At 42.6% G+C, this 121,896-nt stretch overlaps 2 protein-coding genes across 4 annotated transcripts; one reads left to right on the forward strand and one right to left on the reverse strand.

Moving 5' to 3' along the window:
- Nucleotides 1-59,995: 59,995 nt before the first annotated feature.
- Nucleotides 59,996-97,439, reverse strand: LOC134864999 (B-cell lymphoma/leukemia 11A-like). Its single transcript, XM_063884378.1, has 3 exons — nt 96,992-97,439; nt 94,115-94,498; nt 59,996-65,367 (listed from the first exon to the last, which is right to left on the reverse strand). The coding sequence occupies exons 1-3, from the start codon at nt 97,044-97,046 to the stop codon at nt 63,389-63,391; spliced, it is 2,418 nt and encodes an 805-aa protein (XP_063740448.1). The 5' UTR covers nt 97,047-97,439; the 3' UTR covers nt 59,996-63,388.
- Nucleotides 97,440-106,196: 8,757 nt separating this feature from the next.
- On the forward strand, nt 106,197-121,321 carry cep170ab (centrosomal protein 170Ab). 3 transcript variants are annotated; one of them, XM_063884748.1, is made up of 16 exons: nt 106,197-106,249; nt 106,636-106,795; nt 107,722-107,859; nt 107,972-108,073; nt 108,185-108,424; nt 108,524-108,888; nt 109,312-109,440; nt 109,527-109,659; nt 110,406-111,878; nt 112,303-112,546; nt 112,810-112,918; nt 113,005-113,166; nt 113,601-113,689; nt 115,126-115,219; nt 116,847-116,898; nt 119,357-121,321. In XM_063884748.1, exons 1-16 carry the CDS (start codon nt 106,223-106,225, stop codon nt 119,548-119,550), a joined length of 3,711 nt encoding a protein of 1,236 aa, XP_063740818.1. In that variant the 5' UTR covers nt 106,197-106,222; the 3' UTR covers nt 119,551-121,321. The 3 variants fall into 3 exon arrangements, with proteins under 3 accessions (XP_063740818.1, XP_063740817.1, XP_063740820.1); XM_063884747.1 differs by having other exon boundaries at nt 107,972-108,424; XM_063884750.1 differs by lacking the exon at nt 115,126-115,219 and having other exon boundaries at nt 107,972-108,424.
- The last annotated feature ends 575 nt before the right edge of the window (nt 121,322-121,896 follow it).

The following is a 121,896-nucleotide window of genomic DNA, read 5'->3' on the forward strand; positions in this document are numbered from 1 at the left end:
TTTCATGCTGGATTAGTGGCACTCCTCTGAAATGCATGTGAGCCTCCCCTAATGACGCGCTCATCTTCACACTCCAGAGACACTCAGTGGATGTGTGTGTGAGCATGTTTGTGTGTGTGTGTTTCTCTATCAATTAGTACAAACAGGCTAGTGGCACAAAACAGATATGTTTGCCCTATCAGTGGGAGTAATTGCTTTGTTAGCTTCTGTTAGCAGACTTCATCAGACTCTGTACACATTATGACAGGCTGGTTTTCATTCCAAACCTCTGTTTTATTCATCAACACATTGAATATAAATGTGTGTTTCTAGCATACAGTGACTGTCTGCTCTGCTGCTTGCATAACTTTAAAATGCATTAACTTTGCAGACTCTTATCAGTCTAACTAGGAAACGCTAAATATCTAACACAATAAGATTACCAGTCATTTAACATTTGTTTTGTATTTTAGAATAAATTCACTAAAGGGCCCTATTTTGGAATTAGAAGTTCCTGTAGTGTTATATAGGTTATATATTTGTGTGCATGTAAATGGTCTGCAATGGCTAAAATCTCCCCTCTCCCCCCCTCTCTTCCAGAAACACCTCCATTTTACTCCTGTGTTTACGTAACATAGTGACATCACTAAGTAACACTTGTGCTCCTGTTGACTAGCGCTCCGACATATTGATCATGATAGGCCAAGGGGTGGGACAACTCCAAGTGGTTGATCATTTGATTAAACAGAACTGCAGTGACAGAAAAATAAAGCACTTTTTGAACATTAAAGCATGTCACAGTAGAAGCACAAAATACAAATATGAAATCTGAAAATGAGTATTAGATGTCCTTTTTAATTAACCGACTGAAATGACTATTGTTCACAACAATAAACCAAAACCCCAGTTGAATATCAGATGATTCATCATCACATCATATTTCTAGTAAAGTACATCAAACAACAAACGAATTTGTAATTTTAAAAATGAGTAAAATGAAAAATAAAAAATGGCAATTTTGTTGTCATTTTACTGAAACAGTATAAAAATGTCAACCCCTGCATGACATGTCTTGCTCTGTAAATAAGTGTACTGCCCTTTGTTTTTATTTTCTGTTTGCATTGACATATCACAAACAAACTTAAAAGGTTCATACTACCACTTGTAGTGTAGCCGCATCATTAAAATTAAACTTTGAACTCTGTTTTTATCAGCGCATTATATAACCTACAGTGCATCCCTAATACAAATGCTTGATTGATTTTTTAAAATCCAACCAATCAATCATACCATGAAACACACTTCACTTGCTCACGAACACATATTCAATTTTCTTCCTCCCTCCCGCCAGGTCTGATGGGGTCCCGGCAGCCTTGGGTCGATCTGTCCTTTGCCATGTGTCCTCTTTAGCACTGACCCATGCTGGAGGAGCAGGGACTGGGGGCCTCGGGGTGGAGGTGGTAGAGGAAGGAAGGAGGGGCTGTGAGCAGAGGGAAACAGTGTGGGGGTTGAATGTAAGCCATGAAAGGCTCTCCTTCCCTCCCCCCCCCCCCCCCCCCCCTCGTGATCCTGGCCTGAATGACATGGATGAATAACAGAGATGTGCAGCAGTACAGGCTGCCCTGCTGCTGACCCTGGCTGCTCTGGCCAGGCCAGGGACGGTACGAGTGTGTATGTATATGCATGTGTGTGTGTGTGTGTGTGTGTGTGTGTGTGTGTGTGTGTGTGTGTGTGTGTGTGTGTGTGTGTGTGTGTGTGTTTGTGTGTGTGTGACTGCATGTGATTAGAACGTTTCAAATGGTCATCCATGTGCATATACACTATCAAATATCAATGTGTGCAGGTCTTTGTGTGTGTTCACCATATATACATGTTTGTCTGTTCATGCAGTAACGTGTGTAAGTGTGTGCGTGCGCGTGGCCAGAAGGGGAAAATAAACAATGTGCACTCCTTGTCAAAGGCAAGGCCCCAGGGCTGTGGAATATCTTGGACACAGCTCACACAGGGAATGAAATCAGGCAAAGGAAGAGGGAGGGAATAAAATGGGGGTTGCAATCCATATGGCGCATGGCTCAAACATGTCACTGCTATGTTCACATGCATGCTTCTGTGTGTGTGTGTGTGTGTGTGTGTGTGTGTGTGTGTGTGTGTGTGTGTGTGTGTGTGTGTGTGTGTGTGTGTGTGTGTGTGTATGTGTGTGTGTGTGTGTGTGTGTGTGTGTGTGTGTGTGTGTGTGTGTGTGTGTGTGTGGGAGCAGATACCATTAAGTTGTTCCAATAAGCGTATTTATAATTATCTGCATTTTGTGCCTTTGGTAGATGCCAAACTGATAGATTTAAAGAGAATGCATTACTATTTTTTCCAATGCTAAAACACACATACACACACGCACCCCCCCCCCCACACACACACACAAAGTTTATATCCCACACTGTACTGTCTTGTGAAACTTTCTGACAGCCACCACAATGCTGAAAGACATGAACTCATTCTTGTGTGTGTGTGTGTATGTGTGTGTGTGTGTGTGTGTGTGTGTGTGTGTGTGTGTGTGTGTGTGTGTGTGTGTGTGTGTGTGTGTGTGTGTGTGTGTGTGTGTGTGTGTGTGTGTGTGTGTGTGTGTGTGTGTTATTCTTTGATCTGCAGATATTGTGCTGGGTCAGAATGTCTTCCATAGCACGTAAAGAAAAAAAACTGACAAAAGAAACAAAGAAAGAAAGGGAGAGTTGTCATAAATCACATATCCTCAGATAGAGAGCCAAAGCCTTTGGGAATATGTGATAAGCGTGAATGAAGGTGTCAAAGTTACACAGATGTGTGAATATGCACTGCAAATTACTCACATCATCAGATCATATTTAAAGATGGGGGAGAAAATGGATTTAAGTAAAAGTCGCAATATCACACCGTGGAAATCAAATCTATACACAGAGGTAAGGAGTGTTATGCTATTATATATCACATATACAGGTGAGTGGCTTCTTCTGTTGTAGCAGAATATAGGCACTATAATTTCAATAATTATATACAGTTCCGTGGTTTAGTATTTGAAACTGCGTCACATTTTATTTGCTCATTGTATGTTAAGGTTGCTGTAAAATCATATATTGTATATAACCACCCAAATATGTATTTTTGTAATATGTGTATACATAAATTCCAACACAGATAAATGTTATCAGGAGTTTATAGAATACAATAAAAAATTTAAATTAAATCATGTCACTCAAAGACATACCTATAAAAAGTAAAACCAGAGAAACTGATAATGCTGAAGTGGTCTCTTAATGTTTGCCTCAGCTGTATAAATATAATTTTTCCTTATATTTTTTCCTTTTTTTCCTACTTAGGATAAAGCTGATCATTTCCCTCTGAATTGTGATGTCTAAAGGTACGGTGAATGTATCTCAAACTTGTTCATTAACATAGTAGTCAGTAATTGTCCGTAGTAAGTCCGCTACACATGTGAGGATTAAACAGAATATACAATGTGTAGGCTCATTCAGCGCTTACAGCGACATGGTAAATCGAGAGGTGGTAGAAGTACTCAGATCTTGTATTTCAGTAAAAGTAGAAGTACGAGAGAGAATGAATACTCTGTTACAAGTGAAAGTCCTGCATTCAAAATGTTACTCAAGTAAAAGTACAAAATAATTGGCATCAAAATCTACTTAAAGTACCAAAAGTACAAGTACTCATTCTGCAGATTAGCCCGTTTCAGAATAATATCTCTGATATGTTTTATAATTATTGATCATTAAAGTGTTCTCAGAGCTGGTAAAGGTGCAGCTAGTTTTAATGGCTTTGTGTACTGCAGGGTAGCTGCTGAATTTACTCCAGGTGAACTAAAGTCTGATTTAAGTGTAATGTTTAACATCATTAATACAAATACAAAATATTTAAAGGTATTAAATACATGTCATGGAGTAAAAGTTCACCATTTACCTCTGAATTGTAGTGAATTAGAAGTACAAAGCAGCATAAAATGCAAATACTTAAGTGAAGTACATGTCTTTAAAAATTTTAACGAAGTACAATACTTGATTAAATCTCAATTACTTTACCCCCCAGCAAACTTGCCTAAGCTATTTGAATCACTGTACATGAACGATGAACATAAAGTAGCAGTATTGCTCTATGAATGAGCAATTTAAATGCTCTTTATTACACCTAAGAGGATGTGTACAACGCGAAAGGTGCTAATTGAACTTAACAACATTTCTACGGAAAAATGCATACAATTCCTTTTTTACATTCTTTAGTTTCACAAATATTTGACCTGCTTTATTGCATAATAAGTGCTATCCTTAATTATATGATTTGAAGTGTCTCTTACGGTGGCCCTGAAGTGCAAGTCAAAACGACATTTCACAAAACACTACAACATAAATGTTAAATCAAAGGTTTGGCACTACAGTTCGGTATCCCCCTTATTTTGAAGGCCGGTCCCTGAAAATATAGTCTTACATGAAACTGGTCCGTAGTGTAAAAAAAAAGTTTGGGGACCACTGCCTTAGATTCCTGAAAGTGTGATTGAAAGAGTTCGATAATTTGTGCATAGGAAAGACGTAGCGCTGTCAAACAACCACAGCAGTGTTTCTCCAGCTAGCTCTGTCCAATAACAAACAAGGAGTTTTCTCCCTAAAGGAATACCCTTTCCGTAATCTTTGAAATGTCGTTGTGTTTTATCAAATGTTGTAGTGTTTTGTGATTGTCGTTTCGACTTGCAGTTCAGGGCCACCGTAGTTTCTTCTTCTTCCTAACACAAAATATATTCAATGACATCGTGCTCTCTGTGGTACTACAACACTGATCCCTATTCCTCCTTACCGTACATGTACTCCCACTGTAAACCTTACTGTGTGGTCTGGTGATTAATGACACAATAAAGATGGACATTTCCGACACGTGGGGCATTAACGATGCTATGCAAATGCACGGCAATCAATCTTGGCACAGAAGTGGTTAAGTTTCAGAGGGAGGTGGAACAAAAAGCCAGCCATATTGGCGGTGCTGTGTGCCAAGTGGTAGTCATGGCCCCTGCCCAGCCCTCCTATTACGAGGCTGGCAATAAGTTGGCCTGCCCGCTGGGGAAAACAGAGAGCTGACACCAGGAACATATGCAGCAACACCTGATTGCCGCGCCACCGCCACGGACCCGGCTGCCAGAGAGCACAAACACCGTGCATGGTGACGCAACACACACACAAATACACACAAATAATATAGAGTGTATTACAATGACATGTCCTTACAATCTGGATACCTGTATACACAAAACATGGGGGAAAACAATTTTTAGTCGTCAACACTTGTGCTACACAAATATGTAGCACAAACACACACACACACACACACACACACACACACACACACACACACACACACACACACACACACACACACATACACACACACACTCTGATTTACAGAGCAAACCCACTGGGGATTAATTTCCTGATTCAGAAAGAGTGTGTATGCCAGGCTTGGCTGGTGTGCCAGTCGCCTGCGGTGCACCACACGCTGCCATGCTGTGCCAGCAAACAGCACTGATGCCCTCCATTTGCAGTGTCACATATATCAAACGCATGCTGCTATCACTTAGCCCTCACTATAGTGAACCCTGCTCCGCCCGCACGCCTGCCTCGCTGGGCAAATGTGTGCGTGTTTGTGTTTAGCATCTGCCTTCATCCGTGGCTATGTACTCCGATTGGATATTTGATTGACGACTGGTCCAGTATAATGCCATGATTGACTGTGTGAAAATCGGAGTGAATGGAAGTGTTTTCGGGATTATCCCTGGCCAGACGCTCACCCCGCTCTGCCTCGACACAAACTGACACTTCTTGGGATGTTATTTCCCGCCGTTTTATAGAAGTTTATACCGATTCACAGACCAGTGTGATCTTCTTAATAATCTCTCACACAGTCAAACACAGGAATGTTAACCCCTTTCATGCCTGAGTCTAAACAAAAAGTCACGCTAAAGTCATAGCTTTGCCAATTGCTGTATGTCTCTCCAAAAGTCCCACAGATTTCCATCATCTTTTCTTCTGCCTGTGTAAAACAGTCAGAGACACTGAAATGAGACGTTTGTTCTACATTAACTATCCAAACTTTACATACAATATTTTAAAAAACGATTCAATTATATGAGTCATTCAGATTGTATTTTTGTCGTACAGCTGTACAATGATGAATGCTGGGTAATATGTATGTTAATATTGTCAAATGTTATGTGATCATTTGATAAGATGATACATTGTGGTTGTGTGTGTGTGTGTGTGTGTGTGTGTGTGTGTGTGTGTGTGTGTGTGTGTGTGTGTGTGTGTGTGTGTGTATGTGTGTGTGTGTGTGTGTGTGTGTGTGTGTGTGTGTGTGTGTGTGTGTGTGTGCGCTTCATAACAATCACAATAGTGTGCACTGTGGCTCATCGTAACTACCTTAGGCTACTGCAAAAATCTGCAGTGCTACATAAATGGGTTGTTGACGTGACAAGGCAATTTCGCTGTCTCATGAGATAAAAATGAATTTAATTCATACTTTTAACATTTTAAATGCTGTAAAAGTTTAAAAATATCTCTGTTTTGTAAAAATGTACTGTCATAAATCCAGACAGTTTTTCATATTTTTTATTACTTTGAGCTAAATGTTAAAATTGTCCTATGGTGTGACTGTCCCAACCTAGGTTCAATAGATATTAACTTTTATAAATAAATAAACAAAACTCAGGAATTCTTCTAAACACCCCTGGCATAATTGTGTAAGTGTCTATTTTAGTAAGTACCAATGCTTTTTTCTATACATATATTTCTAAGAGTGTAGGGATTTATTAAACTTTGTCACTGAAAACAATGTCCTATGTTGCGACACCATACCCTTATTTTGAGACGGGCAATTTCATGGACAACTATCTCTTATTGATGGACCCCCTCTAAAGTTATTTGACTGAAGACTCCAAAGAAGCCCATGACAAGTGCACATGGTAAGTTTTTCTATCATACGTGTTCAAACATTTACATATGTTTTCACACCAGTGAAAGTGTTGAGTTGTGTTGTCCTTTGGTGTGACTACCTTAAATGATATTTTTTGATAAAAATCTGTGTCCTAAACAACATAATCATTGAGAATTATGCAAATGTGTTTATCCATATGCTAATCAGAATTAAGCTAGCAATGGCAGGTCTATCAACTGACACAGAAGACTAAATGTCCTTCGGTGTGACAGTAAATGTCCACTGGTGTGACGCTTTGGACAGTCACACCAAAGGACAAAGATGTCACACAAAAGGACAAAGTCTCTTAAAAGAAGCTTTTAAAACAACCAACTATAGATTATTTGAATGATTTCTTTCTATATTGACCATATTTGGCCATTTTAAATTCAGTAATGATTTAAATGAAGTCTATGCTGCTGATTTTAGAGACAGTGTCTAATGTGATGAAATGACATTAAAGTAAAGTTTAAATTAGATATTATTGATGCAATTTCACTCTTTTTTAGAACAGTAAGATTTGAGGGTGAGATGAGCGGGAAAGAAAGAACAAGGAAGTACAGAGAGCGAATAAACAGTGATCCACACAGCAGGGAGGCGATCCTTGCAGAGCGACGGAGAAAGTAAATCAACCTGAAATGTTCCCTTTCAATGCAGTATAACACATCATTTGCATACTTTTAGCATAGCTTGAGTATCAGTCAATCTGTTACATTGATCTTAATCTATTTTCTTTTTAAACAGGTATCAAGAAAAGAAGACTGAAGGCAAACTATGTGCCTTTAACATCAATACAATACCAAAAAGGAAGCAAGGACAATTGCGAAAAACATGGAAAGAATCAAAGAAAAGATGCAGAGCCAGGGAAAAAGCACTGAATGCTATTCTGGACATAACCCCAACGTCTCCAGAAAACATACTGGTGGAGCCAATGGATTTGATACCAGCAGAACCTCCAGAAGAGCCTGCTCCTTTACCTCTTCAGCCAGTAGTGCCCCCAAATGTAGAGGAACATATGAATTCAACACTACAGGCCACACCAACAAAATGGATAAGTCAGACCAAAAGAATGAAAGTAAAACTGACAAGACTGCAGAAGGAGAATGAATTACTGAAAAAACGCATCAAGAGTGAACAACTGAAATCAATGAAATTCGGGGAAAAACTGCATCGTCTAACTGAAAAGAAAGCACAAACACCATTCCGTGAGAGAGTGTATAAGCCTAAACAGAAAAAAAGTGCGACAGAGAAGAGACAAGAAGTTGTATCCTTCCTGTCAAGAGATGAAAACAGTAGACTACAACCTGGAAAGAAAGACACTGTTGGCCGTGTGACCAAGATGCAGCGAAGAATTCTCACAAAATCTCTTCAAGACCTCTACGGTGACTACTGCAAAGATTCTGGAAGGAAACATTCAATGTCATACAGGCAGTTTGTCCGATATAGGCCGTTTTATGTCACAGAAGCTAAAGCCACTGACCGTAACACTTGTGCTTGTTACCAACACGAGAACATGCGGCTCCTCATCAACCGTATGGCACATAGGGGCATCATTCCAACCCAAAGCCTGTCATTGCTCCTTAAAAGCATCACTTGTAGTGCTGAAAACAAGGAATGCATGTACAGAACATGCACTCAATGTTGTTTTAATGAGATTCAGCTTGCCAACCACAACCCTCTTGATGCTGCAAGATGGGAACATTGGACTAAAGAAGAGGTGACCATTAGCGAAAAAGTGTACAAGAACTGGGTGAAGAAGACCAAGAGTGGCTCTGTTCAACAACTGATCGAAGAGTTCCAGCATGAGCTTGAGTCAATTGCAAGCCACCAGTTCAACTGGTTACACCAGGCAGAAAATTTTAGAGAAAGGAAACAGAAAGTAGCTGAAAATGAAATCATCCTACACATAGACTTTTCGGAGAACTATGGGTGCAAACTAAATTCCGAAATCCAGGCCTTTCATTTTGGGGGGAATCGACAGCAGGTCACTATTCACACTGCAGTTGCATACACCACACATGGAACCCAGAGCTATGCAACTCTGTCAGCATCACTCAGGCATAACAATAAAACCTTTATAAATCAGTTTTCTGACTCAGTCTTGCGTTTACTTTCATCTCTGTCCTTTAGTGTGACTTGGATGTCCTATAGTGTGACATTTCTAAAAGAATCAAAACTGTGTTTTAACTTAAAAATGTCTTTGAAAAACATTGAATATTGCATTAGGGGAGAGACAAGTATCACTTCTGAAAATGTAGTATAATTTTGAAACATTTTGTACAATTGACAAGAATGTTATCCCTGCATTTCTAGGAAGAAGTCCAACGAGCTCAACTGTAAGTGGGTAAAAATATTCTTAATAGTAATTTCACATTAAATAAAAACTCTTTATGGAAATCAAGGGTGCAACAATGTAGAACAAACTGTTATTAGCCATTTGTATATTATTTCATATATTTTTTTTTCCATTTTTTAAACGTCACACCAAAGGACTTATTAACAGTGCAGTGCAGTATAAATGTAAAAAAAATGTAAATTAATAGACTAAGATTGTGACCACTTGTATTTTCTGAAAGATCAGTTGTCACACTACAAACATATTTATGTTTTATCTTCATAAATGGTGTTTTACAAAAAAAACTTTTTTTACGGCCTATTTGTCAACTACCCAAATACACGTTCACATTTAAAATTGCACACAGATTTTTATACGTCTCTGGCCAGTAAACTGCAGTCAGTGCTTCATTATGGAGCCATGTGTGGAAGACGGAGGAAAGCTTGAGAGAGGGGTGGAGGTGGAGGAGATTCTGTGGCGTTATTAGTCCTGCATTATCCACTCGCTCTCAAAAGGTTTTACTCTTGCTCATGTTCACGTTCTCAACTGGATGCGACCCTACAGGTGTCCCTGCTCTCTAAATGTGTTCCCCGGACCCTTCACAAGGCCCCCTCAAGCCGCCTGTCTGTGACCCCATGACCCCAGCAGACCCCGGGAACTATGGGTAATGGCAGGCTTGTCAATAAAGTTCAGGGTCACTAATAGACTCGCTTTGTTCTGAGATGTCAGCCAGCAAAAAAGGAAAAAAGACAAGGGGAGGAAAAAAAACTCCCTCTAACCCACCGTCCTTATCTGGGTCTATTCAGAAAAAAAGGGTGCTTTTGATTGTAAGCCCACAACCCACCATCTTTTTCCTTCCCCCCTCTCCAGCCTGCCAGCCTCTCCTCATCTTCTTCCATCTTCTTGCCCGGCTCCTTTCGTATTTAACTCCAAAGAGGTGCTTGTGCGCTGGGCTAAAAGGTCTTAATGTGTCTGCATTCATGGAGCCAGACCATAGAAGGCTGTTTTTAACCCTGTTTACGGCCTTGCATCCATTTGGCCAGGAGTCCTTCACTCAGCGTCCCTCCCCCTCTCCATATCTCTCTCCATTTTTTCAACCTCCTTCACTCTCTCTTGCTCTCTTTCTCCCTTCCACCCACATCCCAATCCTTTTGTGATAGGATATGAATGCACTTTGCTAGTTGATAATTACACACTCCTTCTCTGCCCTTCTCTCTCTTTCTGACAGTGGGATCCACAGGCAGTCCTTATTCAGCCAGTAATTTGCCTGTCCTCCTCATTCATTGAGAAGGTACAAATTATCCCTCACACGGGCACTGGCTATTCTCCCTCTCAGCCAGCGTGATGAGGACTGCACTAAAGAGAAAATAGCCAAGAATATGCACTTTGTATCTGCTCTAAGTGTAATTTAAAAGAAGGGATTTGTGTTTCATTCAGGAAGTACAGATTCCTAGTTAATGTGGTGGGCAAATGGAAAGAAGTAATAATGACCAAGCCCTAATTGTGCTGCGTTTTACTGTTAGATTATGATGATGTGATTTCAAATAATTAGTTTTTGAATGTTTTGACCGTATCAAATACAAAATGTTTAGCTTGCACAGTAATTACAGTCAACCATGCTGTCGACCATCTTGACATAACTCACTGAGATGATTCCTGGCATTACTGTGTCCAAGCTCGAGGCACATTTGGACATTTGCTCCTCATTGCCTTCTCATCAACACCCATAGCTGAGGTCTCACCGCCGACCCAACTGTGTTTAAGCCTCGTCCAAAATAGTCAGAGGGACAAACAGATAGTTAGCAAATGAAAGGATTCCACGACAAATTACTTACAGGACTTCTTCTTGTGAGCATATGTGTCTGCAGCCATTTATATCGCCCTTTATGAGTGTATAGTTTAAGCAAGATTTATGGCTGGATATGAATTGCTGTACACTATAACACCCTTGAAGGCTGGAGTGTTTTGAATCCTTAGACAGGGTTGGTTTATTTCGGCATATCTGTGTGAATTTAATTACAAGTGCTTGGCTCCGTTAAGAAGAATGACAGCACCACGGGCCATTATGGTCATTTATTTATGGGCTGTGTTGGCAGGGTAGAGGAACCTTATTGGCTGAGAGCGGGGTTCAAGCAGCCGGTGGCGATTACAGGGCAAACGTGACCACTGGACAGACAAAAAACTGGCCTGGGAAGTCAACAGGAAATGCTTTTTTAAAGACCATAATCATGTTTTGTCAAGTAATTACAGAAGGAGAGAAAAAAACAAGACAACACATGGTGATAATGGGACAAAGCATTGATCATAACTATACAGAGCAACGCCTGATGGTCATGGGGGGACAATGGCGTACAGAAGCACCCATTGTTCCTTGACTCAATGAACTATGTAGCTCATTAGGTGGAGCTGCCCAAGATTAAAGTGATGGATATGAGCGGAGGAGTCAAGGCCCGAGGTTAGAACTGGGGGCGAAAATCGACACTCTGCCACAGCAGAGATGATCCAGCTCCTGAGCCCATGACCCCACAGCGGGCTGCAGCCTTTGATTCCTCTCCTCCTTTTTTCTTCCCCACATCAAGAACACACATCGCTTCATCTCTTTGCATATTATCAGACTCCACCCTGTCCCTCTCATTTCTAATAAGGAAGTACCTTTCTTTCCTTCCTTTTTTCTTACGACTGTTGTCGTCCGTCTCGCCGTAAGGGGTCCGTAATTGATGGATTTCATTGAAGGGTGTAGGTGTTGTATGTATATCTGCCAAAAGCACTACGGCATTGATATTCTCCCCCAGGCAAAGGAGGGGAGAAAAGAGAGAGGTGACCCTGCTGGCTGAGTGGCAGTGGCCGTCATGCATAGCATCTCTAAAATGGAGGGGGGGCGGAGGGAGGGTGAATGTCACTTTCAAGTGTCTCCTCGGCACTCTCCCTTAATGAGAGATGGGTTCTGCTCCACAGACAGCCAAGGGGACCAAGAAAGGGCCCTCCCCACCTCCTCCTCATTCCTCCCCTCCACCCCTCAGATCTCCAATCCTCAAAGGAGCTGACAGCTCGAAAGATCCGCGAGCCAGCGTCTCCTCCACCTGCACAACCTCATTTCCCCATCATAACAACAACAACAAAGGTAGGACGACTGTTGTTTACTGGTTACTGTCCCTGTCTTCACAACACTCACATCCTCAGCACATCACTCTTAATCAAAATGACCCCCACTTATATTCTCCCTCATATCTCCACTCTCCTATCCCACTCTATCCTTAAGTGAGGGACGCACACTAATGCTATTTAGCTAGCAGCGGCTAGCGATTCATCCATTCCAGCTGAAGGGAAAGGTGAGAGGAGAGATCTCCCAGGACTCCTTGCAGCCCCCATCTGTCAGACGCACCCGGCCCACTGATTTACATTTACCGCAAGGATTTATGGGATGCCCGCCACAAAACGAGTCGAAGCAGCAAGAATCATGGGGCGAGAGACAGAGCTGGGAAATTATTCAAAGCAGTGATTATTTTGGGACGGCCATTACGCATGCACACCTGATCAGGGGGTGTCACCCGTGACTCCCCCCATCCACCATGATGGAGAGGGCCCTCATCCGTGCTGCGCTCTCATTTTACCTGGCTTGCATAAAGGAGAATTCTCTTAGGCACCAGGAGAGCCTACTAAGGCTAAATTAGGCCCCCGGACAGGCAGAGGAGAAGGGAGAGAAGAGCAGATGAGGCAGTTATGTATGCACAGGGGATTGAGATGAGGGATACTGGTCAAATTCATGATCAATCTTAAACCCAACGTATTGTGGCTATATATTCACAAATGAACAATCTATGCTTTCTGTGCAGTTATTCCTCTGTGGGGTTATTTTAACATACTAGGCCACATTCAAAATGCATTTACAATATTCAGATTTTAACTTCAAATCAGTAGAAAGCAAATGTGGAAAATGTGCGAATGTATGCACGTTTAAGAGATGACATTTGCTAGTCGACCTGCTCGATGTGTTCAAATGCCCAGAAAATGTCACAATGACGGCCCTCCTTTCAACATGGCTCTTGAAGCTCTGTTCATGTGCCACCATTGGTGACGATCATCACTTATAGTCATTACTTACAGCACTTTGCAGCCGCTAGCTGAAAAAGGTTAGCGTAGCCAAGTTTGAGCACATGCTGCCCTGCTGTGTCTTTGCAACTGAGGTCAGCTCAACTGCAACTCTCGGCCCTCCTCCCGACTCCTCCTCTCCGCTCCTCTGTTTCCTCGCCAAGTTCATTATCAGTGGCCCCCAGGAACGACCTGATTTCAATTCAGACGCACTTTGTTCAATTGCCCTACATGTGAGAACTTGCCGGAATGGGGCCAGTTGATTATGCTCTACCACCACCACTATGCTTACTTGATTTAATGCCCAAAACAGCAGATCATTTTATAAATCTAGGGCAAGTAATCATAAGACCCTTTTTTTTCCTTCTTTTTTCATTTGCTGCCTAATCTATCCATTTCCACCACATGTTATTTTAAACACTCTGAGGCAACATGCTGAAAATATTTCACGGTACACTTAGCGAGTGGTGTCAAAGAGCAGTTGAGAATTGGTGATTAGCCGTTAGCAATTAGCTGACCTTAAGATGAAAGGAGCACAGATAAGATCTCCGCTGTAGAGATGAGGGCAACGCATGTGACCTCTGGCGTATGTTCTGACCTCACAATGACAAAGAGATGCCTTCAAATCCGCACAGAGTGATAAGCAGCAGGGCTAAACTGTAAGTGCCAAGTTCGCAGAAGTGGTGTTTTAAGAGAGCGTTGTTATTGGGTCTGCCACAGGCATTTTCGTTTGCCTTTCATGTTCTCCCAGTGTAGGCAATGTGGTCTTGTGAAATTTTGTGAGCCTGATGTCTTTAATGACAGCTCAAGCTTGATTTATGTTTTTGCACATTTCTTTCCATCGTTTGCACTGTACATTTTGAAAATGTTACTTTGGTTTGCTGGGATTAAAGACATGTTTTATTTGATCCACTGCGCCCAACCTCATTTACACCATTCATAACAATTAGACAAAGAGGACTAAAGCAATGCACCAAGCCCATAAATAATGTGAAAATAGAGGTTTTCTTCCTCTAACAATTGTATTATATATTATAATATAATATAATGTATAATTAACATTGGCTTGAGTGTTTATGTGGGACGTCGGACCGATTTCCGGTGAGGGTTGGCCTCCGCCAGGGCTGCGCTTTGTCATCAATCCTGTTTGTGATATTCATGGACAGGATTTCAAGGCGTAGTCGTGGGGGAGGGGGTCTGCAGTTTGGTGGGCTAAGGATTGCACCACTGCGTTTTGCAGATGATGTGGTCCTAATGGCTTCATCGTTCTGTGACCTTCAGCACTCACTGGATCGGTTCGCGGCCGAGTGTGAAGCGGCTGGGAGGAGGATCAGCACCTCCAAATCTGAGGCCATGGTTCTCAGCAGGAAACCGATGGACTGTGCACTCCAGGTAGGGAATGAGGCCTTACCCCAAGTGAAGGAGTTCAAGTATCTCGGGGTCTTGTTCTCGATTGAGGGAACAATGGAACGTGACATGGGCCGGAGAATCGGAGCAACGGGAGCGGTACTGCAGTCGCTTTACCACACCGTTGTGACGAAAAGAGAGCTGAGCCAGAAGGCGAAGCTCTCTGTCTACCGGGCCATCTTCGTTCCTACCCTCACCTATGGTCATGAAGGATGGGTCATGACCGAAAGAACGAGATCGCGGATACAAGCGGCCAAAATGGAATTTCTCCGCAGGGTGGCTGGCATCTCCCTTAGGGATAAGGTGAGAAGTTCAGTCATCAGGGAGGGACTCGGAGTAGAACCGCTGCTCCTTTGCGTTGAAAGGAGCCAGTTGAGGTGGTTCGGGCACCTAGTGAGGATGCCACCTGGGCGCCTCCCTAGAGAGGTGTTCCAGGCACATCCAGCTGGGAAGAGACCTAGGGGTAGACCTAGGACCAGGTGGAGGGATTATATCTCTTCGCTGGCCTGGGAGCGCCTTAGAATCCCCCAGTCAGAGCTGGTTGATGTGGCCAGGGAAAGAGAAGTTTAGGGCTCTCTGCTGGAGCTGTTACCTCCGCGACCCTGACGGAAAAGCGGGAGAAGATGAATGGATGAATGGTATGCATTGTTTCATTAACTGCTAGGTATTTAGAAGAAGAACAAGACAGAAGACATACTTTTATTAATCCCTTACAGGGAAATTGCTTTCTCTACTCTGTTGTGTTGACACACATTAAACACACAGAGGAAATACATGCACAAACACAGAGGAAATACATGCACACACAACCACATGCAGAAGAGGGGTGGCAGAGCAGAGAGGCAGCCAGGTACCCGGCGCCAAGGGAGCAGCTACCAGCTCACTCCATATTTTTTTTAGTCCGATCAGGACGTGAACCGGCGACCCTTCGGTCCCAAGACCAAGTCCCTACTGACTGAGCCACTGCCGCCCCATTTACATGTTGTTATTATCTTTCTATTTAGTTGTATAGTTTAGTGGTGGGTTAAAAATGCCCACCTTATCACCAAGGATACACCAGTGTGTTTGTTGCACCCAGAATTCTGGGAGCTGAAATTTTCATTTTAAAGTCCACAACCTCTTTTCAAAATAATGACCCTGTCTACACCTGGCATCAACATGTTACACGGGCATTAGGATTTCGAGAGGACAGTCTGAAATTACATGTAAACAGCCACCAAGATGCACTTTGATCTGATCACTGAAACACCTGCAGAGTTAGCCCGAACCACCTATAATGTGTAGTGTAACTGCTCAATAATGCATCTTGATATGTCCCTGTTAAGGACTGTAAATACGTCATCCAAGCAGCAACCTTAATTTTGTTCCTAATTGAAGATCTTTGGTCTGAACCAAGAAGGCAAACTCTTACCTTTCACAATACAATCCCTAGACATATACACTGTTTCAATGTCTACCTGAGGGATCTTAAGTTCACTCTCTGCCATTCCCTGTGAAGGAAAGTTTTTCCTTGCAATGACTAAACTTTTTCCCTAACCTCAATCAAACTATTTTAATACCGTAACGCTTAAATCCAAGTTTTATGTTATGTTACCAAAATTAGTTTAGGGTGATTTTGCAAAACTTTTTTACAAGTTATACCTCTTTCCCATACCTCTTTTCCTTCGACATTTAAAGGAAGAAGGAAACCGTAGGGGCGCAGAGAGTCTGTGTGTCAAGAGGAACTTGGGTGTTTTATTGTGCCTCTCTGGCCAAGGCTGTGATCCCTTTACCTCCGAGACACATTTACAGGCATTACAGACCTGGATAAAGTTCAACGTGGAGCAGTGCAATAGCTCTGTTTTACTACGCACTCTTTTCCCTACTCATCTACTGCCTGACTGCTATATAAGGGTCTTTATTGAGATGAAAAGCAGACTGAGAGTCACTATTTGAATCGGATTCAAATAGACTCTTATTCGTTCTATGATAGTCTTTTTCCTGGCACTGAATGATCAGCTCTCTGAAAATGGCCTGCTATTTGTGCCAGCTGATCCGGAGGTGATGAGTCGTTTCAGCGGGTTCAAAGGAAAGTTGATTTACCCCCAAAACACACAATCCATATTTTTTGTCTGTTTGAAAGTAGAACACAGAGCGAGAATTGACTGTAGTCCATTTGTGCCGCAGTAAGTCTCAGAGAGAAAGAGGTGTGAGGAAAAGCCTACTGTAAGGCTTAAAGAGGCGAGAGGGAGAGAAAAGCAGCTTGGACAGGGGAAGCGCTGGACTAAGTTGGCAGATTAGTATCACCCAGGATTCCTCAGAGGGATGAAGTTACTATGGAAAGTCTGCTTTTCATTATATCTTTAAATGTTGATGCTGAATTATAATGAAAATCATCACATTGACAGATTAAAGCAACATGACGAATTAACCCCCCGCGCAGAAAGTTGAAGATAGCTAGGTTCAAATCGCTTAGGACACCTTACTGGCACCATAAACAATAACGAATTCTGGCTATTAATCATGATTAGCATATTCCCCTAGCGCCGAGACCCCTCGTACCATTGTCTTTGCCACACATTCATACAAACAAACCAGTGGACATGGGGATGGTGGATGTGTGGCATAACATATGTGGGAAATATTCCAACGCCTTTGTGGCCTTACAGAAGATCCTCTACCTAATCTGTGGGATAGCTTTCCTCTCCGATCTGAAAGGCTTTTAAGCGAAATAGGACAAAGGGACTCTTAATTTATAAACGGCGGTTGTCAAGCCAATTAACATATCAGGAGGGATCAGTCTGTGACAACTATCAGAGCACAACCTGGAGACAAAAACGCCATTGTGGCTGAAGGAAACTGACATGTCCGACTGCCCTTATGTCAGATATCTGGGTGTGGAATAGGTAAATATGTCAGGTGAAAGAAACGTTTATCTTTGAGAATATATACATTTCTATCGGCGCTCATCTTTGCAGCCAATGTGCCAGCCGCGCTGACGGTATTTGTGGCTGGTTCGCGGCAGTGTTGAGGCTAAGTGCTGGTGACAAAGAGAGATGCCTGGAGGACTCTTCAAACGTCTATCCTCACGCGACATGAAGCGGACAAGACCCGCAGCGGCTCCATGATGGGATGCCAGTCCAAGCATATGTTACGCAGAGACAAAGCAAGAGGGGCGAGAGGGGGACAGGGAAGCAAAGAGGTTAATGTAAGGCATGATAAGAAAGACAACCAGACAGACAGACAGACAGACAGACAGACAGACAGACAGACAGACAGACAGACAGACAGACAGACAGACAGACAGACAGACAGACAGACAGACAGACAGACAGACAGACAGACAGACAGACAGACAGACAGACAGACAGACAGACAGACAGAGAGGTGTGGTTTGAGACAAATAAGAGAGGTGAAGGGGGGGCGTGGATGTTGAAAGTGACAGAGGAGGCTGCGCATGAAAGGAAAAGAGGGGACAAGGGGGGCAAAGGAAAGGAGGGGTAAGGAGAGGGGAGGAACTTTGAAGTAAAACTGTTGGGACGTGTGTGACATTAGGACATCGGGGCCCTGGCAGGAGTTGTGTCATTGGTCCATATGACTTGTGTGTAGCCTGGGTGAAGTAACGCGTTGTAACAGTGGTGGAATGGTCACTGTATGTCACTGCCCTTTCCATCAGAAGGTCTGTAATGACATGTCACAACATTTAAAGGGACGGCGCGCTAAAACGATGATGACTAAATGTCCCAGGGCTGACAGGAAAGAAGTCATTGTTTGGGTCAAGAATTAATATTTCAGATACATTTATTAGGAATAGTGTCCAATGTAGGCTCTGTGTCCCTGAAATCATGTTTGTGATCGAGGCATAGGTTTTTAGTCGCTGTGGGTGGATGAGACTGAGCAGAGTCCTTCGGCCATATAAACAAAAGCCCTCAGAAGAGAAAATGCCAGGGTGTCCCAGACCCCCCTACCAAGAAATCCGACTTGACAAGAAACAGACACAGGTTCAAGCCTTGGCCTCCAGGCCTCGCTACATTCTTCACCATTCCACGAAACATAAAGTGGTGCAGAAATGTTGACATTTTTCCTGTGTTGCACCTCAAATTAGTCACACAAATAAAAAAAACAAGGTCATGTTGAATTCACATAGTAGGCTACGAAATAGCATGTATTTAAAACCCCTCTCGTACAAACGACTAAGTTGTGCAATAGCAACGTTTTCATTGAAAAAAATGCCGTTTTGTCCCCGTTTCTTTATCGGTGTATGTTTTCCCAAATTTGAAAATGCAGTCTATTATCAATTTACTTTGCATGAGCCTAGTATGGTTGGTTCTAATAAAGAGCTAAAAACAATTTAGTACCTGATAACACTTTATTGCATTTGAAGGGGCACTCCACAGATTTCACACGTCAAGTTCAGTCTCTCATCGTGAAGAGTAGTACTCAGCCAGAGAAAACAGATGTTTAATTTGTAATGTGGCTCTGGAAAGGGCTCTCTAAAGTCACACTGACATCGGGGTGGGCGTGGGGATTAGAAATGTACAACACAAAGCTTGTGTTATAAACTGGTGGTATGCACCTGGAATACATGGGAATTTACCAGGTAGGACAAATGGACAAAATATGCAACAAAGGGAATGTAGGAATCCAGGGATTAGGGAGTTGTTTAATCAATATAAACTCAAAGTCAGGACAATGTGGAAGGGCTGTACTCCATTTTAGCCAGGTGATTAAACTAAAAAAATTAATCAGCTTCCAATCACAGATAACAAATCTTTTTGTTGTAATTTGCAATTTGTTTATTTTTTGATGCCTTTATCACAGTGAAGACAGGAAATGTGAGAAAATGTGTATCGATGACTTGCACCGGGCCCCCCCCCCCCCACAAAAAAAAAAGAATATTAAATCTAATCTGCAAAATACGATTTCTGCTTTCAAAAGCCCTTTTGCTACAGTATAAACATTATTTTCTTGTCATTACCAATGCTTTGCAATTTCTATGTTTATTTACAGGTTATTATTGTCTGGATACAGAAATCAAAATGTTGGGGAGGATTAAAGTATTTTTGGGAAATGTAGGAATATACCCAATCATATAGACAGAACAGCTGGAGGGAAAGGAGAATACAAAGGTATGCATTCATAGAAAATACAAAGATGCAATGATGTAGTGATAAAAATTCATCTTAAATTTCACATTATACATTGCATTTGCTTTATTCCACAAGGATAGTCTAATTCATTCTTACTTGTAAATTTCGGTTTTCCAGCTAATCACATGCAAGCCTGCTGCCAGAGGCCAGCAAACATACTTTAGTCCAGAAGTGTCCAAACATTCTAGACTGAGGGTCACATACAGAAAAAGCATATGAAGGGCTGGGAAATTGCCTCATAAGCTAAGTTATAAGTTAGCAAAATCAATCAAAGGTAGGTCAAGATTGATACTTGAAAATGCTTTAAGAAAAAACAGCTCTCCATTAACAGTGTTTCATTTATTTAGTTGGCAGCTCATTACTTAGAACAGAAGCGTCAGAGTGCTTATGAAGTGTGTATTTCAAACTTTCTATGTAAATCAGTTATTGGGCTTTTTTCTGATCAATTTAGATTTGTTAGAAAACATTTTCAACTTTAATTGACTTAATTTGGTGGGCTTATTATTAATAATAATAATAATAATAAAGCACATTTATATAGCGCTTTTTATGGTACTCAAAGACACTTTACATATTGCCCTATCAGAACTATGCAAACAGATCATTTATTAATTTATACTAGGGTTAAAAACAAAACAGAGGTTAAAACAAGAAGAAGATAGTGGGAGTTAGGTGGTGAAGGCTAGTGCAAAAAGGTGTGTTTTTAGTGCAGATTTGAAAGAAGAGAGGGTTGGGGAGACTTTGAGGTGGGAGGGAAGCGAATTCCATAGGGAGGGGGCAGCAGCTGAGAAGGCCCGATCACCCCAGGTCCGGCGCTTTGTCCGGGGACTTGCAGTAGGTTGGCAGAGATGGACCTGAGGGATCTGGAGGGGGCATGGTGATGGAGGAGGTCAGCAAAGTAGGGGGGGCTAGGTTGTTGAGGGCCTTGTAGGTGGTGAGTAAGATTTTGAAGTTGATTCTGTGTTTTATTGGAAGCCAATGAAGTTCACGGAGGACAGGTGTGATGTGTTCTCTGGAGCGGGTAGCGGTGAGGACGCGTACAGCAGAGTTCTGGACATATTGGAGTTTATTGAGGACTTTGGTGGTGGTACCGTAGAGGCTGTTGCAATAGTCAAGCCTGGATGTAATGAATGTATGGATGAGTGTCTCTGCAGCGGTAGTTGACAGGTTGGGACGGAGGCGGGCGATATTTTGGAGGTGGAAAAAGGCAGTTTTGGTAGTATGGTTGACATGGGGAAGGAAGGAGAGAGTGGGGTCCAGGATAACTCTAAGGTTATGGACTTTGGTGGAGGGGGTGATGGTGGAGCAGTCAATGTTACCACATGAATACTACTGTCATGATCCTTGTTTCGTATCAGTGATGTCTTTGTGTTGTGTGTTTTATTTTGAAATGTTTCCCCTATGGTTTCATGTTAAGATTCACTTCCTTTCTGCGTTTCCCTCCTGTGCCTGATTGTGTCATTGTGTTCACCTGTTGCCCCTGTGTTTCTCCTCCCCCTTCCACCTGTCTCTCGTCTTGTGATTACCCATGTGTATTTAGTCCCTGTTTCCCTTTTGTCTGTTGATCGGTCGTCGTCATTTCTTCCATGTTACCTGCCTGTTCCTGTCTCCCTTCATGTCTGAAGCTAAGTGTTGTTCATGTCCTGTGTTCCCCTTGCTTCGTGTTTTCATCAACAGCTTTTGAATAAAGCTCGCTTTTTGTTTGGACCCTTACCTGCTTCCCCTTGAGTTACTGCACTTGGGTCCTGTTTCCCCAACCCTGACAACTACTATGTAATATAAATGAACATATTTGAGAAGTACAATAGAAGACAACGCAAGTTTCATTTGAGGGCCATATTCCATTATACTTTTTTAATTTGCTTAGGGCCGATTTAAAATGGCCTGCGGGCTGTAGTTTGTACACCCCTCCAGTCGTCGACTGTCACTTTAAGGAAAATGGAGCAAATCTAGTTTTTTGAAGAAACCTGTTAAGAACTAAGTGCTTTTGGTTGTTGCAATTGTGGAAAAAACACGCTACTTTCATGAATAGATTTCACTTAAAACCCTTCCTGCCAGTATCAAAGCCTGCGCGTCCTTCGCTGTTCATTGTTCACAAACCATCAGTCACTAATAATAGCCAGTGACCATCCCAATGTCAGATAAACAGGACTCCACTTGTGAATTGCGGATGGGCCTTGGGTCACACAGCTAAACTGGGTATTCATCCTTCAGGATTAAATATGAAGAAATGGACTGAGAGTTAGTGAGGCAAACAGATATATAAATAAAAAGAAACTTGAAACTTTAATCATTTAATAGTGCTCTCAGTGTGTGCCTTCATAAGGATTAACTCTTTGTTCGCAAAATAGTGGCTGATCAATAACCTGCAGGCCCAGACGTCTTTATTTGCAGACAGCTTGAAGGATACTCAAAAGTAGGAAAAATAACTGAGCCCCCTTTTCTCCTCTCGCTGCATGTTTCAAGGCACAGAGATATTCCTGTCTCCTCTTTCCTTAATCTGGCTTCCATTCAAGTTGGCCTTCTTTATGTGCAGCATTTGTTTTGTGTGTGTGTTTTTATGAACATATGCCTCATCGGGTGAGCGTGGATCATGACACCTAATGGATTAGAGGCGATAACAATTGCAATGTGTTTTACAAGACACACAGAAAGCAGAAAATATGTAAACGCAAGATACACTTGAAAAATTATACTTTCCTTAGTTGCAATTGGACTAAATTATGAAACCATGGGTGAAAGGAGCATTTGGAAATTGCAGATAAGGCATGAGAATAACAATAGTGGTGTGGAGCGCTAAACATGTGTTTGCCTACGTAATCCTAGGGCCTCACTCCCACATCCTGGCGTCTTAAGGCTAATCCAACTGTAAACAAACAACAATCTTTGCATCACATCTAATTATTAGACTGACAGAATAAGAGAAACCGCACCAGAGGAGGTGGAAAAAAATCATTTTCCTGTGTGCCCTCGTTCCTCCCTCCCGGGTGCTGGACTCCCACAGTCCATGGGCCTTTGTGTCTGTCTCCTCTTTATGAATAGAGGCTTAACCATGGCCTGAAGCAATGCATCTTCTGCTCCCTCATTGATAGCCAATGCATTATTCATTTATTTTCATCATATCATCAGATGTGCATAAGCTTCCCCCAGTTATTTTTGGGGGGCGGCGATTATTATTATTTTCCCCTTTCGTTACTCCTGGAGGAACACATTCAATCATTCATGGCCTCTCAACTTCATCAACACCCCAGCTGAGATGAAAGCTAGTCTGTATTATTGATTATCAGGCGGATTAGCTCCCAGTGAAAGTTAAGGTTAGCCCCCCGATGCCGCCGGTCAATGGAAGGGAGCCGGCCCTTTCTGTCAGCGAGTGTCCGCGCACGCTAGCCTCTTTATGTGGGAGGTTAGCCGTTTTGTGTTTATGCTAAGATATGAGAATTAATGTTCAAATGAAACAGCCAATCTCAAAAGTCTTCGGATATTTCTACCGTTTATCAGTGGATAAAGCAGATGGAGTACATTTACTCAAGGACTGTAGTATTTTGAGATACTTCTACTTACTCATTTTGTACTACTTTATACTTCTACCCCACTACAATTCAGAGGTAAATAGTGTACTTTTACTCCACTACATTTATTTAATATCTTTAGTTACTTTGACAATATGCATTAATGATACAACACATAATCCACACTTAGATAAGACTTTAGTTACACCTGGACTAACTTCACAAACTACCCAGCAGTAAACAAGATAATACTAATTTGTTCCACATTTAACAGCTGTGATCAACATAAATGCATCAATAATTATAATCAAAACATATCATTTATATCATTCTAAAAAGGTTCAATCTACTACTACTTTGGGAACTTTAAATATGTTTTGATTCTGATACTTTTGTACTTTTACTTGAGGAGGTTTTTGAATGCAAGACTTTTACTTTACTATTCCTAGACTGTGGTATTTTAATACTTAAGTACAAGATTTAAGTGCGTCTTCTACCCCTGCAGTTTATCTGAACTTCATGCACCAAGAGCAAGCCATTTAAAAGCTTTTTTTTTCCTTCATCTTCAGCAGACAAAACAGGAGCGGGCCAATAGGTAAGATGAGGAACAAAGAGTTTGAAACTCTATATCCTGTGTCCACAGCCCTGTGTGTAAGTCAGCGCCCTCAGCCAATTATCCAAAGCTCTCTCCCCTACCTTTCTTTACTTAGAATGAAAGACAAACAAAAAAAACCCAAAAGCAGCTGGCTCGCTTGGTGCTTGTGAAAGCGCTGCTTCTCTATCGACCCGCTCTTCATCCAGTGCCCACAAGTCTCCAGCCTTGACCATACATTATCTTCCAGGCTCAATGCTCCTCTTCCTCCTCTCCTTTTTCCTCTTCTTTCCTTTTCTCTACCTCTACAAGAATAAAGCGCTCCTAATGACCGTGGGCTCTCAAGGGCCTGCTGGTGCCCGGGTACTCGAAAGTGCGTTTGCAGTGGAAAGGCCGGGGGGGGCGGGGGCACCTCGTTCTTCTCTTCCTCCTCCTTTATCACAGGTGAGAATAGAAGGTCAAGAGGGGTTAATGTGCTACGGTTGCACAGAGGTTTGGGCTATCACCATGGCAGCGAGGATGTCGAACACCAAGGTGTGTTTCCTTCCTCGTAAAAGAGAGGTTTGTTTGTGAGTTGTTTTTCTGGCCTTTGGGTTCAACTTCATTTTCTAATTGTAAGTTGAAAAGGTTTCACTTTGAGAATTTCGAGAAAGTTTAGGGTGAAAAGACGATGTGTTGCATCTGTTGAGGCAGGATTAAGGAAACCTTGTGTAACCCAGCAGAGAGCATTAAATTACCTCCCAGAGATCCACAAATTATTCTTCAAACATGGCACATTTGTTTCTCCTGCGCATATGAATAAACGTCACAGGGTCAAGGGCTGCAGTCAGGAAGGGTTCAAGGGAAGATAACAACTGGCCAGTTGTTGTGAGGCCCAGCGGTGCAGTAGTTATGGACACACATACACACCCACACACACAGAGACACACACACACACACTGTACATTACTTTTACCTTGACAAAACATTCTTGCCTTTAATTGTGGGGAGCAGTGAAATTGTTTTGCATGGTGCAGACCAAAGAAAAGTAATCAGCAAAGCCCTGCAAGGCTCCATATTCAAATTCTACTTCAACAACAAATGAGCTTTATTCTTCTCGCCCTCAAACTTGAAACAAATTCAGGCAAATCTAAAATAATTAATTTCAAAGAGTGGGAATTAAAGAACATTTCCATCTACCATTGCGATGCAATTTGCATTTTGATTTCTGCGATTTCTGCACTTTCTTTTTTTATTATTTAGCTCCTGCTCGCTCCCCTCTCTCAAGGTCCTCTCTATAATATCTGAGCGGATCAAAAGCCTTTCATTAAGGTTTTCTGCTCTCCTTCCAGCATTGTTTGGCTCCTAGGATAACAACAAAGTGCTTTCCCCCTACTCCAGGGCCAGGTTAGCAGAGAAGAAAGGAACGGTTATTCCTGGGCTAAGTTCACATCAAACACAAGGGACTCCAAGTGAGAGAAGATGAAAGCGCCAGGCCTGACCCGGAAGATTAGACCAACACTGCTGCCAGCTCTGTAGCACCCAGGGGCCATTCTCACTCTGGGATCCTACCCCTCCTCTTCATACGGCACAATGGACTTTAGCACAGAACAAGCCTAGAAGAAGAAGAAGAAGAAGAAGAAGAGTGAAAAATGAAGGAGATGAAGAAGCCGAGAAGAAACAAAGATACAGACCGATCCACACAAAGGAGGAAAGGAAAGGAAAGGAAATGAAAAATGTAATATAATTTCCAGAGTGTAAAACTGGGACTTTCCCAACCTACTTTTCTAAATTCTGCTGCCGCCTCCACTGACAGATAGTGGTGAGGCGAAGGAATAATGCAGATTATCATAATTGCTTAAAGTGTGTGTGAATATTCATGATTTCTCCAGCCTTATTATAGCAACAAATCCACACCACAATGAATGTAAATGCATTGTGATTATTTTACATAGCGCAATGCCCCCAATCCTTCTCCCCCTCTACGTGTGTGTGTGTGTGTGTGTGTGTGTGTGTGTGTGTGTGTGTGTGTGTCTGTGTGTGTGTGTGTGTGTGTGTGTGTGGACTGCAGCTGCGGGTGTCAAGGTTGGGTGCTATCTGGAACTGGCCCTCATCAGCTGGCAGAGCTGTTGCCATGCGTCACATGCAGTGGAGAGGAAAAGTGCGATGAGAAAGAAAAAAGGGAAAAGATGGAGGGAAGTGAGGAGTGGGAAATGAGGAGGGAGCGACAAGAAGAATGCGATCAGGGAGCGAAGGAAGTGAGAGAGTGATTGGAGAGAATTAAACGCAGGAAAGGGAGGAGGGGTCATTCACGCAAAAAAAAATCGCATTGTGGTTTAAAAAGAGGAAGAGAAGAAGAATGTAGATCAAGAAAACATGAGTAGGGGGTGTTCAATAGCTGAAATTAGGGTTGCAAAGAAGTGAAATTAAGGGCAAATAGGGTCATAATATCAAGATTCTCCCCCTTCAACTACACACACACACACACACACACACACACACACACACACACACACACACACACACACACACACACACACACACACACACACACACACACACACACACACACACTCACCCCCTTCAACTCTTGTGCCCATGCTTCTGAGGTGCCAGATGGCACAGGACAAACCCTCCTTAGGGGAAACAGCGTGGTGACCCCTCCCGCTCTCACCCATACTTTCTCACACATTGAAGACACATGGAAACAAAGATGGGGGAGGGGGGGGGGGTTATCAGTGATGCCCATCAAAGCACACACACACACACACACACACACACACACACACACACACACACACACACACACACACACACACACACACACACACTAGCTACTCCCGAGATGCTGCGATATCAAGGCATGCCATGACATATTCCAGGGAAAGCTTTGAATACCCCCCTGAAAAATGTGGCTACCCTGTGGGTCTGCCTCATGGACAGTGCCCTAGATCAAACAATAACCGCCTTCACTTTGTCTGCCATCCATGCCCTCCTTACCTGAAGATGCTATCTCACCTCCGCCTGCATGGTTATGGCTGCAGTGACCCCCCCCCCCCCCCCCCATCCTCAGGACCGGTGAATCCTGTCCAAAAACCTTCATGAGGAGTGGCGCTGGTGGTTATGGGTGAACGGTCCAGAGACAGAGATAGAGCAGATAGGGAGTACAGGAATGAATGCTGGTATTGTTGCTATATGTTAAAGGGATAGTTCAAGGGGTAGGTCCACATAGACTTAACATTACTCTTTGTCTTTCATCTCTTATCCAAATCATTTGTCGGACCTGAGGTTTGTTAAAATAAAAATATGATAGTGTGGCTACCTAACAATGTCCCACATTACCAAAGCTCAATAACAAACTAAAAGAAGCAATCTTAATTTGAAGTTATTTTGTAAATATTCAATGTCCAGCTCATGCATAGTGGCTAACATTACTTTACAGCACTCAGCAAACAGCTCTTATCTATAGCATCTTATTTGGCCATGGTGTTAAATGGGCCCTTTTATGCTCCGATTCATACACGATTCATATTTGCATTTAGTGTCTCTACTGTTCATATGCTCAATGTTCAAAAAGCTCTTTATATTTCTCATACTGCCTGTGCGGCAGCACCTCTTTTCACCCTCTGTCTGAAACCAGAGCCCAGTCTGCCCTGATTAGTGCATGCAAATGGTTTAAGGCTAAAATTGCAAAGCAAGGGAACTTTGGGATTTTAGCCTTTGCAGACCATTTACATGCACAAAAGCCTATATGACACACTACATGAAAGGGAAAACGACAAAAAGCATAATAGGGCCCCTTTAAAGATTCCATACATGCCTTCTCACGTAGTGTAGTGTTATGGTTATCTGTTAGCATAGCATGCTATACATTGAGTAGTCTACTTAATGACAGGCAGAAAACCCCCTCATAGATTTAGCATTGGATAGTGAGTGAGTATAATGTGCGTGTATTTAAACGCATCATTACAGATTGAAGTTGTCACACTTTCAAAACGTTGCTCATATTTTGATATTTGTATTGGAATCTCTGCTGAGCCTCCTCAGTGATTTGGTCACCTTAACATCCAAAATACCTCAGTCTTTCCGCGGCTAAAAAAGAGTGACCTATTTGATTTCGTCTCACTCCTCTCTCCGCGCTCTGGCTTGGAAGGAAAGCCTGCTCTGGGAGGACGGGCCGAGCTGTCCCAACAGGCTCCACCACTTATCACCAGCCTTCTGAGATTCCACCAAGATTCCCCCCCTTATGAATAATCTCACCCAGAGGCACAATGGTGCATTGGAACGAGGAAAAAAAAAAAGCGACATATTATTTAGAAAGACACAGGGAGGGTGAGGGATAGTTTGAGGGGGGAGTAAGAAAGAAAAAGAGAGAAAGGAAAAGGGGGAGACAAGAGAGATGCGGGATGGAGAGAATAAAGGGAGAGGGCAGGAGGGGATGAAGGGCAGAGAGAAAGCGAGGCGAGAGGAAGTCTTTTGATGTGTTTCCCTCTCCAGAGCGGGCATAAGGGCGGACGGTGAATCCGAAGCTGGCCCCACTGCTTGAAGGGACTGACTGGTTTATTAAACGCTCCCACCGCCCCCATGCCTCCGAGCATGATGGGATTAATGCTGGCATAACCCTTTACTTAATTCATTACAGGAGGACGCTGGCTAATTTGATTTGATATTATTTTAATAAAGTTCTGTGATGATTTGGAAGATTGTTTCAGGCTATCAGAAATAATTTTCCAGTTATTACCGCCGTTCAGGCAAGTCCTTTGATAGCGGCAGTCAGTCTTGGTGTGTGCTGAATACATTAGCCGTAAGTGCAAGTACTTTAGCTACAAAGCTACTGAAGAAATACTAATAGTGAGACCACTCTGTATTGCTGAGTGTTGTGAAATGATGCTCAGATGTGCTGTGGGCAGGCGCCATGTAGGACAAACATGACAGAAAAAAAAGAAGAAGAAAGAGGAGAAAGAGACGGAGGAGATATATTCTGTATGCATTGAGCTTACACATGTCACCATTGTTAAATCTCCTAGGGATACATGGTTGCCTTTCAGAGGAGCACCACTGCTTTGTGTTATTCATGTAGCTATTGAAGAGTCTACTGCTAGCGTGGGTGTTTCAGAACAAAAAGATGGACTGTTTTGCTTTGTTTCCAATGCTGTGGATTTAGTTTGTCACTGTTATTCTTTGAAAATATCTTAGTTTTAGGTTATTTGGTATTTTTCTGATATATTCTGGAATGTGTGTAGCTTAGTTTGTGCAGTATGGAATAATTAGGTTCTGGGTCCGTCTTAGTAATATATTGGCCACTCTGTGTTAGAATAATCCTATTTTCCACCGAGCCTTTTGTCCAGCTCATGTCATGAGCCGTTCCCAGTTGCATATAATCCCGGCTCTGTCTCTTCACCTATTTACATATTCCTCAAGATAATTGGAGACACTGTAGATGTCTCACACTATTTCCTTAAGCCTGCGTCCAGACCCTGCAAGTCTTGGAAGAGAAGGGAAAGTAGTGATGGGCCACGGGTTTTCGGGGAGGGGGGGGGGGGGTCGAACTTTAATGGCAGTGACACTGTTTTTGTTTTTGTTTTTCCTTAAACCCCAAATGACACACATTTCCCTCTGAAAAGATAAGCCCTCTGTCAAAGGCCGCGGGAGATGTCTGGGACCCTGTGAAAGAAGTGGGAGAATTACCTACCAGGGGTCTGGCATGAAGAGAGGGGGGGAGGGGGGGTAGTGGAGAAAGACGTAGAGGAGGGGGGGGGGGGAGGGGCGGGGTTACCCTTATTCATTAGTCCTTCTGGGGTCCAAGGCGGGGTCACACAATGTGACGGTTGTTCTCCAGACCCCCAGACCCCAGCAGACACGTTTAATGGCCACTGCTTCCTCTCCAGACAGAGAGAGAAAGAGAGGGAGGGGGACGGTTTTTGGAGTGAAGGTGACAGAGGGGGATGAACTTTAAGAGACTAATGAAGAAGAAGGTAAAGAGAAAAAGTGGAAACTATAGAAAGGAACAAAACAAGACGTAGAAAAAAGAAATGAGGAAGAAGGGATTCAGGGTTTTCCAGCCCTCGGAGCGAAAAGACACGCATTTTTGGGTCATTGAGGTTCTCACTGGGAGCACGTTGGTACCTGCCCTGGGAGAAAAATGGCAAAGCATTCCTCCTCTGGAAGCCTCCTTCTCTGTTTTTTCACAAGCTCAAAGGCTCAAGGGTCACAATTTAGAACAATTATTGGGGTCGGAGTTCATGGTTATCGTGGGTAGGTGGAAAACACAAATGTGGAATTTCATGGTCAAAAACAACAGTTTGAAAAAGAAATACTCACGAAAGTGGATGGTTTCCACTTTACATAAATACTTCAACACCACTTGACATAGCAGTCAGTAAAATCCAATTAAAACTTTTAAGTAATTGATCGAGATCAACACCTGCAAAGGAAGAAGGGATCATGTGCAACGACCCCCTATGGAAATGGCATGCAAATCATATGTATATCACGCTTCATTTTTTGTTCCATATTTGCGCTTTAACCAAGGCATTTGATAATGTCAAAATGTCAAAGGTTTCGGTAATAGCTAGCTTTCTTTAAGTTCATTATATCCGCGGAGATATGCTGCTCCAGGTTCAGTAGCGAGGCCCGAGGCAGAAATCAATGTCCACAAAAAGGTTTTCTGATACCACAGCAAGTAATCAAGGTTACAGCAAAGGGCACGCATTAACACAATTTCAGTGAAATATGCAGAGTTCATGTGCATATGTTCCGAGATTAAATACAAAAAACTCAAATGTCAAGTGTAAATGCATGCAGATGCAAGCAAAAAAGGGCAGAGATGCAGATATTGATACTATGACTGCGAGGTTCAGCGAGCTATATGTATTTAATTAATGATCAGTCGGTGAAAGCAAATTTAAAAAATCGTTATCAATGATGCTTGATATTTGACCTCTCCCAAGAATCAATTTTTATATTAATCATCGTAAAAAGGTAGTGGTTTTGAAGAGATTGCATAGCATCAAATCAGAGACAGAACCAGACTTTAAACTATAGAAATATATATTTATACGTTTTTACTGTATGTCATTTAAATTAACACATGTTCTGAAAAAAGCCTAATGGGTAATAATCAAATGATTTTTATCTAATGGACTGCTTTTTTCTGCCATTTATAAAAGGGTTTAAGATGGATTTAAAAGATATAACATTAACTACCTAGGTATCCTTTTCTACATCCATCTCTAGAGGTTCCCTCTTAGTCCCTGGTGTGAAAGGTAGTAATTTGTCACTTTACGCCGGCTCCAATTAGATTAATTGCATTAGACAGGCTAGTTTAGTGAAACCCCCTCCTCTGGAGCTGAGAGACATGGGTTTTCTGTCTTCTTTTCTTCTCTCCATCCTTTATACGCTGTTTCTATCCCCAAAGGTTTTAGTCATGATCTTGAAAGATTTTGAGATCCACTGTTGAATTATACGTTGGTAATAGAGGGAGCAAGATAATATATTTTAAGAAATTATGTATATTTCTGCATAAAATATGTTGTCGCAAGTATCGTTAAACATCCTTGACACTAATTATTTTCTTGAAATAGCTACATTTTTTTCCTATTATTATTCATCAAACAGCAATAAAACGGTACAACCAGATACCTGCCCTACCTACATGTCTCAACTCTATTAAAGACAGGCAAAAAAGAACTTGTTCCCCCTCATAAAATCCTCCATGCCTGCACCTTCCTCTTAAAAGTCTAGTGGCCAAAACACATGTTGGTGCTGCCAAAGCCTTAGTTAGCGCTGTCGCCCCTGCTGACTAGAGCAAGAAGATTAGGGGTCATGTCAGCTCCAGATTATTGGAGGATTTTACATTTATAAACCTGTGCTGGCTCTAATTTTACTGCACCTTCAGGGACCTTAAAGTGCGGCTGGAATGAGAGAAACAGATGTGGGGCCCTGTTAATGGGGAAATAGCAGCGCTGGGATGGCCCGCAGTCACTTAAAAGAGCCAGGAGAAAGAGCTGTGGACACAAAAGACAAGGCCAGACAGGCCCGCTCATGTCCTCATATTCTGCCTCTTTGTCCTGTTCCGATTTCCCTACCATTTCCGCGCAGTTTCTCACTCAATCTCCTCTTTCCTCGCTTGCCATTTCCTCCCCCCTTTTCTTTCATTCTTCTCAGGTGGGGCTTTGCTAGACGGGGGCCGGGTTTCATGCCATGTAATGTTGTGTGGGTTTCCTGCCAAGCGCTCAGCGTCCAGGGATACCCTTCTGGCACTAGCCCTCTGGCTGGGGCCCAGGCCTCTGTAGCTCGTGCTCTGGTCAGCTGGCAGAGTAGCAGAAAGTTAAACACCTTGGACTGTGAAATCAAAGTCATTGCAGTGATTTGACTTCTACGATCTTTGCATAATATTATGTCACTGTGAAATAGGAAGAGATTATGAGATTGGAGATATTTGGTTCTGTTACTGTTTCTGAAGGAGAGACAGTTTTAGCCACAGGATAGTTAGAGCACTGCATGGGAAATAATACTAAACTGGAAAGAAAGTGAGAGCTGAGATAAGGCTCAGTACTCTTGCTAACTTGCTGGTGAATTCTAATCCCGTCTTTTCAACCTCTGTCCATCTAAATCTCCGTCTCTCCCTCCTTTGGGTTTTCAGCCTGAAGTGGGTCAGAGTTTAAAGGGATCTGCTTCCCATTTGAGGGCCCTCAGCCGTCACCATGCCTAATGACAGAGGGCACGAGATTCCTCTCTCTTTCTAAGTCTGAGAAATCTCACCATGGAAGGATCAGCTACCACAGACAGAGCAACTGCAGATTGCTGGGTAACAGAACTGCCTTTACATCCTAGGACTAATGAACACGATGTGTTCATGTGCTGGAAAAGATGCCCTGCAGATTTTTCTTGTAAAAAAGAAAGAATTCTTTATGCTTAGGAAATGCTGTGCATTCCCTACATCATTTCAACATATGCCAAGTTTATGTATTGAAATATACAATACATTGTCTACATCCATATCAACATTGGCGTGTAATCTCTTTTCTAACTGGCTTTTGAGGGCACACTGTTAGATTTTTAATTGCCATGATTCTGCCACTAAATGTAGATCATTGAAAAAGCAAGAAACTTAGAATTGTCAGCTTACACACACTACACACTTGCAGTACCGCAAAGAAGTAGGCAGAATTAAATGTTCTGAATGAGGAGATTTAATGTTAAGGTCAATCTGGGTGTCATCGGCATAGAGGTAAAAGAAAAAGCTCAGTTTTTTGGGAAAATGTCACCTTACAGAAGCATTTCAATTGAGAAAAAGAATGGGTCCAAGTATAAAACCCTGGGGAACCTCACAGGAGATAGGGCCAACAGAAAGTACATTTAGACTGATTCATTGGCTGACATAAGCGTTTTCAAAATCTGTGTATATGGTGGCTTATTGGAATAAGAAATTGCAGAAGCAAAATCAGAAGAGATGTTTGATTTTATAAACGTTATACAACATGTTTGTCAAACAGAAACAACTGAATAGTATCTCAGGCTAAAATATTATTGTCTATTAGAGTTCCCTTTCTAAAAGGTTAAGTGAGCCACTAAAAGCTTTTTTCAAATGTGGAGCAATCCTTTTTAATAATAATACTTATTCAGGTGAAACATTTTACAATGTTACAGCCTTCTCTATCTCTGAGAATTGATATTTTATTTTTCTTCTTATTTATTTTTTAAGCTATAATTTATAGTTAGCACAACCTCAAGAAACTCTATTTGGTTACATTGGGTAAATCGGGGCTGAACATGTGTAATACAGTGTGTCCCTGACTGTACAAAGTTGATAATTATAAGCTATCCCTTTAAATTACCTTACTCAAAATGCTTCTGGCAAGTTCTCTCATCTCAAAACTGCAAAACTGAATCATCCTTCTCCACATATATATACTACCATAGTGTGCCTAATAACACTCACTAACACACTTAGACACACACACACTGGGGCATACACCCAACCTTGTCATACAGTGGCTTGGTGTGAGAGGGGCAAAGCGGTGCCTCATCAGTGGCCAATCAGTGGTTCTCTTCCATATGGCATGGATCGGGAGGCATCACATGCTCGCCGGCTTCCCAGTGCTACTGCCAGACAGGCCTGTTAATTGGGCGACAAGATCAGAGGCAATATTACAAGCCAATTAAAGCGATCGGGACAGATTGCCAAGTGATGAGCTCCACTGCGTAATTGAGAGTGTGAAGTGCTTGTCGCCTCTCCCTGTCCCTCTCTCTATATCTTTCTCTCTCTGGGTCCATGTGAATAAGTGATGAGACTGCGGAGGACTGAAACTAGTTAGTGCATTAGTAATGTCACTCGAGACCTCTCCATCATTACTCTTACAGCAGGATGCAGTGGATTTGGGGTGAGAGGATTTGCTGCACCACCTCACTTTGGCCGTTACTGTTGTAGTTAGTGGGCCCATGGTGCTGATGTACCAACATCAAGGCAGACAGCAAACATTATACAGTGAAACTAAAGCCCTCTCTAGACCCATCCATTCAAGTTTGAGAGATTTGTACTTTCATGAATCTCTGTTTGTTTGATTTCCACCATTCCACTGAGATTGGATTTGTCATTAGTTTGTTTGTGGGTTGGTTTGTGTGTTTGTGGGTTGGTTTGTGTGTTGTGTGTGTGTGTGTGTGTGTGTGTGTGTGTGTGTGTGTGTGTGTGTGTGTGTGTGTGTGTGTGTGTGTGTGTGTGTGTGTGTGTGTGTGTGTGTGTGTGTGTGTGTGTGTGTGTGTGTGTGTGTGTGTGTGTGTGAGAGAGAGAAAGGGAAACATAGAAGGAGAGAGAAACAGAGAGAAGCAGGAAGTGAGAGAGGGAGTGATCCATACGACAGCTACTTTAATTTGTTCTGGGAATATTGTTGTACTGGTGCAGTCCACTGGGTAGCACCTGCATGCCAAGTTTGCTTAATCATGCAAAAAGAACAGAAAAATGCATTACAGATGTCAGACTGCTTCCCGATAGAGACAGAGATTTGACAAACACCTTGAACCCAGGGAGAAAAGTGGTGCAAAATTCATTTTTCCAGCGTTCGGGTAGATGTGCTTGTCACCATAATATGAGTTTTTCTACTTATGTTTAGCACATTATCCGAGCATACAGCAATTAATCATTTTCTCTATCATCTTTATAAGCAGTGAAGCCCTCTGTATCAAGACTATTAAAAGTTTACTATTGTTTAATGTTGTTTTTTGTGTTCTTATACACTTTCATTCATCATTAGAAATATGTGAATGTGGTCTATATTCACATTTCATGTATGCATTTCAGGGATGAATTGAGAAAAATCCAGTCTAAAAGGCATCACCTTTAAGACTGGATTTCTTAATTTACAGAGTTCATGCAATGTACAGTATCGGAAATTTGTTCACAAGCACTAATAATAAAATATATAAAATTCCATATTCTTTTCAAACATGTTTTATGTATTGACATTCTTCAGTTATTTTTGATGTATTAAGATTTTTGCTAAAAAATGTTTTATTCATTTGTGTTGTCACCAATAATAGATCAAAACAAATCTTGACAATATTGTAAATCAAATCTTGCCAGCACTAAAAAAAAAAACTGCATATTTTAGAAATACTGGTGTATTTTGTATTACTTTAAAGAAAAAGATGACAGCATGCAGTCACCGCCGACGATAAAACACCTTTTATTGTTCTGTTCTTGATGGAAAAGTGCTTCGGAGAAGCTGTCTGGATCGAGTCCAACACTATACATTTTATAGGAATGTTATCTAGAAAGCTTGCCCTGGCCACAAAAAAGAAAATGCCTGTGATTAGAAGAGGTAGGTGGGTTTATAAAACAAGACAGACAGTACACAGGGGATGGGGGTGGTGAGGTTGCAGGGTGCATAATAGGATGGCACACAATATGCCTTGGCTTGGCATTGCTCCCAATACAACACCTTGGCAATGGGCCTGGATGTCCACACTTTTAATCCCTATGACGTCTTTTCTGTTAAAGAATGGTTATTTTCGAATTCCAGATCCACATTAGACAGTATACATATATTAGACTGAATATTTGTTGCTTTCAGATTACAATGGATGCAAAATATCTTATTCAGAGAGAAATAAATATAAAATCAGCTCCTAGATGAAATTAAAACCTAAATCCTTTTTGCGTTCGAGCACCTAGTGAGGATGCCACCTGGGCGCCTCCCTAGGGAGGTGTTCCAGGCACGTCCAGCTGGGAAGAGACCGAGGGGTAGACCTAGGACCAGGTGGAGGGATTATATCTCTTCGCTGGCTTGGGAGCGCCTTGGAATCCCCCAGTCAGAGCTGGTTGATGTGGCCAGGGAAAGAGAAGTTTGGGGCTCTCTGCTGGAGCTGTTACCTCCGCTACCCTGACGGATAAGCGGGAGAAGATGGATGGATGGATCATTTCCCGGTTGACTCAGTTGTTGGTAATGTCCAATTCACAGGGACAGAAAATGTTGCCACTGAACCTTCAGTTTAGGATGAAGCTAACCCTAATCCTAACCCTAACCTCCAACCCTTACACTGCCATTATTCAGAAAATATGCTGCAGTACTGAACCAAAAATTATTACGATCCAATAACAACCTCTCGTGGAACAAAAATACATTCCATCAAACCCAAGACAAATTACCACCCAAACCTTGGCTTGGATGCAAACCATCAGAAATATCTTGAGTTTTTAACGATAATGCATTGAGCGTCTGGACGACCATCTGAGAATTTGAAAACAGCTGATGAAACACAGTAGCTACTATCAAAAGATATGTTTTCATAAACCAATGGCAACAGAGCTCGTTTACAGTAAACTCCTTGTGATAATTAGGAAACTGAAGACTTATCATTGGCGAATGATCCATGTCGTGCGTGGTTTGGAGGTAGCTGCTAGTTAATGTGGCTCAAAACTAAAGTCTGTGCCCTTTGCTATCTGTTTCTCTTTCCCCTCCGCCTCTCAATCACCGCTATCTGTTTTTCCACGAGCTTCTCCCACATCCCTCCATAACACCACCATAGCCCTTTAATAGCCAACGACTGTGATTATCCAGTCAAGTCGTAGTTTTTCTCTGATATTTTTCCATCAGATTTTTTATAACTAATGGGGTGTTGGTGCGTGTTCTGTGTATGATACACTTTAAAGGATTGTGGGGGCTCCTTCTGATGGCTATGAGCCATTTCAAATAGCAACTAATGCTAGACTCAACTGGCTTTGTTTGTTTTAAAAAGAAGGGAGAGTGACATTTAGTGGCTAACCAAGGGGCGAGGGAGGGAGCATGAAAGCGAAAGTTTCGTTTTCAAAAGGAAAATGCCAGCCTTAGGTTTCTGTTACAGGCAGGTTGTCGCACCACACACACCCTCGCAAACCACACTAGCGTGCACATGCACACACACAACTTGAGTTCCATTTGTAACGACCATTTTCAGTCTTGAACCATCAATCTAAAATGTCCTGCAAGGTGCATCCTCGTCACGTCTAAGCACACTTCTCTTTAAATGGGCCATAACTTTAAAGGGGAGTTGACACCAACTTCCCATTACAAAACAGTTACAACTTTCACAACCTTTTTTATGAGCTTTATTGACAACCCTTCCCTGCAAAGCGGAGCAGCAGCAGTTCAATAGTTGAATTGTCCCTTCTTTTCCTCCCCCTGTTCGTTCTGCTGATGTTGTTCTACTGCTACTCGGGGAATAAGAGACCTCACACTATGGGGACTTGTAAAACCACTGTCATGTTGAAGGGGAGACTCAGCAGTGTGTATGTTTGCGTGCATGAGTATGAGTGTGTGTGTGTGTGTGTGTGTGTGTGTGTGTGTGTGTGTGTGTGTGTGTGTGTGTGTGTGTGTGTGTGTGTGTGTGTGTGTGTGTGTGTGTGTGTGTGTGTGTGTGTGTGTGTGTGTGTGTGTGCGTCTTTGGATGTGGCGTATGAGCACACTGCGGAGACCAGTAAAATGCTGTCTGAATGAAGTCCCAGTGCAGCAGTGGTGAGTAGTGTTTGATGGCCATGTGATTTGTTTGTTCAGCCCCAATGGCCTTTTCTCCTGGCTGAGGGAGGGAGGGAGAGAAACCGGGAGGGGGTCGGGGGGCTGATCGCTTCACACCTTCTCCCCTCCTAGCCCCACCAATGAGCCATTTAATCCTCCTTCCTACAGCTAAATCAACACCTCTCACACACTTGTTCGGCCCACCGCTACCGACTGTCTGTAGCTCTATCTGACGGTCTGTCTTGGTGGGATTTCAATTGTCGACAGTGTGCCTGAAAAGTAGTTTAAGTATTTATAATACATATTTCACTTTGAGATAAAGTATGTGGTGCTTTATTCAGAATGTAAATCAGAAACAGAATTATAAGCAAGTAGGTTTACACATATGAGGAATTTGGTGCATACGTAAACAGAGTCAAGAAGTTACATACATTGTACGAAAAACGACGAAAAAAATGAAACAATTACATGAACACGATTTAAAAGAAAGCTATTATAACATGAGAACATAGAGAAATATTTACATGGAATAAAGATATACCAAATATATACGTACAGTATAATATGATGAAATACCTGGAATAGTAAAATAAAATATGTGCAGTATTGTTTTTGAAAAGTGGAAAGCTGTGTAGATATTAAAAGAGGTAGCTTTGTATAAGAATGCGCAAAATATTGTTACTAAAGCAACGATCTCTTAATCATTTTTTAAAATAACTAAATAGGGGCCATTTTCCTACATAATTTGGATGCAAGTGTTTTTTTTATTACAAGCACATGCAACAAGCCCTAAACTGTGCACTCTGCAAAATCTCTGGCACATGCCTTAGAATTGGAAAGATGCAACTGAAGAAATGGCTGTAAGAAGAAGACGAACTTCAGCAGTAGTGAAATGAAGGTACCATTGAATACACTTCGGCAAACTACATGTATTGGCATTTCATCAAATATCTAATGGCATCTAAGAGCATTATGTTAGCCATTCCGAAGCTAAACACATGCAATAATATCCTCCAAGGTTTCTTTTTAGTCTTAATATATAATAGATAATACAGTGGGCATACATTTAATTGGCCAGCAAATGTAATAAGGCAATGATTATATTATCTCTAAAATATATAAATATTTGATTGTATGTTATTCATGGGTTTGATGTCCCTTAACTCTTTAAACTTCTGTTTACTTTCATTAGATGATTGTGGACTTTAAAAAAAGATATTTTGTTATGTTTTAAAAATGGATCCCAACCTCTTGTAGAACTTTCTCAAACCTAAGACAACAGCAATAAATAAGAAGACATTAGTAACAGAATAAGAATAACTTTTAGATACAATAAAAAATAAGAAGACATTCGTAAATTGCTTCTCGAATAAGGCCCATTGAGTCATCAGCATCCACGTCAATGCTTTTCCCCGGTCCTAAAAAATGAGTTCTCTTCTTGCATCACTCATGGAACCATAATGGAGAAGATAGTGATGTTAGGAATGTAGGCAACAAGCAGGCAGGGTGTGTGAATGAGATATACTAATAATGGAGAGAGAAAGAGCGAAAGGAAACGAGGTTGGAGAGAGTACGTAGGAGGGCCTTTGATGCTTATGGTAGCTTGTGGGTGGCACATTTAGCCCGGTGTGGTAATTGTGTCTCCTGGGTGAGATCCTTGGACCTGATCCCGGCTTAGATCAGAGAGCGAGGCACATCACTACAAAGCAGAGGAAGAAAGACAAAGAATCAGAAACAGCGAGAGCAGAGGAATACTGTACCTACACCAATGTAGGTTGATGTAATTGTCAAACTGAATCAATGCATGCACGCCCTCATTAGCATTATTTCATGTTTGACCGTAAGAACAATAAGTGAGATTGATTCAATAAGATGAGTTGATTCATCGGATAAAATAGCACCCCACATGCTATAAAATGTTAACCATAGAAGCAACAAAGACATTGAATCATTACTGTATACTGCAGGGAAAGCCCAGATGTAGATATGCCTTTTTTATATTAAGTGGGATCAGTTTCAGGGTCCTATTATCCATGCTGGCTCCCAATCACACAGTCACAGCTTACCCGAACACTTGCACAGCAGGCCAGAGTTAATGTTATGAGGAAGAGCTGTGCCTTTCCTACAATGACAAGTCAAAATGTCCATTGTCATGTACTATGTAGCTGTAACATTCAAGTATATGTTGGTGTTTTATAACTTTTATAACTATAACTGTCCTTTTTTTTCAGTTTAGGCTACAATTTTATTAGCATTAGCATTTTACAAACCAAGGGAAACTGTCTAGCTCTAGGAGTGTGGCGTCATTGCCAAAAAAAATGAGTGAAGGACATTATTAGTCCAAGACAGAATCAACGTTCATGACGTGATGATATGACAAATGTGAAGATATCTTTCTCTTGATAAATAGAAGGAAATTAGTGTCAACAACTTTAAGCAAAATGGCGGAAAAACCAATCCAATTTAAGAATATTAATACAATCAATGTTGCTAAGTTACACTAAATGGTGTGATAACACAGGTTTTCCTATTCTCAACTTGAAGACATAAATGGGGCTAAGCAACGTTCAATAAATGCTGCATTATCATGAAGGGTTGTTTTGAAATGTCATAAGGTGTTCTGGCCACACTATTTACCTTTTCAATTTTTTAATGTTCCTCTTCAATTCACGCATCTCTACAACTTTTAAACTCTGCAATGTGAGTTCTGGAAGGCAGTCATGGCCAAACTTTATATGAAAATAGCCTTATCTGGCTGACTCCAAAGCCTAGACATGTGTTTCCTTTCAGCAAGATCATCAGTTTCTTGCGCTGTCAAACCTTGTTGTTGATCTTGCTCTGATTCAAGATCTCAAAAGTTACTTTTGTGTGCAGAAATTACACCAAAACCCACAAAATGAAGAACAAAAGAAACAGTATCAAAGAGCGTTTTGAAAGATGGGTATGTAGTAGACACCACACAACGCCGAGGCATTCTACTGTATACGCTGCAGAATCAACAGATCAATTACCTGTATGTACGCAAAATAAACAATAGTAACTTTTTTTTGGTGCACTTCCACATACTTAGTGCTCACGCTCCGCTCAGCTCAAGTGTGAAAAAGCTGTTCTGGGCTGTTTTGTTGCGAGCCAGTGTACAGAGGGTCCACTACTTTGCTCCCTGCTGAAAGACCAACATACTCTCGTGTGAAACACCTCCTTATCTCTCTCTCCCAGAATGACCAGGTGTGTTTCCCTGCAGGCCCTCCTACACACACACACACACACACACACTCACACACCACCCAGGGAGCTAGCAAGACTGTTCGCAGACACATGCTGATGCACACATAAAAATGTGTATGCAGAAGGACAAATGCGGACACACAAACTGTACACATGCCCCCCCCCACCCCACCCCCTCCCTTCATGTCTCTCTATCTGGTGACAGCAAGACCAGAGCAAGGGGGGAAACGTGAGCGTTGGCGGTCCAAGTGCCTCGGTGTCGACTGACAGATATAATTACAGGAGCGGTCTCTAAAACCTCCCTCACTTCTCCCCCTACTTTTTTTTTTCCCTTGCTACCCTTCTACCCCTCTACCCCCCCAGTCCCAGCCCTCCAACGCCACTCTTACCCCCTCGGCCCTAACCATTATTTATTTTAGCAGCTCCAGCCCGCTTCAGAGGGCTCAGCAGCACTCACAGGGCCCCTGCCAAAAAGTGGCTTTCTGACTGAAAGCTTTCCAAACAAGCTCCGCTGGTCCATTTGGCTGGGGTCCAACGCTGTGCGGTCTCCCTACTACCGCTCCCTCTCCCTCTCTCACTAAGAAAAGAGGGAGTCTGGTTTGCATTAGGATGAATGTGTGTGTGGAGCCACATGTGCGCTCATACTTCTACAAGTCTGAAGTGTGTGTGTGTGTGTGTGTGTGTGTGTGTGTGTGTGTGTGTGTGTGTGTGTGTGTGTGTGTGTGTGTGTGTGTGTGTGTGTGTGTGTGTGTGTGTGTGTGTGTGTGTGTGTGTGTGTGTGTGTGTGTGTGTGTGTGTGTGTATGTGTGTGTGTGTGTGTGTGTGTGTGTGTGTGTGTGTGTGTGTGTGTGTGTGTTTCTGGCCATTTGACCCAGACCCAGAGTGATGGTCCCTGGAACCTGAAGCCACACCGCGCTGTATAAACAATGAGCGGTGTATTTACACAGAGCTAAGAGAGCAGGAGACTGCGGCTCCTCCGGTGCATCACAGCAGAGCCACGTCTCTGATACTACGCAGACAACCTGTTTATGGCCCTGTGTGTGTGTGTGTGTGTGTGTGTGTGTGTGTGTGTGTGTGTGTGTGTGTGTGTGTGTGTGTGTGTGTGTGTGTGTTTGTGTGTGTATGTATGTGTGTGTGTATGTATGGGTGTCTGTGAGAGGACCTGCCAGGACCCTTCTCTGGCCGACCTCCCTCCCAGGTATCTTATCAACGTCCGTGCAGATAGCAGTAGGAGAAGCCGCTATAATGGCCCCTCAGATACAGTAAGTCTGTGTACAGGAGAGCGAGGTGGGCAGATAACACGTGATTACATTAAAATAGGTGGTCAGACACTGGAATATAATATGTTATATACATATGGGGGAGGGCCTTATGACTGGGGATAAGTATTGTTTTAATAAAAGTCTGCTTTATGTGATACAGTACTTTTAGAAACCTGAACATATTTCCTCTGCAAAAGACAAATTAAAAATAACTCTTCAATGTTTAATTTTCAAGCAGCAATTCAAGCACTTTACGTCAATAAGTCAAATTTGGAACTATCAAAGGAAAAACTGAAGAAGACAGCGTTGTTGGATATACGATAAGTATCATATTTGTACCATAAAGGTAGTCTGTGCTGTTATTTTATCCATTTCTTCTCACGACTTTTTCTGTTGAATTCATCCTACCTTAATTTGTTACGATGTGGAAGAAAATGGCTCGCTGTTTTTGCTGTCTCATTTGAAAAACAGTTTGTCCCTTGAAACCCATAGTTGGCATTTTTTATGCAGATTATGAACAGACTTTTGGTGCTATTTTGTAATTTCATTTTACAGTTTGACACATTTGTCAGACAAACTAATAGATACGATTTGGGTATATTTGTAGGGGTGTCAGAAAGTCATTTAAATAAAATGTCACATTTAGGCCACTATGATATAGTTGTATTGACTGATAATCGTTTTTCTAAATAAATATGGAATTTAAGCCTCTAGTATGATAGTTTCCCTCAGTTTCCATCTGGCAACACTGAAAGAAGATTACAAAAATGATCAGTTATTTTACGTAAATGCACATCCCTTGACAATTCTGGATTCTTGGTACGATGTGGGCTTGTTAACAAAACCACTGACACTCAACTTCTCTGAGAGACAAACTTTTAAGAAGAATTATAGACACTTGAAGAACAGAAAAAAGATAATAAGGATGTTTGAGTTCTGTTTGTGTGTCTTATGTCAGGGCATTTGTGTGAGATGTTGCAGCTGTCCATTCTTCCAGGAATCAGGAACCAGACCCAAACTCACCTGACCTCCAGCGATTAGCGGAGTGTGACCGAAAACATGTATACATGCATACACGCACACACACACACACACACACACACACACACACACACACACACACACACACACACACACACACACACACACACACACACACACACACACACACACACACACACACACACACACACACACACTCATGCACGAGCCCCAAAGGAACAGAGCAACAGGACACACACTCTTCAGCGGACCAGCAGAGAGGAAGGAAGTAAGGGCTGGTGGTCACACAGCACACCAACGGTAAACCTGCCTGTCACACTCTACGAGTTGCCATCTCCATTCACCAGCGTAACCTTCATAATGAATAGACGTTGTAATGAAATATGTGGAGTTATTCATTTTTAATTCCTTTCTTTAATCAGACACAAGCCGGTTCTATTCATCCACATGAAAGATATTCACATCAACAATGCACCGCGCTTTGGAAACTTTGACACTTGGCGTGAAAACTTGAAGCTACACAAGACTTTCCAAAAGACATTATTTGACAAAACTATCATTTTTTCTGTAATTGAAGTTCTGAAAGTGGGTGGAACAAACTTTTTAATACTAAAGCCATTTCAGAATTTTTGGTAAAAGGTGACAAGGTTACTTTATGTGCCTTATTCAAAGTCCTAAAAGCCACGCTCCATTGACTAGAAGTATGTCTGCTTTACACCTTCCATACAACAGTCTTAACGCCATAACTGCAGATAAAGATATTACAAATGAAGAAATATTCAAATTCAATACAAGAAGGCAACAAAAGTTTACGAAGAGAGTAGCAAGGCCATTTACATAAGAAAGAATTACGTTTTTATCTTCCCCGTTATTCAGGTTTATTTCAAAAATGTTATTCCTTCCTTGGCCCATGCTACACCCTTTTGTTTCATGGAAATCTTACCATAGTTTTTTCCATAATCTTGATGACAAATACAAATGTTAGAAGTTAATGTGAGATGATCAGGCGAATAATTCACTAAAAATATCATTAACAAGGATATTTTTGAGCATGGACAACCCTTGATTTGCCCAATCAAATCTTTATATCATGTGATTCAATGAAATTAAAGCTGACTGTTCTTTATTCAGACTACAAAGACAAATTACATTTACACCAACCTACACTGCACTGTACTCCTCCAAATCCAAATGCCCAATCTCACAATGTGGGCCCTATTCTGCTCATTTTCGGGTTTCATTTTTATAAAATGGGCCTTTTCTGTTCCCATGCTTTAATGTTCAAAAGTTCTTTATTTTTCTCATACTGCCTGTGCTGCAGCACTTCTTTTCACCCTCTGTCTGAAACCACAGCCAAGTCTGCTCTGATTGGTTAGCTGGCTGGCTCTGTTGTGATTGATCAACCACTTAGAGGTGTCCCTCCCATTAGCCTATAACTTATAATGTGTTGGAGCGCTAGACAATAGAAGCGTGACTGTTACGAAGTGATGTCATTATGTTACTGAAGCAAACAAAGGACTAGAGGTGTTTCAGGCGGGGGGTGGGGGGGGAGAAGCTCCCTCTGGAGGGAATTTTTGTATTGTAGCTTTTGCAGACCATTTACATGCACAAAAACCCAAAAGGCAAAATAGGGCCCCTTTAAGACATTGCCACCACTACGTGCTCTAACCTCAGTCTGCTGGAATAACTTTGTTAAACTATTCATTTGTTGCCTTCTGATTGAGCTTGACAGATAAATATGTTATAAAACGAGATATTAAATAAAAAAAGAACATCAAATACATAATTTCTGTCTATATGATCCACTGAAAGACAGCTTGTCCCATCCATCAGGTACAATATGTTGGAGCGCTAGCCAATAGAAGCGTAAGTGTTACATAGTGATATCATTATGTAGTGGAAGTAAACAAAGGAGTCCAATGGAGGTGTCTCAGGCAGGGTGTGTGGGAGACAAAGCAATTACACTGTAGATCCGTATGTAAAGCACAATATGTAAAAGTTAACGATCTGACTGCTAGTTACGTTCAGGTACCGTACCATTAATATGATCTTGTGATTTCAGTTGGAATAAAGTCAATTTCCTGTTTTATTGCTCATATTGTGAATTTAAGGGCTATACACCCTTGAATAAAATGCAATAATTCTGAGTTTTTTCTTTGTTTGCAACCATAAGTTTGTTTAGTGTTTACTTGTCTGACAGTTTATAGATTATTTATCTTCATATTTTCTCTAATGCCAGTTTATTTTTATTTGCATTTCTTCTTTGAGATGTCTTTACTTTAGAATTGTTTATTTCTTCTTTTGATTTCTAAATATTTGCTATGCCTTGTATTGTATTATGCTGCTGCAGCACGAACATTTCCCAGTTTTGGATTTGGGAAATAATTCTTATTTTGTCTTATCTTAACCCTAGCCCTAAGTAATATGGGAGTTATTTTGTATTTTGGGTGAGAGATGTGGAAGGGTGACTTATTAACCTATAAAAATAATTCAAAAGTAATTAAACTCAAGATATTTGTCAGGAACAAACATACCAAGTGTAGTTTTCTTATTTTTTTTTCCTTCTACTGTTCAAGCCATTTAGCTGTAGAATGTGTTTTATTTAAAATGACCTTCTCATTACTTAGTGACACAGAACAGCCGGATGAATTGCAGTCAACGTGATTGTTTGCTCTGCTGAATGACAGCAAACAATAACAGCCGTTTGTACAATTTGTTTTATGACACCAACAAAAATGTACAAAACTGGAACAGCTGGTTTTATGTGTGTGAATGTCCATGTTAACGACCGGCGTTTACGGGTGCACTGACTGAGCGCTGTCGCCGAACAGAGAAGTGATTGTTCAGCTAGTTAGTTTGCAGTTGCAGTTTATCAGAGGGGGTCAAGGCTGCCGGTTATTGTTTGAATTGTTTGAGTGCATACCAGTGCTTCCCTCTGCTGCACGTAGACTAGCGTAATGAGCAAAAGGTTGCCCTCGCTGATAACTGACAGCGAACCCGCGTGTCACCGCTTACATCAATCATTCCTCCAGGCTGATCAATTCACCCCTTTGTGTCCGTTCTTTCTTCCTCACTAACTCCGTTTTCTTTCTTCCTCTTCTGTCTCCAATCTTTTTATTACCCTGCAATTACAGCTTATCTGCAGTGGTAAACTTGGCCCCCTCCACTTCCTTATCTCTCTGACTAGGCAGAGCAAAGGGTCTCTTGAGTAAGAAGACAGGGAGGACAGAAGGAGGAGGGAGAAAAAAAGAAAACGAGAGAGATTTTTTTTGTTGAAAAAATGAGACCTCAAATGAATGGGCAAGTAGCTGAAAGGAAGCAGGTTTTAGTTATGACTTCCTACCCTCCCTCCCCATCTCAAACAGCCAGCACCATATATTTTCTTTTTATTTCCACCCTTTCACACTGCCAGGCTGAAAAAAATAAACAATATTACCTTGATCAATTCACATTGAGTGAATAAAGATAGTTCAAGGTTTAGGAACTTGTTTTTTTAAATGCATTAAAAAGATAGAAAAAGTTGTTCTTTATTAACTAATAACCTACATGAATGCACATTTGCATATTATTAACCCACGTCTTACCATCAGTGCTTCAAATTGATTGTTTGTGTTTCTCCTTGAACCATCCCCCATCATTCCCCTTCTTTCACTCCCAAAAACCCCCGCCTTAGTGTCCCTCTCTGTTGACCCGGCTGGTCAGTGAGTGTGTGTGTGTGTGTGTGTGTGTGTGTGTGTGTGTGTGTGTGTGTGTGTGTGTGTGTGTGTGTGTGTGTGTGTGTGTTTGTGGTGTGTCTGAAGGGCCACTGGGGTTAGGGAGTAGACCTTGGCCTTGCGGTCTGACCCCAGAGAAGAGACTGGTGTCTGGGTCTGAATACCCTGTCTGACCCTGCTGTCACAGCCTGTGTGTGTGTGTGTGTGTGTGTGTGTGTGTGTGTGTGTGTGTGTGTGTGTGTGTGTGTGTGTGTGTGTGTGTGTGTGTGTGTGTGTGTGTGTGTGTGTGTGTGTGTGTGTGTGTGTGAATGTTTGCTCATCCATCTGACAAGATGCTTTGTGTGTTCCGTATATGTTCCCATATGTCTTCTTGTGCATGTCTGCACGCACACACACTCTTATACCATGCGTGTTTAACTATTCATCCATTTATTTTTAACTATTTGCATGTGTGCATGTCTGTCTGTTTCTTCCTGCATGTTTCTGCATCATCAGGCTCTCCCACTGTGTGTTTTCGGGAGATGGGGGGGGGAGCAGGGCTCTGGCCAGACGAGACAGAAGTGACAGGTATTGATCATCGTTGTTCCAGTCAAGCAGAGACCCTCTCAAGCCTGTGTGCTTCGGGGAGAGTCCTGTCTGCGTCCAGGGGGGAGAGGGGGAGAGAGGGAGAGAGGGACAACCGCAATCAATGTCTGATCCTCGTCTCGGAGTGGCGGGGTCAGTCTGGATTCACCTCTCTTTTTTTGTTCCCGACTGACAACGGTAAAATAAGATATGTCAGTAAACGGAAAATCCAAATAAGAAAAACGTCAAAATGTCAATATTCATGTCTTTCTTTCATGTGTCTGTAGTTGAAAAATAGAGAAAAAGGGGAATAGAGGGAACAATGTTGACCATATCTACTCAGGAAAAAAGAATCATGCACAAAATGTGTTCTTTTTTTAGAAAGAAAAATCTTTGGGCTAATTGGCCATATTGAAAGCCTCCTCCCTTGTACCAAACAATGCAAAGGAGGGGAGACTGTGACATTGTTTTCGGTGTGGGAGAGTTGCATACCTCTGGCTTTTCAGCGACTCGTCCTCGGTGCTCCACGGTCCCCCCACCCTCCCACCTCCTTGCCCTCGCCCCTTCCACAGACAAATTGATTTGCAAGGGTCCAGAGCTGGCGAGCCCTGAGAGCACCACCTTTTTTGCATACAGAGCGCTGCGGGGATAGCACAATGACTTGGTCCAACAAAAGACGAGAGGAGCGAGGGATGAGGGGAGAGAGAGAGAGAGTAAGAGAGAGAGAGGGGGAGTTATCTGCTGGTGGGGGTTGGTCGCACCAGGCCAAACTCAGCGGGACTTGGAGAACTGGCGGGTTCAGAGGTCCACGATATCAACTAACACACACACACACACACACACACAAACACACACACACACACACACACACACACACACACACACACACACACACACACACACACACACACACACACACACACACACAAACACACACACACACACACACACACACACACACACACACACACACACACACACACACACACACACTCCAGTGCCCTCATGCCCTCAGCCCTCCCTCCTTGTCCCTTTATCCCTGTCTGGTTGGAAAGGTCAGTGCATGTCTGGGAAAGGGGGTCCCAGGATCCCCAAACCCCTCTATTGCTCACACACACACACACACACACACACACACACACGTTAAAATCCCATTCCTTCATTTTCGGGGTATTCGCCATAATTCACCGATACTGTACACACTTAGAGACACATGAAAGTGATTTCGGTCACAGTATAAAGGAGACCATGAGAAAAGTGAATGCTTGCTGGTCAGCATCAGCTGAAGTCCCCCCGCCCAGACAGTGTGCCACCCCCCCCCCCCCCCCCCTCCGACCTTAGGGAAAAAAGAGAGTGAACACATTCAAATGGAAAACATAGTCCTTTTGTGACCAGTGTTTTGTCTCCTCGCGATGTAAATAGCTACACTGGCCAGCAAACAAAAATATGCAATTGTAGCAACATCAGATAACAATGTCCAATGCCACTGATAGTGATGTCATATCTAGTATTTGTGCTTGTACTTTTGCAACATTACTTACAAATAAAATGTTTACATGCTGTTACAATTATTACTATTATAACACAATAGAGTCTGTTGGTCATGTTTTTTTAAGAAGACAAATAAAAAAAACTAATGCAGATGTTGAGGTCATTAATAAGTCAGCAATGAGATAAAACTCTGTCTGATCAAATTTGACCCAAGAACACTTAAGGTATGTGCAAAACAACATGCCTATTCAATACTATTACAGAGTTGTAGCGAAAACAAGATAAGTATTGCATGCACACACACACACACACGTCTCCATGTGTGTGTGTGTGTGTGTGTGAGTGTGTGTGTGTGTGTGTGTGTGTGTGTGTGTGTGTGTGTGTGTGTGTGTGTGTGTATGTTTGGGTGTGTAGTGAGATGATCTGCTGTCTGGCTCTCTTCCGTTTTCCCTGATACCCCTGAGACACTGCCACACATACACACACACACACACACACACACACACGCGCGCACACACACACACACACACACACACCCAGAGAATCATAGACACACACAGTCTACGATAGAAGGAAACCCTCCTTCACGAACCTCCCGACCTGGAGTCCCTATAAAGCCTACCAGGACAGGGAGGGAGAGAGGCGGGAGATGGGGGAGAGGTAAGAGTTGTGAAGAGGGGAGAGACCGCTAGCCCAGCTGGGGTGGGGGAGGAGACTGAAAACCTTTTTCTCCCACACCTCACCCTCTGCTGCTCTCTGACCTGCTGGGAGGAGAAGGACTTGCCATGTCTGGTCTACTACAGACCATTTGTTTGTTCTGTTGTAACTCAACTACGCAAGTCCCAAAGTTTATTGGAGCCCCAACGGGAACAATCTTTAGCTCAAATATAAAACATTTTTTTAGTGTCAAGCTACTTAAGGATCATTTGGCACATTGTTGGAACGTAACTAAGTTAAGTACTGGAACAAATTTGAGGTGCTTCTTTATACTATCCATCAGCTTCCGTTACTCTGTAGTCAGATAAACAAAAGTAAATCATTTGTGGTAACTTAAACTGGTGACCAGGTGATGTACAGGAACTATATGCTATGCTGCAAATACCATAGGTTTTGCATGTGACCCTCACCTGTTAATAGAAAAAAATACAGTTCTCGAAAAAGGTTCTTGAGTAAAACGAGAGCTGGATAGAAGTTGAAGGCTATATGTGTGTGTGTGTGTGTGTGTGTGTGTGTGTGTCTGTGTGTGTGTGTGTGTGTGTGTGTGTGTGTGTCTGTGTGTGTGTGTGTGTGTGTGTCTGTGTGTGTGTGTGTGTGTGTGTGTGTGTGTGTGTGTGTCTGTGTGTGTGTGTGTGTGTGTGTGTGTGTGTGTGTGTGTGTGTGTGTTTACATATTTACACATCAGTGATCTCAATGGATGGGACACAGCGTTCACCTGGCCCTTTGGTCCACTGGGTGGTTCGCATACACACACACTATAAGGGTTTTTCCTGGTCCTGCCCCTGATCTGGGTCAGGGGAGACCCCATTCAGGTCCATTCCATCCCCCAGAACCCCCTGCTGTTTCTGCGCTCCATCCCCATCCCAGCAGCCTCTCACTCCTCCATGCCAGGGATTGTTCCCAAAGATTAGACTTAATATGAATATCCATAAACAGAATGGGACCCCCAGACTGTGAAAGCTATCAAAGACATATTTGCATCTAATCCTCAAAGAACCCCCTCTACCTCCCACCCCTTACAGAGAGCTCGCCACCCCCTTTTGGCCCCCCAAAAAAATCCTTCTAAACCTCCCCCGTAAAACAAACCTCAGACCTGCCATCCCCCAGCCTCAGAAACCCTCCCCTCTTGCCCCCCGGACCATCCCATCCATTCCCCAACCGTTGGGCCAGACAAGACCAGACCAATTCTGTTGGGGATTATTTGGCTTAGTGATGAATAATGGATGACCATCTCCCCTCTGGCTCTCCACCACAGCAGCACCTCTCAATTGGCCTTGGCATCCAGCCATTCACTGGCCTGTCTGGATGGGTGATCGGCCGGCTGGCTGGTTACCCTACCCAAGAGATGAGAACCATGATTGCCATATTGAGAAAGCATGGACAGAATATTGGTTCTGAAAATTAGTGACCTAGTGGCAAATTGGTTGGCAATGTGAAGGCCACTACTATGAATTGTACAAACAACATTCTCTCTTTTTTTCAAAGTATGGTCTTATCTGTGGCTGTTAATGTCAAAAAAGGGGACCTTTTTCAACAATAACAATCTGTTGCTTGCTTTTACTTTCACTTACTTTAGGAACGTTCGCTAGTATATCCCTGTCCTTGAACTATTACTTGAAAAACGCTGCACGCTGAACATGAAATTACTGAATGCTTTCCACTAAATTAAATTATAAACCGATGGTTTTGGACACTAAGTAGACCACGGGGGCAGAGAAAGTGTTGAACAGAGCGTGGGAGAAAGGCCCGAACATTGTCCTTGCCCTGAAAAGCAAGGAAGCCACTCTTCTTTTATTCCTCCTCTCATCCTTGTTTTGCACTTTATCTCTTTTCAATTGCCCCGCTCTCCGTCTTATTTTCAATGGAGCACTTGGGGCCAAAGACATGTCAGTGCTTCGGGTACACACACACACACACACACACACATACACACACAAGGACACACCTGGGCATAAGAGCGCCAGCTGAAAGGAGACAAGTTCATCCAAAGGGCCTGGCTAACAGTAACACAGGAGGGGCCAAGTCCCATTGTGCCCCAGGTCCTGCTCAGAAGCTTCTTACCCCTCACTCTTCCTGAAGACGGGCTCCCAAGGTGCAATTGGACAAGATGGTTTTTGTATACTCATTATTTGTGACCCTTTTTTGTCTTTCATTTTCTTGTTTTACGGCTTTGTTTGTTTGTTTCTTTCATGCAAGGGTAGAGTAGCCTTGGGTCTTTTGACGACAGCTGTGCTGCCGAGCGCTGCATAGAAACAACACAAGTTCAGCACAATGACTGACAAGCGCTTTGTAGGACAGGAGGCCCACAATGAATGTGTCCCCACTAAAGACCACCGGTTGGCCCCATAAAGACCAGAATATTAGAGGCTGCTCGGTCCAAGAGAGTCGACCGCACTCCTTCGACCTCCTGGAGTAGTTTGTACAAGTGGAACCTCCGTCCTGGCGATTTGTGGCCAAAAGCCCTTAAAATCTGCACGTGAACAGTTAACTGGATGGACCTTTGCAAAATCGAAAAAAGAAAGAATAGATACAATATAGATTTGACACAAATGCTCAAAAAGTCTCATTTCCTCACTCTCTTAGATTCTGAGATGTGAAAACAAACAAGCCGAAACACAAGAACTGTAACTACTGCAGGCAGAAGGAAGTATGTGCAGGGTGTAATAAGGTCAGTCTGGCAGGTCAAGCATGTGACCGTGGCCCTGCAGCCCCCTCTTCCCTTCCCCCTCCTGTCCCGCTCTCTTTGGCCCCTGGGCCTCAGGAATGAACCAGGAGCGGCGCGGCAATTCTCAGAAACTTCCAGAAACTTCCAAAGCCCTCTCACCCCTCAGCCTCGGCTGGTCTTAGCCTCTGTCACCCCTGCAGCAGCTGGAGTGGCTCAGAGAGCGCTGCTGGCCCCAATAGGGAGGGTCAGCAGGGCCACATACATGTACACCTTTAACACTCACATGCACACTTGAGGATTGTATATTAGGTAAATATAGATAAGAAAGGATGCGATAGTAAACATATGTAAACTCCAAAAAATATGCAGGTGAACAGGATATAACCAGGGCTTTAACCACGATTATGGAAAGGCTGAACTGCATCAGATCACATGATAACAATACTGGACGATATTGTTCATTGAAATTCATTGAACTGTTAAAAACTTTACATTTTTACACTCAATGACAATGTCTTTAAGTCCTCACTTTCTACAACATTTGAGCAAAGCAACTGTGGCATAGGTAGAGTTAGAGAAAGATTGTGGTTGTGGTAAAATATACATTGGTTAAAATATGGTTCCTATTGGTCAGAAGAAAAAGGGGGCAACTGTGATCATCAGTCAATGCTCCATGAAGAGGAGAAATAGCATCTTGTGGCAACACTTTTTTTGTTCTAGGGAAATATAGTGGGGATCGTAGAGTCAGTGGACTTAAAATACATAAAACCAATTTAAAAGGTCTTCTTAACTGAGGAAAAGTTGGCTGACATATTTTCACTTTTGTCTACTAAATATCAAGCTACCCTAAAAAACTGGATCCTGTATTTCCCACAATACATCTCAAAAGCATCTAGCGTTTGAACATTCCTTTTAACAAACTAACTTTTTTACCTTACCCAACACCACATTTTCTGAATGTTAAATTGTTTCAAACATGTGAATTAAGTAATAATATTTCCTACAAAACTATCTCCTTATAAGAGGCTGTCTCAAACGATATCTACAGAGCCAGGAAATGTGTTTATTTGCTTTTTTCTGGATTGAGAAGGTCTATGCCACGCTCATGAATATGAAGCTAAGGCCTAGCGGTTGGTTAGCTTAGCTTAGCAAACACATCAGAAGAGGGGAGCAGCTAGCTTTGCCCCGTTTATAACTGACAAATCTAAAGTTAAACACGTTATATCTTGTTTGTCCAATCCATAAAAAAATATTGCAACTTGGGACTTTTTTTAGGACTGGAGCAGTGATGTAAGGATAGCTGAGCGGCTACTGGCTATAGCCAAACATGTAAAAGATATATACAGCTCGGGAAGAAATTAAGAGACCACTGCAGCATTATCAGTTTCTCCAATTTTACTATTTATAGGTTTGTCTTTGAGTTAAATTATTTTTTTCTTGTCTTTTTGTATTTTATAAACTACTGACAACATTTATCTGACACTGGAATGGCTGCCATACACAGATTGAGATTTAAGAACATTTTGGAGTAGTTTCATATTTTTTTCCGGGGCTGTATGATGGTGTTATTGAGTTTTTCCAGATATTAGATAAACTATTCAATTCGGTCAACATGCACAAATTACATGACAGTGTTCTGGTCATTTCAGTTGTGGACATAAAAAGAAAAGACAGGAGTAAAAAAACAATAACTTATTTAACATATTTTTCCTGCATACTATTAAATATCAGCCAAAATAAATTACTTTACAAGCCATAAATGAAGTATTTGCTGAGTTACTGTTGTGTCCACCCTTACCTGACACTGAAATATGGTGGCATAAAGAGGCCAGAGGATGAACTTTGCCTCTTTATTCACAGGACTGTAAACATGCGTCCCACTTGCACACACTCACAGACATAGACAGGCACGCAGGTGCACTGAAAAGCACACAATAGTCAGAGGGTACTGATAATATGACCCTGTTTAACTGGTCATATAAAGTCTGCCAGCAGCGTTGCACCTGGAGAACACACACACACGACACAAAGATAATAAGACCATAAGCATACACCAACCAAGCCATATGCAGGCACATGCATGTGAGAGCGTGCACCGACATGTATACATCTGTCGTGCAACACGTCTACATGTAATAAAGCAGGACACACACGCGTAAACACACCATTTTTTGGCTGCACAACACGGCTGAAACAGTTAAAACATGGAGCCACTCGCGGAGAGCTCCACGGCCAGTGGTTCAAGGTCAGATCAGTCGGCCTCTGGAATCTACTGCCCCACCTCCCTCACCCTCTGGGCCCTGACCCTCCCTTCTCCTCCAACCACCCATGCTCTGGAATGAGCCACCCCTGCAGTATGCCAAAGGAAACCCCTTCAGCGATAGACCAACCACACACTGATAGCGTACAGTGCAGCTTTCACTGAAATAGTGCTGACCGGCACAAGACTGACCCTATATGTTGGTGCATGCACTGTACACACACACACACACACACACAAACACACACACACACACACACACACACACACACACACACACACACACACACACACACACACACACACACACACACACACACACACACACACACACACACACACACAAACACTCAAACACAAAGCAGTGTACACACTTGGGGCACTGGGAAATCAATAACATGTTTTTAGGATTGTCCCAAAGGTCAGTAATAAAGGCAATATCTTAAGGCTCATATCTGATTCCGCACCATGAAACCAAAAGAGTCCCCTCAATTATGGTCAGCACGGTACTCAACACATTCCTTCCCCCTCAACCCTCGCCCCCTGTCCTTCTTTTTCACTCCAGGGTCAAAGTTTTCACCTTATCTGGAAGCCATCAGCAGTACCAGTCCCACCTCTGTGACTCATTTAGTTGAAACTGTTGCACGTCATTAAAATCCTTCTCTCTAGGTTTTGAGAAGTAGGAAAAAGAAGGGAAAAAATCACACACACACACACACACACACACACACACACACACACACACACACACACACATTTAAAGCAATACTTCACAAGCGAGGTAATCCGGGTCCCTGCCAAGATTTCCACTGCCAGTTACAGCACATATTGTCTCGCGGGCAGAATACTACTCAGATGTTGTGAAGGCGAAGGAGGTGGAGGAGGAGGAAGGGGGATTCTGCTGTGATCCAGTTTACTATTTTGGCTGGGGCTTTCTTCTCGCTGTGTGGTCATGGGGGAGATTGGCGCAGCCAGCAGGCACTGAGGACACTGGCTGGCCGCAGCCCGACACAGAAGCCACATGGCCAGAGAGAGAGAAGTTAAGAGAGGTGCAAGGAGAAAAAGCCAAGCAGGGCTGTAGGGTGAGGAATGTGGGTGAGGTTTATTCCCTTTTATGTCCTCACATTAACTCACTCTGCGTCCTTGTCCCTTATCCTCTCCCTTGTGGTGCTAGTGCACTTCCCCCTCGCTCTTGCACTTCAACTTCAGCCTGACCAAACTTCAACTTTATCCATCCCTCTGTCCCTCTTTTTTAACCCTTCCCCCCCTCTCTGCCTCGGTATTTCCTCAGACAGACACAGCTACCCTCCTGGACGTTTCCTTTCTGCCGGCCTGCCCCAACAAAGGTGCTCAGTCATGTGAAACCTAATCTCCAGCCCCCCAAAACCTGACCCTTGACCCCTTCAGTCTTCACACAGCCAGAGGGGGAGGGGAGCCGGGGCAGGAAAGGGAGGCTTTTGGGAAAAGGTCACATTCCCGAAGACACTTTTGTGTACGCACGTGTGTGTGTGTCTATTTGTGTGTGTATTTTAGCGTGCATGCACCCGATCCATTATGTGGTTTGTGTTCCAGCATCAGCATGTGTGTTTGATTCTGTGTCTGCGCACACAGGGGAAGTTTCCCTGTATGTGCACTTAAATGCCTTTTAACTTTTCATATGTGCATGCATGCATGTCTGTTGTACAGTAGGTGTGTGCATGTATAGGCACATTCTATGGGCGTATGTGCATGTTTGTAAGAAAGCACTTTCAGCCCCCAAGCAGTGCTGTCCATAGACAAAACACAGACTTTGTTTTCTAGCCGAGCCAGACCTGTGAGTCTTGTCTGGGCAGAGCTCCGCTCCTTCAAACCCTATATTCGCTGTCCTCAGATCTTTGTGTGTGTGTGTGTGTGTGTGTGTGTGTGTGTGTGTGTGTGTGTGTGTGTGTGTGTGTGTGTGTGTGTGTGTGTGTGTGTGTGTGTGTGTGTGTGTGTGTGTGTGTGTGTGTGTGTGTGTGTGTGTGTTGTGTGTGTGTGTGTGTGTGTGAAGCACAGTGTGTGTATATGTGTGAGGCACTGGGTGTCAGCTGTCCTGGGTGATTAGTGCTTTTATATTGTTCCAAGGAGCTCGGGCGAGGCCCCCTCTTCACTGCAGCACAGCACAGCTGCAGTCGGCCTCTCCATCTCTGCTCTTCAGTCTTCCTCTACTCTCTGACACCCGGGCTCGGACCCAAGGAAAAATGAACCCAAAACGGTTGCAATAACTAGACGAAGAGGAATGGAAAAAGAAATGGAGTGCATAAAAAAGATGAAATGAAGAATAGAAAGGAGAGGAGAGATAAAGAGGGATGAGATACTGACAGTTGATGTGGGTTGGAGAAAGACGGAGGGAGGCAGAGGGATATAGGAGAGAGGAGTGGACAGGGAGAAGTGGCACATTAGGGGGATTAGAGAGTCGATTCAACGCACTGACTCTCTCCTGGACAGGATTTCCCCAGCTATGCCTGGGAGGCCTCCCCCCTTGCTTTAAACACACAGGCAAGTCAGGACAGAGAGAAAGGTAAAGTTGGTGGAAGAAGAGCGAAAGACGCCGAGGGGGGGTTGGGGAATCGTTATCTTTTCAAGAGTGTTTGTGAACTAGTTTTGATTAGCATAATGAGCTAATAAATTCTTGCCCTTCAACAGAGAGCCAGTGTATCCCCCTAAGACTTGGAAATGAGAGTAACAGAAATACATTTTTTAATTTTCTCCAACATCTTGCTTTACAAATGAAAAACAAGTTTGATGGGTATTATTACAACCGGGACTGAAAGCATTATTCCCTGCATTGCAAACTTTTTGAACACTCCCCCTTTCGGCTAGAGAGCTGCGACTGTTGCCTTTACGAGTTAAGGACATATGTCTACACAAGGAGGAAGAGGAAGAGGGGGCTGGGGCTTGGGCTGGTAGGCAAGGGCCAAGAGTCTGCTATGGGAAAAGTATGTCTGCTATGCATGGGTTGTTTGGTGGCGGGATTTGTGGGCCAGAGCATTGTTGCTCACTTGACATTGAACTTGGGAGATCGTAGACAAAGGGGAGGGGGTACCCACCCTGAACATTATAAATGTGTGTATTCACAAGAACACACACAGGCTAACAATTCTCCACTCCCAACACCCACCTAACCACCCCCCACCCCCCCACTTCCTTGCGACTCTGCTTTATCTTAACTGTCAACACCTGGCCCAAGCAGGAACCTCTCTCTATCTGTGAACTTTAATCTGGCCCTGCTAGGCAAACAGCACCGGGCTCGGACAAGGAGAGCGATTAGTCTGTCACGTTGCCCTCCAGTGCTTCAGCGGGGAGAGGAAGAAACAGGGAAGGGAGAGGTAGGAAGATAAAAAAAGAGAGATTGGGACATAGGAGGATATATAAAGTTAGATACAGCATAATGAAAAAAACATGAAGGCGAAAAACAGAGGGGTGTGTTAAAGGGAAAATAGGAAATGGGAGGAGGGGGGGGGGGGGTTACAAAAGGAGATGGGAGGGTTGCTGGAGATATAAAGCAGACGCCTCGCTGACCTGACAAGGCCACAGACGGGAGATATGGATGTGAACTTCCAACCTCTATGATGGGTGATATAAGCTGAGCCATGCAAACACACCTGGGTACAAAACATTCAAACACAAATGCTTAAAAACATACTCACAGGGACAGTTTGGGGTTGTACAAAGTTATTATCTATAGTGTACAGTAGATAGGGGTGACCAGGTACCACATGGAAGCAATGTACTGCTGTGGAAGAGGTCAGCATTTTTAAAATTTATTTAAGCAAGCTAAAAAAAGGTTTAGATTAGGTGTATGATATTTTGGAATATTTCCATGGCACGTCCAGAACTGTAGCTGTTTACTGGCACCAAAGCCACCAGACACATTTGAATTTTACCTCACAGAACACGTGAGCTACATTTTGCTTAATCAGCAACTTAGTTTGTTTGTCCCGAATTAAGTATCCAAAGTTGTGTTAAAAAATACTGCTTTTTTACAATTCAGTTTGGCTAACCCTTAACCCTAACCCTAGCATTGGCATGAGCATAGTTTAATATAAGGGCCTCATATCACCGTTACAAAGTGGTAGCTGCCGGAAAGATAAAGCGCTGAACTTATTCTTAAACTCCGGAAAGAAATCTTAAATCTCAATCTCTACATGTATGGCAGCCATTCAGTATCTGTTGAATTCCAACACAGAGAAATGTTGTCAGCAGTTTATAGAATACAATAAAACTATTTAAAATCATTTAACTGAAAGACATAGCTATAAATAATAACACTAGAGAAACTGATAATGCTCCAGTGGTCTCTTAATTTTTTTTTACAGGGCTGTAGAATACATTTAAGCTAGCATTGTTTTTTTATGTGGCGAATATACACGGCCCGGTCAAAAAAAAGGTCACAAGCCTGTGGGGGCAGTGCTATGATCTGGGGTTGCTGCAGTTGGTCTGGTCTAGGTTCAGCAATGTGCCCAAAGAATGAGGTCAGCTGACTACCTGAATATACTGAAGGACCAGGTTATTCCATCAATGGAGTTTGTCTTCCCTGATGGCACGGGCATGTTCCAAGATGACAATGCCAGGATCCATCGGGCTCAAATTGTGAAAGAGTGGTTCAGGGAGCATGAGACATCATTTTCACACATGGATTGGCCCCCACAGAGTCCAGACCTGAACCCCATTGAGAATCTTTGGGATGTGCTGGACAAGACTTTGCGCAGTGGTCCGAATCTCCCGTCATCAACACAAGATCTTGGCGAAAAATAAATGCAAGACAGAAATAAATGTTGTGACATTGCAGAAGCTTGTGGAAACGATGCCACAGAGAAAGCTGCCGTAATCAAAGGTAAAGAAGGTCCAACGAATATTAGAGTGTGTGACCTTTTGTTTGGCCGGGCAGTGTGTGTTTTGCTGCTGCTCTTGCTACTGTGGGTGTCAAACTGACTATTTATAAGTTCTCTAAATAACCGACTTTAAAATAACGAACTTAATTAAATAGTTGGTGTGTTTGTACATTCGGTATAGTGTTTGTTCAGTAAGACAATGAGTATGCAGACAACAACAAAAGAATCAGAAGCACCAAATTCAGATATGTATGTAATACTTTTTATTTTTTTCAAGACAAAATGGCTGAGTGAAGAGAATAATGCAGACAATAGCCTTAAAATAGAGTGGCATCTCCGTAACTGAAAAAAATAACTAAATCTGCAAGTCGAGCAAGAACTCATGAATGTTGGTCAATGACCTTTGGTCATCAGACAGAAATTAAACCATCATAATTCCATCAGGAGGGAGAAAAAGGAACTGATTTGTTTTGCAGTGACTCTGTTCTGAACAGAGCAACGTGTGGTATAGTCATAATAAATAATGTCGACCAATGTCAAAGGTCAACTTCAAGTTCAGTTCAGAGCAAATAGCTTGTGAGTAAATACAGAACACAGGATGAAATCAGGCTGAAAACACAAATGTACCTCAATACCATCAGCAATGATAACATGTACCAAACTTTTTTTTCTTTCTATGATTTATTTAGAATATGCCTTGCATATGAGATGTACCATATTTAAATTATAAAGCACCATGGTTCTTTTGGCAATGAAAAACAATTTCAAAATGACAAAAAGAACTGTAGCAAAAAAACAAAAATGCTTTATAGATTGATGTTGGATTGATTGCATATGACAAAAGGTCTTTTTCAAAAAACGGCTGGAATGTTATCAGGTGGTACATGTTTAAAGGACAGTAAAAAGTTGGCTACCAAGAAAACCCAACAATAGCTTGAATTACTGCATATAAAATGGCAGGAGAGAAAAATATATAAAACAAACTAAAAAGATATGTACAACCACCTGTTTTTACCTCATTGTGGTCACTCCAGCGGGACTGCCTGAAAAGGCCATTACATGACCTCTCACCCTTGGGGAACTCCACAACATTTTATTTTTCAAAAACATACTTATTTTCAAGCAAACAAATTATTCACACTATATTATCCTGCCAAATTAAGAAAATATACGGTGGCAGCTTGTTGGGATTTTTTTCACTACAGAAAAAAAAGGGTACATTGAAACCTTTAAAGAGTACAGGCAAAACAGTTAAAAATACAGGCTCCAACATAAATACTATAAGTGCCTACGCTAAGTGAACATTAATTTCAAATACCATTCTAAATACAGGAAAAAAGTAGACCATAAATGTGTTTTGAACATAGGAACTTACATGAGTGTGCATTTTCCTATGTGTTTTAAGTTCTCTCTATATATTTATATATCATAAATCTCTCCCCAATGCAAATTTTTGTTCAACCTGAAGTGTATAGTAAAGGCAAAAAAGATGAGAGACATTACAATTCATTACATAGTGATCAAGTCTCGGATGTCACCGAGACAGAAAAGAGAAACAACAACCAAAAAAATAAAATTAAACAAAATTTAAATAAGGTTTCTCCCCTAAAGATATTGAAGTGTTATTTAAAAAAACTCAACAACACAATTTACTTATCTTTTAAAATCAAATTTGTAGAATTTTTATCTTTCTGTACTGAGCAGTATCATATTAATGGTATGAAGCAGGATATTTCTATGGCGGTTCCTGCATTGATACCCCTCGAGAGCCAAACTGATGTTCAGTTCTGGGGAGGAGACATGGCTGGCAACAGTTTCTAGTTCAACTCTTTTTTTGTCTTTTTTCTATTTTTAATGCAAAGCAATGACACCACACTAATCTGTTAGCATAAGAGCAAGTTTTCCCTTGAGCGTCCAACTGTAAACTGGGAAAATTGAACAGTGCACGTAGGTAGTCCCAGATCTGAAATCTGGTCCTCGTTTTATACTCAACCGACTGTACCCCCGATTAGAGAGACAGATACAGAATCCAAGGCAGAGTGACAAGTGCTATATCATGAACAATGAAAAGTGATGGAAATAAAACAAATACTACCACAATGACGTTTAGATAATTTTAACTGAAAAGAACACAAAACGTGGAAATTTGACTCTTAAAAATGTGTGTGGAAGGGATAGTTTGTTGTTTTGTCTTTTACTAAATTCTGATTTTTGACTTTAGATTGAACTTCCATTTAAGATCGTTTCCAAATAAAATTTTAAAAAACGTTTCAAAGATCTAACGCAGTAAAGAGGATAAGCGCTATAAGGACATACACATTTGAATTGTAGAGACAACTGGTCAAACCACTCACCCATCCCACTACCCTTACCCTATGACACCCACCCAAACCCGAACCCCAAATCTGTCTGGCTTCGTACAACTAAAACCCACTTTGTGGTCTCCACAGTGGCTGCTGGCTACACTGCTGCCTGGCTGACACCGAAGAAACATAAGTCTGTGCTACTTACAAAAGAAAACCCTGCAAACTTTTAATTTTCAAAGAAAATAAACACTCTGGAAAATTAAGAGCTTTACGTTGGTTAAAACAACTCGTCAGACTACCCTCTCAGTATGGTACACCTGTACCGGAAAACATAAAACACCTAAACCAAAACTCTACACACCTACTCCTTTTTAGCATGTAACATGCCAGTAAACAGAATCATAATCTGGAGAATAACAATATACATGAGTCAGGCAGATAAATGATTTACCAGAGGTACACAAAATGTTTTTTTGTTTTTTTTAACGTTTTTTGTTTCAGCTGGTTCCTTATGCTCTGCAAAGTCACAAGATGACAGGGTTGTGCAGGTGCTTGATGCAAGGACCTGCTTATTCCACATGTGCACAAAAATGTCCTGTAATCTTCTATAGCTGAAACTCCGAGCTTATAGCAAAAAGGAGGATTAACTAATGCAGGTAAAATATCCAAGGCACTCTTTGTTTCACACCATATTGTTAATTTCATTGCTGTTTTTCAAAGAAGTATTTAACGGCGCTCATGCCTAGCATTTGATAGGCAGCCCAAATTTCATATATATTTATATATATCTCTTATCTCAATCTTGCATGGAAAATCTTTCAGAAAGATCCGTTTTAAGTGTGACCCTGCTTGTCGTGATGTTTTGATAATATGACACTGTCCACTATGTAAGAACACAAAACTGTACATGATATGTAAAACAGTATGTACTGTACGCAGCATGGGTTCTCATAACTAACTTTTTTTTTACCTTGAATAAATCAAAAATATCAACCGCAAAACATGTACAACCAAACCCACCAGCCGAGGACAATTTTCTCTCTAAGTAGCCAAAACACACAGAGCATGCTGTCCAGTTACAAAAAATACAAAACGTGTAAATTATTGCACAATAGAAAGGCTCAAAAAGTTTTGCGTTTGATGCAATAGTATTGCCCCAAATGATGGATCATGCATTCAGCGTTTTCCAGTCGGGGTAAAAACAGGGCTGTACCGTGTACTGCTGTCTAACCCTGATGTCCTTTCCCCTCACTTATTGGCCAGTTAGCCAGGGTCGCTTTTTTAGCCAGGGGAGCTGAGAGAAAGCTGCCAGCATGCTGCCCTTTGCCTACTCAGTCTTAATGTCATTAGACAGAGGGCGGTCGCTGTGCCACTTCTTCATGTGTTTCTCCAGAGTGCTGTATACACTGAAAGGCATGTGGCAGATTTCACATTTGTACACATCCTTGCCCATCTGTCCATGGGTCTTCATGTGGCGGGTGAGCTTAGAGCTCTGGGCGCACGCATAGCTGCAAAGATCACACTTGTATGGCCGCTCTCCAGTGTGACTGCGTCGATGCACTGTCAAATTGCTGCAGTTCTTGAACACCTTGCCGCAGTACTCGCAGGTGTCACTGCGGCGGCTGTCCTTAGAGCTCGGCCTGCAATTCCCACTACCGCCGTGGGGAGTGCTGGCCCCGCTGCCAGTGCCGCTGCGTACCGAAACAGACCGCTCACCATCCAGCTCACCCGGCGGAGTGGAGAAGCGCAAGCTGCCGTTTTCTGACGAGTGCTCTGATGAAGAGGCGAATGGCGATTGTCTGGAGTCCCCGCCAGTGAAGTTGATGAATGGGTCCTTGAGTTGTCGTGAGGCAGCATAGCCAGCAAGCCACTGCGAGTAGACGTTCTCCGTGTTTGGGATAGTCGGCGTTGGTGGGTCAATGTCCTTTTCCACCTTGATACGCTTGGACAGGGGACTGAGGGAACCTGGACTGACCCTACCACTCAGCAATTTTCTGGACAGGCTCTCAGAGGATAGAGGGCCAAGACCATTGATGGTGGTGGTTCCAACATCTGCCTCCAGGGCCGAGTCCTCATCAGCGGGCTCCCGGGACAAGCTCCGGTGGTGTGGGTGCAGCGCGTCACTGTTCTGGTGGTGGCGGGCCCCTTCTAGCCGCAGACTGAAACGATAGTCATTCCTTCCGTCTTCTTTTTCGACTCCAGGCTTAATCTCCATTTCCTCCTCTTCCCCTTCCTCCTCTTCTTCTTCCTCCTCTTCCTCCTCTTCTTCCTCCTCCTCTTCTTCCTCCTCTTCCTCCTCCTCTTCCTCCTCTTCTTCACCATTTTCAGTCATGAGGCCATTGCTCTCACTCTTGAACTTGGCCACAACTGACTTGAGAGCATCGGTGGCGCTTCCGATCAGATCGCTGGTGCCAGGTTCTGGGGAGCTCGCGGTCGAGAGGCCGTCTTCTGATTTAGCATTGAGTGCCGAAGACTTGCTCTGACAGTGCGTCTTCATGTGTCGTTTCAGTTTGCTGGCCTGGGTGCAGGCGTGGTTACAGAGGTGACACTTGAATGGCTTTTCCCCCGTGTGGCTTCGTCGGTGGACTATAAGGTTGCTCTGGAACTTGAAGGTCTTCCCGCAGAACTCACAAGATTTGGCCTTGAGAGGTGTGCCTGGTTGGGCTGCATTGGATACGGGATTGGGGGTTGAGCGTGAGCCAGAAGGGGACTGAGAGGTTGAAAGGGGAGGCGTTGCTGAAAATGGAGGTTTTGAACCTGGCTGGAATGGCTGCCGAAGCCGTTGCATAGGGCTGGGCCTGTTAGGGGAAAGAGGCGGAGAAGCCCCGTTGGCGTTCCCAGCAAGCTCACGTAGACGTCTAGAGAAGTCCATCGGGGGGGTTTCTTGTGGCACTGAGTTGAGCCTCATCACCCTGTCAAAGGCGCTAGGGTGGTGGGTTGCCAGCGCCAGGTCATCAGGGCTGAGGTGGTGGCGTGGCGGAGGACTGAAGAGTGGAGGGGTTCTGGGGTAACGGCCCTCGCGAGGTGTGGACGCCATTTCCCGGCCAGAGCCAGAGCCCGGCATCCTCAGGAGGCTGTAGGGACTGCCTTCTGCCAAGTGGACGGCATGGTGGGGAGGCTGGGAGGAGGCGCAGTCACCCCCCATCCCAGGAGCTGCAGCCACACGGGGAGTGAGGGGGCTGCCAGGTTCGCTCTCAAGATAGATGCGGAAGCCGTGGGTGTTCTGGGCATGCTGGAGCAGGAACCAGGCACTGTTGAAGGGCTGCTTACAGCTGGTGCAGGTGTAGCTGCTGGGCTCATCTTTATCTGTTAGGAAAAGGAACACAGAGAGAAAACATTTAATTGAGCTGTTAAAATATAAAAATGATTATATTACAACATTCAAAAAGATTCATAATACACACTTTTTAAAAGGTGAGGTTTATATATCAAACTAAATGTTAAATATGATCATCAAAAAAGAGGGTGACGGAAAATGTAAATTCAAATAATTTTGTTTACCTAGAGAAATAAATCTCCCTTTATACATTTGTGATTATTAAGCATGTCTGAATCTTAACACACAACTTAATGCATGTTAAAAAGACAACAATATCTGAATCCCTCAGCTAACACATAAGTGATGGATTAAATATGCATTTTATTTGTACCAGCATTTACTTCAATTGAATGAATAAAACAATAATGAGGGATATCTCAGGCAGCAAATACACAATTTACACAGTTGAAAAGGCATAGGAATAATTTCAAACAATAATTGACTTTCAATAGCACTTGCACACTGACCGGAGATTTGCCTGACAATGCACGCCTAATCTCGTTAAACACACTCATCTCCCCACCAATGCCATGTTTACAGAATTAGCAAGGCTAAAGTGGGACATGTATCTGATGCCGCATATTAATGCTGAATACAAATAAGAGGTCACATGTTAATAAATTGTACCAACGTTTATCACAAAAAACACATTCACAGCGAGATGAAGCAAAGGGGGAAATTGTGTATGATTGTTTGTGTGTGGGTGCGGAGGCTCCTGTGAAAATGCATTTCATGCATTACTTTTCTATTTCTGATATTTCATGCTTTATGGATTTATTTAAATCCTCTCAGGTGAATAGAAAAGGAGAAGAAGGGGAAAGCAGAAGTGAGAGATATGCAAAATAAGAAGCATCCGCCACTTGCAAATGTGCTCCCTCTTTCATCTTTTGGCTTTCTTATCCTTTTTCTCTTTTTTCAATTCTTACTCGAGGGCATTTTTCTGAAGTCATTTGCAGACACTGAACCCCAAACCATGGCCGTACTGTGCTCTAGATAGAGAACAAGGCAGAGGAGAAAATATGCTACGTGTGTGTGTTGTATGATTGTGACTATGACAATCCCTAAGATGGTGGATGGACAGTCTTGCATGTTTTAAGCCTGCTGTGGCTGAGAGACAAAGGGGTGAAGGGGTGGAAAGAGAAGACAGCCGCAGAGAGAATAAAGGGTAGTTGTGGATGGAACAGATTGCTGTGTTTTGTGGTTCTCCTTTCTATCTCATGTGTCCACGGCCACCGTGGCCCCCTCCGAACAATCTCACTTAAAGACCAGAACACGGCATAAATGTGCACCCAATCAAACCACGCAAACCTTTTTCTCTTGACTGAAAAGAGTTGGAAGGGGGGTATACTGGTAAATTATGGATCATTACAATCTGCAAAAATTACAGTTAATTGCTGCCACCTGCAAGGGGCTTTGACCCACTATGGAATTTTTCCATCATAAAAAAGCCATTTGCCCGTACACGCTTTTGCTCCCTCTCTCATAAGCACAAATAAAATGTGCCCATTACATTGGCTTTGACTATATGTATGTTTCCTGATTATGTGTGTGTTTTTATGGCTTTAAATAGAAAGCCCCATATCACTCGTAAAACGGCTGCAATAACCTGGCCTCGCCTGTTCACTTTGCTTTGATTTGCTGCCTATACACACTTCCTCAACCCTGTATTAATGTGTGAGCAGAGAGAGCATATGCATGAGGGGGAAAATAAATGAATTTTTGTGTTATTGTGAAGGACAGGCAGGGTAGATGGTTTTGGGGGAGGGGGGATAGCTAGAATGTCGTCTTCTCCTCCGAGACACAGCCACGTCCGTCAGAGGAAATAAAGCACTGAGGGAACATGGAAGTGAAGGAAGGTAAAAAGGAAGGTAGCAAAGTAGGGAGGGAAGTGTGGCGTGAAGGGGACATTCCTAATGACAACCCGCCGCATTTCTGAAGGGCACCGAACATCACTTCAAAGCCAGTCGTCAATTCATTTTCTTATGTATCAAACACAGCATGTTTCGTGCTCTGTACTCACAAACCCATCTATGGACATTTGACAAACGGCGCTCATGCCACAAGCATCGACAATAATTGTTATTCCCATCCAAGCAGTGGACACAATGATGGGCATCAACCGACCGAACCAAAGCTTGCCCAGATTCACAACAATGGCAGAGAGGATATCTAAATAAGCCCACAGCTGTCCTTGATAGCTGTCCTCAAAGCAATCGAAGGACAGTTATTCAAAAGGAGAAAAGACATTCCGACAGGGCCTTTGACGGCCTTGAAGGGTTTTCTTTTTTTGCTCGTAAGAAGAACAGAGAACTGTGCGAGGGAGGAAGGATGATCTTATAAACGAGTCTGTCCTCTAATGGAATAAAAGGAGAGCTCCCTCTCACTCTCTCCGTCTGTTTCTCTCCTTCCATTAACTCTAAGTCTGTGGAGAGTTAGGGCTGGAGAGCAGGAGAGCTGGGGCTAATGCTGGATCTCCAGGTCCCTTTGAAATAGGATCAGCAGAGAGAAGAAACCACACTGACAACCCCTTAGCTGCCATTTCATGGCAGGGGCTGAAAAAGGGGACTTTGGGGGAGAGAAGGCAGAAAGCATACAGGAGAAATGAGAGAGGCCAGGAGGATCAAGAGCAGAAAAAGTGGAAGAACGATAATCGTGAAAAAGAGAAATATAAAGAACTTAAAGAGGTAGAGCACAGAGGAGAGACGTAGAACAGCCAAAGGAAAAGAAAGGGGGTTTAACAACTCCTACAAAGCCATTTCAGCACATTGCAACACAAAGCAGTCAGTGGCTATTATGGTGTCTACGGACAGTGTGCCCTGCCCTTAGGAGGAGAATATGATCCAGGGCTCACGCAAAAAGAACAAGGCTGCTTACGCAAGGGCAGGGGGGAAAGTTATTGTGCCCTAAACATCAGACATGGTCGCTCATAGCTGCTGACAAAATATTCACACCACCGTCCCAGACAGCAGTGTTGACCAGACAAAGCAATGCACACATGCAATCCAGGAGGCGCAGGCATCATGTACACTTTGCTTATGCAGATTGCTCTATTGTTAGTGACCCCCCCCCCCGCCAGAACCAGCCTCACACGCATTCTCTCAATCACCACACACACGCACACACCCCCTTCCCCCCTTGTACCCTCAGCCTAAACACAAACAAACTAAATAACAGACGCCTAGACAATCATGACCTTGACCCCGCGTTGGCAGGTTAACAATGCGTTAAGGGATGGTCATCAACTGTCTCCTCCTAATTTAATCTTTCAATCAAACTTTAGTTGGATGATTGGTTAGATATTTAGGCTGTTGGCGATTGGCAGACATCACCGGTTATTTTGTCATTGTTCAAGGTAGTTTAATGGTCTCCTTATGAAGAACAAGTAGGATGGTAAACAGTGTGTATTCATAGCCCATTCTTACATCTTACTTGGTGAAACAGGGTGTTATTTAGATAAAAACAACATTTGCGATGTTACTGAACAATGCATTATTGAGTTTTGGTTGTTAGACAGACAGTTGCCGGTTTGAAGATTTGAACATATTGACAACACTAAATCAATCCAACCAAGCATATATCTCAAACTTTTCAGAAATACATCCAAAAAGCTAGCAAACTATTCCTTGACCCCCCTTCTTCTTTTTTTTGTCCTTGACCATGCCCAGAGCCGTCCCGCCCAGTGTGACCACGCAGCTCTCACTGATATTGGTCATTTAGCTAATGGAGGAACGAGCTAACAGGATTAGCTCAAAGGCCCTTCCAAAAGGAGAAGGAGGAAAGGGGAAGGCGCAGAGACGGAGACATGGGGGACACAGCATGTCAACCGCCATTTCCCAAAGCTATCAGTCGCCTGGGCCTCTGGAGCACTTACACACACCTGAAAAGTGATTATGCTAATAGCGGGTCTTTGCCAATATTCATAAGTGTTTATAGGTGTTGGAGTGAGTGCCTTGGGAAGACAGAGGATTGTCAATACAGTACCTCTTAAGAGTGCCTGAGCCGTAACTGGCGTTAATGTGATTACTACTCTGTTTATGTCATTAGGGTATTCACAGTCAGGGATTGGACAGGGGTGAAGGGGGGAGCAGGAAAAGACAGGTTGAGGAAGAAGGTGGGGAATTAGTGGATGCTCCAAGAAGGCCCCAATTAGGGCTGCTCTTAATTCAGTCATGACTTTCACCTGACTTAAAGGTCTGAATGAAAATAATTGTTACGCTAAAATCATTTCAGGGTTAGAGCAGCTTTATTTCAATGCAACTGGTGGACGTTTTATCAATCTGTGCATATGTTTTTGTCCAATATATCTTTGTGGAAATACCTGATAAAGCAGCTGGCTGGCCTTGACCTTCCTCCTTACTCCTCTACCTCTCTATGTGTTTGTCTATGTTTCCCTCCCACAACACACACACACACACAAACACACACACACACACACACACACACACACACACACACACACACACACACACACACACACACACACACACACACACACACACACACACACACACACACACACACACACACACACACACACACACACACACACACACACACACACACACACACACACACACCACGGCTCACACATTTGCTTCTTTGTCCCCGGCCAGACTGGTTGTGGTTCACTCAGCCACTGGCCACAGACAAAAGGCTTGTTTGACCAACACTTGTTCCTGAGACAAAGCCGGATGCAGGAAATACGGTTTACTAAACAGAAAGCCAGCCAGGGAATAGAACAGGCCTAAATCCCCAGCCTTTTTACAAGTCTTATGTGGACTGGGAGCCTGGCTACAACATGGCTGGTGTTTGGAGTCACACGTTACACTATTGCTGAGAAGCTGACCACTAACTACTACCCACATGGATGGAGAAAAGGCAGTAAAAAATATATAAGAATGGAGAGCTTAGAGAGCAAAAGGCGGGGAAAGACAGAGGTAGCCGGGACAAGAAAAGTCTAGCTGGCATGAACAAGCGAGGAGAGGGGGTGTAGATCTCCAGATAAAGATGCATGGTGGTCTTTCAGGGCTTGTGCCCAGTATAAAGTAATCTGCTGGCTGTGGCTTTGTCTCCAATCAGACTTTCACACTTCTTACCTTTCCTTTCCCCTTCTCCTTCTCCTGAAAGTTGATAAGAGCAACAGTGGAACTGAGGCATCACTATGAGCCACTGAAGGAACTAGTGTGGACAGATGGCGTCCACACAGGGGCCGATGAATGCATGCACCATACACAAAAGACAAATGTGTGTGTACGTGAGCTGGGAAAGTGTTGCATGTGTGAACTCTTAATGGGTATGCAGGCGCATTGTTTGCACGTACGACCACATGACTGTGTCCATGTCCGGATGCACTCATGTGTGTGTGGACATTAGTATGTAACACACTTGCTACAATCATTTCAAAATTAGCATCGCTCTGTGCTGTCTGTTTCCCTCAGTAACCCTACTCCCTTTCATCTTTTCTCGGTTGAACTGCGTTTGAACTGACCATCCACCCACCCATCTATCCGTCCATTCCACGTCTTGCTTTCCCTCCATCTATCTATTCGTTCCGACTAAGCCCAGCTGGGTGGCTTCGTGCTTGGGTGCGGCTCGGTCCGGCAGACCTTATAATAGCCCGGGCCGGCCGCGTCTCTGATGCAGATCATTATTTGCTCTCTGCTTACCAGCGACGGTGGGAGGCCGCACGCTGACGTTTCTCATCCTAGCTCTAATGGTACAGTGAAAAGACCTCTGGGCTTCTAAGCTTAACCAGTCTAATTAAATGGACCATCACTTATGTAAGCATCCGCGGAGATTATTTATTGAGTTGGGATCCGCTTCGCAGGATCAAACCGCCGTCAACAAAAAGTCAGCGCTCAACGGAGTTGGTATTAAATAAAGGAGTGAAATCAAAGAAACTGCAAACTGCCAAGTGTCAGTTTAAACACACATATCCAGGTACATAAGAAGACTTAATCAAGCAGGTGTATTTTTGGACTCGGGCAATATCCCAGATGGGCGAGGAGTCTCTGAGCACTTCAGAGGGGAAATGTGAAAAGTGTTCTGTCAAAGCAAAGATATGTCTCATAAAATGCAGCATGAGGGGAGGAGGATGGAAAAAAAATATGCTAATGGGGAGATTAAAAGAATAAAACTAGGGCTGCAAATAACAATTATTTTCATTCGCAATATATTAACAACATTTTCGATTCATTGATTAAACTGTCAATAACAGGTCAGAAAATTGTGAAAAATATCCATTCCTGTTTCTCAATGCCGAAGGTGTTGTCTTTAAATATGTTGTTTTTCTAAAACCCAGAGATATTCGGTTGAAGATGATACAAAAGGGAGGAAAGCTGAAAAATCACCATATTTGAGACCCTAAAAACACAATTATTTGCTAGTTTTCATTGAAAAATAACTTGAAACAATGATCCAGACTGTTTCTGATTCATATTTAGTTGATTGTGTGATCGTTTCAGCTCTAAATAAAACAGAATAAGAGTACAGACATTTTCTCCTCCTTTTCTTTCTAAATGTAGACTGCAGCATTCAGATCCTTCGCTGTCTTTCCCTACAAGCATCATCCCTGTTTGAAGTGTACAGACAAGAAAGCCTCCGTAAGACATGAGGCCAGCAGCCTGAGCTTCACTATCTCTGCATAGCTCAGCTTATGACAGCCTGGCGTCCCTGCAGAAAGGATGGAGGGGGACCAGGGAGGTCGACTAGCTGCACATTTCTGCATAAATCTCCAGATAGATAGCATCAGGAGAGCAGAAACAGGGGAGGGAGGCAGGCAGGCAGCGGAGGATGATAAGGCCCCCGGGGCAGGGCATTCGACACTGTCAAAACTGTTTCGTCCCCGGCTATTGGACGAGTGGAGCGCGTTATGAGCCTGCATACCATTTGCCGGGGACGTGATTCGGCTTCACCGGAGCATACAGGGCCCTGTATCTGACCTCTCCTGCTTTCCCTCTCTTCATTCTTCACAGACATGCAGGGAGCTGGACAGAACAGCACTAACACCACAAGGAGAAGGACTATGAAGATTTGAAGTGCAGACATTACAGTCACATTACTATACAGCTCTGATGATCAACAGCTTTACTGGTGAATATTCCGAGCGACTCGAGGCACTAACAGCAATCATGAGAAGCCAACATGTCAGTCGCAGTTACATTGTCACAAACAACTACAACATACTGTATGTTGAAGCGACCGGCACTGACAATTCAGATACAAATCAAAGCTGTCAGACACTTAACATTACAATCATTATAACCCACGAAGAACTCAACAATGACCCCAGAACTTGATTTTTAGCAAAGAAACAATGTAAAGGAGATAATAGAGAAAAACTAGCAAGTCTAGATATTTTAATTTCGTTTTTAAATCACTACCAGGTATACATCATAAAAGAAAAGTTTCATTCCTGTTTTCCTATCTAGAGTCTTTCTATTTAGCCTTTACTAAAACCAGACATCTTTTAAAAGGATTACTGCCAAAACCAAAACTCACACTGTTCTGGGAAAATGTTGTATTTTTCAAAATAAAACCCTATTTCACCAAGGATTACTGTTTCATTTGGTAATTTAAGGCAATACAATGTTCTGTTGTTTGGTCCACCTGCCGTGTGTTTAGCCCCATATATAGTGGAGTTACAAAATCGGAAATTACTAGCCAGGTGGTAAAACTCTAGCATAATACATCTACATTGCTATTCATGCATATAATGAGTTCTAAGATAGGGATGGAACAATATGTAGAGGAAAATCTAAATTAAGGGGTTAATACACAGCCATGAATTAAATATAAAGAGGGTTCAACAAAAAGAGAGTGAAGAAAAGCTAAGGAGGGGGCAGTGAGGGTTAGAGGCTTTGGCTGATCTACAGGCACAGACCTGCAGCCAGAGTATCTCTAAATTCAAGGAAGTTTGCACACACACACACACACACACACACACACACACACACACACACACACACACACACACACACACACACACACACACACACACACACACACACACACACACACACACACACACACACACACACACACACACACTGGGTAAACACTTCAGCCCGTCTGGAGGATAGAGTCATTCCCTCCTGCCCTCCGTCCCTCATGCTGCCTTGTGACTCCTCCTTCCATTGATGCTATTTCCTTAACACGCTCTGATGACAGCACTGAGAGAGGTTAAAGTGGCTCTGTCTTCTCACAATCACACACACATACACACTTACCCCAACACACATGAGCACAGTTTCTCCCTCACCTTTCCTTTCACCTCTGAAATACTCTCAGGCAAATAGTTTCTCTAAATCTTTTTTTTCTGAAGCTGAAAGGCACACTACCTTAACACCTGTGCAACGATACACTTCTCATCTCATCCGCCCACTCATTTACTGCTGGGCAGATCTCAAAATCTATCAGGCCAGTGTGTACAAGTCTTTTTTTCCCTCCTCCTGCCTGTGCCTGAGGTGCTCCGTCACTGTAAATAATATTTCCAGAGAAAGTGAGACACATAGAAAGGAAAAAGGACAGGGGGCAAAACAGGGAAATATACTCATCATTATCTTAATCTCTGTGGGACAGAGCTAAAGGTGGAGAGGATTGATGGTCTGTGTGTGAGGGTTTGCACCTGGATCGCCAGTGAAATACCCCACTTTTATGACCTGGTGCTCAAGCGGAAGTGCTGTTAGAAAACACAAAGTTACTACTTATGTTGACCTCAGTTGTTTGTTCCTGTACTTGTTCCCAGAAGCCCTGGAAGCTCTAAAGCATGGGTCATCATTTAGACACTGGTGAACAAGGGTTGTTTTAAACATGCAGTTATTTTTCACCCTGCCCTACCACCTCAGGGTGAGAAGACCAGGGCATGTGAGCTTGGGCCAACCATAGCAGTTCGTTATGCATACGAGCCTCAAGGCATTGTGGAGGGACATGGCACTTTAAAAACAAGAGGGCCAGTGTGTTGGAGTGTCCCGTGGCCCGGAGCTGTGGAGGCTGAGGGTTTAACACGCGTCCCATCTGCTGTGTGTGACTGTGCACACGGTGGTCGAGTGGTTAAGGAAGCATCAATAGCTGGACTCTTTAGATCGAAGGGTATCTCAGGGTCAGATGTAGCTCGCAAATCCAATTTCCTTAGAACCAGACAAGTGAAAGTCAAGAGAGATACTCTGTGCATGTGGTGACCGCAGGACTGAAGTCTGGACTAGGATAAAAAATAACTGTATCACAAGTTCAGCATGTTCATTGGTACAGTATCACAAGTTAAATTCATTGCAATGTCATAACGACTAAGGTCTAAGACACAGAGTTTCCTCATCCTGAACAAGGACACAGCCACAAACACTAACTCCCAACCAACCATCCATTCATGGTACCCTACAATTCCTCTTCCATAACTAATTCAACTAGGAGAAAACAGTGCTGGGCCGCTTTCAACCCAGACGCTTTCCAAATCCTGATTAAAATTGCAAAATGGCCTCCTGTTTGCCCTAATTCCAGACATTCTGATGGAAGCAGGAAGAGACGTGGCACAGTGAGGAAGTGGTCAGATATAAAACTTACAAATGTTTCCTTCAGTGCTCAAGGAGTTGACACTAAAACTGTTAGAAGTGCTCTAGAGGATTGATACCAACCTGGGCCACACCTTTTATGACATCTTGTTTTGGACGAATGCCCAGACCAAATGGTTGCCAAATCTGATGGGTCAATGTTGGATTGTACATGACAGGGCACAATATTGTTTCCCGATGACACAAGACAGTACCGTACCAGCCGGGGAATTGAGTTTAGGGTTGGAACAGGGTGGATGCAGCCAGTTAATACCTACATGTAACGTTTACTATCAATAACAGTTTGCAAGATGGATGGGCCATATGCTTGGCAATGGCAGGCCACGCTCCACACAATTCTTCATCTCAGAGGCTCCCCCGTACCAGATTCCTGCCTACTAATTGAAGACATGTGGTCTGATCAGACGCCATAGCAACGCAAGAGTGGAAGTAAAATGGTGGACAGTAGGACCCAGAAAGTAACCACCCAGAGCCCTGTGTGTTTGGAAAATTCTACATTTATATCAGAGATACGTTCAGATTTGCGGCACTGTAAGAATGATTTGACAGATAATTGTGTCTCTCCAGTTACATCTTGTGCACGCCGACACTGGCCTGTTAAAAACACAGCATGTGGACCTTCCGCTTATTCTCCCTGGAGGTGCGTCAGGAACATGCATAGGTCCAAGCAGTAGTGAGTGTGATATTAATTAAGGAAGCCAACCTGTAGGTTCCTTTGTGCCCAGCTGTAGAGCATAAATCAGGCTTTTAACGAGGCTAGGGCCCTAAGATCTCAAACCGTGCTGGAATGCTACCTGCACAGCCATGCCAAAAATCTGTCTGGGTCTAGGGCTCCTATAGATCACTATGTTTATAAGGAGGGCTATAGCGACCTACCCTGGGGAGGGAAAGAGAGAGAGAGAGAGGGCGGAGCAGAGGTGCAGAAAAGGAGGGTGGCAAGGGGGGGGGGGGCAAGAGCTATTTCTATTGGGTCATCAGGTTTAAGTAAACGTATGTGTGTGTCGCTGTGTAAGAATGCATGTGTGTTGCATGTACACATCATTTGCCGCACCACAACAACTTTTTATGGGGGTTGTTTGTAAGAAGGGGAAATAATAAGACAGACGGAGCTAATAGGAGACAGGAACATGGAGACTTAAGACGGAGAAGGGAGGACGGCAGTAACAGGTAAAGCAAAGAGTCAAGGAGCCATCAGCTAAAACAATAAATTCATTTTCCCTCCCTCTAGACATACACGTCTTGGAGAAACCTTAAAATGAGCTTTTAGACTTCGGAGAGAGTTGATGAACATGATTTGTGAAGGAAGCCTGTGTGCCTTTTGGTGACAGAAGGATTTATTCACAGACAGCTGCAGGACAGAACATACATAAGTAAAGACTGACTGACTTGTTGAATGGCAGGCTGAGTCCACCTTCAAGCCATTGTTTTGGCGCAGAAAGGGTCCATGAACTTAGACATTCCTCAACAGGCAGTGGCAAGACATATTTCCAAACAGCTAAATACACAGGCATGATGCAACTTCACACACTCTCTACAGCATATCATGCAGCCACACAAAAGGGTCAGAAATCTAGCTTAAGCAATGTGTTGAACCGCACTGTAGATTATTGTCATATGCATTAAATTGCACGGCAGCATTTTCTAATGCAATGCCTACACTCTGCGAACGCTTACCAGCTCACCAACCATAAATAAACAAGTCAGCGTGGAAGTGCGGAAATTTGGATTAATGGCTGATCAGGGGATGGGTAAAACTGGTTTCTCCGGCTGCGCTCTGCAGCACCACCTGAGATTTATGGGCCAGATGTTTGTGCCATTGCTTCTCGAACAGACTATAAAACTTCATTTGCAGAAGGCAACAGTGGAGTCTAAATGTAAGGCGTCACAGACGTGCAACATTTTTGCTGCGCTGATGCAAATGTCAACTCGGAATGATTAGAAAATGTAATTAACAAACGGCTTTCATTATGCGGAATTCTTGTGCACAACCTCAGTTTCTCCCCTTTCTGCTTTCTCTCTCTCATGTCAGTTGCACAATGACAGCCCTGAGAGGAATGTAGCTCCACTCACTGCCCGCATGAACTCAGGTTCTCAAGATCCACCCTGTCATTTTGAGAGCAGCTGACAACCTGTGACTGACGCAGAGGTCACTGGGGCATTGGCCCCGGCGGACTGCTTGTGCTGCATTCCCAGAAATGAACTTTGTAGGCTTGTGCAAGGTCAAACTGTAAAGATCTTATATGCTCATTGCATACATGTTCAGCTGATATGCTGTAGGCCTACAGACGGTCCCGAGAGGAGAACATTTTGCAGGCGACCAGACGGCTATCTCATGTACCTTTGACACAGACGTATGGGTATATAAAGACATAAAAAGATATGTTTGCTCTTTAAACACATGGCCTTTATTGCTCTCGTCCGGTTTCATCACCTTTACGATGCAGAGAGGTAGCTGATGAAAAGAGGAATTAGCGGCAGTGAAAGAACAAGGATATAATCTGAAGAGGAAGGGGTGTAGTTGAAGGGTGTCAAGAATGGAATAAAAAGCTGCAGAGAGGGGAAGAAGAGAAAAACAAAAGAGTGGTGGACAGCTTTACACTGCAGCACCCCATTCTAGATTACATTAGTGGCAGCTGCTTCCTTTGTGTGGTTTTATGGCCAGGCACCAAGAAAAAGCTGCTAAAATTTCATTTAATCTGCTGCAGAAACTCAAGAGTCTGTCTGTACGCCACTCAAACAAGGGGGCCTAAAAGCACCATGCTCTCGGATAACTGAGGCAAAATAACACTAATAATATCTCTGTCCGTGGCCATACAGGCAGACATTTTGTGTAACCAAAGAGGACTTGCCTGTGCCGCCGGTGCATGGGAAACTGGCCCACTCACCCAGTCCAGGGGCAAGCCCTTAATGGTGGGTGAGGGAGCCCAGACAACGTCCCCCTTCTTCCCTCCTTCTCTCCCCTCTTTATCTCCACCTCCTGTTCATCCTTCCAAGTCATTAGCTTATGTTAATCGGTAAAACTACCAAGAGTGACCCCCAATTTCATTTAGTATGCCACTATACTTAACACCAGATGATGACGCAGCTGGTAGAATTGATTTATTAAGGTAAAACTAATTGTATCAGGGAGCCTATATTTTGTGATGATTTGTATCAGTTGCAAACAGATTTAATCAAATCCAATCTTCCTAAAAGGAATACAAATAATTATCTTAATTCATAATCAAAATAGATTTTTGGAACACTCTCACTTTTATTCTTGTTGAAATGTGCTTTGTAACAGTAATGTTTTTACCGTATGAGCTCTAGATGCCAAACGGCTTTCACCAAAAACCTAAGTCTCTACAGTGGCCCAAAGGCTAATGGGATCCGAACCATAATTACCCAAGCCACAAACAAAATGATCCAATAAAGAGTCATCCAGCATTATCCTTTAAAAACAAATGCTATATCTCAACTGCCTACTCAATATCCTGCTCATAAAGACCCAGATACCCGAAAGTAAACAAAAAAAGGCCCCCACAATGTTCTGCTTGCTGCGTTAGCTTGACGTAGGGATGAAACTTTGACAGCGGTGGTAACTGACAGAAAGCAGAGGTACAGGCAGCGGTTAGGGCCAGCTTCCTTCCTGGGCTTTTGGGTTCACAAAAAGCGACGTGTCCACGTACGTACACATACATTCAGATAAACTGTGGGGAAGAAGGGGGGAGGGGGGTTGGAAGAGAAGGGTCTGTTTTGCCACTGCTGCTGTAGCTCAAGGCTAGAAGAAGAGGAAAACGAGGAGGAGATACAAGGGGCCCCTTTCCTTCGACCTCTCAGATAATAAGATGGCATGAGTGAGGAGAGCTGAATGGGGGAGGAAGATGGAACTGAGAGGAGCCAGTTGGTCAAAGCACTAAGCAAAGATAGTAAAGATAGGGAGGCGGGGAGGGGGAGGTCACTGTCCGAACCAGATCTCCGCTCCCTCTGATCATAGATGAGGAAAGTAAGCTCAGGACTATTCTCCCACAGGAGCCGGTCTTACTCACATACTGCTCATCCTCTCGGGTTCAGCTTAAGCTTAAGAGACTGACACCAGCATGTGAGGATAATGACAATGAAGTAAGGACACCACATAAGTGGCAGCATTTGTCATATCTAGTGTAGCAAGACAGGCAAGTTCTTCACTGTCAAATTAAAACAATTCTTCAACAGTTCTGCTACTTCTTGAGCATGCTGAGTTATTTGCTTTTGGGGCTCTGTTTTTTACAGAGCATGATATTAGTGCTAAAGCTTTGGTCATACTTCTGCACGAGGATAAGAGGGATTTAATCATTTTCATGGCTAGAGTTAGATAGAAAGTTTGATACCACTCTCATTCATATATGTACGGTAACAATAGAGCCAGTGGCCAATTAGCTAGGCTTAGCAAGGGAACAGGAATTGGGGAAAACACTTGCCTGGCAACCTTACAGCGATGACAGGCAGGCAGGCTAGCTGTTTCCCCCTATTTGAGTTGTTATGCTAAGCTAAGCTAAGCTAGTTGGCTGCAGATGTCAAGTACACACATGAGAGTGGGATACTCGATCATATACTCTACTACAAAAGAATGACCAACTATATTTTGAATCTCGTTTCCTTTCTTGAGACAGCTCAGTAGAAAAGTACATTTTAATAGCAATGCAATAGAATTGATTTTAGCTTGTATTGCTCAGCAAAGGTTATAAAATGCAGCACTTTTAAATTGAGAACAATTTTAATTAACATGCTGGCTCAGAAATAAATATGCAAATAGCCTTTCACCCTTATCTATTCCGTGTAAAATAGTGTTTACAAAAGTCAACTAACAGAAAAAATAATGTACATTTCAAAGGAATATCAACACAGAAACTACAAATGAGTTCTAATGAAGACATAGCACGCAGTAGAGAGTGGGGGGGTGGGAGGCTAGATGGGCGAGGGCAAATTAACCTCTTTAATTGGAGAGTGGTAGTCCTCTTTGGACCTTGCAGTTGGATCCAGAGTGCTGACAGATGATGAGAGGGAAATGGCAGGCCTATTACAGGCAATCTGGCCCTGCGACTTGGCAGACCACAGCAGTACCAGAGCCTGGGGAGAACAGGGCATGTCCAGCATGGAAAGCACTCCCTGCCAGACCAACTCTCTGGCAGAGAAGGGCTTGCCTCAATAAAGGTATAAATAGAGAGCGATTATCTTGGCACTTTGAACTATGGGGCAAAGGGTTGTCATAAGGGAGTCTGGTTTCTTGTCTGATAACAAAAAACTACCTGGTCAAGAAAAAGGAGAAGGGCGCTGCTTTAATGAAAGAGAGGGAACCAGTCTGACAGGTATAGGAGAGGAGGTGTGGCAGTGGAGACATGCACACTGAAAAATTCACACATCGTATAGGATCACACGTCTAATGCACACACACGCTTTTTAAACTCTATACCTCTGTCTGGCATTTTCCAATGAGCCAGATGCACAACATCAGAGAGGAAAACTTCTAGCCTGTGTGTGTTTGTGTGTATGTGTCGAGATGCGAAAGCCATGTTTATGTCTGGGGATACAAGGAAAACAAACATCAAGGTCAGAGAGGTTGGAGTGTGTCCAAGCAATAGATATCCCCCCCTTCTTAACAGGGCCCATAGGCTGGATTTCATATTGGATATCAGGACCTGTACGCTCTTGGAGCCATTTCCAAACTGACGACTATTCACCTGACACCTGAAAGACACAAATGATTGTTTGCGCTGAACAAAAATGTATTGTGCTCTATACTTTAGGGCCACACCTAAGGATCATTTTCATTATTGATTAAACTGCTTTCTTGAATGAATCATTTAGCCTATAAAATGTCAGAAAATATTGTAAAAAGTCAATGTGTTTGCTGCATACCTACACCACTGGCTGCTGTGTTGGCTTATAGGGATTATAGATTCATGATGTTTTTTTGTCAGTCCAAAAACCCAAAGATATTCACTTTAACATGTTACAAAACTGAGGAAACCATAAAATCTCAATTTTCAGAGGCTGGATTTCAATTTTACTGGTAAATAAATCAAGCCCACTTCATGTCGCTTCCTCCACAATAAACAACTCATTCATTGTCTCACTGTCCAGCAGACAGTTGATGTAATCCGGACGCGTGCTCTTTAACGCTGACCCCATTAGCCTGACGTCCACGGACCACTCTGGGTCATCACCGCTAAGACAAAGAATCGACCATCTTTACCGCAGTTCTTCTCCTACCTGTCCTTTTTTTCTTGTTGTCCATCTGCCAGTCTCAATGCACACCTTCTCTTTTTATGTCTCTCCCTCTCTTTTGTCTATTTGTCTTGCATTATGTATTCTAATGCATTTTGAACAAGGCACAGACAACATAGCAGACAACACAGGGTTGCTTTTAGTCACAACATGCAAAGAGTGCTACATGGAGCCATGTAAGTCCATTAAGTCTCACACTTTTCTCTCTCTCTCTCTCTCACACACACACACACACACACACACACACACACACACACACACACACACACACACACACACGCACTATGTGTCCCACCATCAGCATCCTCTGTCTGCACTTCATGCACACAAAGTCTCGCTTGCAAATTTCTCACTCTCTCTTTGTATCTGTTGCTGTCCATAAACACACACACACAGACACACACGGACACACACACACACACTTAAACACACACACACACACACAAACACATACACACACACACCAGACACATGGCCGAAGAGAGCAGACTACCATCTGGGAGTAGTGGCCGGCTTTGTCTGGGGGGGTGAAAGCGCTAACACGACCCCCCTTTAACTCTCACACACACACACACACACACACACACACACACACACACACACACACACACACACACACACACACACACACACACACACACATACACACAACCCCTTGCAACGGCCCCCATCGCCCTCCCCATCCAACTGCTCCAAGTGTGAGAGCTCTTCTCATACAATCTGCACATATACATATGCAAATTTGCAGGGGGGCATTATAAAAACAGCCATCATCACACACACACGCACAGACGCGAGATATTTCGTTGGCTTCAGCACCAAAGTAGCCACGCAAGAGTTTGGGAAACGGAAAAACATGTTTCTGAGAAATAGAGCAAGGGCTGCAGGGCTGGAATAAAAGAGCACAGAGAAAAAAGGGGAAGATGAAAAGAAGAAGCTCCTTTATAAATAACAAATTAATGTGAGCATGTGTGAAATACATGCAAATGGGATTGCATGCATTTACACAGAGACGCACACAAACACATGCACGCACAGACACATAAACATGCATTATCCATGTTTTGCCCCGCAGCATGCATGTGATGAATTTATACATAAAAACTCGCTCAATCAAGATGACACAAGATGCATCACAACTGTCCTTTAAATCAACATCACATGTGGGTAAGGGGGCCCTCCAAGACATTAACCATGATGCACCAGACATCAGCTGATTATGTGATTTTGACAGGTTTGGACATCCATTTATTCAATAGGTTTCGAGTGGGTATTTTTTGAGGATACCAAAACTAGGCTTTTTGAGTAATACCGTAGTTATCAATATCAATACGCTGTGTTTATTGATTTATAGTGAAGTTGATTGGAAAAGTGCGATAGTTTGGTTCTCCATGATCCCTGCTTTCACTAGCCTATAACTTGAACCAATCTCCTGTGAAAATAAAGGCAAGATTTAAAGCTTAAACAAAGTGTTAAGCAATAGTGCTTTTGTTTTCCCTGATAGCTATTGGTTGCAGCCCCAGCAACCAAATCAATGTAAGTTCTTTGCCCTTACTTTCCAAAATAAAAGGCGGACAACCAAAGTAAGTGAGTTGTACGTGCTGAGCGATGCAGTGTTTTTGTGACAGCAGCACTAACATGATAGCACTTGAGTAGTCAATCCACTGTTTCTACTTAGTGATCAATGCTCCAATCTAATATAATTAACTGAGATTTATTCCCCCGTCTAGCTTAGGAGATATCGGATCAAAGAATAAGTGAAAAAGCTTTGAAATCTGAGCAAGCACTCAAGGCCATTTCTTGATATTTAACACCTTTTTTCTTTTTTTAAAGTTTATACATCAATCACACGTGTACATTCTTTAATGTAAACCATACCTCAAAGAATCAAGGTGAAATTAATGATATGATTTTTTTACTTGATGCACGATGAATCAATTTGACTAGGGCTCTTTTTTTGTGTAGTGTACATTTGTCATACTCCTTGGCCCTGAGCGAGGACAGAAATAAGAAAATGGAGACACCTGTGAGGCAGGCTGGAAAGCCAACACCTAATCCACTCCTCTTCTTACATAAACCTCATCATTGCCTGTGACAAAAGTTTCACACTTTCTAACAAATCACTTTTCTCACCTCAGCAGTTTCTGTTCCCTTGTGCTTTAGCGGTGATCACATTCTCTCCGTTTTATCTGATGTTATAACCATGTGTCCAAAACTCTAAACATCAACTCATTCACGACAGGAGACAATTTATTCAAGATGATAATGATGATACAGCCTGAGCGGGGACTCAAATTAAGACTTTCTACAGTCCTGCGGAGATGAACTCTCGGTTTCCTCGTGTTCCTCAGATGTGACAGAGCTTTCTGATCTGCCATCTCGAGGCGGGGTTTGTGCGGGAGCTGAAAGCATTTGAAGTGGAATGGGCGAACAGCCTGCTCTCAAAACTCAAGGGACACATCCCAGTCGTAATTAGGAGAGGATCCGCGTCCATATTTTATGGCGTACACAGAAACAAACACATTCACAGACACGATCTCCATTACTGCCACATGTGTACATATATGATCCACGGGCATATCCTACGCATGTAACGCTGAGACGAATAGAAGATTTATCGCCCACACGACACAACGGCCCATTATGAACATCTTCTATATCGAATTCTCCACCCTAGTTTTCAGCACTCTCATGTTTGCTGTAGTGTTTTCTGTACACAATAGCAGCGACGGCCTTAAGCTCATGTTGCCCCATCAAGAGGAGCGCACCAACAACAACCAAACACTCTCCCCTCCTCTTCCCACCCTGTTTACGAGCGGATCCGTTCGTCTCTCACTTTGTTCCCACGCTCCCTCGCTTCTTTTTTTCTCTCCTCTGCATTGTCCTGTGCCCTCAGGTTAGAGGTTCTCTCTGTTTCCTCCTCTAAAGCCTGGAAAACGGAGGAGGAGGACGAGAGGAGGCGAGCTAAAGAGAGTGAGAGAAAGAGGAAGAGGAGGGCCCGGTGACAAGGCCTGTCCGTCTGCCTCTTCGGCCTGGCTGGCTAACCGGTCTTAACCGGTTCTGACATAGGTGAACCAGAGACGTGTCCTCTTTCGTCTCCGGACAAAAAAGAAACCGTGGTGGCATTCCATCCCCAGTCAGCAGGTACCAGGGAAGTGTGCATCCATGTGTGTGTCTGTGTGTGCATGTGTGTGTCTCCCAAGACCTTTGAGGCCTGGACCATTGCCAAGTTCATCTGTTAATGGACAGCTACTAGGAGAGCTGCCCCTTCCCCCCCTCTTTCCCTCCTCTCTGTCTCTCCAGCCTGCTCACGACCCCCCCTTAACCTCCCCAACCCCCAGCCAGGCCTGCCCAGATACAGGCCCTCTCTGTCCCTCCTCCTCCTCCGCTCCCTTTCTCCCTGAAAGCTATATCATTCCCTTTCTCTCTCTCCTCCTCCTCCTCACTGCCCCCAACACACTGGGCTTCTCCTATTCAAGATAAACAGAGTGCTTCAAGTTCAGGGGACACCCTGGGACCCTTTAACAAAGCCATCTATCATGCTGTCTGCCTGAGACTCCTTTGGCCATAGCAGGCTCTGCTGCTGCTGCTGCTGCTACGTTTCTCCCTCAATATGTGTGTGTGTGTGTGTGTGTGTGTGTGTGTGTGTGTGTGTGTGTGTGTGTGTGTGTGTGTGTGTGTGTGTGTGTGTGTGTGTGTGTGTGTGTGTGTGTGTGTGTGTGAACATACACAGGCTGGACACACAGCCAGCAGCCCTGCTAACTCCGACTAGCTATTTGCTCTAGTTGATCCCAAAGCTGGACAATTTCCCCATTGTGTAAATAGCCCCCACCAAGAATTGGGAAAAGACAACCCCTCCCGTCCCCACCCCCCCCCTGCCAGTGCATCCCTCCCCTCTCCTGTTAAAACGAGACAAACTCATGACATGAAGGCACACCACAGAGCGCAGAGCAGCGCGCACGCGTGGGCCACTTTCTCTCCACACCTCGGAGACGGACTCCGCTGACCCCTCTCCGATCCCCCTGAAGTCAAACTGCGGGACGATTAAGCAAACTGTCAACAGCTTAATAGTCTGGGAATAAGAGACTGACGGACAGTAGGGCTAGGAGCTGTGTGTAAACACTACATAGATTATGAATGGTACACAAGAGGGGGGAAGAGAGGCAGAAACGGAGAATGGGAAGAGGGAAAAGCTGTCCTATCCTGCAACATTTATGGATTCAGTTTTATCTAGGTAGCCTGTTTTCGGGCACTCAAGCACAGGTCTGCTGAATGGAAATATTCTGTGGCAGGGCTTGAGCTTTTCCCATGTGATGGTATCCCATGCATTATTTTCTGCTCATTACAGGGGGGCAGCAAGTAGGGAAATAAGGACATCACTAGCGGAAAAGCATTGTGGATTCTCACAAAGGCTGACTGAATGATAGTTTTTTTACATTTTAGTCAGTTTCCAGTAATGCAATCTAATAAAAACATATACCTTCATGAAGATTGCAATGTTTGAGACAACTTTGTCAACACGCTTTATATCTTTATATATCGTGTTTTTTGGTTTTAAATTACATCGAAAGTTATTCAGTTTAATACAGTCAATCAAAAATGGCCCTATTTGAGAGACTGATCATCTGCAATTAATCAATGATCAAAATAATTGCCGACTTTTCTATGGATTGATTACTCCAAACATTGCAGCTCTGGCGGAGTTAACGTGTTCTTAAGTGCTATGCAATGGTTCCTGTTGGAGCTAGCAATGTAACATTTGGCATTCATTATTGATTTTGCTCTTAAATAGTTAAATACAGCCTAATTAAAAAAATGTGTTGTTGTTGCTTTGTTTCCACTCGACCCAAGCTGGAAGACTTCCAGAAGTCATGCTATGTCCTGCGCAGGCAAACTGCTGGTCGACTGCGGCTCCTTTTCCCCACCCAGTGCTGCCTTGGCCTATTTCAGGAAGATTTACAAGTTAAGGTACGTTAAGGGGCCAGCGAGTTTCCTTGCTAACAATCGTGACACCACAAGCTCCCTCAAAGCATGTGGAGGGAGACTCACGTCCTGGTCACACAAACACTTGCACGCATTTTCTACCCCTCTTTCACTCACACACTTTTTTCCAGCTTGTCCTCATGTCTCTCTCCGACACACAGAAGCCCCGAAAGCCCAACAGCTGCTGTCCTCTCCAGCCTTCTAGAGAGGGGGGAAACCGGCCTGCTGGTTTTAGAGCGCTAAATTATCCATTAGATGTTATCAAGTTGTAGCAGGGCGATGCCATTCTGCTAGGAGTCATCAATCTTTCATAAGTCCCAGGCACGGCGTGCATTGGGATGCACTAGCAGAAGCTCCCCACTGCTCCCAGCTCAAACCCCCCCCCCCCCCCCCCAAATCCAACTCACAGAACTGCACGCAAACTTGGACATGTACACACAGTCAGGCGGACGTCGACAGTCAACAAATACACATGCTGACATAAATGCATCCAGCTTCACGCTCTTGCACTCAAGCTCAGCAGAAACAGACCCCTTGTTTCTGCATTGTGTCTTTCATCCCCCTCGAGCTCACCCTGCTTTCCTCCCTAAACAAAACTAACATTTTGAGCCAGGCATCCCAATTTACGCTGCCTGTTTCTCTACCTTCCAATGCCTGCTCTCCCCATTTTCCTCTCCTCCCTCGCCTCTCCCTCCCTCTGCTTCTTGCCGTGGCCTGGCAGGCAGGCAGGGCAGACATGTTCAGAATGCGCTCCGGTAATGGGCTAATCAAAAATGCAAAACAATTGGCAATTACCGTGCAGGGCCCTAATGGTCATTAGAATTTACAACAAGGTAATGAACTGAGAGTCAGCTCAGTCCATGCATATTCATAAAGCAATCAGGCCTTTGAAGATTAAAGAAGCGCTTCAAATTTAAATGAGGGCGCCAGCATGTTATCAGTGAGATTCAGCCTGCGAAAGTAAAGGGTGCCTGGGACAGGAGTGTGCATTTATGAATGTGTGTGCATGTGTGTGTCTGTGTGCAATGAGGGTTGGGGGTCAGTTTTCTGTGGATGGATGGAGTGGAGGTGTGAGTATGTGCATTGTGTGTGTGTGGGTGCATCTGTTCATAAGTGATGATGTGTCGATCTCATTGGTGTGCCAACTCGTGCCTGCATGCCTTTGTGCAAAGCAAACTGCAGCACACAAACACCCACCATACAGCCTAAAGTGATTCTAATAACCAAATTAACACTCTCTTAAAAAATGAATGAGGCCCCCTATCTTCTGATCGTCGTTTTAAAAGACGTGGGATTTGAATCTAAGATCAAATGTAACTTGAGCTATTAGGAGGCGATGAGCTTTTTGAGCACAAACCCCTCGAGGAATACAGCGAGCGATTAGTATACATTCATGAAAAAGTGCAGTGGTAGACACGGTTTTGCATGCGCATGTACACGCTAAAGCACTCGAAGACTTTCACACACACACAAAGAGAGGGCTGTGAGTTTTCACAAGTGTACCGTCACACACTGGGGCCCTCTCTGTCTTGTATCTCTCTGGTGGAGATAAGGCCGGCGAGACACAGCTGTAGACGACCACCCAGCCACACACAAAAGGTACAAACACACTCACACCCACAAAGACATGCACATTGTGACAGGCCGAGCCCAGCGCTGGGACCTGCAGCAAGACAGATAGGAGTGGAAGAAACATTATGTAGACAGATAGTGACCGGGATCAGTGGGTTCAGACTAACGCGAGGCCCTCGTCACAGTCCCATGGCCTCAGCATTATCACCATGGCTGTGAGAAAGACAAAGCAAAGGTCCTTCAGCACCACAGCTTTAAATGCTACAGCCACAATAGGAACAGGTTGAGCTGACCTGTTCAGTACAGAAGGAGATAATACGATAAAGCAGATGTGGGACCAAGTGTCAAATCTTGGTGCTCAAGTCCAAAGTCCTAAACTTAGATTTTCATGTCCTCAACAACTCTTAATGAGCTATTCCCTCATGTCTGCCCTGCACTCTTATTCTGTTTACCACTGCATTTTTTTCCGTACTTCAAACTTATCTTTGGTGTCATTTTTTCCATGTGCCCTCACTAGTTCTTCATTGTTCTCTCTAAGTGGATCTGGGGATTTAAGTGTTGACTAACTGGGAATAAATAGTATAAATGATAGTTGATTCAGGAATTAAAGAGAAATTAATTGTTTCTTGGCACATATTTTAATAAAAATATACTTTTTTTTATCTTTGGGCTTTGGGGAAAGTAGTGTTGAGTTAAAAGGCTAAAGTCCAAGTGAAGTCTTGAGTCATTGTCAGACCCTCCATTGCAGTAGATAATAAAAACTGAACAAGTATCAGTCAGCGAGGCCTTCAGTAAAAGAAGAGGAGATTTTTTTAGGAAAGAAGAAAATTACCTTGTTAAAATCTGTTCCCGCTATAACCCTGCTCTAACCTGCCTACTTCTCAAATACCACTTCTGTCCTTTTTGTTCTCATCCTCCACTTCCTGAGCTACAGCTGTTATCACACACACTTTTTCTTCTCTGTTTCTGTTCTGTCTAAAAATAAAGTCATTAACCTGCAGGTGGTGAAGCCGGCGGCTGGCGTGACAGGCCCTGACGCTGTCAGGTGACCCCTGACCCTGCGATGTGACTGCCTGCCACGCTATTGACAAGACAGCGGCAAGACACGCTTATTTCAGAGGATGCTTTTTTCATCCGGCGTGACGCTGCCTTCGACAAACAAGGTTGTTTCTGTCGTATGGCTTCGTTTGACAGCAGGTAAAGGGGATAGAGGGAAGCAGACAATGTGTGTGTGAGTGTGTATGTCTTGTGGCTTGCTCTGCAGCCAAATCTGTTAGAGTGAGAATGAGTGGAAGTTGGAAGGCCTTTAAGAGGTGCAGACACGCTAATGTAGCCAAAAGTTTACAATCCCTCGAGACAAACTACTGGAACGATGCGAGGGGAGAGAGTTTGAGTGAGACGGAGAGGGAGAGATACAGAAAAGGACAGAAGAGACAGGGGGAAAACGGAGGGGAGGGGGCTGAAATAAGTATCATATGTTTCTGACACATCTCATCAACTCAGAACACATCATGGGGCCTCTGCCACAACACATTTATTACAGACAAAACACAGGTTCACAGGAGGGGGGGTTACACTGTATCGGGGGCATTGTTGTATCCAAAAAAACGTGTGTGTGTGTGTGTGTGTGTGTGTGTGTGTGTACGTTTGTGTTCGGGTGCATGCATTTGCCTCTTTTTGTGTGCCTGTTTGTGTGTGTATTGCATACTTGAACTAGCCTCTACCTGAATGGCCTGAGGCTGTGGTACCGGGGTTGTTAGAAGACAAACAGAGACACAGGAAGCCCGAGCCAGGAGCCCTGAGGACAGCACACACACACACACATACCTACCCTTAAGTACACACACACATACACTCCCACTGTCAGTCACACACATAGCAGCCACCTCACCATAAGTCCTGCTTCCTAAACCCACAAAACATTGCTTTAACACACCTCCTTCTACCTCCCTCTCACACACACACAAACACACACACACACACACACACACACACACACACACACACACACACATATTTAGGCCCAGCCTGTCCCTCAGGCCCTGCGCTCTGTGCCAAGTCTGGCCTGGCATGGTCCACAGAGGGGTGTCCTCAGGCGAGGCTTGCCAAGTCAAAGACCCTTTCATGTTCAGCCTGCACGCCCAGAGTAGTAAAGCTTTAACAAATAGCCCGACACACACTCCTTCTCACACACACACACGGAAAGCTATAAACAGTTTAAGTGGTCAAAACCACACTGAAACACGTGCACACATATGCACATACATTACTTTAACACTCGACACGTAAACATCCACTAGAATTCGCTCGAATGCGGCCACTAACACTCAATCCAACAACAAAGACTTTGCCGACAAACATTCGTGTGTGTTAAGAGCCCGGCGTTAGAAGTACAAAAAGGTCCTCTATGAAAGATTCATCCTTAAAAAGCATTCCTGTTCACCTTCATTAAAACTTAGTGAAATCTAAAAATAGTCACAGATTTTTATCAGAGCCCTGAGCTACTGTAGGATCAAATTAGAGTCAGTTTTTCACAGACAATGGAGGCTGATAATATTAGCCAGTGTCCAATAATTACTATAGCATGCATCTGGGCCTTTTCAGTATCAATTAAAGTGATCACCGAAACAAAGGCGCACACACCACATGTGGACTCACAAAGCGCACACTGGAAAAAGATATCACTACCAAGAAGCCCCCCCCCCAACTCACACACACACTCCCCATGGTCTGCCCAGCCCCCAAGTTCTGCCTGACAGATACCCAGTGAGTACATGTGTGTGCTTATGAGGGAACGGAGGAGGGGGGGGGGTTGGAGAAAGGTGGCACAGTGCCAACGCAGAGCCTGCTAAATACCTTTGTCTCCACAACACACAGGGACAAACAGGACAGGCAAGCTGCTGCATGAAGACGCACAACAGCCACGGTGAGGTGTTACGAGAAATGCAGCTCGGGCTGTTCCTATGTTTCCTTCCCCGTAGAAAAAAAAAGGCAGAATAGGTGGCCGCCATAATTAACTCAGTATTGATTCAGAGTCCAGGTTACAATAGAAGCAGCGTGCTGGAAAGGAGGCAGAAGTGTGAGATAGTGGTCGATTTGAGAGGATACAATGGCCTCATTAACACACATGGCTACACTGGCGAGAATGCAACAGAGGCTAATGCTGGCATGTTTATGTACAGCACAGAGTAATGTAGCAAAATGTGGAGAGTAAAGACAAGAAATGGTGAAAAAGTAATAATTATGGACATGATAAAGACTACACAATGCATCTTAAATCATAACAATGAGAAGCTTCTTGCTGCATGATTGTTGCATTAAGAAGAGCAAACAATCATTCATCGCACTGATAGCAATTCAGTGAGTAGGATAATGAATGTAAATAAAAACTATGAATCCACTCCACCAGAATGCCTTCTTAATATATCCCGTGACATAAATCCACTTTTACATTACACCGCGGCCACGTAGTTTGTGTGAGAAACTGTCATCTGCTCTTTTTCTGGGCCATCCATAATCTGGAGACAAGCGACGGTGTCCCTATGCATATCTTAAATTGTTTATCATGCAAATGATGGCACGCAGGCGGCTCTGCCCTCTCCTAACGGCCCACAGCTCCAGACTGCAGACCCCAGCCCCAGCTGCAGCCATGAGACTCCCAGACGGCCTCAGCTGTCCCAAAGACGGAGACCGAGGCACGTCCTCATCTCCAGCTCTGGGAGTATTACAGACAACTGTCCCCCCCCAAACCCCCTGACCCCCAACACCTCTTGAGCTCAACCATACTGGGTGTCATCCTCTTTAGTCCAGCCGCTTCTTCACTAACTGAGACCATTAGTAGACTGATCAATAACGCCAGAACAGAAAATTAATTGCATCCATTTGGATAAACCATTAATCGATTCAAAGTAATTAATGAAAGTAATCTTTTATGCAAAACTGGATCTCAAATATAAAAATGTCCTGCTTTTTTCAGTGTTATATCATTTCAACTGAATATCTATACATTTTGGACAGAAAAAACAATACATTTAAAAACATTGCACTGCATTTTGAGGATGTCGGATTTACATTTTACCCTATTTTATGACATTTTAAGGTTCAAATGATTAATCAACCGGGGAAATAATCATAGTTAGCAATCCTAAAGCTAGCCAAGGCCCTTGTCTGTGTACGCTGCTGTCCGCACAGAAATCAATCTGAGCGAAATGACATTTCAGGAGGAGGGTGGGGGAGTGGAAGGGTCACATTCATTTGAGTATATATGCAGTGCAGCGGGATGCAGTAAATCTTTAGGGGTGGAACATATAATACACTGGCCTGGAATAAACTGGACATGAAGCCAGTGCGTGACAGGGACAGTATGTGTTCAGATGCCTCATCTCAGTGTCAGCGTCTGACTGAGCAGGGTGAGAGAACATGGCAGCTAGCATATGGAGCATGGGGTGGTGCGCTGGCACTGCCAGTCTGTATCCATCAGTCTGTGACACAGAACACAAAAAGGGGGGGGGGCTGGGTTTTATGTATATGTGCCTGATGTGAGGTACATCCTGTAGAGTATCGTCTATTTTATCCAAATATGTTGCAGGTTTAACCTTTTTCCTTTATATGTTCAATTTTCATTCTCAATCTAAATTCTTGATTTAGTATACTTACTGAAAAAAGGCAACTTTATAATATTGTGGAGTTCTTTCTAATTTAAAAAAAGTTGTATTGACCTAAGGAAACAAAGACAAAAGGTAACAAAAATAAAAACTTTCATCAGGAGGTTTTAGGATTTTCTCATTTCTTACCGACTAAAAGATCAAGTAAAGAAACTTGCCAATTTTGTAAAATAAATTGTAAACTATGAAACAGGTAATGCGAAATTGTGACTCTATTCAGAATCTTAGAAAAATCGTCTTAATGTTGTTTGTGTCTCATGTTTTCTTCCTCTCATGTTGAGGAAATGTGTGTTACAATAACCCTGTCAGGTGAGGTGTCACAACAGGACAGGGCCTCACTCCATGTCTGACCAGATGAGTCCATTCATTACGGCACGCAGCGAATCCTAAAGACATAAAGTCTATAAATAAAGCTGTGCTCACAATGCTAGTGACCTGATGATATCATGTGAACTCCGCTGCATGATGATCTAAATGAGCAAAGAAAAGCATGTTCAAACAGCTGACATGGCCAAGAGGCATTCTGGACGTGTGTGTGTGTGTGTGTGTGTGTGTGTGTGTGTGTGTGTGTGTGTGTGTGTGTGTGTGTGTGTGTGTGTGTGTGTGTGTGTGTGTGTGTGTGTGTGTGTGTGTGTGTGTGTGTGTGTGTGCAGAGGCATATCTGTGTGTGTGCTCATACGCAGGGCAGGCAGATGTTTAACAAACTGCACACTAATGAACAGTGGTCATTCTGTGTGGCCGAGGCCCAACAACAGATAACAGTAGTCCCTTTACAGAGCTGCAGCACAGACTGATACAGTACAGTAGTGCACATTATTGAGTGCTGCTCTCCATGCTTTTACCCTGAATTGGTTTTAAATTAAATCTGCCTAGACAATAAATCCCAAATCTGACACACGATATCGCCTCTGTTAAAAAGTAATGAATAAACACTCCAAAAAGGCGTTTTGAAATCAAATTCCTCTCTGTAACGCCAGTCATAAGAGATCCACACTTGTTTGCACGGGGCCTCATGTTTTCTCTACAGCGTCATTTAGCCCCGGTGGACAAACAAGAAACCGACCAGCCGCCTTAAGAAGTCCTTAATTACTCAAATCAAGAAAAACACCGACAATTAGTGGCTGCAGGGTGCCTCAAATAAACGCTTCTTCCTTGACACTTCGGCGTAATTACATTCTTTTCTATCTCTTTTTAATTTTAGCATCGGACTGCATATTTGAGGAGATATGGCGGTGTAATAAGCGAGGGAGGGATACAGATACATCTCTCAGCGCCACATGAGAGAGCGGTGGAGGCCCAGGGATCCGAGCACATCTGTGATGCAGAAACGCACCACGAGAAATCTTTTTTTTTCTCTCCCTCTCTTCCCTAATCTGTTTCTTTGTCTGTGTGTGTCTTTTTCACTATGTGCTAAATGTTCCTCACAATCATTTTCAGCTTGGGCTGCTGTTCATGTGAGTTCACGGCGCAGCTGAGGGAGATTCACAGCTCTTTAGTGCAGCGGCAGATATTTCACACTCTGGTTATGTAGATGGGATGCAGCCCTACTACCAGATGAAAATAAAACACCAAAGGAAATCAGAGAAAAGCATTTGTTCCCTTTTGAAATAAACTCTCTATGAACCTTAGGGAGTTTGACCAATCCCACACCTTTAAACATTTCCTGTTTGATGCCAACCGTTTTAAGCTCCCACTGTGTTTACCTGTGATATTCTCCTGCTTTGGGATTATTCCTTGCAAGGGTGCAGATAAACAATCCTCATCCCGGGGCGATGCCACCCCCACCGGGGGACGCGCCCTCCGTGGGTGCTGATGGTGGGTCCGCGAGTGCGAGGAGGACATGGAGAGGGGCGAGGCGAGCGGGGAGGACGGAGGCCTGTCCAGAGGTTTGTCCATACAGAGGCTCCCGTGGCACTGCCTCCGTTTGTGTTCGATGAACAGCAGGATGTCAGCCAGGGGGAAGCGGGAGTGGCACTGGCCGCAGGTCAGCAGGTCCTGGTCCCCTTTAAGGGGCTCACCCTGAGACAAACCCAGCCTGGGGGAGCTCTGAGAGTCTTCCTCTGGTAAAACACCTGACAGTGGCTCAGCTGGACGGGGAAATAAAAGAGAACATTGTGAGATATGGTTCAGAGAGGGCTGGAAAACACATGTGTCAGGAGTGGCAAAGGAATAGTGCATTGCTATAATGTATTAAGACATCCACAAGAATCAGGTCACGCTGTGTAAAAGTATTAGAAAAGTAGAAAGACAGCAGTACTTCGATAAGGGCTGACATGTTCAGCTTGCAGGCAGCAGCCAAACGATTAAGTAGCTTGACCCTCTTTATTGTGCTGCCAATCTCGCGTTTTTAATGAACCTAACACCTCTGAGAATCAAAAAATAGATTCTAATTTGAGTTCAAGATGATTGGACCCCATTTCGTTAAAAGTGCTGGGATCTCGTGAACCAAGGTTAGACATTGAGGGGTTGGATGTGGAGTAGGTCCCTGAAGTACCGGCAGAGAGAGAGAGAAGAGAGAGAAGAGAGCATTTTAAAAGAAGTAATCTAGCCACACGGTAAACGACATTGGGCGCCCCGACTGGGATGTTGAGATAAGATGTGATGAATTCTCTCCGCCTAGTTCAACCTTTAATTCCATGTCGGGTCAGACGAGAAGGTGGCGAGGGACTACGCAGGATAGGCCCTGTTACCTGTATGTTTCGGCTGCATTAAAGATGAGGGAATCTTTGCCCCTTTTTTACTGGGGCTTATCTTAACCAGCTTATGCCACGGACACATAGGCCCAGGTGTGTGAGGCTGGGTGAAGTGGAAAGATTTTGTCCAAACCAAATCATCTCATTTTGATGCAATGCAAGAGTGATGTGAATAACTTTGAAAACTATAAATATAATCCTTTTTTGCAGACATCTGACTGCAGCAGAATTCAAAGCAGTTTAGGTGTCCTACTGGGCGACAGGCGTGGGTCTGTTTCACTATCAGGAAAATCATTAGGGCTCCTTGTTTTGCCATTTTAAATTTGAACCACTCTGTTATAACAGCTGATCAATAGTTTCATTTTAGGGATTTTTTTTTATGTTAAAATGGACAAAAACAGGTCCATTTTATCCTCCTGTATAAAAATATAATAAAGTATTCCTTATTGCTTTGTCACAGTGCACCATTGCCCCCAAATAAGTGTAGTTTAATGTAATCTCAAGTGTGTTGTTGTTAAAAATACAAAAATATATTTTTCAGACAAAAATAATGAACTCAAATTATATGGGTTGGAGCTCAAAATATAAATCATATAGGCTGACTAAAATCAGCATAAAAGTGCAAAAAAAAAAGGTATTTTTAAAATCTGTATTTATAAGATAGATTATTTTTTTAAATAGAAACACCACTGGGCTTTAAACACTGTATGCGTGCATCCCTTTGTCATTTACTTTCCACCTTTATAGAACACACACGAGCCTTACAAGCTACATAAAATATAAAAATCACTTATTTCTGCTTAAACGATCCTCACTATGTTGCTTGGTCAAGCATCAGCACAAGGATAAAGTGGATCAAGTTCAAGTTCATTTTATAGTGGCCTGTACACAGGACTACAATCATATTGCGCCCCCCACTGGCAAACCTTTTGACAATTACCCCCCTCAAATGAAGGCATGCATGTTGCGAGAGCATAATTGGTTTCCAGCGAAATGGGAAAACAGCATGCAGAGACACATTTACGACAAAAATAATTAGGGAGAAAATGAACACACGAGCTCCTGATCTCCACTTAACTTTAGATATATTTGGAGACGTCTTGTTAGTGTGAGAGTATATGTTAATGGAGCAGTTCCTGCTGAATATCAGAGGTATTGTGGGAAATAAATATCCGGCAAGTATAAGATCCTATCGATGCCCTGCAATGTTATCACACACGCGCGTAAAATCCACTTCGCTGATTTCCTCTCCACATAGTTGCAAAAGAATATCGCCCACGGACATTTGCGTCCATTTAATACAACATATATGTGTAAATGACAATAAACTGCGGCGTTAAAAGCATGATAAAGCAGCAGATGTGCGGAATTGTGACACAGAAACTATATTCCGTGTATTACGCACACGAGGTCTCCGCTGCAATGTGGACATGTAAACACCGCTTCCCCGTGTCCACCGCAGCTCAAACCTCTGTAAATACTTTCTAACTAGAAAAAGACAAACGTGCGTTGATATAGTGGAATCGCTTCTCGTGCTTCACCTGAAAACTTGCAGGAGGAACCGCAGCAGTAGGCTCGCGCTGCGTTCATATAGGCAAAGGTCTCTGGCCATAAAGCCCTTTAATGGCGAAAGAAACCTTGAAGGCTGCGTTATACAACACGGTAAATCAACACAAGTTAAAGCTCTCTGTCACGTTGTTTGAAAACTTCCACCAGATGATCCCGAAATCAATTTAAAACATGTTTTGGACATTTCACTCAGGACAGCGGTGTGTGTCTGTGTGTCTGTAGCACCTATTCAAATTCCCCCGAGGAAGTTGCCCTGTGTAAGGGAAACAAGAGGTGGCTCGCTAACAGCTAAGTGAATTCAAATGAATGTCCACTTACGCGAAAACTCCCGTTTGCTCAAGTGCTGGGGTTTGCCTTGCTTTCGGCGAGACATGTTGCTTTAGTGGCGGCTGTTCAGCAGAGTTCACATTGGGAAATCCGTCCCTACAAAGGTAGACTCCAAATGAAATATCTTCATTGATGCGTCTGACATCCAAATAGGAGGGGAAAAACGAAAAGAAAAAGAAAAGATGAACTGCAGATCACACAGAGGGTGAGGCGTCGCGCGCTACGGGCTGCTGTGCGGACCTCTTCATGACTTTTTTGCAAAGAGAGAGTGATGGGGGTACGGCGATACCCCCCTGAGCTGCAAGTTCAAGTGCGGACGTGACGTTCCTGCGAACTTGAACGTCAGGAGATGGACGGACTGAGACAGAGAAAACATGGGCAGGGCGAAGCCGGCCAGTGGGAGGGGGACAAGGCGTAATAAAAACCAATGGACACTCATTATGGACTACCTATGGAAGGAGGGGTAAGAGAGAGAGAGGAGAGACCCCGGAGACACCAATGGACAGAGGGGATCAAGGGGGCTGGGCTTATGGAGGGAGGGAGAGAGACAGAGGGGGAGAGAGAGAGAGATCCGAGGAAGTACAGGAGCAGCAGAAAGCTCGTTGAGCAAAGGAGAAGAAGGAGGATCAATACAGCGTTACTGACACATATTCTTTAGAGTTATTTCTATTTTCAGGCTGGTATAATCCTCTGTTGAACAATTAAAAACATTGTTACTTGGGATCAAGTTTTTCCCATGGTTCCAAAAAATGTACATGGAGCAACCAGTCTTGCCAGCATTACTTTGAATGGAATTTCAGATGTTATTTTAAATGAATTGTAAAATTAAAGTTGCACTGGCGAATGTGCTGATAGTTATACTGTATACGTCTGTATTTGTATCTGTTTTAATTGTTAGTTTGACAGGCATGTATGGACTGCAGATGGAAAGCAGCTTTTAGCTATAATATGGCATATAGCATCTATTCTCTCTTTGAGATGAATGATTTGTTATGCATGGTCCTTGTTCAAAAAAGACCCCAAAAATATATAATAATAATAATAATAAATATATAATAATAATAATAATAATAATAATAATAATAATAATAATAATAATAATAATCTTTTTAGTATTATTATTATAATAATTATTATGTATAACTGTGACAGGAAGATACCATTTGTTGTCAAATGTATTTCATTTGTGGGATCAAAGCTTTCTGTTGCTTTAAGTCCAATATGATCATTTTAAATTTGCTTTACTGTTTGTCAGCACAAAACCTAAAGGTATTTAGTTAAATGGCATATAAAAGGGTTGAGAGCAGCACATATCCATATTTGAGAGGCTGGAAACCTAATTTAAGGCACTTTTCTGCATGGAAAATGACCTTCATAATTCAAAATATTCCCAGATTGTCAAGTGTTTGTCAATCGTTTTTTTGTAAATCGATTAATTTATATCTCAACAAATATTTGCCGCTCCATAAGAGAATCAAACAGTTTATCTTTGTAGGTTACAGAGTGGATCTACTTACTTTGTTATTTGTACATAATGCAATGTAAACTAGGTTTTCTAAATGCAAGAGAGGGAGATAAGAAGATCAAATTAATATTAATAACATATATTTATCTGATGTGGAACTACTAATTCATATTTAAAAAAGGAAAGGAGAACATTTACCAAAAAACAGGATTCTAGCCTGCATTAACACTCCAATGCATTTTGATTTAAAGACTATGATTTAACTCCTTTAACACAGAATTACATCTATGGGCTAAACACACCTGAGTCTATATTCAAAGTGAAACACAGATTTGTTTCCTCTTCTTATCTTTATGTTTTATTATATCCGACAGTCTCTTTGTATGGATAAGCAGACACATTTCCTAACAGATCACAACAGGCTATACCTTCAATTCACCCTCAAAGCGTTATGGGGGCATGAGGGGAAAAACACACAGCTGAAAGTTAATGCACTGTAATATTATGTAATAATATTGTGGTATTAGTTGTAGAATTTGTATCAAACTATTTATCATCACCGTTTAGCTTTTTATAGTTTTATTGTGGTTTTTATAGCCGTTACTGTACAGGAGCAGGCAGTAAAGTCATCTGGATTTACAATCACATGCAACCAGGCAAATGATGTGACATTTATAACTTAAAGATTCAACTAATTATAATAATGAAATGTGAGTATTTCTTGCTACTCCACTGCTGTTTTGAATGTGTTTTATTTGTTGCATACCACAAAGCATAATGTCTTCATCCTTCAGCGACACAACTGAGGATTAATGTACCAATGAAGGGTGGCTCCACTCTTACCGATAGACTAATAACTTGTGTGTAATGGAACCTCAACAGGGGTATTTAGCGCAAACAATGAATGTCAGATATTAGATTACCTTATGCATGGCTCACCTGGACCCTATTGTTATAGATATATAAACTGCACAAACATCCAACATAACCTTAACAAAAGGATTTAGTTTCCTCAGGTTTGGTGACATATCACTAACTTATTTTGCAATTTCATAACCAATCAAATATGAGTCACATCCTCCCTATGATTAACATGAAAAAGCTATGACAAATATTTCAGATAACACACGTTATATAGTGAGAAAATATATATATAAACTGTTGAAATTCTAAATAGATAGCATCTAAAATGTACGCTTTATTGTGAGTTTTAACAGATTAGGTTGGTGCTTATAAATTGATCAGGTTTAACGACTGTATCCCAGACCTTCACTTCCCAGCTCAATACTTTGGCGCCATCTAGCGTTACCATTGGAGACCGTCTTCAAATACAATTCAATATGCCATAGGCCAGGGGAGTCCAAATTACGGCCGCGAGCCAACCGAGGCCTGTGTTCCATTTCGAAGTGTCGCTCAGCTAACACTTTAACAAGAGCTGCTAGCAGCTTCTTACGGGGCACAAACTAAGCTCCTAGGAAGAGTGCTGGGCTATGAAGTCCAGCAGTGGCTCAGTCAGTAGGGCCTTGGACAAGGCCACAAACAGACTTAAAATATGGAAAGTGGACTGCTACTTGGAGAGGTCCCAGTTCACCTCCTAGGCCCTGCTGTGGTGCCCTTGATCAAGGCACCGGACACCTCCATTCCCCCCTCCCCATTGCTCCCCGGGCGCTGCACAATAGCTGCCCACTGCTCCTAGAACTATGATGGGTTAAATGCAGAGGACCAATTTCACTGTGTGTGCTCTGCTGTGTGCATGTATGTGACAATAAAGAGGGTATTTCTTTCTGTTGTCTTATATTGTTCTTCTTCAATAATATCTAAACGGATATTAAACAGTAGTATTCAAGCTCACTTTTCAAATAAATTCAGACAATTCAAGTTGAAAACAGTTTTGAACAAATCTTCAAAACAAAAAGCCTAATAAATTATTTGCTTATCAAGCTTAAAATATACCCTTCATATTTCCGCTTATTATAAGCAGAAATATTATGAGGCTTCTGTTTTAAGGATTGAGCTGCCAAATACATGAAAACTATGGAGAGCTGTGATGTACACTGTTTGTTTTCTTACAGCATATTCAATTGTACATTACCTACATTTGATTGATTTTGCTAACTTATAACTTAACTACAAGGCAATATAGCTCACCTCTAGTGAGGGGCCCAGCCCGTCATATGTTTTTCTGTACGTGGCCCTTAGTGAAAAAAGAATAGACACCCCTGCTGTGGGCAATAACGATTATATAAACAGAGAATTGAGGTAGGTTAAACATTTTTCAGACAATCTTATGTTTAATACTTAATACCATAGTGCCAATATTACTGCACAAAAAGGCGTATTATTAAAATCCATCTTTTAAAAAAAAATCATAATAATAACATTCTATATCTTGTATAAAGTAATGCATAAACAGAGAGTCATAATCTGGATTATTATTGGAACAAATATTATCTCTAAGGTTATTCGGCAGAAATGCCCTCATCAAAAAATATGTTAGAAATCCTTCAGTCTATATGACACTGGTATTCTTTCTGTATTTTCTGAAGCGGCGTGCCTCTTTTACGGCTATAAGAAATTATCTTTTTATCGATAAAAACATGATTCAAAGATGTATGACTGCCGTCTAACTGTTCACGTCTCAAGCAGGATGCATTAAGGGTCAAAGGTGAGTTAGCCCATCAGAGATGAATCAGACTTCTTCGTTTCTTTATTGTTGTTTTTTAAGCCGAATAATTTCAGTAGACAATTCAATGACAGTTTTATTTGTTTTATGTCCTATATATTTATGTTGCATTGTTGGAGGAGCCTGGGACTTGCCTCATTGCCATATCTACACTGTAGCTACGGTGACTATGACAATAGCATCTTGAATATTGAAAAAAATGAAGAACGGTAGTAGTGATCATCAAAGCAAAAATTGCATATAGAACAGGTCAATTATTAAGAAAGAAATGTATATATATATATGATATTAGTGAGCATCCTGCTGACTATTATAGATTCAAAGATTCAAGATTCAAAATCTTTATTGTCACAATAATGGTAGCTACAGTGTAGCAATGAAAATATTAAGTCACATACTCCTCCAACAATGCAAAAGAAATATATATGTCATATACAAGAAAAATTAATTTAACAGACCAAACAGAGTAAGGATACAATTGTGATATAATGTTGGAAAACATTTTAGTATCTCTAAGGTTAATTGAGAGAATTTGCCCTGTTTAGCTGAGAAATACTTCAGTCGATACCATATGAGGCCATTCGAATTAGATCAATTCACTTGAATTCTAAAAAATCCCGTATTACTCATCATATATTAGCAGGGTCAGGAGGGTTACTCTAAAAACGTATTCGTTACAATTACTAGTCACCTGTAAAACAATTTAATCAGGAGACTAATCTGAATATCAAAATATAAAACTAATTCAACCTGATTACTTTCCATTTCTTTTGGATTACCATCATCAAATGCAATGCAAATAAAAACCAGAGAAAATAAATATCAAAGAGATGTTTTTGATGAAGTGTATTATGGAAGACAAATGAACAAAGTGACCTTAGAAAAGAAGAAACCAAGATATTTAGTATCAAAAATGATTTTATTTATAAGTTAACTTGCTTTCCATTAGGAATATTCAGGCAGTAGGCTTATTGATTCGCTTTATTAACAGTTACAAAGGAGAAATACAAATACTTTACAACACAATGCTCTTTTTAGATTTTTAATAACATTGTAATCCTGCTGGTAATCCCCAATTTTAAGAAACAACATGTAACATTAGTCTGACTACATCCTTTTCAAATGTAACTGTAAGGGATTACTAGAAATTCTACAGTCTATTATATGAAGCTATATGTATAAGGCCATATCACAGAATTCTCCTAAATCCAGCATTACTCATCAAATATGGGCCACTCACAGTTTGCTGTCAGTATTACATAACCTCCCGATCTCTTCCTGTGTGAGCACACAGCGCCACCGTGAGGCCAAGACGCGGGGCTGCTGCAGAGCAGGGCTGGGCGGCGGGGTGCAGGATCATCAGCAGCTCTCCATAACCCTCCACACATCGGATGCTGATCGTCCGTAGAGCCGCACCTGGTGAGTGACATGTCTAATCCTCTGCTTGTTTGTTTTCCTCCGACGGGCTCATATGTTTAAGGATGGATGGAGACGCTAACAAAAAAGAGCATCGCTGTGTTTGTGCGACAAGCCTTAGCCTCTATTCGTCGTCCATAACCGGGGAGCCTCGGCTGCACAAACAGCCTCCATAACCTGATTTACAATAACACGTGATAAGTGTTGTCGTGAATCTGTCTAAATTAGCCTCTATTGGGCTTAAAGAGCGCACGGACATGATAGTGAACGCTAAGGATCGATAGGCTTCAGTCGGTTATACGAATTGAAGGCAGACACAGTGCGGATATACATTTGTGAATACCATTATGTGCGTTGTCTTTGTATAATGTTATTCTAAGGGGTTATGTCTTTCTGGAATGGTGTCGATATGAAACAGCTCCATGATAAACGCTGGGCCTAACTGGGCTAATTTGCAGGCTTGTCATTGGCCGACTATAACCCATTCATGCACGCTTGACTTGTTGTCATTTGCGATGTATAGCTGTGTATGCGTGTGTGGTCAAGCGCCTAAAAGGGAAAAATGGGCCACAAGAAGCCAGGCCACTGAAAGGGTTAACATGACAAATCTTCCATAAGGGGGAGGGAGGAGAAGTGGGGGGCTGTCAGGTCCCATTGGAATCGAGTTGATGCACAAAAACGAGCCTCAGATATGACAAAGTGTGCGTAATTACATCCCACTAACTAACTCACCTATGGCGTCCATTCAGAGCGTGAGTCAGCAGGGCCTGATGGTGCTCCTTCAGAGGGAGGGAGGACCGGCTGTTGTTTTAGAGAAAAGAGCTGTTGTCTGACAATCATATGAGAGAGCACCATGGGAAGCAGAGATGTGGTTTTTCAGGAAAAAATATTATTGCTGTCTTTGTCTTCACTGTCTGTTTGTCCCTCACTGCCTGCCTCCTTTTGGCCAGTGTGAGCTCATACAGACTTCCTGCACAGCATCCAATTAAATTAGCTGTCCTAATGCATATGTGTCGCAAATTCAATCTGCATGGATGCCTCTCTCACAATTTAGCCCACTCAATTCCTGCACTGAAATACAGCATCTTTATTTGACTGACAAAGTGCTGTTGACTAATCTGTAAAAATGATGTGCTTTTGGGGGTTTTCCCTTTCCTGTAGTGTGCTAGTATATACGTTTTGTGCATGTAAATGGCCTGCAAAGGTTAAAATCCCTGTGTTCCCCGCCACCTCGATTCGACCGCTTTGTTTACTTCTGTAACAGAGTTACATCACTATTTAACACTCTCCCGGGGCAGTACAATGTGTTGGCTAGTGCTCCAACACATTGTACGTGATATGGTAAGGGGTGCAACATCTTTAAGGTGGTGACCAGACCAAATATGGACCTGGAAATTTGCATAAAAGGGCCCCTTTAAATCTCGTGTTCGCCAGAGATGTGCTGTCAGTTTCTTGGAAATAAGTATAAATAAATCATAAATGACTTATTGACTAACAAAATAATAAGCCATCTGACAAATTAGTCGACTAATCTACTGAGAAGGGGCAGCCCTATGAAATGTACTAAATCTTTGAACTGCTACTCGCTTTATACACCTTAAGTTCTTCCTTCATGTTGTTTGCTGCTCTCCTCACATAGCTGTGTCAGTTTCCTCGGGTGATTCCCAAAATAGCCACTGTACATATGACACATGCACCCAGATGTTTATTTTCTGTAATTATATAAAGCAGTGCGCCTCTTCCACGCCTGTAAGAACTTATCATTTTATCGATCAAAGCATGATTCACAGATGGATGACTGCCGCCTAACTGCTCCTGTCTCCAGCAGGATGCAGTAAGGGTCAAAGGTGAGCTAGCGAGCCAGAGATGAGTCTGACTTCCTGGTTCCTGGTGAGCGGCGGGGGCACGCGCCATCGCCTGCCCCGGGAGATGATCTTTGTGGGGAGGGACGACTGTGAGCTAATGCTGCAGGTGAGGCAGTCATATCTCCATCCAGGCTGGATTATAATCTGAAGCACTGAGATTAGATGACAGTCATTGACTGGATTTTGTGTGATTTAGTCTCGCAGTGTGGACAAGCAGCACGCTGTCATCAACTATGAGCCCAACACAGATGAGCATAAAGTGAAGGACCTGGGCAGCTTAAACGGGGTGAGTGTTTTATGTTTTTACCATTGCGTGTTTTACAGCCAGAGGTGGAAGAAGTACTCAGATCTTGTACTTAAGTAAAAGTAGATGTACCAGAGTGGATGAATACTCTGTTACAAGTAAAAGTCCTGCATACAAAATGTTACTTAAGTAAAAGTACAAAAGTATTAGCATCAAAATATTCTTAAAGTACCAAAAGTAAAAGTACTCTTATGAATGATTATTTAAAAATATTATATATAATACGGTATGTTAATTTTAGTTATTGATGCATTAAAGTGTTCATCAAAGCTAGTAAATGTGCAATTTATTCCTACCAATTGTGAATTAAATCCAGGTTTAACTAAAGTATTTTTTAAATGTGGATCATTTTTGTTTATCATTAAGCTATATCTGCAAAGTAACTAAAGGTATTAAGTAAATGTAGTGGAGTAAACACAATTTACCTCTGAATTGTAGTGGGGTAGAAATACAAAGTAACACAAAATAGAAATACTCAAGTAAAGTACAAGTACATCAAATTTGTATTTAAGTACAATACTTGAGTAAATGTACTTAGTTACTTTACACCACTATCTACTGCAGAAAAGAGAAGCAATCTCTGAAATAGTAAGAGTTTAACCAGAATCTTTAAAGATCTCTACATACTGTATGTCATCAATGTGAATATAGTACACTGACACTAGAAGGCTGTTTCCAAGATGTGCTGAAGTTTTCCTTTTTACTATTATCTCACTTTTACACATGCAGGTTTTGTGACAACAATCATGGTTCATTGTGATTTACACAAGTGTGATGTGGAAGCTAGAACCTCCATTGAACTACTAAAAAAATTTAACTGTTACAAATTATTTTAGGCAAAATTATTTTGTAGGAATAACCCCTCATTGTGTACCATCTACTCAAGGGGTTCTCAATGATAATAGTAAAATAAAAGGACAATTAGACAAAATATTTCCCCAAAAAGACAGAGAGGGATAACTACATACTGAATATGAAAGAAAAAATGTGTTCATCGATCAATAAGATTAAAAAAACATCATACTTTAAACAAAGAATAATGTGAAAAAAATAAAACAGATACAATAAATTATCATAAACATTATTATACGTACATTTATTAATATTTTTTGTGATTCAGTACCTATAGCCCTTAACTTAACTCCTTTGTTTTAAAGCCCCGCTCTGTTTTTGTTTACAGACATTCGTCAATGATGTCAGAATACAGGAGCAGATCTACGTCACTCTGAAAGTTGATGACAAGTTGAGGTTTGGATACGATATCCTTTGAATCTTTTGTATGAGTCCAACCCGGTGACACGCAGCACAAGGTCAGTGGACCTGGACGACACTGTAACTTAATCGGCTCTCTAATAGCTGTGAATGCTCATTGCTCTCTGCCTGCTTCATAATAGATAAAGCTTTCCGTGCATGTTTCCCACCCCTGCAAAGAGTTCTTTCACCTTAACCTGCCTCACATACCAACCTGTTCACCGTGCTTCGAGGAGAGATGCAGATTCCGGAGGAGGCCCTCAAGGTTAGACAGCACCTTGTGCATGTTCATGTGTCATTGCAGCAGTGTGAATATGCCTGCTCAAAACAGTCAGTTTGTAAAAAAAAACCTGAGAGAAGTGGATTTTAGTTAGAGAGCAAAAGGTTGTGCTGAACCAGGCAAAACATGTTTATAAGAGTGATGAATCTGCAGCTTCATCGCAGCAAACTGCCCAGGTAGCTGAAAAAGGATAGGATTTCATCTTAATGAAGAACAGATGCAATTGTTTTCCGGACGTATCCTCAATGATATGCAACATGCAAGTTTTCTGAAATGTCCAATAAACAAAATCTGGCTAAACTTCTGTAGCTTTTTGCAGCAGATTCATGTTTTGCATCCATCTCTCCAAACTTGTTTATCACATCCGTCAGCATGAGAAGTTCAGCAGCCAGCTGCAGCTCAACCAGAAGAAACCTCCGAAGAAGGAAGCGTGTAAATCTGAGGCGAAACCCTCCAAGACAGCAGCAGAGTGTGAGGGGGCCGCCGCCGCCAAGCCTCCAGAAGCCGGCAGGGTGGAGGATAAGACGCCAGGTGAGAAGGAGCAAATCAATGGCGCAGATCTCAGTGTTCAGAGGCCACTTTTACATTTACAAATGTAAAATGAGACTTAAGATAACATATTGAAAGGGCGCTGAAACATTCATTTTCCACCAGTTTTGACCAATAAATAATCAAATAGAACAAACCATGGCTAGTTCTTGTTTCACAATTTTAGGATTGTGTTGTTTTCTTTGTTCTATGTGGGTTTTTTTTAAACTGAGGATAGTTAAAGTTTGGTCTGTTAGTCAGTTTTAAAAGCTCAACTTGTCTTCTGGGAAATTGTGATTGGCATGTTTCACAGATGTTCAGACTCTAAAATTATATAAACACATCGAAGGACACTTAAATATGTGCTTAGATCTGAGAATATTATAATGTATTTATAACCATTACTAATTGTTTAAATTGTCATTTATAATGCTCAAAGAGGCCCTATTATGATTTTTAGTGTTTTCCCTTTACCTGCAGTGTGTTACATAGGTTTTTGTGCATGTAAATGGTCTGCAAAGGCTACAATCCCAGTTTCTCTCTATTACCGTAACATAGTGATATCAATATGTAACATTTGTGCTTGAACTGGCTAGCGCTCCAACACATTGTATGTGATAGGCTAAGGGGCAGGACATCTGTAAACGGTTGAGCCATCACAACAGACCCGGCTAACCAATCAGATCAGATTGGGCTCTGGTTTCAGACAGAGGGTGAAAAGAGGTGCTGCAGCACAGGCAGTATGAGAAAAAAAAAGAGCTTTATGAACATTAAAGCATGGAGAGATGTCACATTTGACACCAAATACAAATATGAACCTGAAAATGGGCAAAATAGGGCCCCTTTAAATCTGTATCAAATGCTTTAGTTGTGTAAAGTGTAGCCATGACATTCCGGTCTAAAACTAATAGATGGGTTTCTTTTGCAAGGGGACGGCTCAGTGTTACACAAAATCACACCTCTCTATGGCCAGCCTGCCTGGTGGGGGGAGGAAGAAGCTAAGAACCAGCAACCCGGTAGGCCAGAGGAGAAGACCTCAGATCGGAAGCGAGAAAAAGCTGAAACAGGTGTTCAAATAACTCCTAAAGTAAAAATATTTCCTTTATGGGTGAATCTTTTGTTTCTTCCCTTAGCGGTGCTAACAATATGTCCCGTTTATTTCCCCCTTATTTCTGACAGACACCAAGAAGAGTGCTGAGGCCCCCAAATCAGCCCCACAAGCAGCTTCTGATCAGGAGCCCAGCTACTTTGAGATCCCAACCAAGGACACTGTCTCGGCAGGTAAGGTGAGCGGTGAAGCCCCCTCACGAGAACAAGATGCCAGTGCATCTTCTGGCGCAGAACCCGTCCATGGCCACGCCTCCTTCACCATTGAGTTTGACCCCACGGCAGCAGATAAAGCGAGCACCAAAGATCGGGTTGTGAAGGTGGGACCGGAGACCAGGCCCCGACCTAAAAGGCCTGTCGGGGAGGAGCTGAGTCCACTTCAGACCGCCATGGTGGCTGCAGAGGTTAAGGTCGCCGACTGGCTGGCCCAGAACGAGCTGCCATTGGCTCTTAAAGAAACGGTTGCAGAGGAGGATGGGGAAAGTGTGAAGAGTGATGTTCCTGTACAACTGAAGAGCCTTAAAGGTGGATATGTGCAGCCACATGTTCACATTAAAGATTATAATTCAGCCTAAGCCTCCTTTACATTTTGTCCCGTAACCTTCTTTACCCCTCCACTGCCAGGCAGTAAACATGAAGATGGTACGCAGAGTGACACAGAGAACGCACTTGGAGGCAAACGCACGGCCACAACAATGGAAGAGCGCTCGTGGGGGCTTTGGGGTGGGATGAAGATCAGAGAAGGTCGAGCTAACGTACCAGAGGGGCTCTTCGCAGAGGAGGAAAGTCCGGCTCGCCGTCGCAAGTCTTCAACTTCTAAAGCGGCATGCGGATTCGTAGAGAGGCGACGCGCAGAGGCCACACATCAGCAGAGCGGACGCCATGAGGGCTACCACCATGGGGACGATTACAGTGACAGGGGGACCTACACCATTGAGCTGGAGAATGGAGATCAGGAAGAGGAAGAGGCAAGAAAAATGATAGACAAGGTGAAAAGAAAGGGTCAGGATACTGATTTAGGTTTTTATTTTAATAACTTTGTTATTTGTGACTGTAGATTTATCATTAATTCACCAAAAGTAGCATTAGATGATATTTGCATATTAAAATATACATTTTCAATGTGAGTATTCGGTTAGAGAATTTTAATATCTATAATGTATTTTCAGTACCCAGTACATCTGAAATGTCTTGCAAAATCAGTTTCACAACATATGTTTTTATCTGGATTTTTATCACAATTAATTTGTTTCTCATACTATGTAAAATACTGATTTATGGAGTTACCCTCTGTGAAAAGATTTGACTCTTAATACGAAACTATTTAATAAGGAAATGCTTCATTTGCATATATAAACATTCAGTTACACTGTGTATACACTTGCTCACCTTTGCATGTGTGTGTGTTGCAGGTGTTTGGTGTGGATGAGCAGGAGGGGGTGTGTGTGTCCAGGCAGGGGGGTGCTGACCAAAGAGAGGGGGTCACCTCCCAGAGGTCTGGTGGCAGAGACAGAGGAAAGCATGGACGCATGGAGACAGAGGTGCAACAACTGAGAGCTGTCAGGTGTCTAAAAACAGTCGATTATCAAAAGGATTCTCTTGTATCTTTCATGCTGTCTTTGTCCAGGTACTACCTGAGGAACTGATGGTGGGCGGTCCTCGCTGGGTCTCGCAGTGGGCTACTCTGGCTGCCAGTCACATTAGGACAGACCCCGAGGGATCCGGAGGGGAGAGTCACATGATGGTCTCAGAGGACAGAGGTACTTATCTAAAATCTGAATGGAAAAGACAGAAAAAAATGTGTTTGTCAACTTTGAAATATTGAAAGCTGAAATTACATGTGTGTGTCTTTAACCCACCGCTAATGGATCACACACACTTAAAAACACACATTTTTAAGCAGAGAATTTATTAAAGGGCACATCTAGTGCTTATTTTCAGGTTCATTCATGTATTCAGTGTTTTACTAGAACATGTTTACATCCTTTAAAGTTCAAATAAAGACATTATTTTTCTTGTACTGTCTATCTGAATATACATTAATTGACCCTGTGTGAAAGACTCAGTTTTAGTGTCTGTCTCGCCAACCTCACAAAAAGCTAAATGTGCTCTGATTGGCTTGTGGCAAAAACTGCAGAGGTAGTTCTAAAGCAATGGGTAAGTACAGGAGTGGTATATTGTAAAGAGCTTGTGGAATCTTATGTTTTTTTTTTATCAAGGCAGCACGCACAACTGGGTGGTTTTATTCCACATGTTGTGTGTTAGTGGGTACTCCATATCCCATTAATGTATTTGCATAATCACTGTGTTAGTTTCTCTTTCTAATATGTGCCCTTTAAAGTATGAAGGACATTCATATTCTGTTTAATTTGGTCGAAAACAAACTGCTGAATAAAAACATTGGAGCCAATGCATCGTTTCTTCTAGCTTAACCCCCACCATTGATATGTAAATCCCATTTTTCCCAGAATCCACTTTACTAATGAAAGTGTTTTCTCTCTCTCAGCTGAAATAAGTGAGTCCAGCCACTCGGCGTCTTTTGCCTCGTCTGGCTACACAGAGCGTAAGAGGAGAACCCTGCCCCAGCTGCCAGGGGAGGAGCTCGCCCTGGGAAGGAGGACCCCTGGCGCAGGCCTTCGTACGGACATGGGGGAGAAACAAGACACAGAGCTACAGGAGAAGGAGAGCAATGAGGAGAAAATGTCCAGGGGAAGGAATCGGCCCGGTCATTGCACTGGAGGTGTGGGCAGCCACAGTGGCAGCCCCAGTCGCTCCTCTCCGGCCAAGTCGCAGGAAAGCGCTGGCGGGAGATCAGGCAAGTCAGGTGTGTTGGCAAAGCTCCCCCCTCGTCCATTAACCAGTGGGGAGAAGAGAATGGAAGAGGCACGGAAGAGGAAAAAGGAAGAGGAGAAGGCCAGGGAAAGTAGTGGCAAACCATTGTTCAGGCAGGAGAGTTTTACTGTGGAGAAGCCCAGCTCCAACGCATCCGTCGAGCTCCGTCCTCGTATCGAAGCGCTCTCAGGCAGCAGAACTCAGATCACGGAGGTCGGCCTTGAGAACACATCGCTGCAGAAAGACTCAGAAGCTGTTGCCGCCTTTTTAGAGACAACTGTGTCAGACCAAGGGGATCCACCGAGTCAGTCCATCGAAGGCTCCTTGTCCCCAGAGTCAGACGTTGACACGACCAGCACAGTAAGCCAGGCTGAGGGAGCGAGAAAAGTAATCCAGAAACGGCGGATTTTAGCAGGACAGCAGAAGGAGAGAACGATGGTGTGCTCATCGGGCAAAGGCCCCAACGGGGGGCGAGAGACCCAGGAGAGGAGGGTCAAAGCCAGGGCACCTGCACCTCCGCAGGCCAGTCGTCCATGGGCCTCCCTAGACCTCACGGACGATGATGTCAACACCAACTCGCTCCTCTCTGACTCCCTGCCAACCACGCAGGAGTCTAAAAGCTCTACAACCAGAGCCCCGACTGGGAGCACAACATTGGGGGCTAGCACCAAGTCTAGTCGGGCTAAGATCAGCCAGACCCCAGCTTCTTCTGCAGGCAGTAAAACCACCAGTGCTCCCAAGCCTAGGCCCACCAGGGCGTCCCTGCTGAGGCGAGCCCGGCATGGGGATTCCTCAGACACCGAACCAGCTGATTTCGACCGGATGTCGGTAGCTTCTGAGGCCTCCACAGCGAGTTCCACATCCAGGACAGGGATGGCAAGAAGGGGAATGTCCAGGATAGACGCTCTGGCACAGCCGAGGAGGCAGAGGGTGGGATCCCCGTCAGCCCAGAGTGACTCAGAGGCCACAGTGACGAGGGGTAGAGGTCTAGGAGCCCGTAGTGTTGCAGGTGATTATGCCATCAGACAAGGACTGAGAGGTTCCAATTTGAACTCAGTGTCTGGACCGAGGGCTCGGGCTAACAGTGCCTCCAAGCTACCTGATAAGAATAGAGGGACATCTTCCTATGGACATATAACATCTGCGTGTAAGTAGTAATGTTAATATTTCCATATTAAACCATTTATCTGATGCTTTTACTGCCTAAATATGGACGTCTAATAATCTGTCTCTTAAGTGCTGACAGGTAAATCAGACTTTGTTTTAAAGGTTTGATTTAAGTAGTTCACAGTTTTTGTGATTAGTCTTTCAATAAAGCAGTACACTGTTGAGTATCTGGGAAACATCTAAAGGGCCAGATAGTTTTATCAGTTGGAGATCATAACGCAGCAAAAGGAAGAGCAAATATCGGATTTGTCAGTTTGCCAGACACTCTTAATGAATGCTTATGTTGCTCAGTATGTGAGTAGGTTAGTGTATGCTTACATGTTTGCCTAACAAACCTGACTGTTGCATTTACAGCACATTTGAAGCCCTGTCTAAACCAAACTTCCGTTCTATCCTAACATCAGCTGGCACTCGGTGGCGCCGCGTGCCTGTGGATTATGCTTCCACCTCAGAGGATGAGTACGGCTCCAACCGGCACCTTTCCAAGCAGAGTCAAACACGACCGTTCCCTTCCACTCGGGTAGCCCAGCTAGGAGGCTCAGCCCCCACCACCCCTAATCCTACAGGTCTGTCTGCTCTGAGGCAACAGTCCAAGGAACAGGACGAGTATATGAGAGACTGGACAGCACACAGCGAGGAAATAGCCAGGTACGTGGGTGGGAGTGAGAGGTACTCCAGGGTAGTAAGGGAACAGTGATAAGTCATGATAACTTTTTTTCAAACATGCTTCGTCTGCTCAGAGTTATTCCTCTTATTACTTGTTTTTATTTTATTTTATTTTATTTAGTCCATATTGAAGGTAATGAATTTTCATGTGAGGAGAATAAAATAAATATAAAATAAGAAAACAATAAGAAAAATGGGTTTAACACATATCAGATGGTGATTTCAAGTTGGTGTTTCTTCATCAGGATCAGCCAGGACCTGGCCAAAGACCTCGCTATGCTCGCCAGAGAAATTCATGATGTTGCCGGAGAGATCGACTCAGTCAGCCCCGCAGCCACCGACCCTGGAGCTCTGGTAGTCAGAACTTTATACAACTATTTATATCTGTTGATTATACAACTAAAAAATATAAAGATTTCTTTTAAATTGCTGCTTCACAGATAGAGGAGCGTGTGTTTGATGACAGCTTGGACCAGACTGCTGCTTCTGCAGAGCACAGCAGCATTGTGGAAACTAACGGGCGCTCTGTGGAGCTTCGACCCCGAGGCTCTGGTGGACAGAGCTCACGTTCCATCCGCAGACAGACATGGAATAGAGATGATGTGAGTCACTGTTATAATATATTACAACATTCATAGGGGATGTTGAAGAGTTTTAATTATCACTGATTTTCTTATTCAAATCTTTATTTAAAGTATGGAGAACTGTAGTGTACAAAATGTGTTACTGTGAAATTGAATGTTGGAAAATGTAGATTATATACTATATTTCCACCGAGACACCTATTTACTTTCGGGACATACTGTATGTTTGGTACAAAATTGTGTTGCAGAACATAATCATCGGTGTCTACCACAGTATGCCACTAGAGGGAGCTCCATATCTCCAACTGCAGTTTAATCGATATAGCTACAAATTGACCAAAAACTTCTAGCTTAGCCAATGAGAAAGAATATAAGACTGCTTTATTCTCCTCAATTCCACTTTGATTGTTTGTCTTTGTAAAAAATTGATAGTTTCTTTCATCATGTTTCAGTCGGTGCTGGACAGTTTACTACTAGCATCGGTCTCTCAGCTGTCGGCGAGAATACGTCAGTCTGTTGATAAAACAGCCTACAAAATAAGGTACATTTTACATCACTTAAAAGGAAGTGGTTCAATGAAGGAATGTGCTGTAATTGTAATTTGATAAAACATTTAAAAGATTTAAAGGAGTCTGAAGATGTTGAAGAAATATTCAATATCAGTCATTTTAATTGCTGTTGATATAGGTTTGAGTTCAATTAGATGAACATTTCATACATTTCTTCTAGTTAAGAGCCATTCTGTATTTCCAGTTGAGTTTGTAGGTCAAGCTTCCTTTTATTGATTTCAGGGAAAGTACAGTATTGAGCATCCGCTGTATTTACTTAATGAGCTGGTCTTGTTCAAGTCTTTGCTTTATATACATTTTAGCTGAATATGATAATAACTCACCGTTCATTACATATGTTAGTGTTTCTCAAAGCAGTTCTGGGGACATATTAGCTCTTTTATTGAGTTCAAAGAGTTTATAGATTTTTTTTGTGATATCAGTTTGCAGAAAGCATTAACAGTCAGTACACATTTCCAGGGAGGGCGTTCCAAACTGTTAAAAGGAAATGTGGGTCAAGTTACAGTTTATTGAATTATAGTAGAATATTCAGCTTCTGTGGCAAAGTAAAGAAGGATTCTATCAATAAATAGTTATATATTCCTATGTTAGGGGTATACTTATATAGGAAGGACAAGAATCGACATTTTGAAAATAAAGAACACTGCGGTTTATTACTGTTGATTCGTTATTTGGGATTAGAAAGGTCAAATGCTGGATTAATTAGCAGTCCAGATTGTCGCTTAAAATCCATTGTGTTAGTCGGGTCTGCTACTACCATTTTTTTTTTTATCATGGATGAATTTGATGATTATTTTATAGATTAGTTCATTTATCATTTGGTCTATAAAATCAAGGCAAGATAGTGAAAAATGACATTCTCAGTTCCTCAAAATCCAAGGTGCTGTCCTCAAATGTCTTGATTCGTAAGCCCAAGGCATAAAGACAAATAGTATCTAAATAAAAAAATGTTTAAATGTCTTGCAATATTTGCATGAAAATTCATTCATTTATTATGAAATGTATTTTTCATTTTGATGAACTGCAGTTTTAGTTGTGAATTTAAATCTGGTTTTAATCATAGGAGGTTCTTATAAACTCATAAATGTTATACTGAGAAATGAACACGTGCAGAAAAGGATTGTTAAAATAGAAACCCTTTAAATCAGGTGTTAGGATTCTAGTCTGTGTTTGATGTTGGAACTAGGCCAAGCAATCTGTTTGAGTGGCACATCACAAAGGTTTACTCTGACAACCAGCCACATGTCACATTATAACCACTCAAAGGGAGACAACTCTAAGGACTTTCTTCATTGAAACATTACACAGACAAGGATTAAACCAGTCATCTGATACTTATATAAAGAAGTACATTCAACATATTCATGTGTTTTACTTTCATCTATTTCTGTACCAACTTGGCCTCTAGGATCCTCTTCAAGGATAAAGAAAGGAAATGGGAAGAGATTGAGAACAAACTGCAGGCAGAGCGCGACTCCTTACTACTCAAGAGCTCCAATAAGGTGATGTCCCCTCAAAAAATATCAGATTTATTTGAGGAAGGCTGGGGAATTATGCAAGACAGTAATATTTTCAGGCACGTAGCAGTATGCCTCTAGAGATGGCAATATCTGTCAGTCTACCTTTTTCCAGACTGAAATATCTCTATTGGATTGCCATGAAATTTCATTCAGACGTTAATGCTTCCCTCAGGTTGAATTGTAATCACAATGGTGATCCTTCAACATTTCCTCTAGCTCCAGCAGGACACAATTTCACTTTGTCCTTTTATATTGGTGTCTTCAAAAGTAATGACACTTCTATCAGCCTCAACTGTACTTGGGGAACAATGCTAATAGGAAAAAGTTTGCATGCTACCACAAAACCAAAATGGTGAACACGGTCAAAAATATACCTGCTAAATCAGGAATGTTTACATATTCGTTGTAAGCATGTCAGCATACAAACGTTAGCATATGCCGAGGCACTGAGATGAAAAGTAATGATTCCCCTGAAATGTTTTGCATAAACTTTTTATCATTTTTTAAAATTTAAAAATGTTGGGGGTGAATTTTTGACTATGTTTTTGTCTAAACTTTTTTTTTAACAACAAATATTCAAGATAGATTATCCTTGCATATCGTTTCTCACTTACCAAGCGCTTCCATAGGTTGAATTCATAACCTAAATCCAAATGTATGCTAGTTTTACTATGTATTTTGATTGAACAAAACAGGTCCACTGCAAATATTGAAAGTTGCCATCATTTTATATTAACTGGCTGGCAATAGCTCTTTAGAAAAGGGTCACAGAAAAAGTGTGTATGTAACTGCTAAATGCACATTTTTAAGAGTGTGATATATTTGACTATAATAGGCTGAAAAACACCAAAACGTGGCACAAGGTGTGGACAGCTAACTTTGAAGAAAAGTATCAGCACAATCAGAATGTGTGCAAGCGGGAAAATGTGCAATTTGTTGTTTGAATGTAAGGCATTTTGATACATTAGTCAGACAGACATTTCCAGGAAGTTTAATCAGCATGGTGTTTCCTTTTTGGCGCGGGTTGAGCATAAATTACTACAAGAAAACAGAGAGTGAAATGTGATTTGAAAAAGCTACTCTAGTGAATAACTTCGCTAAGGAATTTGCTTATGTTTTGTTTTAATCCATTAGCTTTTAAAGGATGAAATTAACTCTGTACAGTTTTAATTGCACTCTTTCCGTTTCCATTGCAATCATACATAATATCTGATTACTTTCTGGAGGTTCAAGTCAAAGACAGTCACACGCATAGCATTTAGATAACCTTGCTCAACTATTGTGGTGGGGCAAAAAATATAGTTGTTTATTTTGATACAGAAAAAGAATTACAGGCTGCTGCAGAAGCAAAAAGTTAGAGTCTAGAAATCTCCCACTTCTCGAGGGCAGGGTCATAAATCACGCCAGCCTGCCCTCATGTGAACCCCTGAAGAGATATGTCTATCCTCCTAACAGTCACAGCGCTCATAAAGCATTACTGAGCGAAAACACGGCACGGCTCCAAACCTATTCCTGAGCAGATGAATGGAGCTGATTTATTTTGTGTATGAACTTTCACTTATTAAACAGATCAACCAATTAAAAGGTTTTCATTATGTCCTTTTAACAGGAGCTTTCAACCATCATTCAAGACCTGAGGAGAGTGGAAAGACAAATGCTCGGTATGGATGTGATGCTTTCCTACAGTATTTATTGAACTGCCACACATCAATTTCAAGTGTATTTTGTGTTAAAGACTTACCGTATTTTCCGGACTACAAGGCGCACCTGAATATTAGCCGCACAAGCTAAAATTAGGGGGAAATCCTGTTTTGTTCATACATTAGCCGCACCGGACTAAAAGCCACAGGTGTTTTAATGCTTAATTACCATATGTAAGAGAATATGCACAAAGGGGATTGTCAGGAAAGAGATGGCTGTTTGGGAACACATCCCTTTTATTAACATTTTGAAAAACAAGTTAACATTTTTGCATAACTTTTTACGTATATGTACAAGTACCGGTAATTACAAGTACGAAACATGTACTGTGCTGTTCAAACGAGTAACAAATGTACTGTATAACAATAACCTACAGCACACCAGAAAAATATAATCGGCCTACCTTTTGGGCTAAGGTGCAGTAACACGGCTTTAACAAGAAGAAAAGACAGTCATTCATCGCCATCTTTGTCTTCTTCCTGCGCACTAAAACCACCAGAGTCCTCTTCTTCAGTGTCGGAAACGAACAGGCTCAGGGTGGCTTCGTCATCCACTCTCCCAGTCTCTCCTTCGTTGTCGCTTTCAAAACCAAAGAACTCCTCGTTGTCAGTGTCGGAATCGAACACCCTCTGAAGGGCCGTGGCGGTGTCCTCCTTTTCATCACGCAGCAGTCCAGCCCTTCGAAATCCGTTGGCGATCGTGGATGTTTTGACACTTCTCCACGCTGTCAGGATCCACTGGCAGACTTGGGCAAACTTGCTTTTCGCATGCAATCAGTTTTGGTGAATGATTTATCGCCGCTCGTCATCCACGCCTCCCACTGAACGCGTAGTGATACTTTGAACGCACGATTCACACTGATGTCGAGTGGCTGCAGTTGCTTCGTGGTGCCTCCAGGAATCACAGCTCGAATCGAGTTTGTGCTCTTAATGGCTGCTTTCACAGAATCTGTGATATGGGCCCTCATGCTGTCCAAAACGAGCAATGCTTTTTTTTGGCGAAAGAATCCTCCAGGTCGCTTCTCATAGCACTCTTGTAGCCACTCCTTCATTACGCTTTCCATCATCCACCCTTTCTTGTTGACTTTAACAGAGATGCCGCTCGGGATCTCTTCTCTTGGCATAGTCATCCGCTTAAAAATCACCATTGGCGGAAGTTTTAACCCGGATGCTGTGCAGCCCAGAACACCAGTGAAATTCGTTCTCTCATGGCCAGTGGTTCTCACCGTGATGGATGATTCACCTTGCTTGTTAACAGTCCTAGTGAGAGGCAGGTCAAACGTCAAAGGCACTTCATCCATATTTATGATCTCGTCCGGTCCGATGGAATATTCGTTTATCTTTCTTAGTGTGAATTTGCGGAAGTTTGTTATTTTTTCCGCGTAGTCGGGAGGGAGTTGCTGACACACAGTCGTCCACGCCCTGATGGACAGTCCTTTTCGTTTCATAAATCTGTGACACCAGGATGGTCCACCTCTGAAATGTTCTATCTTCATTTCGGTGGCGACTGTTTTGGCTTTCAGTCGGATCTGCACAGTTGAAACACCTCGCCCGTTTGCTCTCTGTGTGTTCACCCAGTCTTCAATAAAGTCTTCAAGTTTGGGCCATCTGCTTTTATTACCTCTGAAAGCTTTTTTCGTCTTTTTGGACTGAGCCAGTTCTTTACACTGGCGTCTCCAACGTCTCACCATTGATTCGTTTATACCAAGGGTACGTGCAGCAACTCTATTTCCCTCGTGGAGAGCCAAATCGACTGCCTTTAATTTAAAAGCTGCATCATATGCATTTCTTTTGTTTGCCATAATGAGGGTTTGTGGATGAAAGCTTCCTTTGCTCCTGTAATACTCGTCTTGCTCTTGCTAATCTAGTCTCTTTTTCGCGCTAATTCGTACGGCACTACTTTGCCTGGCGGACGGACATGTGACCAACATACCACTCTTTTCCCCCGTGACTGTGTGTCTGATCACATTCCCTTCCGCCAGGAAAAGTAGTGCCGTACAACATCGGAACAAACCAAAACAAAACCTCTTACGATATCACAAAAATCATGAAAAATCCATAGAAAAGCCGCACCGGACTATAAGCCGCAGGGTTCAAATTCTGCAAAAAGTAGCGGCTTATAGTCCAGAAATTACGGTACTATGCCCACAAAATGACAAAAAACAGTGAGTTTGATGAATGTAGTCAGACTGGGGCTACATTAACCAACAGCAAAATGTATATGATTAAAAAGTAAGGTTTATTGAAAATGCATTTGTTTGGAGGTAGTTGGGATATTACTGGTCAGTTTTTTTCATAAAAAGATGCAAAGTTACAGAAGGCCAGTAATTGATGTACAAACCCGTCCTTTTGTGGTTGAATTATTCCTTTAGATTTAAGTATATTATTAAGTGTATTTCAAACCTTTTTGTTCGGACAGTAATTGACATGATGGTGGACCCCGACGGCACCCTGGATGCCCTTTCCAATCTCGGCGTGACCAGTCCTTTGGCTGACCAGAAAATGAGCCCAGGTACTCAGCAGGGGGCATCTGTGTCGCACCCTGCTGCTGGAGCTCCCTCCAGCATACTCTCCAGGCCTGAGGGACAGACCACTGAATCCTGCGAACCTTAAGACTACACAGAGGTGGCAGAGCGAGAACAAGGGCTCTGACAGAGCCCTAGATTCTACACTGAGACAACAAGGACATATATAAGAATGCATCCTTTATGTTGGAGATATCCAGAGAGTGTGAGGTTAGAATACTTTAAAGTGAATGGTTTGAGACAAAGGAGGAAAGAGAAGGAGAAAGATGCCTATTCTGTAGGAGAGCCACACTGCCCTAACTTTCAATCAAAGTGACTTGTGATTGGACCTTTTAAAAGTCCAATGCTTCCAAATAGCAGCTATGTGAGATATACAGTATGAAAACACAACAGTACTATTTGTCGGGCTGATGAAGAAGATATAACATAATATACAGTGACCCATCTGGGATCTGTGTTGCTATTCATTCTTACTATCCATTATCTACGGAAGCCCTGAGAAACAAGTGAAAAAAATAATGTTTTGCCTTGATAAGCTTTCTTTATTCATAAAAAAGTATCTTTTTCCATCTGTAAAACAGGTATGGAAAAACATTTATCAGTAGGATAATGTTTTATTATTATAAGTGGAAAGGTTTTGCCAGGTAAATTTCATTTATTTTGTCAAGATAAGTTTTCAAAAACAAAAAGTAACAAGTAAAACATTATCCTGGATAATGTTTTACTTGTTTAATGTGTCATTAATACAGCAAAGAAAACCAACTTTTTTTTCCTCACTTGCATCTTTGGGCTTCTGTACTTATTTAAAATATTTGAAAAAACGACAGATGTAAATGAAGACAGGGTTTTATGTTGTCATTTTTTTCCCTCCAAAATCCTGATAAAATCCCATTACTGTTTCTTTTCCAGGCCATGAAATATTGCCATTTAAATCAAAGATTGACTTAATGCCAATGCAAAACCTAGGAAGGGGCAAAGGTGTCAAACAAGGAATAGTGTGTGAAACTTTTTCTACCCAGCCATAGATTTATTTATATTCACTATTATAATGTTGAAATTGTAATCCTCAAACCACAGTAATGATTTTCCATCAGAAAAGAGCAGCTTTTGCTTGGAAAAGAACTGGGTATGTACAGTATGTACCAATGTTAATGTTAATTATAGTTGAATCAGAAACCCCTATCCATGCCTTTCTTTTTCCTATGGCGATGTCATTTGAAACCAGTAAAAAGATAGACCGTGTTTGTTGATTAAAAAAACTATGAAGTCAAATGTAGCTCCCAGAACGGTTTTCCTCTTCCAAATGTATTTTGTCACAAGTGCCCTGGATCAAACAATCATTACAGTTGGAGATGAGAGATGCCACAGTGTATAGGAGATGGTGTTGTTTTGCACATTACAAAGCTGATATATGGACATATTCATCTCTGAGGGAACAGGACATGACGTGCTCCTGTGGCACTTCTTTTTCAATACCCCTCGACCAAAAACAAAACAGGGTGAAAGCCAGCTGCCTGTGGATGAACAGATTGTCAAATTATTTTCTGATAATGTTGCGTTTAAACCAGCGTAGACAAAGTCCTGCAGCTTTTTTATTGTTACCGATGCAATGGAACGATGGACAGTATATAATGGTTATCCAATGTCTTGCCTCATACCAATGTTTACACATGAATGTAACCCGAGAACTGTTGAAACATTTTAGCCAAAACAACTTGAATAAAGATTGATATCTGCATTTTGTGCTCAGCACCTACTGATCTTTGTCCTTTATTCTGTTTGAGCATTTGGAGAATCTTTAATGTTTTGTATGAAGTTTTTTTTTCTTTTCCTTATAATGATGTTAAGTCACATGTTGACCTGGCTATACTTGTGTATTGTTTGTCTCATTTCCAATAAAATGCATGATTATCATGAGCTGTTAGTTTTTTTTCTAAATCACTTACTGCAGCGAAAGTTTACAGTGTTGATCAAAATGTTGCTTAAATCGACAATATTCAAAGTTACTTAATGTATTTAAGTACTGCGCTCAGTTTTGAAAGAACTTTCACTTTCATTTTTGGCACTGTTAGCCTGTTTCATAAGTGTAAGTGATTTGTCAGTGTATTTTAAATGATTAGTTTTGCTACGTTAGCTAGCTAGCTAACAGTGATAATGATATCGTAAGGAATCATGCTATCACTTTGATTATAAAGGCAAAGTTGACAGTGACAGTTGTCTAATTTTTCCTGGTTGCCTGGTCCCAGCTGTGTGCATCTATTTTTAGTGTCCCCTGGAAACTGTTTCCGTTTTGTGCCGCCTTGGCACCTGTTTGCAACCGTAGTAATATTATAAAAACTATCTTTCTCTCAAGCACATTTACATGACAGCTATAGTAACTTTGCAGATATCATTTTTACATGCAAATCATATGATCAGTTTATACAATAGCATC

Source organism: Eleginops maclovinus, chromosome 5 (genome assembly GCF_036324505.1).
Source record: "Eleginops maclovinus isolate JMC-PN-2008 ecotype Puerto Natales chromosome 5, JC_Emac_rtc_rv5, whole genome shotgun sequence".
NCBI classification, from domain to species: domain Eukaryota; kingdom Metazoa; phylum Chordata; class Actinopteri; order Perciformes; family Eleginopidae; genus Eleginops; species Eleginops maclovinus.

What these genes read in the sequence shown, in the direction of transcription:
- LOC134864999 (XM_063884378.1), bottom strand. Translation starts at nt 97,046, where the DNA reads ATGTCTCGCCGAAAGCAAGGCAAACCCCAGCACTTGAGCAAACGGGAG. An exon ending in GAGCAAACGGGAGTTTTCGC is followed by an intron (nt 94,499 to 96,991) that starts GTAAGTGGACAT and finishes TTCCCCGTCCAG; the next exon opens with CTGAGCCACTGTCAGGTGTT. An exon ending in AAAGCAGGAGAATATCACAG is followed by an intron (nt 65,368 to 94,114) that starts GTAAACACAGTG and finishes TTTTCCTAACAG; the next exon opens with ATAAAGATGAGCCCAGCAGC.
- cep170ab (XM_063884747.1), top strand. Translation starts at nt 106,223, where the DNA reads ATGCAGATTCCGGAGGAGGCCCTCAAG. An exon ending in GGTGGAGGATAAGACGCCAG is followed by an intron (nt 106,796 to 107,721) that starts GTGAGAAGGAGC and finishes TTCTTTTGCAAG; the next exon opens with GGGACGGCTCAGTGTTACAC. An exon ending in ACAACTGAAGAGCCTTAAAG is followed by an intron (nt 108,425 to 108,523) that starts GTGGATATGTGC and finishes CTCCACTGCCAG; the next exon opens with GCAGTAAACATGAAGATGGT.